The following is a 121,896-nucleotide window of genomic DNA, read 5'->3' as shown; positions in this document are numbered from 1 at the left end:
CACAGACCCATGGATATCAGAATTTAGTAAATGCTGAGTAGAATTTCAAATCAGATGGAACAAATAATGGATCTGGGATATTTGCTTTTCATTTGGGGAAAATATTACATTAGATTTTTATCCAATACTATTTACAAAAACAAATTTCAGATGAACTAAAACCCTAAAGATATAAAATAATTAAAATTTTTACAGCTAAAAAAAATTGACATCATATAGGAAATTTTAAAGTAAAAGAAAAAAAACTAAGACATAAAGGAAAAGACTGACCAAATCAAAACTTTAAAATTCTGTTTGACAAAAGAAAAACAAACAGGGACTTCCCTCCTGGTCCAGTGGTTAAGAATCCACCTGCCAGTGTACGGGACACCGGTTCAATTCCTGGTCCAGGAACTAAGATCCCACATGCCTCAAGACAACTAAACCCCGCTGAGCTCATGAGCTCTAAAGCCCCTGTTTAGCAACCAGAGAAGCCACCACAGAGAGAAGCCCTTGCACCACAACCAGAGAGTAGCAATGAAGACCCAACACAGCCATAAATAATAAAATTATTTTTAAAAAAAACAACAAAATCAAATATTTCCCAGACATCTAACAAAATGCAAACAACAGAAAAACCCTCCTAAGAATCAGTGATAAGAGGACAAAAGCTCAGTGGGGGTGGGAGTGGGAGGGAAGGCATTTCATTTTGTAGAAGAAGTAACAAAACTGGCCATTAAGACATGAAAAGATGCTTGGTCTCAGCAGTAATGCTGAAATTTAATTTTAAGTCTAATGAAACAAAGAAGTATTGTCTTTCACCCATCAGACTGACCAAAATTAAAAGTGTGATGGTATCAATAATTTACAAGGTAACTCAGAAGATGGGCGAATGGATGGGTTCAGCTGTTTTAAAGGGCAACTTGGCAACATCTATTTAAAATGTCAAACATGTGTGCCCTGCAACCTAGAACTTCTATTTCTAGACTTAGTTCCAAGAGACACACTTATCAACTTTCACATGAAGACACAGTCACTGCAACATTTACTGAGTGCCTACTATGTGTTAGTCACTGTGCTAAGTGAAGGGATGTAGTAGTAAAAAGACAGACAAAAATCTCTGTCTTCAGGGAGCTGACATACTAGTGGAGAAGACAGACACTAAACAAGGTAAATAAATAAATAAATAAATACATGATATCTCATAATAGGTGATAAATGCAAAGCTATCTGCTCACCAGGCCCCTAAGGGTTGATGAAAAGAAGAGGAGAAACAGAGGGCTGGACAGAGACAAAGGGAGGACAGGGCCTGCCTAGGCTTTGACTGTTCACTGACTTCCAGGTACATGCAGGGCCATGGACAGGGAAGGTAAATGTGCTTGTTTCATATTAGAAGAGAAGGGGTATCAAAGCTGTGCTGTGTTCAGGGCCTACTAGGCAGAAAGTGCTCAGTGAATGAATGAACCAATGCCAGAAGGCTGGGTGCAAGAACTTTCCAAGTCCTCCCAAATTAACAAGAGGTAAGCCTGGCCCCAGAGAGTCCTTCTGCATCCACTAATATGGTATGACGGGTCTCAAGTTCCCAATATTTATGAATAGGAGACATCAAGGTCTGAAATCACCGAAGTAGAATTTTAGACCTGAAAGAAACACAGATACGTCTGGTTGGCTCGATTTCAGTCATGACTCTTTTGGCCTTATCCATGTAAAAGAGAAATATAAATGGGGTAGTTCAGGGACATTTGGATGAAGACCTGAAGAAGGAGGAGTAAGTTGTGCAGATATCTTAAGGAAGTGTTCTAGGCAGAAGGAACAGCCAGTGCAAAGGCAGGAGCAGGGAGGAATGTTTTAGAAATAGCTAGGAAGTCAGGGTGGTTGGTGGCGAAGGAAATGGCAATCCACTCCAGTATTCTTGCCTGGAGAATTCCATGGACAGAGGAGCCTGGCAGGCTACAGTCCATGGGTCGAAAAGAGTCGGACAGGATTAAGGGACTAACACACACACAGGGTGGCTGGATCAAACAGAAAGGAGGAGAGTTTTAGGAAATGAGGCCAGAGATATTCCCAGGCAGGATGCAGATCAAGTGGGCCTTAGTAAGGAAATTCACTTTTACTCTGAATAAGGTGGGAGTCCTGGGAGGGTTTTGAGTATTGATTTACTCTCTACTTCTAATGGGATAACTCTGGCTGCTATGCTGAAAACAAGGGGATGGGGAACGAGAGTCGAAATAGGGATATCAATTAGTAGGCTGTTGCATTGTAGTTATGAGAAATTGGAAAACCCCTAACTGTCCATTAGTAGGGGGGCTATTTCAGTAAACTGTCTATAGGATGGAACACTAAGCATCAGTTCGAAAAGAGTTCAATAGATCTGGACTGATAGGGAGGTATCTTTGAAGCACATTATTGAGTTAAAACACAAAGTGCTGAACGTGGGTTTGTTTTTTTCATTATGAAACCATTATGGTTTTTTTATCTGGACCTTAAGTATTTTTTTTAATTGAAGTATAATTGATCATTATGTATATTTTTTAATATGCAAAACAGTGCAACACTTTTCCTACAGGTGTGAAGAAGTAATAACAGCTACCGCTTACCTGGCACTTACCAGGCACTCTTTGAAGTACTTTGCACATAACTCATTTCATCCTAACACTAACCCTGTATGTAAGTAATGTTGTATTTCCATTTTATAGATTGAGGAAATTGAGACTCAGAGAATGGGAACTTCAGAGGGAAGGAACTAAACAGGACACATGGATAAAAACAGTAACTGGAGATTTATCTTTAATTTTTTAAAAAGAATATATCCATGTATTATTATTTGTGTGCTTTGAGTTTATTATTTCTTATAATGGAAGAGGAAAGATGTCTTCAAAGGAGACGTGTAGGAAGCCAAGCTCTGTATTTAAAAAGTGAGAAGGAAAGACCCAACTTTTTACTCCTACCTCTTCCAAATCTTCTTCATTCCATGTCTGTCACTCCCTCCACCATCCCAGCCGGTGGTCACCATGCCAGAAATCCGGACCTGCCTTTCAGCTCAGTGGAGACCGCCTGCCTCATGGAGAATAGACAACAGCTGGTCATTGGCTCTAGGTGGCGGCATAACCCTCAGACACCTCTAGGCGAGGGGGCTGTGATCACCCAGTGACTCCCCCTGGAGAAGTTTGCAAGTATGCGCCATTGGTGACAGTCATCAGAAGGATCTGTCTTCTACAGTTCCCATTCAGCCAAACACAGGGAGCGCTGTGGGTGTCCTGGTCTCTTCCTGGCTGATGTGGAATCCATTCTGGAGGAAGAATTACAGACACCTCGTCGTTATTGTTCAGCTGCTAAGTTGTGTCTGACTCTTTTCAACCCCATGGACCGTGGTCCACCAGGCTCCTCTATCCTCCACTATCTCCCGGAGTTTGCTCCAATTCATGTCTATTGAGTCAGCCCATCTTGGGTGGCCCTGCACACCATGGAATATAACTTCGAGTTACAAGGCTGTGATCCATGAAGACACTTTGTGGGTTAGTCACTGACTCTTCGCGATCCCATAGACTGTAGCCCAGCAGGCTCCTCTGTCCATGGAATTTTCCAGTCAAGAATACTGGAGTGGGTAGCCATTCCCTTCTTCAGGGGATCTTTCCTACACAGGGATCGAACCTGGATCTCCCAAGTTGCATGGGGATTTACCATCTGAACCATAAGGGATGACACCTTGGCACACAGCAATTAAATTAGCACACAGTAGGAGAAGGAAATGGCAACCCACTCCAGTATTCTTGCCTGGAGAATCCCAGGGACAGAGGAGCTTGGTGGGCTGCTGTCTACGGGGTTGCACAGAGTCGGACACGACTGAAGCGACTTAGCAGCAGCAGCAGGAATAAGGTAGGTTTTGTGGTGACAAAGTCCCAGAGCCCCTCGTCTCCACGGACAGCCGGCTCTGGGTGGAATTCCGAAGCAGCAGCAACATCCTGGGCAAGGGCTTCTTCGCGGTATATGAAGACCTTCCAAGGAATGTGTTTGGAGGATTACCGTTTCGGAGGGGTATCACGTGGGGCTTACCTTCCAAGCCTTTGAGATCGAAAGGCATGACAGCTGTGCATACGACTACCTGGAAATCCGTGATGGCTTCACGGAAGACAGCGCCCTGATCGGCCACTTCTGTGGCTACGAGAAGCCAGACGATGTGAAGTCCAGCTCCAATAGAATGTGGATGAAGTTCGTGTCCGACGGCTCTATCAATAAAGCTGGCTTTGCAGCCAATTTTTTCAAGGGTAAAAAAAAAAAAAAAAATTAGCACACAGTAATTAAAAGCAACAAACTATAGGAAACAACCAAGCATCCATCAACTGATGAATGAATAAATAAAATGTGGTAAATCCATACAGTGGCATAGTATTCTTTAATAAAAGGAATAAAATACTGATATATACAACAAAATAGATGAACCAGACACATTATACTAAATAAAAGAAGCCAGACTCAAAAGGACAAATACTGTATAATTCCATCCATATGAAATTTCCAGACTAGGCAAATTCAGAGACAGAGGAAAATGAGTGGTGCCTTTGTATTCCTCACTTCCCTTGTGGCTCAGCTGGTAATGAATCTGCCTGTGATGTCGGAGACCTGGGTTCGATCCCTGGGTTGAGAAGATCCCCTGAAGAAGGGAAAGGCTACCCACTCCAGTATTCTGGCCTGGATAGTCCATGAGGTCTCAAAGAGTTGGACAAAACTGAGCGACTTTCACTTTTGTATTCTTCTCGAAGTTGGAAAAGGGAAATCACTTGAAATTCCATCCTGTGCATTTGCAGTGGACCTTGGCCTAGGTCAAGGTACTTTAATATTGGAGACTTTTTCTATTTAAAAAAAAATTTTTAAATTACAAAAATTGTATATGCTTATGCATCTCTTCAGAGAAGGCAATGGCATCCCACTCCAGTACTCTTGCCTGGAAAATCCCATGGATGGAGGAGCCTGGTGGGCTGCAGTCCATGGCGTTGCTAAGAGTCAGACACGACTGAGCGACTTCACTTTTACTTTTCATTTTCACGCATTGGAGGAGGAAATGGCAACCCACTCCAGTGTTCTTGCCTGGAGAATCCCAGGGACAGGGGAGCCTGGTGGGCTGCCGTCTATGGGGTCACACAGAGTGGGACACGACTGAAGCAACTTAGCAGCAGCAGCAGCAGCATGCATCTGTCTCTTGCACTGGCAGGCGGGTTCTTTACCACTAGCGCCACCTGGGAAGCCCATAAACATACTACTATTCGGTTAATTGTCTGCTATAATAAACAACTGGATAGTTTCCATATTTTTGCTATAACAAGTAGTACTGCTAGAAACATCCTTATACCTGCATGTCACATGTGTGTTAAGAGTTATTTTAGAACATATATAAAAAAATAGAATTGCTGGGTCATAGGTTGTGGGCATCTTCAATTCTACTCTGTGACAATAATTTTTTTTCCCAAAGTTATTCTGTATTCTTTTTTTTAGATTACTTTTTTATTTATTTTTGACTGTGCTGGGTCTTTGTTGCTATACAGCCTTTCTCTAGTTGCAGCGAGCAGGGGCTACTCTCTAGTAGAGGTGCATGGGCTTCTCATTGTGGTGGCTTCTCTTGTTGCAGAATACAGGTTCTAGGCGCACTGGCTTCATTAGTTGTGGCACACAGGCATAGCTGCCCCATGGCATGTGGAATCTTCCCAGAGCAGGGATCGAACCGATGTCCCCTGCATTGGCAAGTGGATTCTTTACCACTGGACCACCAGGGAAGTCCCAATTCCATATTCTTGAACCATACTTGATTTTATCCAATTTTCCTTTGCCAAGGTGAGGGAGATGCTGGCAAGCAGGCAGCACCATTCCCTCCAGTTCCTGCACTGGATTGATGGTTTGCTCTCTGAGAGTCGATTGAAAGGAGCTCTAGAAGTCAGTCAAAGGCAAGATATTTACCAAAGGTTAGGACATCATTAAAATAATCTGGAGGGAGGAACCAAGATGGCAGAGTAGAAGGACTTGAGCTCACTGACTGTCATGAAAACTCCAAAAACTAACTGCTGAACAACCATCGACCAAAAAAAGGACAGCTTTTCTCATTTGCCAATCTGATGGAATTTCAGATTTGCCAATCTGATGAATGTGAAATGGAATCTCACTGAGGTTTTCATCTGCATTTTCCCTGATAACTAGCGGGGTTGAGCATCTACCTCAGTCCTCTGTGGTTTATCGGCCACTCGTTTCTGTTCCTCTTTAGCATCTGCACAAGGGCTTTCTCCATTTTTCTTTTGTCTTTATCATATTGACTTCCCAGCCTTTTTTCTTATGCATGGTGTTTAGAGTTGAGATGTCACCAATCTAATTTTGTGTATCTTTATCTTCATTTAACATTATACCATAAGCATCTCATCATCTAAATCTCAGCAAACATGTTTTTATAAACAGTATTTCCTAACGTTACAAAATATAGTCATGTTTAGATAATACAAGAAGCATAAAAAAGAAAATCAAATCATCCATAATTTGACTATGTAGCAATAACCACCTTTTTGCATCCTGGTATAATCTTTTCTACTATATGTTGCATGTAACGTACATTTTTAAATAAATTAATTTTCAGAATAGCTTTGTAACCTTTTTTCAAACTTCTATGGTTTGAATATTTTTCCACATCATTAAGTATGGTGTGAACTTAATCTATTTAAAGCATCACTCTTTTTACTGAACTTCTCAGCTTTTTCAATCCTGTGTTATAAATAACCTTGCATAAACATTTCCGTGGATAAACTTTGGTTGCACTTCATGTTTGTTCTTAAATTCAATTCCAATCAAAAATTATTTTTCAATGATCTTTCCAGTCATTTTTCTTTGACCATGTCATGCAGCATGTGGGCTCTTAGTTCCTTGTTCCCTGACCAAGTGTTGAACCCTCGCCCCCTACCTTGGAAGTGTAGAGTCTTAACTACTGGACCACCAGCGAAGTCCCTCCAGAACCATTTTTAAGGATCTTAATAAATCTTGCAAAGTTCCCTTCCCCAAATGCTCTATCTTCCCCAAATATAAATCTCTTCATGTCCTTTCTGCTCAAAAAGGATGGCTGGCTCCCCCAGTGCCTATTTAGTGTCCAGCACCCTCGGAAACACATTTGCATTGTTTCCTTTGCCACCACTTCCTCTCAGCCATCTTGGTTTATTTCTAAGACACATCTGCACCCTCTTGTTAACACTCCACACCTCTGCTCAGGCAGCGCCTTCCACCTCAAATGCCCCTCAGCTACTCTGCCCTCTGCTGGGCTCCCAAAGCCCATCGTAGACCTTCAGAATAAAAGTTTCCACGTTGAAATGATTGTGACATCACAAGTTTTAATAAAGGAAATGAGATCATGTCCCGTGCCTGTTTAAAACCTTTCCCTGGAACATAATGAAAAGTTCAGAAATTGACACAAATAAACTTGGGAATATAGACAACGGTAATGAGATATTTCAGGTGAGTTGGGAATAGATAATGATACTGGGGTAACTGGGTAGTTATTTGGAAAAAAATTTATGGATTCCTGCCTCACATCTTACACTGAAGGGAATTTATGATGGAACAAAGATTGAAATGTAAAATATGAAACCAAGTAGAAGAAAACAGAGAATTATTTTTATAGTATCAAGCTGGAAAAAGTCTTCATAAGAATGACATAGAACCTGGAAACCGCAAAGGAAAAGACTCATACATTTAATTATACAGAAAGCAAAGTTTTCCCATGATAATAAATACATTGGGAAACTATTGATAACTTATATGTAGGGGAGAAAAAAAGGATAAATATTCTACAAATCAGTGAGAAAAAAGTTCAACAGAAAGACCAACTGAAAAAAAGGGTGAACAAAATGAACAGAACAAAACCTCACCCCCCAAAAAGACTCATATAAATATGAAAAACTGCTCAACTTCACTCTTAATAAAAATAAATGAAAAATAAAAGTGCCTCTCAGTTTCTGCCTATCAGATTGGCGAAGATAAAAAAGTTTGATAACACACTGTGTAGCTCAGGATGTGAGGCAATGATCAGTCTTATCTTTAATGGTGGGGACAAACTGGTGCAGCTGCTGTGTAGAGCATGTTGCCAATATCCATAAATACAAAACAAAAACAAAGTCATACACTCAGCTACCGGCAATTCCACTTCCAGGAATTTACTTAACAGATAAACTCCCACATATGCAAAATAACCAATGAACAAGTTATAGCTTTATTTATAATAAGATAAGACTGGAAACTACCTAATTGTCCCTAAATAGGGGATTGGGCAAGTAAATTACGGCATATCTTTATAAAGTGTTAGTCACTCAGTCGTGTCCGACTCTTCACGACCTCATGCTCACTGTCCATGGACTTCTCCAGGCAAGAATATTGGAGTCGGTAGCCATTCCCTTCCCCAGGGAATCTTCCCTACCCAGCGATCGAACCTGGATCTTCTGCATTGCAGGTGGATTCTTTACCATCTGAGTCACCAGGGAAGCCCATATTTTTATGAAGTTGTGTGTTAATTTAAAAAATTAAGGGAGAGTTATACGGGAAAAGAATCCAAAAAAGAATGGATATATGTATAACTGACTTTTTTTTTGCTGTACATCTGAAATTAACACAACATAGTAAATCAATTAAATATTTTAAAAATAATACAAAAAATCAGGGCAGACTGAAAACATAGAGCTCAGCAAAAAAAAGCAAGATGTAGAAGTGTTTATAGCAAGTTACCAGTTGTGTAAAACATTTTTACATATACTTTTCCTTGTGAATACAGTGACCATCTCTGAAAGACTACAGAAGAAAGGCTTAAGAGTGATGATCTCTGAGACTTGCCTGATGGTCCAGCGGTTGACTCTATGCTCCCATTGCACAGAGCATGGGTTCAACCCCTGGTTGGGGAATTAAGATCCCACATGTCACACAGCAGAAAAAATAATTAATTAATTGTGATGATCTCTGTGAGGGGAACCAGGGATTAGAAAGCAGGAGTGGGAAGAGGACTTTCTATGCTTTTTGGTATCTTTTTAATAGTCTATTTTTAATCAACTAAATTACCACAAAATCAAACTTTTCAATGTTTAGAATGAATTCCAACTCATTCCCACGGTCAACTTCTCAACATCCTCTCACACCGCATTTGCCCTCCCTCAGCCACAGTGCTTCTCCTTCAGTTTCTGGGACATGCCAGAAGCTTCCTGCCTCAGGACGCGTTGTACAAGCCATTTCCTCTGCTAAGGTTGATGTTCTCTACACACTTTCAATAGGTTGGCATATTCTTACACTTCTGGTCTTGGATTCTATGTCATTTCTTCAAAGAGGCCATCTCTGGCACCCTATACAAACAATTTAAAAAACAGTTTAAAAAAATGTCTGTTTCCCTCACTGGGCAGAGAGGGCATCCATTTTAACGGACCACCTATTCCTTCACCCTCTTTATGACAATACCCTGATTTGTTTTCTTCAGAGCCATAGTCACTATTTGAAATCACCTTGTTTTCTGTTATTTACTGTCTCTCTCCATCTCAAGGGTTTTAGTCTCTATGAAAACATGGGTCATGTCTTGTCTTGTTCCTAACTCTATTTTCAGCAACCCAAACAATAAATATTTGCTGAATGTATTTATGCAGCAAAGACTATGGACTTCACAGATAACTCTAAAATCACCACAATAACTCAAGGAGGGAGGCTGGTTTTTACTCTTTTTAGAGTTAAGGGTAACTGATGCGCGCAGCAGTTGAGTAACTTGCCAAATCGGCAAGACTAGAATCCCAAACACTAGGTTCTTAGCCACAAGGCAACTCTTTTTCGATATACAAGCTGATCGGTGGATTAAACTGACCAAAGGAATGAATGGAAATGTGAATGTAAACGATGTTTCCCTTGTGTGTCCGGAATCTTCAGGTCTACCGCCAGGGGGCGCTCTCGCCCAGTTCTTTACGCCAGTCCTCCAGGCGCGCACTCCCTCTGCGTCTCGGGCTCGCGCGCGCTGCCGCGGCACCGGAAGTGACTGAGCTTGCAAGTTCCCCCGGTCTCTTCAGGGAAACTGAGGCCGGCTCGTTCGGAAGATAGAGCGCGAGCCGTCAGCCAGGTAGGCCGGCCCCGGTCCGCGGCGCGGAACTTGGCCGCGAAGAGCTCTCGCGCCCGGAAACGACCTGGCCGATGAAGGGGGTATGTGGCCCCCCACGGCTCCCGGGGCTCGCAGGTGAGAGCGCCGCCTCCCCTGTGCGTGGCAGGCGCTGCGCCCAATGGGAGCCCTCGCCGTTCTGCTTCCGTGCTACCTGAGCTCATTGATTGGCTACGCCGGGGCGGGCCGCCGGGGGCGAGACCCCACCTCCCAGAAAGGTCTAGGGGGCGCCCCTGAGGGAGAGCGGTTGCCTAGCAACGGGGCGGTGGCCAGGCGGGTACCCGGCCTAGCGCGCGGAGGAAGCCGCGAGGCCGCAGCCCACCCACCCCGGCCTCTAGAGAGGTGCAACCCCGGGCCCCTAAGCCCTCCCGGGGGTGCCAAGAAGCCAGCCTGGGCCTGTCCCCAGGAAAACGTAGTCTCAGCTGTGGGGGGTCTCGAGCAGGCCTCGACCCTTGTCTCTGACCGGTGGAGAGGCTCGGCGCCTCACCCTCGCCGGGTCTTTGTGCAGGGCGCCGGCGGCCATTGTGTCCGTGCGGGGAATGGAGGACCCGGCAATCCCCCACTGCCACCGCCACGACCAGGGCCTTTGGGGAATTCAAAGAAAGCCAGCGGCGTTTCTGGGGGGTCTCCTGCTTTCAGCCTCCCAGAAAGGCCCGGGGATGGCCTTTCCAAACTCAGACCGCAGATCCATGGCAGTGTTCCCCTCCCTCTGTTTCTCATCGAAACCTTGAGCCCCATCGAGAAGTCCCTTCAAGGTTTCTTGGGAAGCCTCACCCCGGGCTGATACTGAAATAGAAAAAAAAAAAAAAAAAACAAAAACTAAAGCTCACACCAGCCACCTCCGAGAGAGTTCTCCTAGCTCCCAGTAGGAGGCGGAGAGCCAAGGGGCGTGCAAGAGCGAGGGGGCTGGGCTCCCGGGTGGCAGGAGGCCGCAGCAGCGGCCGCCCTCGATCGGGGCGATGGAGGAGGAAGCAAGCGAGGGGGCCGGTTCTTGAGCTTCGTAATTCCTGTGTCGCCTCCTGAGCTCTCAGTCCGCCGGGTCGCATGATCCCTCCAGCCGGAGCTGCTTTTTTTGCCAGCCGCCGCCGCGAGGCCGGTTGACTTACCGGCATCCCCGCTGCCACCTCCTCTCCCACCTATGATACAAAAGATCTTCCGGGGGCTGCACCTGCCTGCCGTCGCCTGAGACGGATTTGAATGTAGGTGGTGAGGGTTTATGGGGGTGGGGGGCAGACTGCCCATGGGGGTGACTTTTCGAGGAAGACATTTCAGAGAAAAGGGGGTGGCTGGGATAAAAGGGGAGGAAAAAAAGGCCGGTGTGATGATTCAGAGCCCACTGGTGCTTTCAAATTGACTTCATCGAAGTACCTGGGAAGCTAGACCCAAATCTTCATAAGAGCGGCAAAGAACCCAGTTCAAGTACCTGGAGTGGGGAATGGGATATTGTAGGTAAATGGCTTGCATATTCATTTTTCCCCCCTGAAGCTCTTTCTTTCCCTTCAGAACCTTGTCTTGGCTTTGGATCTTCGAAGAGAACCACTAAGCAGAGACCAGACCCAGTGAGTGAGCAGGTGTTTTGGACAATGGACTGGTGGAGCCCATCCTTATTATAAAAATGTCTCAGAGCAACCGGGAGCTGGTGGTTGACTTTCTCTCTTACAAGCTTTCCCAGAAAGGATACAGCTGGAGTCAGTTTAGTGATGTGGAAGAGAACAGAACTGAGGCCCCAGAAGGGACAGAATCAGATATGGAAACCCCCAGTGCCATCAATGGCAACCCATCTTGGCACCTGGCGGATAGCCCTGCGGTGAATGGAGCCACCGGCCACAGCAGAAGCTTGGATGCCCGGGAAGTGATCCCCATGGCAGCGGTGAAGCAAGCCCTGAGGGAGGCAGGCGATGAGTTTGAACTGAGGTACCGACGGGCATTCAGCGACCTGACGTCCCAGCTCCACATTACCCCAGGGACAGCATATCAGAGCTTTGAACAGGTAGTGAATGAACTCTTCCGGGACGGGGTGAACTGGGGTCGCATTGTGGCCTTTTTCTCCTTCGGTGGGGCACTGTGCGTGGAAAGCGTAGACAAGGAGATGCAGGTATTGGTGAGTCGGATCGCAACTTGGATGGCTACTTACCTGAATGACCACCTAGAGCCTTGGATCCAGGAGAACGGCGGCTGGGTAAGAACCACGCTCCTTATGTATTCCTTTTCCTTGGCTTCTGGTCAAATCCCCAACAACCTTTCCCCTGTGTCTGTTGTGCTGGGTGATTATTATTGTTTGTTAAGGAGACATAACTGGCCTCTTTGTATCACAGAGGTTAACTTCTGAAATACAGATGACCTAGTTCTGTGAGGACCAGACATCTTCATTCTGGTCTTCCTCGTGACCCTTCTCTGTCATACTTGTGTTCCAGTTTCTCTGCAGAAGATAACATAGTCTGTGTGTTCATTTGGCCTCAAACCTTTGAGAATGCAAAGGTAACAGGTTACCCCTCACCCTGACATAATGGCTCACAACGTTAGGGGGTGATGAGTGGAATGCCTGGAGAAGATAGTGAATATCAGTGACCCACCAGCCCCTTCAGTCTTACTCCCTTGAGCTGTCAATCCTGTCCTGGGCTTCCCTCCTCCAAATCAGGTTCCCTTTATTTCAGAGTTTGCATGGCCTGGCTTTGCATCCCTCTGGCTTGGATGGCTGAGGATTGTCTGATTTTAGGTTGTAAGCTGTGCCAATGGGCCAGTTGTGTTTGTGCTATGCCCCATATTTATTGGCTGTAAAGTATGTGACTTTTCTGTGTGGTTGGCCAGTTTGCGGAGCGCTTGCTGTCAGCCCAGGGACTTTGCACCTCACTGCCTGGGTTGGTTGGGGAGCTCCAGCTGTTATGCTTGTCACTTTTCTGCCATGGCCCTGGGGCCTCTTCACTGAGCACTGTTTGCTGGCAATGTAAGAACCTGATCTTTGAGGCTCCTTGGGACATTGAGATTCAGTGACAGACTTCAGAAACAAACTGACATGGATGTGAGTCCCAGCCCTGTCACTTAACTAGGTGTGTGACCTTGGACAGGCCAGTTTACCTTGAGCCTCAGGTTCTTCCACTAAAAAAATGTGGCCAACCCTCTTGCCTTGCAGTCCTTGTAAATGTTGGAGCTGATGTGAGCATAGTGACAGGAAGTTTGCTCTAGTAGTTACTGTCAGATCCAGGTACACTTTCTGAACCTGAGTCGTGCCTCAGTCCTTTGCCAGGGAAGAGAATTCCCTTGCCCTGATATCACCAAGTCAGGATGAGCTGGTGTGGAGGGATTCTTTACCTGTGGTCACTGTCAGCAGCTTTTGCTCTCTTGCAGTGAACTCAGTCATATCTCCTCGCTTATCTCCCTGCCTCAGGGAGGTGTAGGGCTTAAGAGAGGTATTCATTCTGTCCTTCAGAAAATTGAGCAGGCTGTGGAAAATAAGTCATCTATTGAAGGAGCTGAGGTGGAAAGGGCCACGCACCATGGACTCAGGAATGTTAAGAATGCAATTATCCAGAGGCTGGGCCTAGGGTGTGGCAGCCACTTCAGTTTACCACTGAGCAAGGGACCTCCAGGTACACCACCCCCTGTCTTATTTCCCATTTCTTTGCAACTTCATCAACTCTTCCCACTGCCAGTTCTTGTAAAGAGCAGAGTAGAGGTCAGATGACCGGGGTGGGGCTGGGAAGGTAAAGGTGGAGGGCTTTCTTTGGCTCAGACTGACCCAACTTGAAAGCCTTTCAGTAAATGAACTCCCTGGGGGAATAAATGATTAAATAGTTCCTGTTGGTTTGTGTGATGACCTCTCTTTTTCCCTCCTGCTTTGATTTTCTTTAGGGGCAAATATTTGTTTAACTTACTACAGGAGGGACAGGATTCCAGCGTTTCTGACACATCCTCTGAGGCCTAAGTAGAGACTTGGGCCATTTGCCCCTCACTGTTATCTCTGGCTGGTGGTCCTAATTCCATGTGGGTTGTGGCCAACTGTTAACAAAAGGCAACATGGGAGAGGTTCCTGGCCTGCCAGCCAGTTGTCTAAGAGGGCCACCTGGACCAGAGAGTTGTTAGTCACCCAGTGTTGCGTGTGGAAAGAGGTCTTTGACACAGCAACACTGGGCAAGATCATTAGATCACCACTGGATTGACATTCCATCTTCTGCTGTCTCTTTGCCCAACAGCATACCATGTGTTACTTCCTCTTGGTGGACAGAGGGGATGTGTGCAGAAGAGCCAGTTATATCAGAACTGTTTCTGGGCACGTGTTCTTCCCGAGGCCAGGAGATAGAGAACACGTGACACTGGGATCCTTTGGGTAGAAGGTGCCCGCCCACTTCCTCTCAGGGACCATTCTGTTTGAGCTGCACACTGGCTGCTGCAGTGGCATCTCATAACCTTCCTGGAGGCTGTGCCTGGGGGATCCATGAATGTAAGAATTACGGACCATTCCACTCGGATATGCTCTAAATTTAGCATCCTGGCAGGAAAGGAAAAGGAAATGTGCTTTTACGGAGTATGTCTTATGCGTGAGGCATTGTATTAGGTCTTCTACTTATGCGGCCAAAATTCACTGAGCATCTTCTGTGAAGCAGGCATGTGCTGGGTATTGGCTCTAAGCCAGATATGGTACTTTATTTCATGGCAATGACATGCTATTTCATATACTCCACACAATAACTTTCTAAGATAGGTAGGTTTAGTCTCAGTTTATATGTGAAGCTGCTGGTAGCTTAAATGACTGGCCCCAAGTATTCCTCAGCCAGTTAAGTGACTGAGTGAGAATTTACCCCAGGTGGGCCTGATTCCAAAGCCTATAATCTCTTCCCCTCCACATCACATTGTCTTAGGAGTAATAATGTGAGCCAGAGACGCTGTTGGGCCAAGCAAAACATGCCTGTGGAGGTGCACTTGAGTCTGTGATGCTGGCCTTGTTCAGGAACTGCAGGAAGAACAGCACCAGTGCTGGCAGTAGCAGGCTGCCAGAGGCATGTATGTAGCTTCTAGATTCTGTCACTGGTAAAACTCAAGTCAGTATCAGGATTTTGCCCAGTGAGAGTGGGCTTCTTGTTAATTTTTTGTTAAAACCTTCTCTGGCTCTCCCGGCAGGTAAGAATTGTGTGCATAAAGGGAGAAGATGGCCTGCTCCAGGTGTGTCTACTTGATTGTGGGGGATGCCCAAGGACTGGCGTTCCTCATCTATACAGCCACACCACTGCCTGCCTAGAGTCCCCTGGCAGGATGCTGAACCTGTTTGTCTCTCTTGTCCATTCATCCCTCCCACTTGTAAAATGAACTAATGATAGCCACCTGCCATTGCTTGACTCTAGTAAATGATGTAGAACAAAGGCTCTCCTGGGCCTTAATTGTATGGTGGAGGCACTTCTTTTAATGAGTGGGCTACCTGCCTCCAAAAACTGAACTTTGCCCCCAGAGTTTCTTGAGACACAAAGCCAGCCCTTGAGATACTCCACCAGAATAGTAGAGACTGAATGTTTCGGGGGCTTTCCAGTGGGAATGTGGACAGTTAGGTGGGAGGACCCAGGTGGGCCAGGCCATTTTGGGATCACTGTCCCTGGGAAACCCCTTAGCTTGATGGAAACACCATTGTTGAACAGTTTTGGAGGGTGAGGGGAAGAAGACATCATTTGGCCTTTCCCCAGGCTGCATGGCTCTGTGGTCTTCTAGTTTCTGTAGGTTTCTTCTTGACTGTTCTGCCTTCACTGGCACTAATGTATGCTTTGCTGAAGCACCTCAGCGACCTTTGCAGATCTCAGCAGCTGTTGGCAATTCTGCGGTTTTCTTGGGGAAACCCCATTAGAAACCCCAAACGTGGAAATTTTTAGTAATCTCATTCAGGTCCCAAAGTGAGGTAGAAGTGTCTCAGGGGCTCCCCGTCAAAACACCCGGTTCTCCTGGAGGTACATTTGAAGTTGCCCTTAAAACTCCATCACCATCACAGGGTTTTCCAGGCTTCCTAGGATTGATTTCCGCAGTAGCCCCACAGAGCCCTTCAGCTTCTGGTAGAAAATCACCCCAGGTTTTTTTCAGGGGCCTTCAATGGAACCTGCAGGGTTTTCTTGGTTTTTGTGTGGGCTACCGGAAGGCGCAGTTATTAGTTGTCCCTTCCCCAGCAGGTATCTGTCCTGAGGCTACAGGCTTGAGCATCCTTCCTGGTTTTTTCTGGTGCCCTCAGCCTTCCATCACAGGGCTTGCTTTCAGTAGCCATGATTTTGTCTGGGTTTACCATGGATAGATTTAGGGGTAATTCCCAGTGAGCTGTTCTTCTACAGAAACATAATCTCCTACTGCCTTAATTAGCAGGGCTCTGTCCCCACCCCCAACCTCCAGCCTGATTCCGTGGAGTCCTCCCCAAGGACTCCCTCTTTTCTTTGAAGGAGGCAGTCTGCTCCTGGATCCGCTTCTCTTCTGTCTCCCTGGCCGACAGTCTGTTCCCAGTTGGCAGATCTGAGTCAGACAGTCCCAGTGGGTTTTTTTGTTTACCCTGGGGACAAGAAGACCCAGGAGACCATGATCACTGGTTTCAAATATCTGCAGGAAGAGGGGCTAAGTTTTTTTTATTGGTATATTACAGGAGAACTTGGATGGGTTAATCACATTGATAGAGTTTAAATTAGTATAAAGACATTTCTAACACTACCATACCTCTATTAGGTTTAGGAGTTTCCTGAGAGTAGAGTTCCACGTCTTGTCAATACTTGTTTAATTGGCATGGAGCAGAGGCCTTAGGCATAGCAGGTATGTAATGAAAGAGAAGCCCACTACATTTCTGCAACAGACACTTATCAAACCAGAATAATAGTAATAGGAATTGCCCTTTATCTAATTATTCATGCATTGATTCAGATAGTATTAATTGAGCTCCTGTTGTGTGTCAGGCTGTCCTAGGCACTCGTGGTACAGCATTAAATAAAATTACGTTTCTATGTCGGGAGCTCATATTCTAATGGGGAGAAACAGACAACATGTAATTGTTATTGTTTAGTCTCTAAGCTGTGTCCAACTCTTTGCGACTCCGTGGACTGTAGCCCTCCAGGCTCCTCTGTCCATGGGATTTCCCAGGCAAGAATACTGGAGTGGGTTGCCATTTCCTTCTCCAGGGTGTCTTCCTAACCCAGGGATCCAACCCAGATCCCCTGCATTGGCAGGCAGATTTTTTACTTCTCAGCCACCTGGGAAGCCGCAGTTATATACATATGTAACATGTATCAGTTGAGACTATGAAGAAAATAAAGTACATTGAGGTGCAAGGCATGCCCAGCAAAGGAGATAAGGCTGCAGTTTTAAAAGAGTGCCTAGGGAAGGCGTCACTGAATTTGAACCAAGACTTGAAGAAGGTAAGTTGGTGGTTGATGTGGGTACCTTTAGAGAGTGTGTTATAAGCAGAGGGAGTGTGCTGGCCAGGCTCAGGGATGAAAGAGAAGGCCAGTGCAGCTGGAGAGGATATAGCAAGAGGGCGAGTGGTCAGAGGTGAGGGGAGAGTGGGTGGAATTGAGGGGGCAGAGTAGCCAGGGCCCAATCTCATAGCGTATTACAGGCCGTGATGAGGGCTCGACTTTGGTTGACTGAGAAGCTAGGAAAAGATAGGAGCAGAGATGAGTTCCACAAGTTCTGAATTCCACAGGGGAGCCCAGCGAAGAGGCTGGCGCAGCAAAGTGAGAAAGAACAGTGGCTTGAATCAGGAGATAGAGGTGGAAATGGTGAAAAGGGTCTAAGGAACAGGACCAGACTCACATGGCGCACTGATGGGTCCGACCACCTTGAAAGCCACATTTTTCAACCACTTAGCTTAGCAATCATAGAATCAGGTTTAAGTATGCTAGATATTCTTTGGAGATAGTCTCTTCAAATATGGTATCCTGAATGGTCCTTCCCTCTAGCACTCTTGCTTCTGAATAATTGCATCGTGTCTGGATTGAGGTCCCAAATCACCTGTGTCTAGCTCTGTGACCTTGGGCAAGCTTCTTGAACTCTCTGAACCTTAGGGCAGGTATTACCTGCTTCACAAAGACCCAGCGAGATCTGCCTGAGATGCATAGAGTCTGGCAGTAGTTGGTATCGTAATTCTGACCATCTTTGCACAGAGCTCATGTCAGAGACCTATTCACAGAATCTACAGTAGCTGTTCTCCCTTGTTTGGACTCCACAGTGACCTTCTGGCACACACTTAGGGCAGGCAGGCAGGCCTGGCAGTGTTCCTGTCCTGCCAGGAGCTCTGTAGTGCTCCTTTGCCATGTTAGTCTAATGCTGGCCTTTTTTAGGATCCCAGTTCTGGTCTCAAATCTGCCTCAGCTCACTGTTCCACCTGGGCCGCATCACTTCTAGGCGCCCCCGTCCAAAAGATGGAGGTTTGAAGTTGAGTCTAGGAATCCCGCTTCTCAGTGGCCCTAGGCCTTGTGGTGGGTTCCACCATTGTGGCATATTTCATGATAGTTACGCTGTAGGATGGCTCTTTCCAGGATCGAACCCATGGCCCCTGCAGTGGAAGCTCAGGGTCCTAACCACTGGACTGCCAGTAATTCCCCCACCTTGCTTTTTTGATGCTTATAACCAACAACCCGGGAGGTGAGCAGAGGGAAATCAGGCTGAGAAAGATGAAGTGACCTGCCCATCAGGAGGAAGATGCAGGGTTTGGGCTTTCAGATCTAGATTTGACCACTTGTGTGCTGCGTGACCTAGGGCAAGTCTTTTACCTTGTAAATGGCTGTAATAATGGTGCCTTGTTCTGAAGAGTCAATGAGTTAATTCCTGTCGTATGGCTCTGCTTAGTGACGGTTAGTATCAGCAGTCACATCCTAGGGTTCCTTCAGTCACATCACCTGGCTTCCCATTTATTACATACTGATTTTTGTAAATAGTATTTTTGCAGAAAGAAACTGCCTTTGGGACCTTCTGCTACATGGTTTCACCCCTGATGAGACTCAGGCCAAGCCAGAGCTTTGAGACTGTCTCTACGCTACAGGACTTTTTGGTCAGACTCCAGAGCTCCCCTCGGAACTAGAGGTTTTTTTCTCCCTCTTCAGGAAATGCCATTGCAGTGACTTCCATGGACTGCTTCCTGTCCCAGCCCTGCAGCCGGATTCTTGCTGGCTTGAGTGTGGAAATTGGAAAGCAATATTCCTAGGCTCTCCCCATGCACAGACTCCTTTTTTGCCCATGTCTCTCCCTTTCCTCTTGTCAGTTAGTTTCTTTGTTCCCTCCCCTTTGACCCTTCACCTGTCTTCTCTCTCCAGCTCATGATCATCCCTTTTGGATTTAGAAAATGCATTTCCACTGAGTTCTGTCACACCTTTCCACCCACCCTACAAGGGAGGTTGTCCAAACTCCTGGATTCTCTCCTGGCTCCACACTAACTAGCAGTTTTAGTCTTGGACTTCCCCTAGAAGGACATGAAACCTGTCACTTGCGGTGCCCTATGTCATCCATTAACCCTCAGGGGTCCCCACCCCACCCCCTGCACAGGCCTGGGACTCCTCAGAGGTTTGGCATGTAGAAATCCTACCTCTTAGAGACGATTGATAGAGGGTCGAGTGGAGCCTGCCACCCCCTCCCCGCGGTCGCCTTTCAGGAGGAAGCTAAAAGATTGAAAACCTTGTTGGACAATCATCTGAGGAATGGGAGCTAGCCTGGGAGGGAATTGGAACGCACTCAACTATGCCTCAGATCCTTTGTTCCGCTCTTGAAAGGGAAACATTCCCCTCCCTCCTCCCTGGCCACACACACGTGCCTTTGTTCCCCCGAGTCAGGCGGGGCCGGGAACACTGTGTCCTTCCAAGGAGCCTGACTGGCCTCCCCAGAGGCTGGCCTCTTGGTCAGCAGGACTGAAGTTTTTGCTCAGGAACCCTCAGCCTCATGTCCTTTCCATAGAAGTCTTTCTGCCAGAGGCTGAGAACTTGCCTACAAACAGCTGCCCAGGGACTTCCCTGGAACTCTTCCACAGGATGCCCGTGTCCCAGGATTATACAGTCCCTCCCTCTTATTCCACTTGGTGATTAATATTATTGTTAATGTTACTATTAATAGCACCTAACATTTATCAAGTGCTTATTGTATGCCAGGCATTGTTCACAATGCTTTACACGTATTAATTTATTCTATTCGTAGACAATATTCTGAAGTTGTTGCTATTATTATCCCTGTTTTTCAAACAAGGCAACTGAGGTACAAAGATGTTAAGCAGCTTATGCGGGCAGCACGGTTAGTAAGTGGCAGAGCCTGTGAGGGTAACTTCCAAGCTCCCCCTTTTAAACACTACACTGCACCCCCTTCCCCGAGTGCGTCTGAATGGTTGTTGGCATTTATCCAGTGCTTACTATGTGGCAGGGCTTTCCCCAGCTTCATTTTTGTGTTACTGTCCAACAACCTCAGCATTACTGGACAATGAGATTTGGGGGGACTCGGCTAGTAAGAAGCAGAGTTAAGATTTGAAACCACGTCTGTCTTACTCCAAGCGTGCGTTCTTTATCTCTGCTGCTGCTGCTGCTAAGTCACTTCAGTCGTGTCCGACTCTGTGTGACCCCATAGACGGAAGCCCACCAGACTCCCCCGTCCCTGGGATTCTCCAGGCAAGAACACTGGAGTGGGTTGCCATTTCCTTCTCCAATGCATGAAAGTGAAAAGTGAAAGTGAAGTCGCTCAGTCGTGTCCGACTCTTCGCGACCCCATGAACTGCAGCCTACCAGGCTCCTCCGCCCGTGGGATTTTCCAGGCAAGAGTACTGGAGTGGGGTGCCATTGCCTTCTCCGGTTCTTTATCTCTAAACCATCTTAAAAACCCTTCAAGGTAGGTGGTGTCATCTTCATGGTAGAGTTGAGAAGACTGAGTCTCAGAGAAAAGCGGCATGCTTGGAGCCTCACAGACTAGTACCAGGACGACCCGGGATTCAGACCTGAGGTGCTTGTCTTCACGACACTGTACTGCCTTAGTGGTCTGTAGCATGATAACTGTTTTTATGTGCATGATAACACTTTTTAATTTACATCTTTATACACATCATTTCATAATGAAGTGAGTGATGTGGGTGTGTTCAGTCCCATTTCAGGGAGGAAACTACGGCAGGGGTCTTATCCCACAGTAAATGGCTTAGAATTCTTTTAACTCACTCTTAGCGATGTTGCTTTTAGAAAGTCTGGATTCATTGCTCAGAGCTGTCCTGAGTTTTGTTTCATTTGTTAAATCAGCAAATACTGGTGCCTGCTTTATTTGTGCTGAGTGCTGGGGATGCTGTGGGTACTGCAGTGAGGGGGCCTGGGTGCCCTTCCTCAATGATCTGTTTCCATGCCCCACACCTTGGGCCATGCTGGTGTTCTTCTGCCATCTGAGTCAGGCTGTGTGCAGCGCCCAGCCATTCCCTCAGCTCCCAGACACACAAGGCAAGGCTCGTTACAGGATGTATTAATCACTTTCTACAAAACCTTAGATAAAACTCTGCACTCAGATTTGAAGCGTAGCTTAATTTCTCACTGGTGATGCTGCTGCACTATGCGAATCAGCTTTCAGCCTCATCCACATGTCTGAGAGAATAGTACCAGCCCCGCAGAGTAAGCAAAGCTCAAATGAGAAAGTGAAACGCAAAAGTGTTCCTTAGTAATAATGACAGAGGCTGTGTGTTGAGTGCTTGCTCTGTGCCAGGTGCTATGTTTATGTCCCTGACATAATCATCCTCTTTGGTCCTCACAACTGCTTTGGCGTGAAGATGGAGAATTCAGAGCTTCAAGAGGCTCTGTAACATGTCCAAAATGACACACCTTGTAAGAGGCAGAGCTGAGTCTTGCACTCAGCTGTATCTGATACCAAAGCCTACCCTCAAACCACAGCGTCATTGTTTCTTTGCAGGCCCAGACTGGCTTATTTCACCCCGAGTACCTGGCACAGGGCCTAGGGTTGGGCACAGGCTCGGCCAGGATTTGCTCAATGAACATGAAGGGTTGTTATTATTAGATGCAGGTTAGGCTACAAACGGAGAAGGCAATGGCAACCCACTCCAGTACTCTTGCCTGGAAAATCCCATGGACGAAGGAGCCTGGTAGGCTGCAGTCCATGGGGTCGCTAGGAGTCAGACACGACTGAGCAGCTTCACTTTCCCTTTTCATTTTCATGCATTGGAGAAGGAAATGGCAACCCACTCCAGTGTTCTTGCCTGGAGAATCCCAGGGACGGGGGAGCCTGGTAGGCTGCCATCTATGGGGTCACACAGAGTCGGACACAACTGAAGCGACTTAGCAACAGGCTACAAAAATGTCTCTGTCCTTAAGGGAGCAAACTCATTTAAAGCAGTAGGAATATACTCACGCCCTTGGAGAACGGCTCCAGGCAAACTGTGCCAAATCTGTAGTGTAGACTGCAGAAATGGAAGAGGACAGACCTGCTGGCCATATTCCACGGGTACCCGGACCTCTGCCAAACCAGCCCACTTCCACCATCAGCTACTCAGTTGGTGCCTCAGCCCAGTGGCCTCCACCCTCAGCCTGCATCATCCTGTGCACCTTCTCCGTCACCAGCTGCACCACCAGCTCAGACCCTCTTCTGTGCCAGTAGTGGAAAGTGTCAGGAAGGAGAAAGTTCACTAGAGGCTTGAATGATAGCTTTCCCAGCAGTAGGGCTTTTGTGCAGTTCACACCAAGTCCTCAGTTTCCTCATCCATAAAATGAAAGGTAGTAGTCATCCCTTCGGAGAAGGCAATGGCATCCCACTCCAGTACTCTTGCCTAGAAAATCCCATGGACGGAGGAGGCTGGTGGGCTGCAGTTCATGGGGTCGCTAAGAGTTGGACACGACTGAGTGAATTCACTTTCACTTTTCACTTTCATGCATTGGAGAAGGAAATGGCAACCCACTCCAGTGTTCTTGCCTGGAGAATCCCAGGGACGGGGGAGCCTGGTGGGCTTCCGTCTGTGGGGTCGCACAGAGTAGGACACAACTGAAGCGATTTAGCAGCAGCAGTCATCCCTTAATGAAGATAGCATTGGTGATCTTTTTTGTTTAGGCTTGTGTGGTTCACTCTTTCCCTAGATCTGATCAGGGCTGTCTTAGCATTTAGGTCTCAACTCAAATATCACCTCTCCAGAGGCCACCTGTGTTTACCTCCTTACTGTCTCTCCTTTTGTAAAACCTAAGCTATCAGAGTGCAGGAGTTTTGTCTCATGTTTCCTTCATCCCCAGCATCTCTCATAATGCTTGGCACAAGGGATCCACTCAGCAAATTCTTACTGAAGGAGTGAGTGACTCTAGCTCACCTAGCACGGTGCCCGAATACAGTATGCTCAGTTAGGCGTCATTACTACCTCCGAGGAAGATGTGGAGGAGCATGAAGGCTTACAGTAGGTGAAAAGAATGTGGCAAGGGCAGCTTTGGTAGGTAAGAGCAGTCCAGACAGAGCTGGAGGCTGACATGCGTAGGAAGCATTTGGGCCACAGTGAGGGGGCAGACCGGCAGAAGAGGGTCTGGTTGTCCTAAAGCCGGTCAGGGAGAAGGGAATGGTGACTGATGGTGGGGGCCTGTGGACAGAGGGACGGGATAGTTGGCAGTAGAGGTGGGCCAGCTGGGGAGAGGCCCAGCACCAGAGTGATGCAGCCAGGTCCCTAGTCATCACTGGAACAGGATCCCTTGGCATCCAGGGCTCAGCAGACAGAGCTGCAGGGAGAGAAAAGGCCAGAGGCACCTGCGACCTGTGGATCAGGTAGGCAGTGCTGGTTGTTATTTTGGGGCTCTGGGCCAGGTGCAGATTCAAAGGCTTGATTGAAGCTTTTTGGCAACTCTGGTCTTAGAAGGGTAAACATCACCTGTCTTCTGCCACCTGTGGCAGCAATGCCAGGAACCCTGGGCAGGCCCAGAGGGGCCCAGCTTTCTTACTGCCCTTGTGGCGTAAGAAATCCCCCCCAGGAGAGGCCACTCCTTCCCTGCCCCATAGCTTCCTTTCCGAAGGGCTCAGGTAGCAATAAGGTACCTCCTGTCCAAGAGGCCCCTGTGGTTCCGGCCCCTGGAAGGCAGGGGTGGGGCATTGGGAGCCGTTGACAGCTGGGCCCAGCTGGGGGGAGGGGTCAGTTTGGGAGCAGGTGCAGATTTCAGGGAGGGCGGGGCCTGAAGGGAAGTAGGGATCTTGGTAGGCTGCAAAATTTCCCTCCCATCCCCCACCTCCCAGTCACAGCTGGCTTCTCCAGGAACCTGATGACCTAGTTACAATGCTTAGAAATTGTTAGCTTAGCTTGCAGTTCAGAGCTGTGCCAGTCTCTCCTCTCTGAGGCTTCTTGGGTCTGAAAGGTACCCCGGCATTTCCCCTGAGGGGTGTCCATGTGCAAGACATGCACCATATCATGTATGCAGACTTCTTGTCCAAGAGAGGAAAGAACCAGTCAGGCCTCTTCCCAGGTGGGCCTCACCCCTCCTCAAGCCAGGGGAAAGACTCCCCTGCCCCTTCCTCCCCACCACCTCTGCTTCTGTCTCTCTCTCAGGGGTTAGTGGGTGGCAAATGAAGGTCACAGACTTCTTCCCTGGAGGTTCAGCAGAGACTCTTGTTGCCCTAGGGATAGCTTGGGCATACCTAACCGTTGCCTCCTTACCTTTCTTCCTCGTGCTGATGTTCAGACCTGATAAAAGAGGGTGAGAAAGAATCTGTTGGGGCTTCTTGAGGCCCCAGCCCTTCTAGAAGCAGCTGCTCTTGGTATTCTTGATGTTTGCCTTTCCAGTGCTTCCCTAGGAGAAATTCTATCCCTGTTAAGAGCCAGATACAACATTTGACAAACCAGTGCTGCATCCTACTTGCTCTATAGTTGGTTGCCCTCGGACAAATTACTTAATCTCTCTCAGCCTTAGTTTTTTCAGCTAAAATAATGTAGTACGTTTCTTGAAAGACTCTTTTGATCATGAAAGTATGTGATAAGATACATGGAGCACTTAGCATGGAGCCTAGCAAGCGTAGTTAACTCAGTATGACAGCTACTATTACAGCTGTTACTAGCAGATTGCCATCACAGGTGATCAAAAAGTTGTGATTACAATTGGAGCTACTCTCCAAGAGCAAACTTTCAGGCTAACAGAGTGTGTAGATACGCTTTGAACCAAGAGCTTGGAGATTTTAAGGTTCCTGAAGCTGGGGACTGCAGCTCCTAACCTTATCCCTCATATTCTCCACAAGGGCCCCTAGTCATGCTGTGTGTGCATTCTGGGGGTTTGGCCAGTGTTGCTGACTGGGCATTTGGTAATGGGGCTTATTTTCTTCGATCTTTGCCAAGTATCTCCAGGAAGGCAGGGATCTCCTCCTCTGCTTTATCTGCTGCTCTGTCCCTAGATCCTGCCACAGAACCTGAAACATAGGAGACAGGCATCTGTTGACTGAGGCAAGACTTAATGAGTTGAATATTTAAAGAGCATAGGAGCATGCCTAGCACACAGTAGGTGCCTGACTTGCGTCTGAATGATTAAACAGTGTTGTGGGGACTCTGGCATTTTCCAGAGTGGCCTCACTCCTTGTTTGCTATGTGGTTGTAAGCCTGTTGCCTCATCTGCTAGAGAAAGATAACAGCCACCCTGCCTCACTCTCATGCTAGCTGAGAGGCCCAAGGAGATGATAGATGAAAAAGCACTTTGAGAACTATAAATGTTTGGTCTTGTTGCTGCTCCTTCCTTGACTGAGGTCAAACCATGACTGTCATTCATTCATTCACTCAACCACCAAGCACTTTTTGGATGGAAGCAATATCCTAGCTCCTTGGCTTATCTAGCTTCATGAATTTGGACAAGTTACTTTACTTCTTTAAGCTTGGACATCTATAAAGTAGAATTAATAATCATTTCACAGGATTGTTGGGAGAAAGATTAAGCCAGGTACTCTGAGCTGATTGAGGTGGAAACCACATCCCATTCACCACCATCAGCTACTGCCAGGCTGAGTGTTTAGTGTCCAAGTTGATGAACATTCCCAGTGATAAACGGTGTATGTAAAGTGCCCTGGCGCAGAGCCTGGTGTGGAGTAAAAGCTCCCCAAATACAGGCTCTTTCCTTTTCCTCTCACTGTGAAGTTTGGTCATCCATTGAGTCAGCCATTGGTTGCCTTCTGCAGTCTAACTACCCAGCAAGGCCAGACCTCTGAGTAATACTCAAATGGGAATGACTACTAACTCCTCACCCCTGGATGTCCTCACCCACCTTGGCCAGACTGCTGAGTGGGAACTCTGACTGGCCAGGATCAGTACTGCTTAAATATAAAACTGGGAGGCACCAGTGGGCCTCACCCCACGCTCACCTCTGATTCAAAACAAGAACAACCACCTCTTGTTCTACCCACTCCCTGTCTGCTACTCAGTGAGAAAAAATTTCCCTTTGCTCACAACACCCACATTCATATGGAACCCTAGGGATTACCATATCAAGGAAGTCCCCAGGGAGTCACTGAGAAATGGCCCTTCGGGGCAGGGTCCCCTGGGACTGAGTCCAGCAGCAGGTGCAGGCAGGAGGCCCCAGGCTGGTGGCTAAGTGATGAAACTGAGACAAGTAGGGCCAGACAAGAAGTCAGCCCAGAGGAAACTGCCTGCCTGTCCATGCAGGTGTCCAGGCACCTGGGAGCAGTTTCTGGGTGTGATTTAGTGGTGGAAGATAGGGTTCCAAATTAGTACCCCAAGCTTCAGTATGGAGAACCCATACAACTCCAGAGCAAAGTCTACACTTGGCCCCCAGGTCAGTGTCCTTTGAGCCCTTCTCAAACCCCTTCAAGGTGAAAGAAGTGCTTCCGCTGGGCATCACAGCACCTCCTGCTGGAAGATCTTCAGGAACGATGGAATGGTAACCAGAGACCTCTGCTATGTTTGGGGCACGGTACTGTGCTGGGGGCTTTTGAAGAGAGAGAGATCATTTCATTATCGGAAGTATGGGCTCTAGAGTGGGACAGAGGCTGAGTTTGAATCTGGCTTCTTCAGATACCAGCTGTTTGATTTTGGACTCATTCTTCTTTCTGAGCCTCAGTTCCCCTGTCTCAACAATGGAGACGATAATACCTGACTTGTAGGGTTTTTGTAGGATGAAATGAGATCATACATGTTGAGCTGGGCACAGATGTTATAGTAATTTTAATAATGAAAAAGTGAAAGTCGCTCAGTAGTGTCTGACTGTCTGCGACCCCGTGGACTGTAGCCCTCCAGGCGCCTCTGGCTATGGAATTCTCTAGGCAAGAATACTGGAGTGAATAGCCATTCCCTTCTCCAGGGGATCTTCCCAACCCAATGATCAAACCCAGGTCTCCTGCATTGCAGGCAGTTTCTTTACCATCTGAGCCACCAGGGAAGCCCAATTTTAATAATAGCTAACATTTACAGAGCACTTATCCTTAAGTGTTTCATATGTATTCATTGAATTCTCAAACAATACCATTGAAGCAGGCATTCTTACTATAATTCTCATTTTACAGAAGAGAAGAGTGAGACATGGGGAAGTTGAGGGGTTTGTAGAAAGAAGCTAGGTTGGTAAGTGGTGATTGGAACTTCCGTCTGGCTCCAGAGCCCAGTGTTTTACTTCTGGATAAAGAGGGCCTCATCAGTGTTGCTGCTGTTACTGTTGTATCCAGCATTGTAGCTGTCTGTGGTTTTTGGTCCATCTGCTGAATTCTGAACTCAGTGAAGGCAAGAAACTCATCTTAATCACCTTGTATCCCCAGAGACCCAACATAGTACTCATAATACTCATTAATATTTGCCTAATGGCTGCGAATATTCTCTTTCATCATTAATCAATCAGTAGCTCTTTATCGACCATTTCCTGTAGGCTAGATTTGAGCTAAATCCTGGGAGGAATGCAAAGTACAATTCTGGCCTCTGTAAACGGAAGATTGGGTGTGGGGGGGTGGAGAGAGCATTCCACAGCACTGTGTCATTGGGCAGAAACTTCCACACAGGAGGCAGAAACAATACAGGTGGCTTGTCGATGCTGTTTTCCAAGCTGGGATTCCCACCCCTCCCGATTGGGCCACTCCCTCCATCTTCGGAACAAGGTGACACATATTCTTTGCTTCTGCCCCAGGGCTGAAACTGCTCCTTCTTTGTTGGGAATCAGGCAACCAATTCAAGGGAGCCTAGAATGACAGGGGAATCAGATATTAGAGCTAAAAGAGTACCTTAAAAAAAGCATTTCTTCCCAAACACTGCAGGCAGAATGGTCTTTTGGAAACCAAATTCAGATCTTGTCACATTCTTGCTTACAACCCTCCACCCACTTGGAATAAAACCCAGAGTCCTTACTGAGGCCTTCCCAAGGCCTGCACGGTCTGATACTGGCTGCCTCTCCATCCTCTGCCACGTCTTTTCCCTCTCTGCACTCCTGGCTTAAGGGCTCCTGCTGTTCCAGGCTTACCTGTCCCTGCTGGAGGGTCTTTGTAGTTGCGAGTGCCTTGCCCTTGGTGTTTGCCTTGCTAGTTCTTTCAGTTGACTCAGCTCACAGGTCACCTCCTCCGAGCGGTTCTCTTTGACCTTTGATCTAAAGTAGCCAAGCTATTGTACTACTTAGTTACTCTCTAGTCTCTTACCTTCTTGTATTTTTATCACAACACCAACCTCTATCTGAAATTTTCTTTTTGTTTACTTGATTTTTTGTCACCCTTCTACTAGACTGTAAGCCCCATGAACACAAGGACTTTAGTTTGGTCATCATTTTATCTCTAGTACCTAGAACTGTTCCTTATAGGTAGTAAGCATTCAGCGAATGATTTTGGAAAAAATGATTGAACAAATGAACAAACCTAAGACATTGTTTTTATTTTACACATGAGAAAACTGAGTCAGCCCAGAGAAAAGAAGCTAGTAAGAATTGTGAGGTTCTTTCAGCTTAACCTTTTGAATGCTCGCTAAGTGCCAAGCACTCTACTTGGTAATTCATGCATTATTTTTGTCATTGATCTGTGTCACAGTGGCGTGTTGGGGATGTTGTTTTTGTGTACCATTGTAGCATTTAAAAGAGAAATGGACCAAGTCATATTTTATTAGAGCCTTACTCTGTTTTACAAAAAGTTGGAAACTTAGTTGGCAACTTAGGAAAATTCATATGATCAAAAGGATAAAATAGTGAGTGGAGTCAAGGGAAAGGAAAGTATGGGTAAGGTAAGGGCCAGGACTAAACTTAGTTCACAGAAGCAGAGACCACTAAGTCCTTGGAACTGAGCAGAGTTTTTCTATTATTCTTTATGATTGGTAAGTAAATTATGCCCAGACTTGTGAAAACGATGGTATATTTTAAAAATCCTGTCATGTGCATGACCTTGGGATCATCCCAGACTCCATGTGATTGTCCGGGGTGTATTGGCTCCTTCAGTCCTGGGCTGAGATGGCATGATGGTCTCTTCCACTTCCTTCACCAGAGGAGCCTGGCCCACTCCCCAAGCCTTGCTGGACCCAGCCAGCTTTGTTTCAGAAAGAGGCTTTTCCCCAGATTTATTAATTGAGATATCACCATTTGAAGAGCCAGTTCTGCCCTTGAAGTACTTCCAGTTGAATTAGAAAAGATGTTATGAACATGACAAAGAGATCTTGAGAAAACCAATAATAAATGCTAAACGCCAACTAAGAGCAATACTTCACAGAAGAGGTGAGTTTTGTGCAGGGACTTACTGCAGAGACAGGGGAAAAGGGGGCTGGTGCTCCACATGACCTCAGTTGTGCAAATTGGGATGGACTCTCAAGGAGGGAGAGACCCATACGGGTGGCAGTCTGTTTTGGAGTATGTCTGGAAGGGTTGCTTATTAGGTAATAAGGACTGAAAGGTCAACTGAAGCCAGACTTGCAGGAGAGTCTGAGGCCCTCCTCAGCAGTCCTGGTATCCCAATATATGAGTTATTGCCAGGTATGGATGCCCATCCTGGCCACCTGTTGGTCCACTCACTGATTCCCAGGTAGCAATGCCAGCATCTGGAATGAGAGCCAGGACCTGACAGCAGAGGAGTAAGTGTGGGGTCCTTGTCAGTTTAGCCCTTGGCCATTGCAGGTGCATTCATTCATTTGTTGATTCAGCAGATCTTTATTGAGCACCAGTACATGCCAGACCTGTGCTAAGGGCCAGGGATGCTGTGATGAATAGGACAGTCAAGGACACTGCTTTCACAGAACTATATTAGCTGGGAAGCCAGCTACCCCAAGAAACAAATAAGATGATTTCAGGTGAAAATGAGACTGAGGAATGCAGTCTCAGGGAATCTAGGGAAGCAACATTAGATGAGGAGGTCAAGAAGGCCTCTCTGAGAAGGTAACTTTTGACCAGAGTGTAGATGAAGGAGAAAGCCAGCCTGAGAAGATCTGAAGCAAAGATGTTTGCAAACAGAAAAGCAAGGCAGGTTAAACTTGGCTCATCCAGGCTTTGGGCCCATGCATATATTTGGCTCTCACACTAGTGGGCCCAGTGTGGGCATTGGTTTCCCTTTGTGGTATTGGTATTTCACTCCGACCCAAAGGGAGTAATGGCGACCACCACTTACTGAGCACCTTTCCCCAATCAGACACTCTTTGTCCATTGTCTCGTTTGTTCTCCTACCCGGCCTGTGTGATGAGTGGGCTGTTAGCCCCTGTTTCTTTTCCATGAGGAAGTTGAGGTTGAGAGAGATGAAGTTCCATGCCCAGGGTCCTGCAGCTTGGACATGGTGGAACCTGGGTTCAGCTCCAGCATGGTCTGGCTCCAAATCCAGACTTCTTTCCAGGGCTCCACCCTCGAATAAGTGAAGCATTGTTAGTTCGGGATATGCAGAAAGCTGCTGAGCAAAAGGAGAGTTAGGGCAGTATCCTGGCATGACGGTCTTGAAGGACACCTACTATCCTGTCATCTGTGAGGACTCTTTTTGCTCAACTGCAGGAGGATGCCTCCAGAGCCTGGGGTTACTGTTGGCCTTTGCCAGAGGCATGTTCGGGCTTAGCCAGCTGAGTAGCCTCCAGTTTCCTGCTTTTACCATCTCAGCTGCTGGTCAGGAGGTTTGGGAAGGTGACATCATCTAGCTGAATCAGCTGCTGCTTCTAGACACATTAAAGGGAACTGAAAGTCATTGCCCCTTCCTTCCCACTCCACAAGTCTCTTCAGAACAAGACTGGGGTACGGACATTCCACCTGTCTGCAGGGTGTTAGCTGAAACAGTGCTCCCCATAAAGAGTTGGAAAGTGCATTTTTCCTGACAAAAGTGTCCTCAAGGCTCCTCAAGCTAAAGGAACTGTGCCATCGAGGTGTAGGATTCATAGGAGGGCCCCTCTCCTCCATCTTCATTTAGCCCTGTGACTTTGACAAGAACTCCTGATACTTCTCCTCTCCTTTGCCCAAGTCCAAGGCTCAGGTCCAGTGCTGTTGGATGGGCAAATAAATGTTATTTGTGGACTTTGACCTTAAGGCATTTAACATCAGGTCAAGGGGACAAAAGACAGCTGATACTTTAGAGCAGAGCATCCACCATACTATGATCTGTTGGGTATCTTCCATTGACCCAGTGACTGAAAAGGAAGAAAATAGAGAAAAAGAAAAATAACAAAAAGATGGCTCAGTGGCAGGTGAGTAGGACAGTAAGCTTACTTGTTCTGTGACTTTTGCCTCTCTCAGCTTCGCTATCTTCATGTGTAAAGTGGAAGCTACCAGGGTGTGTGACTCCTTTGATCATTGGAATATTACATAACACCGGTACAGCGTTCAGCAGTGCATTTAGCGCCCAGTGAATGGTAGCCCTGTAGACGAGTCCTCAAAAGAAGGCCATTGAGCAAGTTTGGGAACTGGGCTTTGGAGTCTGGCTAGGCTATGGATGGATGCTAGCTGAAAGCAGACTGCTGTAAAATCTTGACAGGTGACTTCACCTCTTTGTGCCTTCTTTTTCTTCTCTGTAAAACTTGGGTATTGCTAGAACCTGCTTTACTAGGACTGTTGGGGGGTTAATGAGGTGCTTTATGCATAAGGTAAATTGCCGAGGAAGTCCCCAGTGTGTGCGGTCACTGTTTCTCATTTGGCAGGAGAACTTAGCCTGGTTAAAGGCTGGCAGTGGGAGGTGAGAGGGCAGAGCTATTGCTCATTCCCTCTCCCACCTGGACAGCTCTACAGCCGCCTCCCTGCTTCTGCCCTATGTTTCCCCCACCCCCTCAACCATCTATTATCCAAATAGCAGCCATGATCCTTCTAAAGGAGAGATCAGATCCTGTCATTCTTCAGTTCAGAATCCTCCATTCTGAACTGATGAGTGACTCTTCATTCATGAGAATAAAAACCACCGTGTATATAGTGCAGGGACAGTCCCCTAGACACATTCCTAATCAGAAGTAGCTCTTTTCCAGCTCTGTGTCCTAGGGTGTATGTGCATGTGTGCAGGCACAAGTAGATGACACAGCGGTGATGCTCTGCACCCAGGACATTTCATAAGAGGGAAGGACATTGACCACTACCTCGGGGTACCAAAGGTCATCTTGGCTGAGAAAACCAAGGACACTCAGGCCTTCCTCCCTTCTGAATCTGAGTCATTTCCTGAGAGATGTTGCTCATTCATTCATTTGTTCATTAATAAATATTTTTGAGTGGCTGCCATGTGTTAGGCATAGAGTAATAGGTTGGGCATACGGCATTAAACAAACCGAAGTCCCTGTGTTCACTATATGAGCAAGAGTGGGAGCGTGAGACCAGTGAAAAGCTGGGCAGGTGATGAGGGTGGTTTGTACGAGTGTAGAGATGTGGTCAAAGTGTGAGCTGTGGTCAGTGTGTCAGTATAATTGGAAAGTCAGGTCCACTGGATCTGCTAATGATTGGATAAGGGGTGTGTGAGAGAGAGAAGAGTCTGGGTTTTTGGCCTGAGCAACGGGAAGAAGCTTGCTGCCGTTCATTGAGAAGGCGAAGATGTCATTATGGCCAGTAGTTTCTTGTGAGGGCTGCCTGCGTGCAAGGCCTCATTTGTTTACTATTTGACTTTGGCATATAGTAGGGCCTCAGTAAGAGCTCTGATCATTATTATTGTGGAAGACAGGGAATCCCATGACCAGGCAGGCATCAGCTCCCACCCCACCTCCACCACCCTCTCAAGGAGCCCACCCTCCAAAAGACAGCTCAGACACCATCTGTCCAGCAGAGAAAAGCCACAGGGAGACAGCTTTTTTGGGGGGGGGAGAGGGGGTGGGCATTAGAGAGATGAGCCCGTCCCAAGAAACCTAATCTCATTCTCAGCAGGTGCTAATCCCCACAGCCTCCAGTGATATCTGAACCCAGCCCACCCAGTTCCTTGCCCACCCCCACCCTGAATCCCAGACCCTCGTCCCGTCCTCACCAGCATCTTTCTGAACTGCCACCAGCATACTTTCTTACCAGATGGAGGGGCTCCTAAAGGAGGAGGAGGCTACCGTCCCTCTAACTGGGCCCAGGACAGGTCATCAAGGGCTTCAGGTGCCACCTGTCTGGAGGCAGCCCCCCCCACCACCACCACACACACACAGGTGCCAGTTCCTGGGCGTGGTGCTTGATCCAAGCAGATCTAGGCTGGAGCCAGCTGGAGCCAGGGACTCCCACTGTGCCCCAGCTGCTGCCTGCCCTCCCACTGGCAGGCCAGGAACAGGCTTAACTCTTTGGACACCACACATGTAGCCAGAGTGAATGGTTGCGGTTCTGACTCCAAGTATTGCACTGTTTGGACCTACCATTTTTCTTTTTTAAAATAGAAATTTATCATAAATACAACAGAGAATATCTTATGCCTATGTAAAGTTTCAGTAGGAAAATGATCACCTGTAAACTTGTAACTGAGTTTAAGAAATCAAACTTTTATGAGTACCTCAAAAGCTCCCTCCAGTTACAGCTACACCCTGCCCATTCTCCTGAGATTTGTGTTTACCATTCCCTTGCCTTTTTTTAAAGTTTTAATGTGTATGCTTCTGAATGCTTTTAAATTTCATTTAAATGTCATACTGTGTGTATTCATCTGCAGTTTACTCTTTTCATTCAATATTGTGAGATCTGTCAGTGTTATGTGTATAGCTGTAGTTCATTTATTTTCATGTCCCTTTGTATGATTCTGTCTCAAATTATCCATTCTATTGTCAGTGGTTTTTGGGTTGTTCCCTTGTTTTTGCAATTTCAAACAGTGTGATTTTGAACAACATCTGTGTGTGTCTCCCCCTCACATGCACGTGTTCAAGCATCTCTCTTGGGCAGTGGTTCCTACCCCTTCAGTTCAGTTGAGTTCAGTCGCGGAGATCTAACCAGTCCATTCTAAAGGAGATCAGCCCTGGGTGTTCTTTGGAAGGAATGATGCTAAAGCTGAAACTCCAGTACTTTGGCCCCCTCATGCGAAGAGCTGACTCATTGGAAAAGACTCTGATGCTGGGGGGGGATTGGGGGCAGGAGGAGAAGGGGACGACAGAGGATGAGATGGCTGGATGGCATCACTGACCTGATAGACATGAGTCTGAGTGAACTCCAGAGTTGGTGATGGACAGGGAGGGCTGGTGCGCTGCGATTCATGGGGTCGCAAAGAGTTGGACACGACTGAGCCTTAGCTGCTCATCAGAGTCAACTGGAGGGCTTGTTAAACCACAGATTGCTGAACTCCACCCCTACAGTGTTTGTTTCTGTCTGGACTGGGGGCCTGAGAATTTGCATTTCTAACAAGTTCCCAAGCCATACTGCTGCTGTGGGTCTTGGGACCACACTGGGAAACATTGCTGTGAGGAGTGGAATTGCTTTATGGAAGGTAATGCCCAAATGTTTCCCTATGTGTTTGCAAGAATTTATGCTGCAAGCAGAAGCATATAAGTTTCCATTGCTTTACATCTTAATAATACTTGATACGGTCAGACTTTAAAATTTTTATATAGCTGGTGGGTGTGAGATGGTATCTTGGGGTTTTAATTTGCATTTCTCAGATTACAGGTGGAGTGGAGAATCTTTCCTTACATCTATTGACCTTTCATGTTTCCTCTTTTGTAAAATATCTATACAGTTCTTTGCTCTGTTTTCTGTTGATATGCCTTTTTCTTATGGATTTGTAGGCATTCTCTACATATTCGGAACATTAATCTTTTGTCTGCATGTGTTGTGAATGTAGGCTCTTGGTTTTGCATTTTGCCTTTTCACCTTATATGTGGTATCTTTTAATGACTGAAATTTCTTTTTTTTTTTTTTTTAAGTCTATTGTATTTGTGACAACACTGCTTCTGTTTTGTGTTTTGGGTTGGTTTTTTGGCCCCAAGGCATGTGGGGTCTTAGCTACCTGACCAGGGATCGAACCTGTACCCTCTGGACTGGAAGGTGAAATCTAACCACCATCAGGGAGGCCCCCTAAAATGTCTTAATTTTAGCATAGTTGAATCTCTTCTTCCACGATTTACACATTTTGTGTTATGTTGAAGAAATCCTTCCTTCATCTGTAGTCCTAAAGATAGTTGTATTTTCTCCTTAAAGTTTTAAAGTTTTGCCTTTCACATTTAAGTCTTTAATAGATCTAGAATTGACTTTCATGTCATCTTAGTATTTTTGTTGGTGGAATACCTTTTTTTCAATAAGCTTTAAACATCTATAAATCTGAATTATTTATAACTTGAGTTGTACCTAGAGCTTATTATATACACTGCATTAATATTTCATGTTGAACAAAGATGCCCTCTTTGGGAGTTTTGATCACATTTAAAACCCTTCCATGACTTTTGTTGGATTTCTTCAAATTTTACATATAATAATGGTATTGCAATTATGGAATTTTTTTCCCCTTTTTTAGAAGCACATGTTAAACTATGTCTAGAATTTGCTTCAGAATAATACAGGGGTAAGGGAGAGTAGGTTTTCCAGGTGGCGCTAGTGGTAAAGAACCTACCTATAAACTTCGGAGGCACGGACAGGTTTGATCCCTGAGTTGGGAAAATCCTCTGGAGGAGGGCATGGCAGCCCACTCCAGTATTTCTTGCCTGGAGAATCCCATGGACTGAGGAGCCTGGCGGGCTATAGTCCATAGAGTCACAGAGTTGGGCACAACTGAAACAAATAACTTAGCATGCATGCATGCAAGGGAGAGTGGAAACACATGAAATCAGATTGGTATGAAGCTGGTAATTGTTGAAGCTGAGTGGTGGTGGTTCATTTTATTATTCTGTCTACTTTTGTACACGTTTAGATATTCTCATAATCAAAAGTTAAAAATATCCAAGGACTGTTTTCAGGGTTATTTATGAAGCAAAGCATCTTTTCTTACATTTTATTAGCCATGTATATTTCTTCCAGAGTCAGTTGGGTCTCCATTTACTTTTAGGAGTCCCTGATAGAGTGTTTTTTAGCATGCAGGCAGATTGTTAAGGAAAACAGGAGGAGAAGGAGTGGTTGGCGGCTTAGGGGCAGAAAGGTGGGAGGAGGAGGGGGGTTTTCAGGCCTGCTTGCCAGCCCTTCCCCTAGAGCCTGACTGCCCATGTTCCTCCAGAACTAGGTCCCCGCTTTTTCCTTTTTTCTCCTGAGACTATCAGGGATAATTTTTACTTCAACTAGAACCTTCTTTCCCTGTTATTCTACCTGGACAAACTTAACTTAGAGGATGGAGAAACATCATGGCTCCTGGTCCTTTCCTGGGACCAAAGGGTCAGCGATGGGCGCAGCTCCAGTGTAGCTGGTCATACAGTAGTGGTGCTATTTCGGTGTCACAGGACGCAAATACCAGAATTGTCTTTTTTTCCTGATACTGTGATAACTAGCTGCAGGGTCTGTCTTTGGGCAGTCTCAACTGCTTCTTATGGGAGAATTCATTTCTCTTCTGTCCTCTCTCAACCCACCCTGCCCTTAACTTTTTATTAGTTTTCTTGGAATAGATAATATATTCATGGAGTTCAAATTTTGAAAGGAACAAATGTCTCCTTCCCACTTTTTTCTCTTAGCTACCCAGTTCCCTTCCTGGGAGAGTGGACTCTGTAGACATAAGCAATCACATATATTTCCCCTGATATACAAACAGTTATGTGCTATAAATACTGTTTGGTACCTTGATTTTTTCACTAAACATTATCTCTCAAAGATCATTCCATATCAGTCCATCAAGAACTTTCTCATTCTTAATAGCTGCAGTATATTCCATACACAGTACTGTCCTTTATTGAACCAGTTCCTAGTAGTAGACATTTGGGAGGCAGTTTTTTAGCCCCATTAGGGCTGCTCACTGAGCAGCCCTCTATATTTGTCACTTGGCCCATGTGTGTGACTGCAGGGTGTCTGTGGAGGATTAATCCCTTAAAGTGCAGTTGCAGGGTCAAAGGGTGTGTGCTCTTGTGATTTGATAGACATCACCAACATGGGCCAGTAGCAGCAGTGCCAGCTCACAGGAGCATCTTCCTCCCTGCACCCTCCCACCGGGGCAGTCAGGGCCTGATTCAGCATACTTACTGAGTGCTTTCCCATACCAGGCTCTAGATACAAAGATCACACTTTCGTGTATCAAGTGAAATTGTTACCAAGTGCCAGACCCAGTTAATACAACCAGCCAACAAGGAGCATTTTTAGATGAGAAAGTTAAAGCTCAGGAAGGTTTAACAGTGTACTATGGTCAGTGACCCAAGCTATTAGGTTGGTGCAAATGTAATTGTGGTTTTGGACCATGAATTTTAAATCATTATAACTAGGCTCAAACATGTCCTTATTAGTCAAAATAGGAACCATTACCATCAACACATTTTTGCCAGTGAGAAATAACTTTGTTTATTACTGTAGCATACAAATCCATGCTTTGGAATTGGATGAACTCTTAGAAAGTGTTTTCTGCCTCCTGCTGGTTGCGGAAGCGTTTTCCCTGCAAAAAGTTGTCAAGATGCTTGAAGAAGTGGTAGTCGGTTGGTGAGAGGTCAGGTGATTATGGCAGATGAGGCAAAACGTCAGAGCCCAGTTCGTTCAACCTTGGAAGCACTGGTTGTGCAGCATGTGATTGGGAGTTGTGGAGAAGAATTGGGCTCTTTCTGTTGACCAGTGCTGGCTGCAGTTGCAATTTTTGGTGCATCTCACCGATTTTCTGAGCATACTTCTCAGATGTAATGGTTTCACTGGGATTCAGAAAGCTGTAGTGGATCAGACCGGCAGCAGAGCATCAGTGACCGTGACCTTTTTTGGTGCAAGTTTGGCTTTGGAAAGTGCTTTGAAGCTTTTTCTCAGTCCAGTCACTGAGCAGGTCATTGTCAGTTGTACAAAATCCACTTTTCATCACACACCACAATCTGATTAAGAAATGGTTAATTGTTGTTGTGTAGCATAAGAGAAGACAACACTTAGCTGATGAGGAACCTGCTTATTGAGCTTTTTCACCTTTTCAGTTTGCTTCAAATGTCAAACGACTGTAGAATGGTCAACATTTGAGTTCTTTGGCAACTTCTTATGTGTTATAAGATGATCAGCCTCAGCGATGCTCTCAGTTATCATTGTCAGCTTCCGATGGTTGGCCACTGTGCTCATCGTCAAGGCTCTCATCTCCTTTGCAAAACTTCTTGAACCACTACTGCACTGTGCATTTGTTAGCAGTTTCTGGATCAAATGTGTTGTTGATGTTTCGAGTTGTCTTCACTGCTTTACAGCCCAATTTGAACTCAAATAAGGAAATCGCTCAAATTGGCTTTTTGTCTAATATCATTTCCATAGTCTAAAATAAATATAAAATAAATAGCAAGTGATAAATAAGTCTTTAGTGGTCATGGTGGTGGTTTAGTTGCTAAGTCATGTCCCACTCTTGCAACCTCATGGACTAGCCCACCAGGCTCCTCTGTCCTTGGGATTCTCCAGGCAAGAATACTGGAATGGGTCGCCATATCCTTCTCCAATAAGTCGTTAGCAAAAAAATAAATAAAGATGTATAACATAACCACATTTATTTAGAATGTATTCCACTATTAAAAGGTATATTTCCATAATGCAAAAGCCATAGTTACTTTTGCACCAACCTAATAGTAAGTTGCAGAGCTGGGATTCAAACACAGGTTTAAATTCTCTAACACTTGTGCTCTTAAATAACACCCTGACTGCCCCTCAGGAGGAATAACACATGGTCTCAGAGTCTAATACAGATGAGGAATCAGACTCAGAGTAACTGGCCTGAAGAACACACAGCCAGGAAGCTGTGGCGTCCCCAGGGGGGACTCACATATGTCTGAGCTGAGGTCTCTGGTCTGTTTTGAGCTGAGAGTTCTATAGAGTTTCCAAATCTAATCAGGATTCTGTCGAGAGAATTTTCTCCATCCAGAGCTCCAGTTGCTGTAGAGAGCCGTAAGTCTTATTGGTTCTTGGTGTGCAGTCCCTTGGCTGGCAGAGGGGCCCATTGACATAACCCATCTATGATGAATATGCTAATGAAACATAGTTGCTGACGTTTATTGAGTGCCTGTCATGTGCAGGGTGCTTGAAGGTGCACTGTGTTGTATTTTTAAATTCTCACAGTAATCCTGCTTGGGAAACAAACTGTCCCTGTTGTCCAGATTAGTGAACTGAGAGTAAGACAGGTCAGATGCTGATAAGGATGGAATCCAAATACAATCTAGTAGACTCGGATACCCTCACTCACTCTAGAGTCCGTGGATATCCCTTGGCTCTCTGCCTCTTCCACTTTTCTGTATTGTTTGATGCCCTCTCAGATGGAGAATCTGGCTTCTCCACCCCACAGTGACTGCTTTAGAGGACAGGGTCTCCAGCTTCCCTTTACCTCATACTCCCCACCCCTGTCCCCACCATTCAGGACAGGGTGGCAAAGAGTGGGCTGTGGTGTGATGCCCAAGGATTGGTGAGTGGTCGTTGGCGATGGTCTCCCACTGATGTTGCCTCAGAAAGGACCCTTCTCCCAGTCATATAACAGGTGCTCTTTGCATACCTGTGATGTGCTCACTGCTCCCGTGGGAGAGAAGAGATGTATAAAGTATAGGCGTACCTCTCAACAACTTAGGTCATGAGACTGTAGGCACCTATAAGTAAGGACCCCAAGACTCAGAGTTTAAGTGACCAGCCCAGAGTGCACAGCAAGTTAGTGTCAGATTCAGGACTCTGAGCCCTTCCACAGCCTCTCAGGGAGAGCACTGTGGGCTCTGTGCTGGGTGGCCTGGAGACTCCAGGTGAAGGGAGTCTGGAAGGATGGACAGACACGGCTAAGAAGAGAGAGGCCAGGGTGTTCAGGACAGAAGACTAAAAAGTGGAGCTGTTGCACCCCTAAGATATTACAGCTGTGCTTTCCGCTCTCCTTCATCCTGTGGGGAATCCCAGGCTTGGGTCACAGCGTAATAGCACAGGGTCATTGACTGAATTTTGTCCAGTGCTGCTTTGCATCCATGTATTATCTCACAGGGGCTTTCAGATGGCTCAGCAGTAAAGAATCCACCTGCCAATGCAAGAGATGCAGGTTTGATCCCTGAGCCAGGACAATCCCCAGGAGGAGGATATGGCAACCTACTTCAGTATCCTTGCCTGGAAAATTCCACAGACAGAGGAGCCTGGCGGGCTGTAGTGCAAAGGGTCACAATGAGTCAGACACGACTGAGCAACTGAGCGCACTTGCGTTATCTCACTGAGCCTCTGATTGTGCCAGAAGGTATAGAGGAGGTCTTCCTCTCAACCATGAAGGGAACTGAGGTCTTCTGACTCCAAATCCCAAGTCCTTTCCACTATCCATGCCACCTCCACATTTCTGTAGTTGGAGAACACAAGCTCTGCAATCAGATAGAAGGAGGTTAGAGGGGGGTTCTCACACCCTCCCTCTGTTTTGTCTCTACGGTCTTTTGATTTGCAGGCTGAGGCAATTACAGGTGAAGAACATGCCCTTTAGGAGGCAGGTGTATGCTAAGGGGTCAGTGACATAAGGGAGGCACAGTAACACCGGAGTTCCTCTAGTGCTTTTTTCAACCCACTTTCAAGTCTTTGATTTACATGTGAAAAAAGTGATGTGCCCCCAGAGTTACAGTGACTTGCCCAAGACTACACATTGAGTTAATAAATTGCAACACTGGGTTAGAACTCTGGTCTCTTGTTGCCAAAGAGAGCTTACCTTTTTCTTACACAATGCTGCTCTCCTACCGTAATGGGGGTGGGGTGCAATCCTGCCAGAGGAAGGCCTTGGGGATCGGATCAAAGCACCTTGGAGCTGCAGAGAGAGCCTTAGAGATCCTCTGGTCCCACCTCCACACTTGACAGATGAGAAGAGTGATGCCAGGGTGCTTAACTGACTTGTCCACAGCCAGATAGGTCTCTGCTCTCCACAGAGCAGTAATAAACCCAGCATCCTGACACTGAGGTCCCAGGTTGTTTTCACACTACCTTGCAAAACTGGATTCCAAATTGCCTTTTTTCTATGCAAACCTAAAGCCTCCATCCAAATCCCAACAGTTTACAGTTAAAACAAATGTTTAGTTTGGGCAGTTTTTTCCCAAATAGAATTTCATTCTCATTTTCTCTTTCTCTCTCAATTCTTACTAAGGGTGATATACTAGAAGTGGGGGCAGGGAGAGCTTCAGTAGATGACCTTGGTAGAAAAAAGGTAAAAATTTGATAGATTCTCTTAAAGCTAAGGAGGTCCTCAAAGCCAGGAAATAATTCAGAGGCCAGCCCCTAGCCTGTCCCAGCCAGCTTACCACTTGTCCCACCCCGCTCACAACAGGCCTTCAAAAGGCCCAGCCTTCCCTTGGCAGCTGCATTGGGTGAACACCAACGGAAATCCCTGGTATTTTTCTTTGCATGACCAACCATGGAGATGTAGGTCAGGCGTTGCTGGCCTGGCAGTTATAACAGCTCTCGATCTACCCCCTGCACCTGCAGCCACATGTGCTCAGCCCTGTGGGGATGGGAAAAGAACGTTCCCCTCCAAACAGGGGTCCAATCCTCAAGGGCCCAGGTAGATGGAGCTGGCTAGGACTTAGGAGGGTGCTGGGAGAGACCATCTGGATGTGGGGACTAGGAGGGTGTCCTTGTCTATTTCCCCGCTAATGTCTAATGCCTGCTGTGGTTAGTAGTAGCAGGGTTGGCAGTGCTCTGCTCAGGGCAGCTTGGCATCATCATCGCTGTTGGAGGAGACTGGGAAGGTCTTGTCTTCCCCCTGGGCTCAGTTGGGCCCCTAGGCCTGCACCCGAACCCCCACGCCTGTCTGGTGTTTACGGGATTGAAGCTACCACCCTTTGGGACTTAGCCTGTTTTCCTTTCTGCTCTCAGCTGTCTGGTCTCCATGGACCTTGCCTACAGGTTTATGCATGCCCGTCCCGCACAGTGCAGCCCCACGAGCCTCCTCTAGCTTGGCCTTTGTTCTCTTCAGCAGAGCTGCCAGTTCCGTGCCTGTCCAAGGGGTGAGCTTTCCTGGCCCCTCAGGCTCCATTGGTCCAGTCTAGCTGTGCCCATCCCGAGATTCAGTCTCTTCGCCTGCACTCTGGAGGGCAGGGCTATGGTTCCAAGCCAGGGAAAGGGCACCTGTGTGGCTGTTCTGAACTGGCCTCTAATTGACTGGCTGATTTCTTCCTGAGCTCTCTGCTGGAGACCTCATGTATCTCCTTTATAAAGATGTGGGACCAGGATCGGTACCAATTATCTTCAAGATAACTTACAGATGATATGCAAATAAACATTAAAAATTTTTAATAGTGTTTTTATTTTATGTTGGTTTTCATTTGTGGCAAATGATATTAGTTTTCTGTTTATATCAATAATAATATGTTGCCTTTTCATTCCAGTTTTTCATTTAGCAAATACGTACTGAGTGTCTGCCTATGCCAGCACCGTTCTAACTACAGGGAGATCTGCCTGCATGGAGTTTTTGCATTCAGAAGAGACAGGGAATGGTGGTTGGGATGGAAAGTGGCTAGGTAACACTTGGTATTTGTTTGTTTTAATAAAGAGTGATTGGGAAAGGCTTCTCTGAGAAAGAGCCATGCGAGCAGAGATCTGCGTGACCCGAGGGAGTAAACCATGTGACAGTCTGTGGTAAGAATATTCTAGACGGAGGGAACAGGTGCAGAAGCCCCAAGGTAAGAAGGGTGTGCTTGGCATGTTTGCGGAAGACCAGAGATGAGTGTGGCTAGAACAGAGTGCACAAAGGAAGGTGGTAGAAGACAGAGGTTTGTGTAAGCCGTGGTGAGACACAGTGGCTCTTCCTCTGAGTGAGATGGGAAGGATAGGCAGCGGAGTGTTTTAAGCAGACAGGTTTGGATCCTGCTGCTTTTAGAGGACTCTTTTGCTGGCTCCGGTGTGAAGGACCAGAGAGGGAAGAAACGGAGAAATCAGGAAGGATGTGGTTATAACAACACAGGCAGAAAATGATGTTGGCTCGGACGGTGGGGGTGGTAAGAAATGGTGAAATTCTGGATAAATTTTAAATATATATTCAGAGGAATTTGCTGACAGATCAGAGCTAGAGAGGACTTAAGGATGACTGCAAGGTGTTCCAGGCTTCCATACCTGGACAGATGAAACCACTGTCATTCAGTAAAAAGAGGAAAGATGCAGAAGGAACAAGCTGCTGCTGCTGCTGCTAAGTCACTTCAGTTGTGTCCGACTCTGTGTGACCCCATAGACGGCAGCCCACCAGGCTCCCCCGTCCCTGGGATTCTCCAGGCAAGAACACTGGAGTGGATTGCCATTTCCTCCTCCAGTGCATGAAAGTGAAAAGTGAAAGTGAAGTCGCTCAGTCGTGTCCGACTCTTATCGACCCCATAGACTGCAGCCTACCAGGCTCCTCCGTCCATGGGATTTTCCAGGCAAGAGTACTGGAGTGGGTTGCCATTGCCTTCTCCAAAGAACAAGCTGGGGAGTAGGTTAAGACTTTTCCATACATCTAAGTGTTTAAAAAGTGAGTCAAACTTGTGGACACAGCGGGGGAAGGAGAGGGTGGAACGAATGGAGAGAGCAGCATGGAAACAAATACACTACCATATGTAAATAGATAAGCAGTGGGAATTTGCTGTATGACTCAGGGAGCTCAAACCGGTGCTATGCGACCACTTAAAGGGGCGGGAGGGAGGTTCAAGACGGAGGGGACATGTATAGACCTATGGCCGATTCATGTTGATATATGGCAGAAACCAACACAATATTGTGAAGCAGTTATCTCCATTTAAAAAATTTTTTTAAAGAGTGAACTCTAATGAAAATAAAAATAAGAAGTAAGTCAATTAATTAATAGGAAAATGTTCATAATAATTATGACACATAAATAAAACTCAAACAGTGATGGCTGAAATTGTGTTTAGAGGGGGCCAGACATGTCTCTGCTTTCTTCCAGCCCTGAAATTCTACTTTGGTGATTTCAGGTATCTAAGTCTCCCATTCATGAAGAACGGGAACTTGAGACTCAGCCCATGTAATGGATACAAAAGGAAAGCCGGGAGAGAAATCCCTTGGGCCAGGCTTCTTTTGTTAATTTGGAAGGACCTGGAAGGTTCTTGTACACATCCTGGCCTCCCGGCGTTGCCTCATTCACTCACACTGAGCACTTTCTGCCTAGCAGGCCCTAGATATACATAGCATAGCTCTGATGCCCCTCCCCTCTCCTTATCAAAAAGCTATGCCCACCCCTACCTGGGTCTGGCTACTCCATGATCCTGCATGTGCCTGAAGGTCAGGTGAGCAAATGGCTTTGACAGCAGAAGTGGTTTTATCTCATTTTTCCTCCCACAGGGTTCCCATAGTTATCAAGCTGGGAAAAAAATCCTCAAAGGCCTTTTACCCTGCCTTTTGTAGATGAGAAACAGGGCCAGAGAAGCAAGCAACTCGCGTGGTCCATATCCAATCCCTTAGGAAATCCGTTCAGCTTTACTGTTAAGAAATAAATTCTGAATCTGACTGCTTCTCTCCAGCTTCCCTGGCACCATCCTGATTAAGCCACCCTCATGTTCTTCCCGGATGGCTGCATCAGGTCATCACCAATCCCTTACCCTGCAGATCTCTACCCAGCAACCAGAGGGCCTTTGTTAAAATCAAAATCAGATCATGTCTCTCCCCTGCTCAAAACCCTGCAGTGTTCACGCAGAGGACAGGCTCAAGGCTTTAAATGGCCGTCAAGGCCCTGCACATTCTGACCCTTGGCCACTACCAGACCCCACGCTGTCATTCTCCCCTCATTCACTCAGCTTCAGCCACACTGACGGCTTCCTTGTTCTTGGAGCGCCCCGGGTGTGTTCCTGCCTCGGGGCCTGGCCCTCGCTCTTCCCCTGCCTTTCCTCAGATCCTTGCAGTGCCTGTTTCCTCACTCCATTTAGGACTCTGATCAGATGTCGCCTCGTAAGGAAGCTTTCCCTGACCAGGGTTTTAATTCTGCCCTCTTCAGTGTTTCTTTTTAACCCCTTCTCTCATTTAGTTTTCTTTTCAGCACTAAACCACCATCTGACATTTGTTTATTTCCTGTCTCGTCCCATTAAATTATAAACTTATGTAGGTAGGAATTTTCTTCTAATTTAGTCGCTGTTTTATCTCTAGCATTTAACATGGTGCCTGGCATTTAGTGGGCTCTTAATAGATTTGTGAAACGAATGAGTGTCCAGAGCTAAGCAGTAATCCTCCTACAGCCCCACACGTCAACCCACAAAGGGGTCATGGTCTGTCTTGGACCTCAGCTAACAGCTCCACCAAAGCTACTAGGCATGACTTTTGTTTCCAAGATAATGACCAGATGGAGGGAGGAGGTCTCTTCAAGGACTGGCCTTGCAGGGCCTGGGTTAGGAGACAATAGGGAAGCAGAGCAGCCATCTGCATACTTCTCTTCTTGCCACCAAGAAACCCAGGGGGAGTACCAAGGACATGCCTCTGCCCTGACCTCAGAATGGTCTCTGATCCAAGGCTCAGTATCCTCAGCAAGTAGTGGGCATCGGGTGGGTGAGCGGGGAAGGAAGGAAGAGCTTAGTCACATCCTTCTGCGTCTGTCCTACTGCGCTGGCAGACAACGCGCCCTGGAGTCAGACACCCTCACTGGGTAACAAGATCTCAAAGTTTCCTCACCTCTCTGAGTCTTAGTTTCCTTTTTGGTAAAATGGGGACAACACCTACTTGGAAGATTTTGAGAATTCAAGTAGGGGCTAAGTCAGTATGAGCTGTGGGGGTTTTTTGTTGTTGTTATTTGTTTGTAGCTATAAGTAATGAGACTACAATATGAGAAGCACAAATGGGGCCATTCATTTTTAGCTATAAAAAAACAGCTAACAATTATTGAGCACTTTCCATGGACCTTTTAATCCTTGCCACTAAGGCTGTGATGGCAGTATTCTCACTTTGTAGACAGTACCCTGGGCTTGGAGAGATAAAGGATCTTGCCCCAGGTCCGGCAGTCACAGAGCTGGGGTTAGAACCCACACTGTTGGACTCTGGGAGTCAAGAGGCCTTGCGACGGGGGTGGGGGTCCCTTTGCCTCCTCAGGTCTCATTTTCCCACCTACTTAGAGTAGAGGTTGAACCTGCTGCTGGTGGTGGTCTTCTGCAGTTTGTTGGTGCTGTGGGCATTGACTATGAGCAGGAAACCTCCAGGTGGCCCCTCCCTCAGTATCATGGCTACAGAATCCTCCAGCTTTCCTGACACCCGTCTCAGGCGTCTTGCTATCGTGTGCCTTGAGGGGGCTGGTGGACTGCAATGAAGATGAAGTGGGGAGGCTGCAGCCTGAGGGAACCTTCAACACTGAGGTTTTGGTTACAAGGCTGTACATGAGGGGCTTCCCTGGTGGTTCAGACAGTAAAGAATCTGCCTGCAGTGTGGGAGACCTGGATTTGATCCCTGGCTTGGGAACATCCCCTGGAGAAGGGAATGGCTATCCACTCCAGTATTCTTGCCTGGAGAATCCCATGGGCAGAGGAGTCCACAGGGTCGCAAAGTGTCGGACACAACTGAGCAACTTTCACACGCTGTATGTGAGAGCATTCTTATGTGTTGGGGGGTAGGGAGGGGTTGCAGGGATTTGCTCTCGTCCCCAAATCCTCCAGAGCTGTTGCCTTCTGCTGTGGAATGCCAAACATTTCCGATCAGATAAAGGTGGCTGAAAATACCCGGACTTGTCTGGACTAGTTGGAGGCGGTGCTGGGGTGAGGAGGTTGAGGCCACTGGGGCAGAGCCTGGCAAGGTCTGGCCTTCTGAGGAGCTGGCCCTGGTCATAGATATGCTCAATGCCCTTTGCCCTGGAATCTGCAGGTTGGACGGCAAGGCTCAGCAGGCTTTGAAGTGGAGGCAACAAGTCCTTCTGCTCCAGAACGTTGCCTCACCTTCCACACTAAATGACTGGATCTTTCGAATACCCCTGAGAGAGAACACAGGTAGTCAGTTATTTGCCCATGTGTAAGTTACTTTCATCTTCCTCACTAATGAGAGTCCTTTGAGATGATCGCCTTCACTGTACAGACGAGGAAAGTCCCAGACTTTCCCAGCATCCCAGACAGCGGAATGGACTCACCCCCAAGCAAGCCAGTGACAGCACTGGGACACAAAACCCACACCTGCTGACACTCAGCCCATTGCGCTTCACAGCCTGTAGCATTGATCAGTGTCAGAGTAGGGCAGCCCTGGGCAGAAAGGAGGAGGAAGTGGCAGCTTTGGACCATGGAGTACTTAGAGGCACAGACCCCAGAAGGCAGCAGAGAATTAGGAAGGGGGTTGGCCCCAGAGATCAAACCTCTGTTCCTTATAGATTGCTACCCTAGTCCCTCCTGCCTGTTGTGTCAACACAGTGCAGAAGATGTCTTTTCCAGAACTTTCTCCTGACCTGGGGAGAACTTGGTTTCTGGGGAGCCCCAGGTACCCTGCCCAGTCAGTCACCTGGTATCTTGGGGCCTCCTAGTTTTTGCACACAATGAAGGTGGGGCTTAAGAGAGAGGGAACTGGCCTTCTTTCCTTCCCACCTGTCAGCCTACTTAGCAGCGCCTTCTCCGGGCCCAGCACTGGGCTCTCAGCCTAGGAGACAGAGCTCATGGTCAGAAATGAGCAGCTCAGCAAATGGGTGAGAGAGCCCAAGGAGACTTGGAGCAGGAGAGCAGAAGGCCTCCTTAAGGCCTGCACGTTGAGACCTAAGAGATAAGCAGGAGAGAGCTCAGCATAGGGACCAATGTGAGCAAAGATCCTGAGGCTGAACAGATAATGGTGTGTGAGGAGTAAGCAGCCTGGCCCCAGACAAAGCTGAAGAAACCCTGCAGACCATGGAGAAAGACCTAAGACTCAAGCTGAGCCTTGGTCTAATAATACGAACAGTAACAATTACTTAAATTATTGCAAATCTACTAGGTGTCACATATAGTTCTGAGTCCTTTACATGAATTACTGTTGAATTTTCACAATGTTCTTGTGAAATGAGTACATCTTTAATTCCCATATTATTGATGAGGTCCAAAGCTAAACATCTTAGTCTAATTGCAAGACTTATTGGGTCCCTGCGTGCTCTTTGCTGTAGGAGCCCACCTTGGTGGAGAAAAAGAAGATAACTAGTCACCATCCTTGGCCTCATCTAGATAGCACTGCTATTTTATAAATGAGGAAGCTGATACTCAGAGAGCAGCAGGACCTGGCTCAGGGCCTTAACCTTTTTCTGCTAGCCCGTGTTACCTTCTTGTTTAGCCCTTGGGAGAGTTGGAAGAGAGCAGCAGAGGAGAGAGAACCAGAACTCAGGCCAGCTAGGACAGGCGGTAGAGGGAAAGAGGCAAAAAGTTTTCCATTAGAGCCGATCAAAGGGAAATGTTTTCCAAAAGAGCTGCTCAAAAATGAAACGATCCACACAGGACGAAGGGAGCCCCTTCTCACAAGTGTGTATGTGGTGTTGTTGTTTAGTCACTAAGTCTCATGCGACTCCTGCGACCCCATGGACTGTAGCCCGCAGGCTCAGAGGAGTCCATGGGGTTTCTCAGGCAAGAATGCTGGAGTCGGTTGCCATTCCCTTCTCCAGGGCATCATCCTGACCCAGGGATGGAACCCGCGTCTCCTGCAGTGGCAGGCGGATTCTTTACTGCAAGTGTGTAAGCAGACGATGCCCTGTAGATAACTCCATGGTTCTGGACCATCTGGAGTGAAACAGACCTACTGTGTAATCAGGACGCTCTAGCTTTCCTTTTGTTTGTTTTTTTCCTTTCAGTTTTATTGAAATGTATTTGACATACAGCACTGTAAAAGTTTAAGGTTTATAGCATAAAGATTTGATTTCCATACATCATGAAGTGATGACCACAGTAAGTTTAGGGAGCATCTATCATCTCATAGAGGTACAAAATCAAGTAGAAAAAAATTTTTTTGCTTATGAGAACTCTTAGGATTTATTCTTTTAAAACCTTTTATATATAACATACAGCAGTGTTAATTATACTTATTTTGTACATTACATCCCTAGTATCAATTTATAACTGGAAGTTTCTACCTTTTAGCCACCTTCTTCCTTCCCGCTCCCCCCATCCCCCCAATCCCTGCCTCTGGTAACCACAAATCTGATCTCTTTTTCAAAAAATATTTATTTGGCTGCACTAGGGTACGCAGGATCTTTAGTTGTGGCATGTGGGATCTAATTCCCTGACTAGGGATTGAACCCCAGCCCCACCGTCCTCTACATTAGGAGCATGAAGTCTTGGCCACTGGACCACCAAGGAAGTCCCTGTTTGATTTCTTAAGTATAATTGACCTACAGCATTATGTTAGTTCCTGTTATACAGCATAGTGATTCCATAACTCTATACAATGCAAACTGATCACCACAATACGTGTAGTTAAGGGAAGTCACCATACAAAGATGTTACATAATTATTGACTATATTCCCCACACTGTACATTTCATTCTCATGAAGACTTATATATTTTGCAACTGAAAGTTTATGTCTCTTCATCTCTCTCACCTATTTCTTTTCTGTCCCTACCCATCTCCCTCTGTTAAACACCTGTTTGTTCTCTGTATCTATATTTCTCTGTGTGTTTGTTTGTTTGTTTGTTTGTTTTGGATTAGAGTCCACACATATAAGTGAAACCATACTGTATTTGTCTTTCTCTGTCTGACTTATTTCACTAAGCATAATACTCTCTAGGTCCCTCCTGTTGTCACAAATGGCAAGACTTCATCCTTTTTGAATGGCTAGTATTTGGTGTTGTGTATTTGTATCATATTTTCTTTATCCATTCATCTGTTGATGGGCACTTAGGTTGCTTCCGTATCTTTGCTGTTGCAAATAATGCTTCAGTGAACATAGAGGTGCCTTTATCTTTTCTAATTAGCATGTTTGTTTTCTTCACATAAATATACAGAGAGTGATATTGCTAGATTCTGTGGTGTGTGTGTGCACGTGCACATGCTCAATCATGTCCAACTCTTGTGACCCCATGGAATGTAGCCCACCAGGCTCCTCTGTCCATGGGATTTTACAGGTGGGAATACTGGAGTGGGTTGCCAAGATCCCTTCTCTCGGGAATCTTCCTGACCCAGAGATCGAACTTACATCCCCTGCATTAGCAGGCAGGCTGGATCATATAATAGTTCTATTTTTAATTTTCTAAGGAATCTCCATGCTGTTTCCATAATGGTTGCACCAACTCACATTCCCACCAATAGTACATGAGGATTCCCTTTTTTCCACATCCCCATCAATGATTGTTATTTGTTGTCCTTTTGATAACAGCCATTCTGACAGGTGTGAGATGTTAGCTGATTGTGGTTTTGATTTGTCTTTTCCTAATGGCTCAGATCATGAACTCCTTATTACCAAATTCAGACTTAAATTGAAGAAAGTAGGGAAAACCACTAGACCATTCAGGTATGACCTAAATCAAATCCCTTATGATTATACAGTTGAAGTGAGAAACAGATTTAAGGGCCTAGATCTGATAGATAGAGTGCCTGATGAACTGTGAATGGAGGTTCGTGACATTGTACAGGAGACAGGGATCAAGACCATCCCCATGGAAAAGAAATGCAAAAAAGCAAAATGGCTGTCTGAGGAGGCCTTACAGATAGCTGTGAAAAGAAGAGAAGTGAAAAGCAAAGGAGGAAAGGAAAGATATAAGCATCTGAATGCAGAGTTCCAAAGAATAGCAAGAAGAGATAAGAAGGGCTTCTTCAGCGATCAATGCAAAGAAATAGAGGAAAAGAACAGAATGGGAAAGACTAGAGATCTCTTCAAGAAAATTAGAGATACCAAGGGAACATTTCATGCAAAGATGGGCTCAATAAAGGACAGAAATGGTATGGACCTAACAGAAGCAGAAGATATTAAGAAGAGGTGGCAAGAATACACAGAAGAACTGTACAAAAAAGATCTTCATGACCCGGATAATCACGATGGTGTGATCACTCACCTGGAGCCAGACATCCTGGAATGTGAAGTCAAGTGGGCCTTAGGAAGCATCACTACGAACAAAGCTAGTGGAGGTGATGGAGTCCAGTTGAGCTATTTCAAATCCTGAAAGATGATGCTGTGAAAGTGCTGCACTCAATATGCCAGCACATTTGGAAAACTCAGCAGTGGCCACAGGACTGGAAAAGGTCAGTTTTCATTCCAATCCCAAAGAAAGGCAATGCCAAAGAATGCTCAAACTACCGCACAATTGCACTCATCTCACACGCTAGTAAAGTAATGCTCAAAATTCCCCAAGCCAGGCTTCAGCAATACGTGAACCGTGAACTTCCTGATGTTCAAGCTGGTTTTAGAAAAGGCAGAGGAACCAGAGATCAAATTGCCAATATCCACTGGATCATGGAAAAAGCGAAAGAGTTCTAGAAAAACATCTGTTTCTGCTTTATTGACTATGCCAAAGCCTTTGACTGTGTGGATCACAATAAACTGTGGAAAATTCTGAAAGGGATGGGAATACCAGACCACCTGATCTGCCTCTTGAGAAACCTATATGCAGGTCAGGAAGCAACAGTTAGAACTGGACATGGAACAACTGACTGGTTCCAAATAGGAAAAGGAGTACGTCAAGTCTGTATATTGTCACCCTGTTTATTTAACTTATATGCAGAGTACATCATGAGAAACGCTGGACTGGAAGAAACACAAGCTGGAATCAAGATTGCCGGGAGAAATATCAATAACCTCAGATATGCAGATGACACCATCCTTATGGCAGAAAGTGAAGAGGAACTCAAAAGCCTCTTGATGAAAGTGCAAGAGGAGAGTGAAAAAGTTGGCTTAAAGCTCAACATTCAGAAAACGAAGATCATGGCATCTGGTCCCATCACTTAGTGGGAAATAGATGGGGAAACAGTGGAAACAGTGTCAGACTTTATTTTTTTGGGCTCCAAAATCACTGCAGATGCTGACTGCAGCCATGAAATTAAAAGACGCTTACTCCTTGGAAGGAAAGTTATGCCCAACCTAGATAGCATATTCAAAAGCAGAGATGTTACTTTGCTGACTAAGGTCCGTCTAGTCCAGGCTATGGTTTTTCCTGTGGTCATGTATGGATGTGAGAGTTCGACTGTGAAGAAGGCTGAGTGCGGAAGAATTGATGCTTTTGAAGTGTGGTGTTGGAGAAGACTCTTGAGAGTCCCTTGGATTGCAAGGAGATCCAACCAGTCCATTCTGAAGGAGATCAGCCCTGGGATTTCTTTGGAAGGAATGATGCTAAGGCTGAAACTCCAATACTTTGGCCACCTCATGTGAAGAGTTGACTCATTGGAAAAGACTCTGATGCTGGGAGGGATTGGGGGCAGGAGGAGAAGCGGACGACAGAGGATGAGATGGCTGGATGGCATCACTGACTTGATGGACATGAATCTGAGTGAACTCTGGGAGTTGGTGCTGGACAGGGAGGCCTGGCATGCTGCAATTCATGGGGTCGCAAAGAGTCGGACACGACTGAGTGACTGAACTGAACTGAATTGAATGTTTCTTGATGTTGAGCATCTTTTCATGTACCTGTTGGCTCTCCGTATGTTTTCTTTGGAAAAATGTCTGTTCAGATCCTCTGCCCACTTTGTAATCTGGTTATTTGTTTTTTTGATGTTGCATTGTATGAATTCTTTGTATATGTTGGATATTAACCCATTATCGGCTATATCATTTGCAGATATCTTCTGCCTTTTAGCTTCTAAAAGGCACCTTCTGCCTTTTAGTAGGTCGCCTTTTAGCTTTGTTGATAGTTTCCTTCTCCATGCAAAAGCTTTTTAGTCTAATGTGGTCCCATTTGTTTATTTTTGCTTTTGTTTCTTTTGCCTCTGGAGATGTATCCAAAAAAATATCGTATTACAAATCAAAGAACATACTGCCTGGGTTTTCTTCTAGGAATTTTATGGGTTTGGGTATTACATTTAAGCCCTTAATTCATTTAAAATTTATCTTTGTGCATGGTGTGAGAGAATCATCCAGTTTGATTCTTTTGCATGTAGTTGTCCGTGTAAGTGTGGGTTCATTTCTGGTCTCTCTGTTCCATTGATCTCTGTGTCTGTTTTTTCTGCTGGTACCAAACTATTTTGATTACTGTAGCTTTGTAGTATAGTTTCAAATCAGAGAGCATGATACTTCCAGCTTTCGTTTTTTCTCAAGATTATTTTGGCTATTGGAGGTCTTTTGTATTTCCATACAAGTTTCACAATTATTTATTCTAATTCTGTGGAAAATGCCATTAATATTTTGATAGGGATTGTACTGTATCTATAGATTTGTACTCCATCTTTCTGAACCTCAACTGGGAAGTGAGGATGTTAGGGGTGAGCTTGAGCATCACATGGAAGGTTGGATGGGCATCTTTTAAGGTCACTCTTGAGTCTCTGATTCTGTTTCAAGGCTGAGCCTTGGTCCTTCTCACCCTGGACACTGGGAGAAGAATGAAAGGCTGTGGCCATCTACTCATGAAAGATACGGCATTCATACTGAAGCCTGCATCCCTGGAGCCCATGAGCCACAACTACTGAGCTTGTGTGCTACACAACCTGGAGCCTGTGCTTTGCAGCAAGAGAAGCCACTGCAGTAAGCCCTGTGCACCGCAGCTAGAGAAAGCCTGCACGCAGCAGTGAAGACCCGGAGCAACCAGAAATAAAATGACTAAGTAATAAATAAAAATACCTAGAAAAGAGTGGATAGGGAGTTAGTTACCAAGGATGAGATAAGGTTGAGATGAGGGGAGTTTTCAGATTTCCAGGGAATGAATGCATATGAGCAGGTAGCATCTGCCCAGGAGCCATTAAGCCTTTGGGCTCTGGAGCCAGACTGCCTGGATTCAGATCCCTGCTCTGTCATTTATGAACTGGATGGCCTTGGGAGGTCACTTGACCTCTCCGTGCCTGTTTCCTCATCTGTAACATGGTGAGTAATGATAGCACTTACTTCATGGGATTCTTATGAGGATTCAGTGAATTTACATACACAACAAAGCTCTTGGCACCACGCCTGGTGCTTGGTAAGTGCTCAGTAAATCTCAGCCATCACTCCCTGGGAAGGAGATCGAGAGCCCCTAAATGAGCGTCTGTGCCCCCGGTAAAGACTTTTCTGAATTACCTTTATCTGCCTCCAAGACTGGTACCCGGCTTCTGAGCTGAGGCGGTGGAGAGCTTGCGCTGCACTGCTGGGCCTGATAGCTTTCTCAATTCCCTAACGGAGGTGTTATCTCCTCCCGGCACAACCACTTCCTTTTCTGAGAAATGAGCACATCTGTCAGGCTTAGCTTCTTAGAACTAATGGAGGGGGGCAGGCGGGGGAGGAGAGGCTGGCAGCTGACAAGGGCAGACTTAAAGAAAGATTACCAAGAAGTTTGCTGTAAGGATGCCTCCAAATAGCCCCGACAGCCCAAATGGCTTGGGCTCCCCATTCCACCCTCTTCTACCATAACACCAAGGTCGCTTTGCTTTACCAAGTGCTTTCATCCCCTTTTCTCACCATCCTGCCTGTGAGGTCAAAGCAGGAGAAACTGAGGTTCAGAAGTAGAGAGGCCTGCTGTGCCACCCACCAACTGGGCTGACTCAGCTGAGGTGTCAGCCCAGCTCTCTAGCCACCCATCTCTTAGTCCCTGCCCCATGGAGCCACCTCTCTGAGTTGCCTACGTCCAGGCCTGTGGTCCCCAGGGTGGAGGAGAGAGGCTGTGTTCCTCTCATTTTGCTGAAGCCCACACACAACCCACCCCCCTGCCTCCCACCCCCTGGGAAACCCAAGGGAAGTGGATTCCAACCACAAACCTCACTTCTGCCGAGTCTCCGCCTGCAGCTCCCTGCTGAGAGAGTGATAAGGCCTCCTCCTTTGCCCCACTGCCCACTTACCTGCCATCTCTGTGAGATCTCCTAGCAAAGCCTCATTTGTCTATTCAGTTGGCATTTGTCAGCCTCTCCCTCAGGGAAACTGAGTCCAAGAGCAGAAAGTGACTCATGGCCTGCCTGTGCAGGGCTTTGATGAGGCCGGGTAAGGTACATTCTTGATGTTCTGGCACTTTCCCTGGGCCGCTAGGAGCCCCTTCCTCTTCTCCACCTACCTCTTTCCAGAAATAACCAAGCAGGAAGGAAGCAGTGGGCCTGGGCCCTCCAGAGTCACACTAGAGGAAGGAAGGGCCCGTCTGGCAGCGGTGCTTGTTCTCCGCTAAAGCCAGGACGGAAGGGTTTCACTTTCTCTCCTGGCCTTCGTCACATCCTTTTCCTGTGGCACCCAGTTCCCCTCAGCTGGCTTGGGGCCAGAACTCATTCATTCAGCTGGTGCTTCAGGCCACCTTCCTCCTCCTAGAGCGACCCAGGGCTATAGGCCTTGCCCCAGAATATGAACTGGTTCTTCAGTTACCCACTTGAGACAGGTCTCTCAGTATCTCTGAGCCTCGGCCTACCTGAGCTTAAGAGTGAGTACCTCCTTCAGCAATAGTCCATGCACCTGGCCTATGACGGGACCTTGAGAACAGTTGTCCTTTCGTAAGTGAGGAGAGCACTGGGTAGAGGCTAGGAGCAAAGGTACTGGAGCCAGATTTTGGTGCAGGCAACCCAGTCATGTCACCAGACCATTGTGTGACCTTGGGCAAGTCACACATTATCTGTGGGCCTCGGGTCTATCAGCTGTTTGGTGGGTTAACAGTAGAACCTACTGGCCCACAGAGCGTAGAGACGGTTTAATGAACCAATCCACAGAAAGGACCAAGGAGAGGGTCTTGCAAGATAAGTGCTCTGGAAATGTCAGCTGCTGCTGCCACCACTGAGGAGCCTAGTTCTCTGTGGGTGGAGACAGCAGGGACCCACGATGGCAAGATTGGACCTCAGAATGAGTAAGAGGCCAGAACTCAGACAAATCCCAGTCCTGCCACTTGCTGGACAGAGATTATGGAAGCCACCATCTTGACATCTGTAGAATGAGGCTCCAATAAAAATTTTCTGAGGGCTGACTGAACGGAGTCATTCATTTGTGCATTTGTTCATCTCAAATGGATTCATTTAGAATGGCACCTGCTGTGTTCTAGGTGCAGCACCAGCTTCTTCAGGTACAAGTGACAAAAACCACACACAGTCTAGTTGGGGAGACAGGACCAGAAACACTCAGGCGAACGTGACTGTGCATGCGCCAGGGAATACGGCCTCCTCGGAGTGAAGTGCTTCAGTTCAGTGCCTGGAGCAGGCAAAACATTCACGTGTGTGGTATAAAGGTCAGCTGCCATCATAGCAGAGTGTGTGTGTGTGTGTGTGTGTGTGTCGCGAGCTTCAGTGGTTGCGGCTCCCAGGCTCTAGAGCACAAGCTCAGTAGTTGCGGCACACGGGCTTAGTTGCTCCGCGCCATGTGGGATCTTCCCAGACCAGAGAGCGAACCCATATCCCCTGCACCACCAGGGATGTCCCAGATATTATACTGTTACTTAAAAAGTGAGGACACTATGGGCTCAAGAGGCAAAGTAACCTGCTCAAAGCCACGCCACTCGGGAGAAGCGTGGAGATGTGGGAGGTGAGAGGGAAGGGTGAGTAGTGGAGAACTGACTGGGTTCAAGCAGGAAGTGTGTTCTAGCCCCTGGCAGGGCAGGTGGTCCACTGGCACTTGGACTGCTGCTCAAGGACAATGCTGTGCCAGCCTTTCTCCCGACTCCTGCAGGATTGCAGGTGGCTGCAAGGTAACCTTCATCGTGCAGTTGACTTTGTCTGGGCAGAGATCTAGCTGAAGCCAGTCTGTGCCTGTCTGGATGAGCCCCTGGCTTCAGACATGTCAGTCTTGATCCCTGCCTATACCGAGTCCCCGGACTGACAGGCAAGACCACCATACAGAGGGCCTCAACCTGAAGATGCTGCTGCCTCTCCTTCTCACCTCAGGGTCTTGGCACTTGGTACTTCTGCTGGAACATGCTCTTTTTCACCCAAGAGTTTTTTTTTTTTTCTTTTCATTTGGCTTCACTGGGTCTTAGTTGTGGCACGTGGGATCTAGTTCCCCAAACAGGGATCAAACCTGGGCCCCCTGTGTCGGGACTGCAGACTTAGCCACTGGCCCACCGGGGAAGTCTCATCACCCAAGATTTTTGATCCTCCCTTGGCCACTGCCACCTAGTCATTCAGGACTCAGTTTAGACTCCCCACCCTCCCCCAGAGAGACCTCCTCTGACCATTCCACCTGCATCAGTCCACTGGTATTCTTCACCACCTTCCTAGGACTTACTCTCTTCAAAACCCCATCATATCTGAAATTGTCTTGCTTCTTATTCTCTTTGCTTCTCCCTAGGACTGTGTTTCTCAACCTTACTTTCTCCTCACCACTCCCTGCTAAGGAGTCTTTTTAGTTTTTAGACATGTTTATCTTAATTGCCCTGGCATAAGTTTGAATAACACAGCTGTGCTGTGTATCTCTTTCTGTACTATGTCCTCACCCCACCCCCATGGAGAATGCATGGACTAGAACATAAGCTCTGTGAGAGGAGGGACCTTATTTGTCCTGTTCAGTGCTGGGCCCAAGGCACGGTAGACAGCGAGTAGTTACAGTATGAACGAAGGTCCACAATCTCTGGGAGTACAAAGAAGATGTTCCTGCTGGAGTTGAAGGAAGGATAAGTAGGGAAGTCTTGGAAGACAGGACTCCAAAGTGGTCACATAAGCTGGGTAGGGTTGGCTGACTAAGGTGGAGGTGGGGAGGGTTACCAGTTAGAGGGCTCAGAGCTGGCCAAGGCTCAGGGGCCTGAAGCACTCTGGGCTGTGGGGCTGTGGCCATCCCACGCAGGTGGCCGGGACTGTTGGAGGCAGGACCTTGAAAGTGGTCCCAGCCTTACTTGTCCTGGGAACCCTGATTCTTGTCTAACCACTCTGAAGGGCCCCAGTGCTAGATGGTAGAGGCCGAGCTCTCCCACAAACTGGCTCTTTGAAACTGTAGAGTGGGTGAGTAGGTGGGCCTTGTTGACTGCGAGTCTCTAGCCTAGGAATCCATGGTTCTCCACCTGTCCCCAGTGGTCCTGAAAACCCCTACATGGATCCCATGGTAGCGCTCACAGCTACAAAGAGAAGCTTACCCCATTTTGCCCTGCCCCACACTGAGAATGCACATAGTCCCTTAGGCTGGGTCTCCTGAAAGCCTGTGGGACCTCCCTGCCGCCCACCTTACATCTGACCCCCTGTCTACCACGGCAGCTCTGGCTCAAACCAGTGGGAGCCACTGAGCAGCAGTGGGGGCTTATCTGCTTTTCCAGACCAGGGCAGCTCTGCAATCCTGTTTGTTTATCCAGAGCAGCCGCCTGCTGAGAAAATGGCTGTGTTTGTTTCCAAGTGTGTCGTGTGAACCATGGGCTAAATATACCCACGCCACTGCCTCCCCGGCACCCGCCCTGGAACAGCACGCCCCGCTTTGCTCCTGCTCTCTGTGAAAGCAATCCCCAGGATCCTCTCCCCCTCCCTAGGAGGAGCTTCTGAAATGGAGATGAAGATTGTCCAAGCGCGGGAATGCACGGGTGGGGGCTGGGCTGATCAGAGACTTGTCTCCGTGGCACCGACAGGAGAATGTTCCCTCCACCCTGGAATGACTGTTCCTGGACAGTGAGTGCTTTGTGCCCTTGCAGGGACGGGGCCTGTTTATTCCAGCTCAGCCCAGAGCCGAAAATTTCCTGTGGCTGCCAGCCCTCTACTTGAGGAAAGTTCCCATCGAGGGAGCCAGGCCTCTCCCACTTTGGCTGCAGCCCAGTGTCCCTGGTTTCTTGTGGGACATTTGGCCCCTTGGGATAATTTCTGGCCATGGCTCCCTCTCCCATGCTCCTCACAGCCCAGGACTCCCTCATCACAGATCAGTCTTTTTCATGACTGCACCTGGGGACTCCTTCACTTAGGACCAGAAAAATTTCAATTCCTGTAAGAATTTTCTGGTCCAACAAGAAACCTAGGAAGGCTAAGCAGGATGAAGGCCAAAGTGTAAGGACTCTGGCTGCTGCCACTGCCCTTCTCTTCCCAGGCCCAAGGCCCTCTCCACCCCAGCCCCCACATAGGGAATATTCCTGCTGTAGCAGCACCCCTTGTGGCTCAGCTGGTAAAGAATTCCCCTGCAATGCGGGAGACCTGGGTTGGGCAGATCCCCTGGAGAAGGGAAAGGCTACCCACTCCAGTATTCTGGCCTGCACAGTTCATGGGGTTGCAGAGAGCGACTTTCACATTCACAGCAGCACCCAGGTTGGGACCAGGCAGTCCTGGGCTTTGATCCTGGCTCTGCCCCCTGTTAACTGAGTGACCCCAGGCAAGGTCTTTCCGACTCTGTACCTCAGTTGTTTCATCTGTGATACGGGGCTCAGATCGCTACATCTGAGGATTCTGATGAAGGTGATGGGGATGACAGTATCTGGAACTTAGGAGGCATGTAAAACCTTTGTTCTCCTCATGTATTTAGTGATCACTGACTCTGTGCCAGACTCTGTTTTGGGTTCTGGGTATATAGAAACAGGACAGCCTCTATGCCTCATCAGGACATGACTACTGCAGGAGATCAGTCAAAACAAAGACCCAAAAGGGCAGGCTCTGCTTCCAGAAAGTGCTAAGAAGAAAAATAGACCAAGGTGAGGGAATAGGTAGCGAGAGATCAGGGTAGGGGGTACTATATTAGACAAGGTGGCCAGGGAAGGCATCCCTGAGGAGATCGCATTTGAACAGAGTTAGGAGTGAAATGAGGGAGCCTGGGGTCGAGTGCCCCAAGCCACAAGGGCAGCAGGTCCTGAGCCCAGCAGATGTTGCAGCAACAGCCCAGGCAATTAGAGTAGAATGTGCAGTGCGGAGGGGCTGGGGCCTACTGGACCTCATTGGCCTTGGTGAAGACTCGATTCCGTCTGTGATGGGGAGCCTTGGAGAGCTTGAGAGCATGGAGTGACGGCCTCAGTGGTGGGGTTTTCCCCACCTGCCTGCCTTCCCTTCCCAATGCCTTTTCCCCTTTCTAGAAGGACTCTGCTCTGGCTCACACATCACTGCTGCCTCCCTAATGGCTTAGTAAATATAGAGGATTCTTTGAGTCAAGTTGTCAGTTCAATGTGTATGACCCTCTGCTAGGTACCAGGGACATGAATGGACATGACCCTCATTCTAAGTGCAAGGAAAAGCTGTTGGTGTGCCACACCCTGACCTATGTTTTAAAAAATCTTGGCATGGAGTGAGGGGGTGTCGTCAAGACTACAAGTAGGGCCCAGCAGATATCATAGTGAGCAAACTGTCCAGGTGGGACGTGGAAGCCAACCAGAAATGGCAGGCATGGTCTGAGGGGGCCACCCCATGGCTCAGCCACTCTGGCCCAGGTAGAGCGTGGGCCCACAGTGTGAGTTCATGGTGGAGAAGCAAGACCACAGTCTCTGGAACCAGCCAGTGCTCTGTTCCCTCCCTGGGCAGTCGAAGCACACTGATCCTAGATGTCAGATGTTTAGATTCCGGTTCCTCCACAAAGCTGGGTGACCTGATCAAGTTCCTCTGCACTCAGAGGCCGGGCTTCCTGGTCTGCCAGTGGGGAGAGACAGCCCGCACTGCAGCATTGTTGAGAGGATTAAAGGACAAACGGGGTGCAAGGTGCCCTCATTAAAGGGTGCTCCAAGCTCCCCTCCGCCTCCCCCACAGATTGGTTCTGCCCTAGGCTGGGTCATTCAGCCCGCAGCCCCTCCTTTGTGGTATCATGTGCTTCCCTCCTGACTAGCTTCAGGGCAGAGGACTGTTGCTCACCTCCCCCTGGGCCCCGGGTCCTGCCCCCCTGGGGTGGGGGACAGGGCCTCATGGACCCCGTCCCAGTCCTGCACTGCTGTTGCCCTCTCTATTCCGCCCTGCTCTGCCCACCCATCAGCCTGCCCTGGTCAGAGGCTTCCTCCAGACCTGCCCTGCCCCAGAATCACTCTGAGAGTTTCCCGTCTCTTTTCACCCCCTTCCTCCCTTTCTCCCTCCTTTAGAGCAGTGGAAAGGCTGAGGCCTGGTAGTTCTGCACTGCCCTCAGGCTCAACTCCCGCTTCCTCCAGGCTTCCAGACCACAGGTGTTCCAGCTCTCACTCACCCCTTCAGGCTCATCTCCTCTCCTCTCCTCTCCTGCTCCAGCCCCTTGGCCTCCCTCAGTTCCCTGCCCATCTCTTTCCCGTCTCAGGTTCTGAGGGATCACTTCCTAGCTGGCTGACTTTGGACAGAACTCTTCTCCCACTTTGCACCTGTTTTCTCAGCAGTAAAATGGGTTGGTTATCCCCAGCTGAGGGTCAGGAGGAAGAGCCGCCCTTAACCCTTTATCTGGCCCAAAGCGGGCATGGACAGCAGCAGTTTTTCGGCTCAGCAAGGTCATCACACGCCAACCGCCCGCTTTGTCCCATCCAGATTCCTGTTTGAGAACTAACACAGTTCCCTTCTCTTCTGTCCCCCGGCAGGACACGTTTGTGGAACTCTATGGGAACAACGCAGCAGCCGAGAGCCGGAAGGGCCAGGAGCGCTTCAACCGCTGGTTCCTGACGGGCATGACTGTGGCTGGTGTGGTTCTGCTGGGCTCGCTCTTCAGTCGGAAATGACCAGACACTGACCACCAACTCACCGACACACCCCCGTCCTGCCCCTACCACATCTCTCCGTCCAGCCACCATTGCCACCAGGAGAACCACTCCATGGAGCCCACAGCCACCCACACATCACAGGGTTGGGCCTAGACCTGGTCCCCCGCAATTAGTTTTCTAGAATTCACATGCTTCTGTGAGAGCTGCCTTCCTCAATTCTCGTGGCATCAAAACCCACAAAATTCCCTAGAACCTGCCCCGGTGGAAGCTAACAGGTGTTGGGGGTTGTGACTGGGGGCTGGAGTGCCCCACCCGATTGGTGGGTCCCCTTCCGCATTTAGGGTCCCTGAGCATGCTTTCTTGCCAGGGAGCTGGAAAGTTTTCTGACCCTTTTCCCCAGAAAGAAAGACAATAGATTGCCTTCATTTTGATGTCTGTGGCCTCAGAATTGATCATTTCCTGTCTCCCCCCTCCTCCCGGCCCTGGGCGCGCCCCCCTCCCCTCCCCCCCCCCCCCCCCCCGGCGTCCATTCATCCCCACCCTCCAAGAGCCACTTAGGCCCACTTCTGACTAATTAGGGATTCAGGATGCTTGGGATAAAGAAATAAGGACCAGGACCCCCTCCCCCCGTCTGACCCAGCCAAAGTCCCTCCCCCCAGTCCCAGTGTCCTCTGGAGGTCTCTGGCTGGAGGCCGGCCTCACCCGAGATGGAGGGACTATAGCTGTAGGAAGCACCCCATGCCAGCGCTGGGGTGGCCTTGCAGTTTGGCACCACCCCAGTTCTTCCCCTTCCCTGGCTCCATGACCATGACTGAGGGACCAACTGGGCCTGAGATAGGTGCCGCAGAGCTGTTTATGGCCTCAGCTGCCTCACTTCCTGCAAGAAGATAAGCCTGTGGTGTCTTTGCCTTGGGCTGCTGCCCGTGGGTTTCAGGGGCCATGGTCCAGAGGTGAGGGGGAGCTACAGGGAGCAGCTGTGGGAGCCCTAGGGTCTTCCTACCTCAGGCAGGAAGGGCAGGAAGGAGAGCCTTGTGCGTGGGGTGGAGCTGGGACTGGCCAGAGGGGCCAGCCCTGCCTGGCCTGAACAATTTGTATCCCACCCCCATTCAGCCTGAGCAGCCAGCCGGGCTGCCAAGGTCAGGATGGCCTGGCCAGGAGCTCTTCTGACCTCCCTCTCTCCTCTGCTCCACACATGGCCTGTCTCATCCCTGGGGGTCCAGGCCTAGCCCCGGCCACCCCGGGCTCTCTGCTGTACATATTTGAAACTAGTTTTTATTCCTTGTGAAGATGATATACTATTTTTGTTAAGCGTGTCTGTATTTATGTGTGAGGAGGTGCTGGCTTGCAGTGCGTGTGCACGTGGAGAGCTGGTGCCCGGAGATCGAACAGCCTGGTGCTCCCTGCACCCCCATCCCACCCTACCCCACCCCCCGCCCTGGTCTGGGGAAGCCAGCCGGGGGTCCTGGCTCCTGAGAGGCACCTGTCCCTCCCCCAACCCCCACCCCACACTTTTTCCAGCTCTTTGAAATAGTCTGTGTGAAAGTGAAGGTGCAGTTCAGTAATAAAATGTGTTCTTCGTGAGCAAAGGACCTGGGCTCCTGTGTACTCCGGGAGGGGACGCTGGGCTGGCAGAAGAGGCGCAGGAGAGTCGGGTACCTGTGCTGACTCTGCTGCCCTAACCTTGGACAAGTCCCTTCTTCCTCACTCTGGTCCTAAATTTCTCCACCTGACCCTGGGTCTGCTTTGAGCCTCTGCTATGTGCTGGGCACTGACTGTGTGTGAACATGACAGACAGTCCCTGCCCTCAGAAGTTGGTATTCTAGGGGGAGGCACAGTCAAGTGCCCACTTGGCTCTGTGTAGGCACAGTCCTGAACGAAAGTGAAAGTGTTACTCAAACTTCATGGACTGTAACCCGCCAGGCTCCTTGTCCATGGAATTCTCCAGGCAAGAATACTAGAGTGGGTTGCCATTCTCTTCTCCAGAGGATCTTCCTGACCCAGGGATTGAACCTAGGTCTCCTGCATTGTAGGCAGATTCTCTACTGTCTCAGGCACCAGGCAATCCCAGCCCTAGGCACTGGGAATTCTGCAGAGAAGCCCTTTCCTTTATGGAGCTTCCATTCTGGTCAGGGAGACAGGGAGATGAATATAAGGACAGCTCTGTTGCAGGGCAAAGGTGGAAACAGAATGACTCTGAGGAAGCATGGCAAGACATGAAAGCCCTAGTGGAGAAGGAGATAAGGAGTCAGATAACATTTTAAAGATAATCCCACAAGATCAGCTGACGGATTGGAGAGAGCTCTAGAGAGAAAGAGGAACCATGGGTGATTCAAGGTTTTGAAATAATGATACCATTATAATCCCAAAGTGAAGCACCCATCTGAGGCCAAGAAGTTCATAGTGAGTGCTCTAACAGCATTTAATATGGAACCTTAGCTTGTCTGGGAGTCAGGGAGGGCTCCCTGGAGGAAATGATATCAGAACTAGAGCCTGAAGAGTCTGTAAGAGTTCTCCAAAAGAAGTGGCGAGGCAGGAAGAGTGGTCCTGCTGAAGAAGCAAATGCAAAGATGAGCAAGAATTTTCTTCAGGCTGAAGGAAAGTTGGCGTGTCTGGGGTCTCCTGGGTCAGTATGATGTTGGAGAGGTGAAATGGGGGTACTGGATTTGATCCTGAGGGCAGTGAGAGCCAGAGGAAGGTTGTTAGGGAGTGATATACCACTTAGACCCCAAAGCGCCCTCTGGCTGCTATGTGAAGAAGGCTCTGGAGGGAGAGCAGAGTGGAGAAGCCATGGCTCGGTTAATGCTCCAGTTTTGAGGGTGGTCAGCCAGGTGTGTATCCTGGGTCGCCATTCCTGGTCTTTGCTCAAGTAACCTAGCCTATGTCCTAGCTTTTCCATCTGTGAAATGGGTAGGATTGCAGTACCCATCTCAAATGATAGTGGTCAAAAGTGAATGAGAGAACCCAACAAAGCTTGGGTGAACTGGAAGTTGGGGGGAGGGGGGGCAGCGATGACCCTGCCATCAAGAAGACCCTCAAAAAGAAGAAAGAGGTGCTCCTCAGGGAGTTCAACTGGCTGTGGCCGGAGATCCGGGAAGGGTCTGGGAAAAGGAGCACGACTCCAGGGCCAGGCCCTCCAGCTAGGGAGGCGGGCGCTCCAGCTGGGGCCTGGGGGGGTGCTCCTCCCCATGTGCTTTCAAGAGCGAGCTTGACTGCCCCCTGGTGGCCAGGGGTTTCCACCTGAAAGCCACTCCCACCCCAGATGCCTGCTCCCAGTGCTTCAGAGGACCTGTCGTCTCCTGACTGGCCAGCTTTCCCCTGTGTCCCCATCTTCTGCCCTGTTCACAGAAGGACGTCTACACCTCCAACCTTTAGGTGCCGAGTTCATAGCTTTTCACGGCTCCTGGCTCAGGGTCACCATTCTCCAAAGCCTCCAGGCTTCTATATCTTTAGGCCCAGGATATACCCGTGGCCGGTAACCTAACCACTCAAGTCCCCTCTCCAGATTCTTGAGATTCTTCCAGAAACGCCTTTTTACATAGCTTTGTTGTTGTTGTTGTAAAGTTGCTAAGTCGTGTTCAACTCTTTGCAACTCCATAAACTGTAGCATGCCAGGGTCCTCTGTCCTCCACTATCTCCCAGAGTTTGCTCAAATTCATGTCCCTTGAGTCAGTGATGCTATCTAACCATCTCATCCTCTGCCACCCTCTTCTCGTTTTGCCATCAATCTTTCCCAGCATCTTTCCCAGTGAGTCACCTCTTCACATCAGGTGGCCAAAATATTGGAGCTTCAGCTTCAGCAACAATCCTTCCAATGAATATTCAGGGTTGATATCCTTTAGGACTGACTGATCTCCTTGCAGTCCTAGGGACTCTCAAAAGAGCCTTCTCCAGCACCACAATTTGAAAGCATCAATTCTTTCACATAATATGTAACTATATTCTGATCCATTATTTTACACAAAGAGTAACAGACACACTGTGCCTGTTTTTTTTTCTGCCTAGTTTATCTTATAAAAGTTTCCATGTTTATACATGAATCCTTGATTGTTATACAGCTTCAGCAATTAACTCATGGCAGATTAATTCTTTTTTCTAGCTGTATAATATTCCACAAATGTTTTAACCAGACCCTGAACTCAGTCATTCCAACCTTAAACATGGTGTGAAAAGTGAAAGTGAAGTCACTCAGTCCTATCTGACTCTTTGCGACCCTATGGACTGTAGCCCACCAGGCTCCTTGGTTCATGGAATTTTCCAGGCAAGAATACTGGAGTGGGTTGCCATTTTCTTCTCCAGGGGGTCTTCCTGACCCAGGGATCGAACAGGTCTCCTGCATTGCAGGCAGACTCTTTACCCTCTGAGCCACCAGGGAATCCCAAACATGGCATGGCACACACATAAAATATTGGAATTGCACACTGAGGAAAAGCTGGAAGGGATTTTGGACATCTATGTGGGTCCTGGGGAAAAGTTAATTTCCATATATTTTTATGATGAGAAAAATATAGCAGTATAACATGTCCTAGGATATGAAGAATTAATTTTGACTACTAATCTAAATATATTATTTAAAATATATTCCTTAAAAAACTTGATCTTATTCCTGTGAATGCAACTTTTTTTGGTCTAATTCATTTTTTTAATTTTTTTGCAACTTTTACATATAAGAGATTTTATGATCAAAATGGTTTACACAATTCCTGATCAAGATTAATGATGATCTCTTCAAATTCTTGGTAGTCAGCACTATAAGACTTTGTCACCTCAGGTAAGTGAGGAAAGAAAATGTTAAACTATTCCAGAGCAATTGAAATTATATTTTAAATGTTCTTATTGTTCTTCCCTTTTTAAAATTGACAAATACAATGTTGTAATCAAGTTAATTTCAAATCCAAATGAACTTTTTCATTCTGGGTATTTAAGAAAATAACTGAGTTCTAGAACATAGGAAATGACCTAAAGCTTTCAAAGTCTTTTTTTTTTTAATTATATAGCTTATTAAAACTGAGCAAGGCTGTACAGCACAAAGGAAGAGAAGGAAGAAAGGGAAAGAAGAAAAGGAAAGCAAATTCTAAACCATTCACTTGAGAACATGCAAGCCAAAGGTCTAAGTATAATATTAACAAATGGAATCCAACAAAATATAAAGAGAATACCTCATGACCTAGTAGGGCTTATTCCAGGTAAATAAGATTGCCTCAGTATAAGAAATCTTTCAGTGTAATTGTACTGAAGCATTAATAAAGAAAATCCTTATGATAGTTCAGTTCAGTTCAGTTCAGTTCAGTTCAGTTCAGTCGCTCAGTCATGTCCGACTCCCTGCGACCCCATGAATCGCAGCACGCCAGGCCTCCCTGTTCATCACCATCCCCCAGAGTTCACTCAGACTCACGTCCATCAAGTCCGTGATGCCATCCAGCCGTCTCATCCTTGGTCGTCCCCTTCTCCTCCTGCCCCATTTCAGTAGATATCAAAATAATATTTTGTAAAATTCAACACCTATTTATTACTTTAAAAAATCTTTTATCAAGCTAAGAATTGAAAGTTAGCTTCCACTTTTTTATACCCGTCTGAATTTCTTAGAGTTTAAGATAATGATTGTGTGCTTTGCTTGTGCAATTTTTTAAAGTTAACAAATCTTAGAAAAATCATCAACTTATGATCAAATTCATTGCATAATATCCAGCTCTCCATTTTTCTGTCTCCACCATCACAGCCTTTGTCATGAATCAGGGGGAACAAAAAACAAGGATTTTTTTCTTAATCTATAATAAATAATAGAAATGAACATATATGATCCCTACTAATTTCTCTTCTTTGATTTTTTAATAGATATCCATGCACTAATGTTAGAATTCAGAACATATAGAGTATTAATTTCTTCCTAAATTATTTAAACCATCCCATTTCAGTAGGTTCACATGTGAATAATTAACTTGAATAATTTCATGATAAAGTCTTGTGAATTCTTATCAACTTAAATGGTCTTATCACAGAGTTTTTAACAACTCCATCTTGAAGTTGGAGGGAGTCAGTCTTAAAACACTAAGTTACCGAGAATATGGACATAAGGAAACAGTCTTGTAAGAGTATAATTTTAAAGTATATAACAGTGTAGTGGCCTCGTCCACTACATCTGTCTTACATGTTTTTCATGGTTTGTAAATTTGCTGCCGAGTGGAAAATATCCAGTGCCCATATCCGCTTGGCTTAAATTGTGCTGGTGTGAAAATGCTGCCCTCAAACCTCAACCCCCTGCACTCGCCCAAGGGAAAGAAAACAGCTGTGCCCCCATCCAGTTGCACTGTAAAAATAATAATAAACAACAACAATAATAAGGCCCTTATCTGCAAACCATTGATACAGTGGAACATCCCCCAGCAGCTACCTGGCCATCACTTTTATAAACAACAATCTCGCCCAGGCTTCATGCCAAGCTCCCTGCGCACCTGGAAAGCAAACTCCTCCGTGCCTCCATGGCCTTTGTGAAGGGTCCTTGTGGAGGTTAGGCGGTCCTCCCAGATGGGTGGTCATGTGCTGTGCAGGTGACCACTGCAGTTAGATCTCCAAGAAGGAAGAGCCCACCCTTGGCCAGGCTCATCTCATTCTGGTGGAGCAGCAGGGGCCGGAGGAGAGACCAGCTATATAGCAGTGAGCAGCAAGACTATAGGAGAAGGCAGTGGCACCCCACTCGAGTACTCTTGCCTGGAAAATCCCATGGATGGAGGAGCCTGGTAGGCTGCAGTCCATGGGGTTGCTAAGTTGGACACGACTGAGTGACTTCACTTTCACTTTTCACTTTCATGCATTGGAGAAGGAAATGGCAACCCACTCCAGTGTTCTTGACTGGAGAATCCCAGGGACAGGGGAGCCTGGTGGGCTGCTGTCTCTGGGGTCACACAGAGTCGGACACAACCAAAGCGACTTAGCAACAGCAGTAGCAAGACTATAAAACCAGACTGCCAGGGCTAGCTTGGGAGCCCTGGGACAAGTGACTTAACCTCTCTGTGCCTGAGTTTCCTCATCTGTAAAATGATAATTATACCTATCTGATGGGTAGTTATGCAGATTTTGTGCAAATTTTTATGCTTGTAAAGTGCTTAAGAAGGGTTTCTGGCACCATAAATATTATATAAACTTTATCCGGCTATGTTGTCAGACCTCCCACCCCTTACCACTAGTGCTCTAGGGACTGGTGAGAGGACTAGTCTTGGGGCTAAGCTCTAACCTTATCATGGATACCTCCCAAAGGCAAATCCTATCTGAAATAAGGATTCAGATAGGCTCGGTGGTAAAGGCTCCACCTGCCAATGCAAGAGCCAAAAGAGGCATGGGTTCGATTCCTGGGTCAGGAAGATCCCCTGAAGTAGAAAATGGCAACCCACTCCAATATTCTTGCCGAGATAATCCCTTGGACTTATAGTCCATGGGATTGCAAAAAGTCAGACATGACTGAGCATGCACACTAAGTTAAGTCTAAGTATTTTAAATGGTGATCCCTGGGCAGTGGGGACAGTGAATCGGGGTGATCAGGGAGGGACTTTGGAAATCAACAGAAGATGCAATGATGAGTAACCTGCCACTTCAGGCAATGGGGCTCCTTCTCAGAGGATCCACTGATAGACCCATGGAGCATTCTAGAGGCAAGAACACAAGGTATTTATACACTAACTCCCATCCCTCATCTGCCTAGGGCAGCTCCTAGGTTGGCACTTTCTACCTGCCAAGCATACACCTATGATCAAGAAGACCCAGGCACCTGTTTCTTGAATGAAAACTGTCCACCAAAGCTGCACATGACCTTTCAGGGTGGTCTGAAGGCACATGGTGGGGCACCATCACATCTACCACAACTTATGAAAAACTTGGTAGCACGTCAGTTGAAAAATTCTGCTTGAGGGAGGCACCACTGGTGGTTCTCCACTTGTGCTAATCCAAACTGTACTACAGTGAACAACCTCACAGATCCATCATTTTGTACATGCACGTGCGTAGTAGTAGTGTTAGTCGCTCCGTTGTGTCTGACTCTTTGCAACCCCATGGACTGTAGCCCCCCAGGCTCCTCTGTCCATGCGATTCTCCAGGCAAGAATACTGGAGTGGGTTGCCATGCACTCCTCCAGGGAATCTTCCTGACCCAGGGATCAAATTCAGGTCCCCTGCATTGCAGGCAGATTCTTTACCATCTGAGCTACCTCATGGATCCATCATTTTGCACACGTGCGTGTGTATCCACAGGCTATTTATAGAAGTAGTTTTACCAAGCCTTTTGTCATTTTGATGGAGACACTCAAAACTGGCATCCTGTGAAACTGCCTGTCTTCTGAACCTTTGCCAATATCCTTAACACTCCTTGATCTTTGTCAGTCTGTCCGAAGGAAAAATAGTATCCCATACTTTAAAATTTCATTTTCAAGCCTCTAATTGAGGTTGACATCTTTTGATAATGTGGAAGCCATCTGTACCCCTAATGAGTTAATGAATCTACACAATGATCAATGAAGGCTGTAAATGGCACACAAAGACGACGAGGCATCATGTGTGCCTCCTGGCAAAAGAACATTCACGAAATACTCTTGCCAAAAAGTTAATTCTGAATCTGACCAAAGCCTCTAAATGTGACCACCCCTGAATGGAAGATACAGGGGACACAGGAACACAGTGAGTGATACATGGGAGGGCAATCAGTAAAATGCAACCTGGAGGACACTCCTCAGGACAGATGACGCCTCTTCTATACTTCCACTTCCGGGAAGATGGAGAGGATGCGCTTTCCTCTATTTCTCCTGCTAAGTGAAACTAAGATCCCTGGAAGTTGTATATGCAACAAGCATAAGAAAACCCTTAAAAGTAAAAAGAAGGAAGGCTGGATGGGGACCTGAGAACCTAAGGAACAACACAGTGGTGAGTTCTCTGGGTTTTCTGTTTCAGAGATCCCAGACTTGGGGTTGAAGAAGTTGTAGCAGGCTACTCAAAAAAGCCAGTGGGCACAGAAAGAAAAAACAGCCCCAGCTGAAGCCAGCTCTGTCTATTCAAAGGATTAGGAGAGAAACATCCTAGCAAGATAGAAGTTTGAGACGATTGGAGCTCTACTCCAGCCAAATACCACTGGGAAAAGAAAAAAACGCTGAAAATTATGGCCAACAACATCAACAAGGGGTGAGTGGGGACCCTAGGCTTCCTCCCTGATTCAAGGTGCCCCAACTACCCACTATCAATGTGGGGTGTTGTGAGATAAGGCCAAGGGAGCAGGACTTTTCATCTCTGCTGGCTAGTTAATGAGCCCTCTCCTACCACCCCTTCTCCCCGCAGTGTCAGTGGAGACCACATTGGGAGCCTGGGATTCCACACCTCCCTGGCAATAATGAAAGTTTTGCAACCCCATGGACTGTAGCCTGCCAGTCTCCTCTGTTCATGGGATTCTCCAAGCAAGTATACTGGAGTGGGTTGCCATGCCCTCCTCCAAGGGATCTTCCCAACCCAGGGATCCATCCGTGTCTCCTGTATTGCAGGAGGATTCTTTACCCAGTGAACCACCCGGGAGGCCCAGTTCCCAGTATGCCCTGCCTAAACTCCTGACCTACAGAATTGGTGAGCCTAAGGAAATGGTTGTTTCATGCTTTTAAGTTTTAAGAGGGGTTGGAATGTAGCAGTTGTAACAGACGCACCACAGGACTCGCTTTAGCCACTGGAATGTGGTGCTGGCTCTTTGTGTATGGTTCTGAGCCTGGGCTTTCAGAGTACCGTGGGTCCCCACTGTCTCTTTGCCCCCTCAGGAGTCTCTGAGTTCTGTCATGAGAACACACACTGTGCCTGCTGGTGTCAGAACAATAAGACATATAAATAACCCTAAACCCAAGTGTTATGGGCTGGCTTGTGTTTCCTGCAAATTCATATGTCAAAGCTCTAACTCCCAATACATCCAATGTAGCAGTATTTGGAGATGAAAGTGAAAGTCGCTCAGTCATGTCCGACTCTTTGCGATCCCACGAACTGTACAGTCCATGGAATTCTCCAGGCCAGAATACTGGAGTGGGTAGCCTTTCCCTTCTCCAAGGGATCTTCCCAACCCAGGGAGTGAACCCAGGTCCCCTGTATTGCAGGCAGATTCTTTACCAGCTGAGCCACAAAAGAAGCTGTATTTGGAGACAGGGCCTTTAAAAAGGTGATAAACTTAAATGACATCATTGGGGAAGGCCCTCACTGATCTGCCTGGTGTCCTTATAAGAAGAGGAAATCTGGGGACTTCCCTAATGGTCCACTGGCTCAGGCTCTGCAATCCCAATGCAGGAGGCTCAGGTTCGATCTGTGGTCAGGAAACTAGATCCCACATGCCTCAGACAAGAGTTTGCATGCTACAACTAAAAGGTCCCACATGCAACAGAAAGAAAGTAAAGTTGCTCAGTCGTGTCCAACTCTTTGCGACCCCATGGACTGTAGCCTACCAGGCTCCTCTGTCCATGGGGTTTTCCAGGCAATAGTCCTGGAGTGGATTGCCATTTCCTTCTCCAGGGGATCTTCCCACCCCAGGGATCGAACCCAGGTCTCCCGCATTGTAGACAGACGCTTTACTGTGTGAGCCACCAGGGAAGTCCAATAATGAAGATCAAAGATCCTACATGCTGCAACTAACACCTGGTGCAGCCAAATAAGTAAATAAATAGTTTCAAAAGAAGGAGAGGAAATCTGGACACACATGGAGACACCATGAATATGCACACAGAGGAATGACCACGTGAGGACATAGTGAGAAGGAACCCATCTGCAAGCCAAGGAGTCAGTTCAGCTCAGTCGTGTCTGATTCTTTGCGACCCCATGAACCGCAGCACGCCAGGCCTCCCTGTCCACCACCAACTCCTGGAGTTCACCCAAACGTATGTCCATCGAGTCAGTGATGCCATCCAACCATCTCATCCTCTGTCGTCCCCTTCCCCTCCTGCCCTCAATCTTTCCCAGCATCAGGGTCTTTTCAAATGAGTCAACTCTTCGCATCAGGTGGCCAAAGTATTGGAGTTTCAGCTTCAACATCAGTCCTTCCAATGAACACCCAGGACTGATCTCCTTTAGTATGGACTGCTTGGATCTCCTTGCAGTCCAAGGGACTCTCAAGAGTCTTCTCCAACACCACAGTTCAAAACCATCAATTCTTCGGCACTCAGGTTCCTTCACAGTCCAACTCTCACATCCATACATGACCACTGGAAAAACCATAGCCTTGACTAGACGGACCTTTGTTGGCAAAGTAATGTCTCTGCTTTTGAATATGCTATCTCGGTTGGTCATAACTTTCCTTTCAAGGAGTAAGTGTCTTTTAATTTCATGGCTGCAATCACCATCTGCAGTGATTTTGGAGCCAAAAAAAAAAAAGTCTGACACTGCTTCCACTGTTTCCCCATCTATTTCCCATGAAGTGATGGGACCAGATGCTATGATCTTCGTTTTCTGAATGTTGAGCTTTAAGCCAACTTTTTCGCTCTCCTCTTTCAGTTTCATCAAGAGGCTTTTTACTTCCTCTTTACTCCTCTTCACTTTCTGCCATAAGGGTGGTGTCATCTGCATAGCAATTTATTAATCTAAGCAAAGTTTACCACCTGCGTAGTTCAATATCTTTAGTTATGTCCAAACCACTCCTGCTGCTAGCAAAAGGACAAAACAATGGATTCAAAACATTCCATCAGAAATTTCTATAGCTCTTATTCCCTTAGTCTCTGATTGGCCATGTTTATGCCAGTCCTGCCCACAGGCCAGGGCTCCTGTCTGCTCCATGTCTGTATCCCCAGCATCTTTCATGATAAGTGACTAAAAGATGAATCCCTCATGCCAGACAGAAACTGGTGCGAAGGCAGCTGCCTTTCTCAGATAAAAACTAAATGGATGAGGACTTCCCTGGTGGTTCCCTAGTCCACTGAGGCTAGGACTTTTGTGCTCCCAATGTAGGGGGTGGGGGGCTGGGGAGAGCATTCAATCCCTGGTCAGGATCTAGATCCCACATGCTGCAGCTGAAGATCCCGCATGTTGCAGCAAAGACCGGGCACAGTCAATTAGAATAAATAAATAAAAATAAATATTTAAAAAAATCATATGGTACTTCCCTGGTGGTTCAGTGGCAAAGAATCTGCCTGCCAATGCAGGAGAGACGGGATCGAGCCCTGATCAGAAAGATCCCACATGCCGAGGAGCAACTAAGCCTGTGCACGACAACTCCTGTGCCTCGGGAGCCGAAACTACTGAGCCCACACAGCCTAGAGTCTGTGCTCTGCAACAAGAGAGGCCACCAACACTGAGAAACCCACTCACTGCAAGTAGAGAGTAGCCCCCGCTTGCCGCAAGTAGAGAAAAGCTCCCGTAGCAACTAAGACCCAACACAGTCCAAAATAAATAAATAAATAAGATTATTTTAAAATGTAGATGTTCAAGGCTCCCCATACTCTGCCCCCTACATATTCCTTCAGCTCCATCCCTTCCTGCATTCCCCCAGATTTGTCTCTTCAGAAGAGGAAGCAGAGACTCCAGGGCTCCAGGTGAGTCTTCTCCTTCCCTGTCTCCCCTTGTCCATTTCTTCCTTCTCCTCCAACTGGCTTCTTTTATTCCTTCTTCCAAGCCATGGTGCTCAGTAGCACAGGGCATTTGCCCGTGCTTTTCTCTGCCTAAAATGCTGATCCACCACCACTTCCACCTAGTTTATACCTAGTCATCTTTCATATTGTAACCAAACAGGATCCCATGAAGCCTTCCCAGAACAGACGCCTGCCTGTGTCCTCCACCTGCCTTTTTTCTGTGGAACGACTTTAGTCAAAGAGTAAATTTAATCAGAAAAGTGAGAAAATGCAGAAAGAAAAGTCAAGCAAGACAAAATAATAATACTTTATCCATTCAACAAAGTCAAGGACTCCAGATAATATTCTGATCCATGTCCTTCGAGCTGTTTTGCGGATACTGAAACACCCATCAAGTGGAAGAAGTTAACTCTGTGCTACCCATAAGCATGTAGACCCCAGACGGGCTGGCATTGGAAGGTTGATGATGCTTCCTCCCAATTACCTCACCACCAACCAATCAGAACAATGTCCACGAGCACTCCTCACTGTCCCCTTCAGGGCCGGTCAGTCTTGAGAGCAAAAAAAATTTGCTCTCTCTCACTGTGGCCCCCCTTTGCCTAGAAAAGCAATAAAACTATTTCTTCCTAATTCTCCCAAAATTTTGTCTCTGAGGTTTAATCCGGCACCAGTGTACAGGGGCTGAATTTTGGCAACAATATCTCAACATGAAGACATTTCTTCAGGGAAGCCCACCCTGACTTCTGTAGATTAGGCCAGTCCAAGTATCAGTACCACCTACCTCCCCTTCTTAGCACTCATTTGTTCTGTAATTGATTAGGGTGACAATTACAGACTTTCAGATTCTTGAGGACTGGACCTCATAACCCTGGAATGAGGTCTCATTCACTCTGCCCCCGAGCCTGCATGTAATGGACGCACGCACGGTAAGTCTTTGCTGATTGAATGAATATTGTCCCAGCTGCCCTGCTGAGTCCCTCCGTCTGCATCCGGGGTGTCCGCGGAGGTGTGCTGCTCAGATGGCTCTCAAGAGAACCTGCTATGAGGAGGGTAGGTGTATCATCTCTGGCTGCCGCACTTTCAGAGCTCCTGAGTGTTCCTGCCACGGCCAGAGTCCCCCGGGCTGCTCCTAGCCAAGGACTGAGCACAGGGGGGCTCTAGGGATGGGTCCATTTTTCCCAATACAAGACTCCTCCTTTTTGGCTCTAAAACTCCCTATTGGCCTGGTCAAGACTTTCTCAAAGATGCTGTGCCAGTTATCAATGTATTGTCTCTCCACCTCAAACTCACCCCTCAGTGCCTGCTCTACGACAATGAGCACTGTCCCCTGTACAGTGAGATGCTGGACTTTGCCAGCAAAGGGTGCTGAAGGGGACAAACCAAGAAGAAAGGAGGCTTCCCGTCTTGGTTCTGGAGTGTGTGTGTGTGTGTGTGTGTGTGTCTGTGTGTGTGTGTGTGTGTGTTCCTATATAATCTGCTTTGTGCCCCAAGACCAAGCCTCTCCCTCAGCACACACCTTCTTACAATATTCCAGGTCATTCTGCTCCAGTCACTGTGGCCCCCTTGATGTTCCACAGACAAACTAAAATCCTGTCTCAAGATCTTTTCACCTGCTGTTTTGTTTTCTCATTTGCCACCTCGTCTAAGAAGCTCCACCTACCACCCTCCAAAGCCCTTTTAGCTCTGCCCCTTTATCCTGCTCTGTTTTATTCCCTCATAGCACTGACTACAGCGTAACATGCTGTGTACTGTACTGACTTATTCCCTTTTCTGTCTCCCCCACCACGTGCACACACGCGCGCGCGCACGCGCACACACACACACACACACACACACACACAAGAAACGCCTCCTTCAGGAGGCCAGAGACTGTGTGTGGTTCACTGTTGCATCCCCAGGGCCTGCATTAGTACCTGGCACACAGCAGATACCCAGTAAGTATTTGCTAATTGACAGAGCAAAGGAGTGTCTTTACCTCTGCTCAAGCCATTCCCTCCACCTGGAATGCCTTCCCTCTCCCTCCTGCCATTCCGAATCCCACCTATCATGAAAGGCTCAACCCCAACCCCTTCTCCTCCGGGAAGCCCTCCCTGATAAGTGAGGTCCTGGCAAGTGGCTTATTGCCCCTCACTTACTGTCCTGCCTAATCTTAGGTATAATGTAGGCTTTATGGCAGGTAGAGGCTGTGGTGGAGACTAAAGGCAGATGAGAGCCACCAGCTTTATTGGGGTTAAAGGAGGGGAGGGGCCTCCATAGGCTCTGGACGAGGGTGGAGCTGCAGGGGGAGCCACCGGGATTCCATGTCACTTCTTCCACTCCTTCCTCTCATAGTCCCACCGGGAGGCCAGGCCTTGCACGGGGTTGCCCTTCATGTCCAGGGTGCGCTGGAGCTGCTGGGCCTTCCACTCATCCGTCAGGGTGATGGGTTTCTTAGGGAACACTGCAGGGAAGGAAACAGGTAGGAACGGGGGCATATGGGACCCTGCCAAGCCCACCCCCTCCCCATGAGTCAGGGTGTCCAGGCATGGGGTGGAGATGCCCTGCCCTGGGGACCCCTCTCCACTCTCTCCATTTCCTACTAGACTCCCCACTCAAGCGGCACTCCAGGTTCTGTCCCCAGCTTGTCTTGGACTCACTGGGGGAACTGGGCGAGGTCCTTCCCCTTTCTCAGGCTCAGTTTCCTCATCTACTCTGGGACCTAAGGATAGGAGGAACACTGGCTTGAAGTCTTTTTGGTTCCAAATCTCAGTTCCACCATTCCCTCACTGTGTTACCCTGAACAAGTCACTTCATCTCTGAGCCCGTTTCCTAACCTCTCGAAAACAGATCCCGTCCACTAGGCTTGTGAGACTGAATTTGTTAGTATTTATACTGCAATTAGCAGAATGCAGGACAGATATTAAGCTCCTAATATATGATAGCTACCATAGCTTCCCTGGTAGCTCAGTTGGTAAAGAATCTGCCTGTAGTGCAGGAGACCTAGATTCTATCCCTGGATCAGGAAGATCCCCTGGAGAAGGAAATGGCAACCCACTCCAGTATTCTTGCCTGGAGAATCCCACAGACAGAGGAACCTGGCAGGCCACAGTCCATGGGGTTGCAAGAATCTGACACAACATAGCAACTAAACCACCACCACCATAGTTATAATTACTGAGTTTGTTCCAACTTAATGGGAAGCTTCCAGGATGAGATAGTTTCTTTTGCTTTCTCTCAGGAAGAAGAAGATGAGAGCAGCTAGTTTTATTGGAGTTAAGTAAGGGGGAAGCATAAGAAACCATCTTCTATATTGTTTAAGCTCTTGAATATTGGAGACTCTTTGTTACAGCAGCTGAAGCAATATGTTGAAAAGTTCATGGCCAATAACAGCAATCAGTAACAACACCATTCATAACTGTGTGCCTGGCACTAGCCTACAGCTCTCTCATTAAATCTTCACAAGAACCCTGAGATGTAGGCACTATTATTCCCATTTTACAGATGAGGGAGTTAAGACCCAGAGAGGTAGAGTCTCTACATTCCAACCCAGGCAGCCATGCTCCGCCCTTCACCCTACATCAGTCTGGAGGACTTTTCAAAAACTCTTCAGATGAGTACTAGCTTAGTTCACTTATCAAAACTTGGCTGATGGTTGTGACCACAAAGGCATGGCTGAGGACACTGGCTGGGTGAGGCACTGCCACTCACCATAGACCCGCTGCCACCAAATCAGCAGACCTGTGAATCCACAGAAGAAAAAGACACAGCCCATCACTGTCTTCCACTCGTTGGAACGACGGTTCATCTCTGCGAAGGTCTCATGGAACTGGAGCCGGTACACTGGAGGCAGGTGGGCGGGGGGCAGGCGGGAGGCTTCAGATACATCCAATTCTTGGGGCAACTCTTGGCCTCGGGGACCTCCAGCCACCCCCTCCCTGCAGCAGAAGCTGTCCATTCAGCAAATTCCTACTGAGCATCTACTGTGTGCAAAGCACAGCTGATGATGAGGCTCAAGGCTCCTGGGGGCACTGTTGGTAGGCAGCACTTGGTGTCACACATCCTGCTTCCCAGTGCCAGACCCCTGCTCTCCCATCCAACTCACCTGCCTCTTTCTGCTCCATCCCCCCAACACCGCTCAGTGAAGCCCAGGACTCTCCATGCTCTCCAGCTCCTGTATCCTTCCCCATGCTGTTCCCACTGCCTGGCAGCCCCTGCCCCTCACCGTCCAAGGCCAGCTGAAACAACTCTTCTTGGGAAAGCCTACCAGGATTGCATCTCACTCTCTCCTTTGGGTTCTCACAGCCCCATGAACACACCTCACCCAGCAGCATATCCTCTATTACAGTTTTCTGGGTTTGCATTGGTTCCCCCACTGGACTGGGAGCACCCTAAGGGCAGGAACCCGCCCCATGATTCACTTCTGTGTCCCCAGCATCACCTAGCATCAGGCTGTGCTCAAACAGTTGTGTGAATTAAAAACTGAATGAACAAAGGAATGAATTTCACCACTCAGGTATGCGTTTGAGTATTTGGGTGAGTGGGTTCTTGCTGTCTTGGCCAGGGTTTCTCCCTACGGCTGATCCCTAACAGGCCAGGCCCTTCTTTGCAATATCACCCCCATCCCCACCCTGAGACCTACGGGCCACCTTCTCGGCGTGGCTCAGCTGGGTCCAGCTGCCCTTCTCCTTCTCCTTGAGGGCCCGCTGCTCCGCGTTGAGTTCCATGCAGAAGGGCTCGTCGGGCATGGGGTAGGAGCGCTGGGCATGGTAGTTAGTGTAGGGGGGCATCTTCTCCTTGCCGTGGGCTGTGGGCACAGGGAGGAGCTGAGATGAAGCTGCCCCTGAGACATCCCAGCACCAACCAAAAGATTAATAAAGAGGGTAGCACTTATTGCCAGAGAAGGCAATGGCAACCCACTCCAGTACTCTTGCCTGGAAAATCCATGGGCTGAGGAGCCTGGTAGGCTGCAGTCCATGGGGTCGCTAAGAGTCGGACAGGACTGAGCGACTTCACTTTCACTTTTCACTTTCATGCATTGGAGAAGGAAATGGCAACCACTTCAGTGTTCTTGCCTGGAGAGTCCCAGGGATGGCGGAACCTGATGGGCTGCTGTCTATGGGGTTGCACAGAGTCGGACACGACTGAAGCGACTTAGCAGCAGCACTTATTGAGCACTTAAACTGTGTGCCAGGAACCATGCTAAGGCCTTTGGGGGAGTTGATTCATTGGCTTGGCATGGCTCTGAGACAGTGATATTATTCTCCTCTTAGAGGAAGACTGAGTGACTTCCCTTCCCCTTTTCACTTTCATGCACTGGAGAAGGAAATGGCAACTCACTCCAGTGTTCTTGCCTGGAGAATCCCAGGGACGGGGGAGCCTGGGGGGCTGTGGTCTATGGGATCGCACAGAGTCGGACATGACTGAAGCGACTTAGCAGCAGCAGCAGCAGCAGAGGAAGAAACTGAGTAGCTAAGGGACTTACTGAAGTTCACAGAGCAAGAGGGAGCTGGGCCAGGGCAGCAGTTCAGCCCCTCTGGCTCCAGCCCTGTGTCCTCTGGGAAGATCTGCAGTGGGGATGGCACATCAGGCCAGGCAGCGGGCGGGGGAAGACTCAGAGCAAGGAACCTGGGATGGCAGTTGGGAAACTGCTCCGCAAACTGGAAAGCACTAGGCCTGTGCCCGAAATGAGTGGTCACCGGCATGGCTTTGGAGTCCTGAGACCCCAGGTCCACCCCGCCTCAGCTCCGACAAGCCCTCTTTACCTCACTGTGTTCCACGTCTACACCTGGAAAGTGGGGATAGTAAGCGATCCTATCTCACACTGTTGTGGAAGCTTCAAGATAATGCCCGGGGCCTGACACACATAAATTACACTGATAGAGGTTCGTTTCACGTCTCATTTCCATGCCTGGAAGCTCTCCCTGATCGCCTAGCCCTCAAGGGCTCCGTGTGAGTGTCCGAACAAGGCTAGGCCCTAGAAGAGTCTCAGTAAAGCTTCTTCTGTTTACTGTCACCTGGGATGCCCTCCAGGAGGGCATTGGTACCACCTTGCCCGGAGAGCGTGGGAACTGCTTTGGGAAAAAGAGTCCTGGCTCTGGGACCATTTGTTCATCTGAGAAAGGGAGATAATGCACAGTGTCCACTTCACGTGGCTGCTATGAAATCCGAATGTGTTAATCTGTGCAAAACATTGATCCCAGCTCAGGGCACACAGTAAGGGCTCAATAAATGTTATCTGTTATCATTCTCCAGAGGATCAAGAAGACCCGTCTATCTGGCTCAAGTCTCCCCTTATTTAGGCCTCTTTCTTCCAACTGGCTTGGACACAAAGGTCTGGAAGGTTCTGTCAGCACCCTCTGCCTCCAGACACAAAGGCCTTAGGAACCTGAGGTACAGGCATCAGGCCCTGAGAACACTTCGAGGGAAGGGGCTGCTGTCTATTTCCTGGATGAACACGGCCCCCCACCAAGGACCAGGATTATGGGAAATGGTTCAGGACAGGCCCAGAGCAGCATGGAAAGGACCGGGAGCAGCCTGCAGACAGGACCCCTGCCCCAAGCCTCGGAGCTAGGCAAGGGAGGGCATGTCCACGTCTTACCGGTACTTCCTGGGGTGTGGATCCCTCGAATTCCAAGGCCCCCTTTCCTCAGGGTCAAGCTCCAGGCAGCTCTGAAGGACATCTAGGGTGTGGTTTGGGGTGAGTCCTGCCCTCACATTGCCCTCTGCCCTTCCCCTCAGGACCCAGACAAGAGGCACAGGGTTTACACAGGTGTGGTGACTGGGAAGGGCATGGTCTCCAGGATATCAAGGTCATCTCCAGCCCCTGCCCCCTTCTAAGTTTGTATGATGGGTAGATGGGGCTTCTAGACATTTGGAGCCCCCTCCTGGGGCCTCAGTTTGCCATCTGAGAAGTGGGACAAAGCCTAACTCTTGAGTCAGGGCCTGAACAGTTTGGCTTTGGGAGCCTCAATTCTAGTCCCAGCCTCAGCTCACAGTGGGTGGCTAGCTTAGACAAGCTCTCTCAGCTGTTTGCCCCCCAGAGGAAACAGGGTGGGAGTCCAGGTCAGGAGGGAGCAGTTCCTGGGATAACTGTCTTGCTTACAGGGCCATCTGCCAAAGTCTCCTGCAGATGGTTTGCCCTCCCCCTCTCCCCTCCCGCCGTAATTGGTTGCCTACGTGCCTGGAAAGCCTGCTCTGCTGGACCTGGTGGGAGACAGGGACAGGCGAGCCCAACCCCCCCATCCCCAGGGAAAATCAGGATTTGGCAACCTGGGGCGGCGGGGGGCAGGGGGCAAGGAGGCTGTGAGGAGGAGATTCAGAGGGGGATAAAGACCAAACTGGGTCAGAGGTAGGAAGAGGGGGCACACATCTGGGGAGCAGAAGAGAGTATCCCACTTCTGGAAACTGAAAGGACCCCTACATCTAGAGAGAGAAGGGCACCCAATAATTAGATAGAGGGTAGGGTGTACCATATGTGGAAAGTGGACAGACACCCCACATCTGGAAAGGAAAGGGTCCCCATCAGTGAAAAGTGGGTGACAGAGCCCCACCTGTGGGGAGAAAGAAGGAGTAATCTACCTTTGAGGAAAGAGGCAGTGTCCCATATGTGGACAGAGGAAAATTCCCCTCACCCTTGAGCTGCCAGTAGCCCCCAGCCCCCAGATCCTCCTCCAGAGCAGTGGCCCCACAGGTCCTGACGGGGTTTTGAAAGCCAGAGTCCCAGCCGCATCCCCCACTGGCCCGTGTCTGGGCAGCTGGGCTCCCCCCAGCCACTCACTCACCTTGAGGCTTGGAGGGAGCCAGAACACGACCCAGGTCTGCAGAGCAAGTAACAGAGAACAGGCTGCAGAGGGACTGGACGGCTGGCGCCTGCCTGGGGCCCGCCCCGCAGCCTTCCCCAGGGCCGCCCCTGCGTGGGAACGTCCTGCCTGTGAGCGCCCAGCCCGCGTCCCTGGGGGCTCCCACCCACAGCCTGGGGAGAGGGATTGCACAGTGACACTGACACCATGCATCAATTTCCCTGCCCATCGGGGTCTGGCCTCTGGAGACCACCAGCTGATAGAGCCCTGGGTCCAGGCAGCTGTGTGTCCTGGACTGGCCCAGCCCTCTGAGCCTGGTTGTCCCAGGAGCTGGATCTTCCTGCCTTCGCCCTTCTGCTCACCGCTGTTTCTTCTACCTGGAATACTCTCGGAGGGCTTTTGAGGACCCAAGTCTTGCCAGCTTTCCAGGGAGACCCAATGCTTCCTGCTGCAGGAAGCTACAAGCATTTAGAATTTGGGGATGGCCTGTGGTATACCACCTGGCACTCATGCCCCCAATCACAATGATAGGTAAAAACGCCTCCCTCTGGGGTTCAGCTCTTAGCTGTGTGACCTTTAACAAATGGCTAAACCTCCCTGAGTCTCTTTGTATAAAGATTAAATACATCAATAGAAAAGCATCAGGCACATTTATTCCAGGACTGTTTATTAAGACCTGTTAGAGCTGGCATTATTGTCTATTGTTTAAAAGCGTGAGGATTTAGAGATAAACAAAACTGAACACAGTCCTTGCCATTATAGGGCTTACGATCTAGTTCCAAGAAGAGAGAGGCCTGGGCAAAGACCCAAAGGCAGAAAAACACAGATGTGTTCATAGAATAGAGAGAGATCATCTTGGTCAGATTGTAATGGGCAAAGGAGAAAGTTGGAGAGAGACTGGAACACCAAGCAGGGCTTTGGAAGTCATGGTGTGGATCTCAAATTTTATTTTAAAGACAGGAGGCCAACAAAGATAAAAAGGGGAGGGAGTGATGTGGTTATTGGAGCAGAAAATGAGTTCAGTAAATGTGGCTTGGGATTGTTAGAATACTGATGCTGGACTGATGGGTGAAGGCTGTGAGTCCCTTCTGTGGCCTGGGACCAGAGCTTTCTAGGTGTCCAAGCTCTGGTCCAGTGAGGTGTGCAGAGGACCCACCCATCCATCAGGGTTCCTGTAGCCAAGTGAAACCACAGAGACCCACTCTATCCACTGCCTGGAAGAAGGGGCTTACTGCTCCAGAGGCAGATGAGCCTTGAAGAGAGAGACCCTACAGTGGGCAGGGTGCAGGCCCCCTCCATTCTGGGAGGTGAGCAGGCAGTGTGGGAGTCTCCCAGATGTCTAAGAGCCCCCAGCGCCCAGGATTGGCCCTGCTTACTCCTGGACACTGCTGCTCCCCCTTCCCCATGATCAAGGGGATTCCAGAGTTGAGAGAACCCCAAGAGGACCACCTCACCTCTTGGATGCTGTCCAGGATGTCCTGAAGAGTAAGCCTAAGGACAGAAGAAGAGGGAAGACCTACCTTCAGGCAGCCTGGGGAGGATACAGTTGGAGTCTCATCAGAACTTTCCAGGCTGGTTGCACTGGAGTGAGTGGCTGCTGTGTGAGTGGCAGCTCTATTGCTGCCTCAATGGCGACCGAGCAGCGCCATTTCTGAGCCTCAGTTTCCCCAGAGCTCACAAGCCTCCCAAGCAAGTCATCTGGAGAACGTGACCCTCCGTTCTCCTCTACCATCTCCCACTCCTGCCTCTGTGGGAACTCCAGCCTCCAGATGTGGGGTGATGTTGTGACAAAGAACATCTGTTTGGGAAGCTGGCCCCAGGGCTGAGGGTGATGGGGTGATGGCAGGCTCCAGGCAGCTCAAGGTTGACTTAGGGCAGCAGGACCGTCTTGGCGGTGATGCCCAGCAGTGTCTCAAGGCCTGGAACCTGGGAATAGTCAGACTCTTCCATAAAACAGATCTCTCAGAGGTGTCAGGGCCAGGGAGTAGGAGTCTTCCCTGGGAACCTTGGTAGGCACAAGGCGGGCTCCAGGTAGAGTATTACAACCCACTCAAGGCAAGGGGTCCTCTATGTAAATACAGGCTGAGATTTCAGAAACAGCTGGAATGGGAGGTGAGAGGCCCTGCGACTCCAACCCTCCCTGGGGGAGCCCATATTACAGAAAGGAACAGCTGTCACTCACTTGATCAGGTTCAGGGAGCCCCTGAGATTCTGCCCAGACACAAAGACCTGAGCCACGATCTCAGCATTCCCCTCGCCCAATTCAGACTTCATGCAGGACCACCTTCATTCTCCCAGCCCGGAGGAGATACCGAGAAAGCACCCGAAGGTGAAAATAAGAAGAGCTGTTGTGTTTGACAAAGCGTCGCGGACTCGTATTCCCAGCCCCATAGGAGCTCCTGGAGCCGTTTGAACATAGGGAGCCTGAGACGGGAAAGGGCGTGGGACGAGGCCAAGGACTGGGCGGGAGATGGCGGGTAGCCGGAGCCTGAGAGTAGGAGTGGACGGGGTTTATCCTTAGGGGCGGGGACTGCGAAGGGGGCCACGGTGGGGCTGGGGAAGAGCAGGGGCGGAGGCACTAGGTGGGTGGGGCCAGCTGGGTGGAGGGAGGGGCCAGCGAACAGAGAGGCGTGGTCACGACAAAGAGCCTATCCCTAGCCTTCTCTCCAGCTGGACTGCCTGCTAACGCGCCAACTCCCAGCAGACACTGTAATTCAGGAACACTGAGGCCTTCAGGGCCCCGGGCGGCTCCAGGCAGCAGCTCAGGCCCGGAGATCGTCGATCGAAGACCTGGAGATACACCAGGAAGCAGTTCAGACAGCGCTTCTGCAACTGTGGACAGACGGACCGGGTCAGAACCAACGCTGAACCAGGGCTACCACGGGGACAATCGCTAGTGGCGGGTTTCCTGGCCCTAGGAACGCCCTAGGCTGGATTTCATTGGGACCCGTGGCCTGGAAGATGGAAACCTCCTTCCGGCAGGTCTGATGTCTCTGCACCACACCTGGGGCATGAAATGCACGAAGCCCTATATGTTCAGCCGGAAGAGCAATTCCTCTCAGAGTTGCAGGGAAGATGTTTGAGGCAGACCCCAAGGGACCGTGAGGTTGTCACTCATGGCCCCTTGGCCCCACCCACAAGCGGCCTTTATACCAGGTCCCGCCACCTGTCTTGTCACTCACACTACTCACCTACGCCCGTCGTCTCCTCCCTCATTCCCCGTCCTGGAGCTGCCAGTCATCCTTCCCTGGTCCCTCGGGAAGTCTTCGTGCCCGCTCTTCTGCACTCTACCTCGTAGGCTAGCATTCCACCATCTTCAGCCCTGTCCCAGCCGCGTCATTTATCCCTGGCGGTGCCCGGCTCGCCTAGCTTAGCCCGCCCGCCGACCCCGCCCCTACCCTGAGGCTCGTCCTCAGTCGCTCAGCCCGGGCCAGCCCCTTGCCCAGTCCGTCATTCTGGCACTGCCTTCCCAAGGCTCGATAAACCCTCGCCCTGGCTCCTGCCTTGTTCTTTCGGTCATTTGTGGCACCGCCCCCTCCCTAGCCCTGCCCTCACTGCAGTCTCCGCAGCACGCGCCAGTCACGCCCCCACCCTGTCAGTCACTGAAACCCCGCCCCTCAATGCCCCGCCTCCTTCCCCTAGATCCGCCCCCGAGGCCCTGCCTGCTCTGCCACTCCCCTCCGGTGCGCGCCCGCTCCCACCTCGCGCTGACTGTCCCACAGGCCCGCTCCGTTGATCCCCGGGGCCCCGCCCCCTCCAGCCTGCTCAGGTCCTTCCCCCAACCATGTGGTCCTTGAGGTGCAAGCTGGAGACCCCACGTTGCAGGCGATCGCAGAAGCAGAGTAGGCGAAGGCGTTCCCCTATCCGGGCACCAAGGCCCTCACACTCTGACCGCAGGAAGGGCACCCGAACTCACCTTGGGCCAGGAGATGGGGCGCGGGGGTGGGGTTTGGTCAGAACTTGCTGCATTGGAATCCTGGGGCCTAGGGTCCTGAGTCCTCATCACCACCACCTGTGAGCTGGGCAGGTGTATACAAACGACATGCAAAGGGCCCCGTGGTTAATATTAGGGGCAGTGAAACTGAGTGCTTGGGAGGCCCACTTCTGGGCTTCTAGTCCCAGATCCATCCTCTGCTGGTTTCAGCCCCTCTTCTTGACTGTCTCATGGCCTTGGTTTCCACATTTCTGTAACGCCAATCACACCCAAGCTCTGCTTGGGGACCAGGCGGGTAAATGCGATGGTTTAAGTGCGAGCTTCTCTGAGAGGCACCCATGGCAGTGACAAATGTAAACAGCATGCTAAAAAGCAGACATTATTTTGCCAACAAAGGTCTGTCTAGTCAAAGCTATGGTTTTTCCAGTGGTCGTGTATGGATGTGAGACTTGGACTGTGAAGAAAGCTGAGAGCCGAAGAATTGATGCTTTTGAACTGTGGTGTTGGAGAAGACTCTTGAGGGTCCCTTGGACTGCAAGGAGATCAAACTAGTCAATCCTAAAGGAAACCAGTCCTGAATATTCTTTGAAAGGACTGATGCTGAAGCTGAAATGCCAATAACTTAGGCCACTTGATGTGAAGAACTGACTCACTGGAAAAGATCATGATGAAAGGATTGAAGGCAGGAAAGATTGAAGGCAGGAAGAGAAAGGGACGACAGAGGACGAGATGGTTGGATGGCGTCACCGACTCGATGGACATGATGAGTTTAAGCAAGCTCTGGGAGTTGGTGATAGACAGGGAAGCCTGGCAAGCTGCAGTCCATGGGGTCACAAAGAGTCAGACATGACTGAGTGACCGAACTGAACTGAAAGCGAGGCTTCTCTGAGAGGCACCATGGCTGTGACATATAAGCCAAGCTCTGGATGGAGCTATGGGCAGTGTGGACATTGCCTTGAGGTCCAGCCCAGTGCTCTGCTCTGACCACCAGAGAACAGTCCAACTTGGCAAAGGGCTGCAGCAGTGGGATCCTGGTGGTGCAGGGCATCAAATCAACTCCAGGGTAGGCATTGGTCCCTTCAGATCCCAGTGGATATGGGATCCACACTAACGTGGGCTCCACACTAACATGGAATGGTCTTCAGCTTCTGTTCCTGATCTTCCAGGGCCAAACGGAGGGTGCACAGGGCAGGGCATAAGGGCCCCTGGCCATGTCCTGAACTCAAACTCACCAGTCTCATGGTCATGGGAATAGGCCCCCTCACGTGGCCTGGCCTTTGTGGGGACAGCCTCTTGGCATCCTTTAGCCTCCATTACCACCCACTGGCCTTCCAGTAATCTCCTTAACCTGATATGTAAGGTTCCCTCTGCCAAACTCCACAAATGGAGCCTCCTCACCAACTTCTCTTCCTCTCCCTTCACACTCCGGGCAGGCTGGCCTTCAGTTCTTGGAACGCACTCCACTCTGGCCCACGGCAGGGCTTTTGTAACTGCACCTCCCTCTGCCGAAATGCTCCTCTCAAGAACAAGACTCATTTATTCCCACTTGCATATTTCCACACGAGAAGGCCTTACTGGAGCAATACATCCCACTTCTCACCTGCAGACTTAGACTATGGTCTACAAACAAGCGTCTCGATTATTGTGGCTTTAACAGTATCGCCAATACCATATGCTCTCTTTACAGTGTGACCTGGACCCTCTTGTCATCAAATGGTGGCATCTGTGTCCCCATTCCCTGAAGCTGAATGCACCTTTTTGACAGCCTTAAACATAAGACATGGTAAAAGTGATGCTGTGTGACTTCCAAAGCTGGACCATAAGATGTCATGGACTCTCTCAGGATACTCTGTCTTAAAACCTAGCCACCATGCCACGAGGAAGCCAAATTAACCCATGTGGAGAGAACACATGGAGAAGTCATATGTCGGTGGTCTGACTGCAGCCCAGCTGAGGTGCCAGCCTACAGCCTTCTAGCTATGTACATCTTCAGACAATCCCAGTCCCCAGCCACCGAAGTCCCCTTCAGCCATTGCGTCTTCCCAGCTAAGGTCCCAGACATTATGGGACACCTCTGCTGTGACCTTTCTGAATTCCTGACCCACAGAATCCATTAACATCAGACAGCTGTTTTACACACTGTTTTCAGGTGGCTTGTCATGCAACAGTAGTAACTGGAACCGTAACCAGATGTTATTTGGAATCAATATTTGCTGTTCAGTCACTAAGCTGTGTCTGACTCTTTGGGACCCCATGGACTGTAGCGCACCAGGCTCCTCTGTCCATGAGATTTCCCAGGCAAGAATACTGGAGTAGATTGCCATTCCCTTCTCCAGGGGATCTCCCAGACCCAGGGATCGAACCCAGGTCTGCTGCATTGCAGGCAGATTCTTTAACTGTGTGAGCGACCACGGTTTCTTGAATCTGTAAATTTAAGTTTTTCACCAAATTTGAGAAATTTTAAGGCATCTTTAAAAATTTTTTTGCATCTTTAAGGGTACAGAAATGACATGCATATTAAATCTTTTGATATTTCCCCACATGTCCGTAAGTCTGTTCAGTTTTTAAAATATTCTCTCCTCTTTAGATTGGACCACTTCTGTTGATCTAGCTTCAGGTTTACTGAGTCTTTCCTTTGTCACTTCCCTTTACTATTGAGACTCTCTTGTGCATTTTTAAGATCTGAGATATTGTATTTCTTACGTTCTAAAATTGTCATTTGGTCATTTGACCCTTTGGGGTTTTTTTTAGTATAATTCAATGACTCATTTGAAAATCATTTTGTTAGAGTATAATTGACATACAGAAAGTTACAGATATTTAATGTACACGATTTGATGAGTTTGAGTCAGGGAGATCCCCTGGAGAAGGAAATGGCAACCCACTCCATTACTCTTGCCTGGAGAATCCCATGGAGGGAGGAGCCTGGTAAGCTACAGTCCATGGGGTTACAAAGAGTCGGACACGACTGAGCGACTTCACTTTTCACTTTTATGTACCCTTGAAACCTTCACCACAGTATTCAAGGCCATAAATTGATCCATCACCTCCAAAAGTTTCCTCCTGCCCTCCCCGCCCCAAAATATTGATTTCCTCATTGTGGTAAGAGCGATTAACGTAAGATCTACCCTTTCAGCAAGTTTTTAAGTATACAAAACAATACTAACTACAGGTCCTGGGCTGCACAGCTCTCCAGAACTTGCTGGTCTTGTATTGTGGAGGCTTTGTACCTTTTGACCAACACTGTCTGTTTTGCAGTCTTTTTAAATGTTTTTTATTTCTCTGCTGAGACGGTCTGTCTTCCCATTCATTCTAAAGTATCCATTTTCCCCTCACAGTGTACTCTTATAATAGCTGTTTTGAAGTCTCTGTCTGACAATCCCAACATCTGGGTCTTTTCATGGTTGGAATCTACTGATTGTCTTTTGCTTTGAGAATTGGTTGGATGTGCCTTACTTTGTATCGTACCCTGGACATTTTCAGTATTATCTTATGAGACTCTGGATACTGGTAAAAGCCTCTGGAATTTTTTTTTTTTTTAGTAGTATGCAAAATTGGATCGGTTCAGGCTGCATGTTCTTTGTCACCTTCTACTGGCAGTGATTCTAATATCAGTTTTACTTTCAAAGATTGCCTATGTGGTTTGGCTCTGCCTGATGTTAAGGTTAGTCTGGGACTTGGGCAGTGGTTTACACGGTGTCAATACTCAAAAGGTTTTCTCACTCTTCTTCGGGTGTTTTCCACATAGGCTCAGCTTGGGGTTGAGCCCGGGACTTGTGCTGGTTCAACATAGAACTGGAGGATTTCCTTTATCCATTCTCTCGTCACCAGGATTATATGTACATTCTCTGGCTCCACAGGCCTGTTTTTCTGGTCCTCTGGTCAGAAATAGGAAGTTCTCTCAGAACTCTAACCACCAGCACTGTCATACAATTCCTCGCCACTGGGCTTACCCTTGGAGCAAAGCATCAAAACACCAAAAGACAAAAAAAAAAAAAAAAAGATTTGCCCCACACTAGTTACACCCAGGGGTTCTTTTCCAAGTTCTTTTCTCCCGAGGGTGGGTTTTCTCAGACTTTTCTCTCAAAGGCATTGGAACTGTAAGCAGACTGGGGCTGCCCTGCAGCAGGGCTAGTTGAGAGCAATGATTAAACAAAAATAATAACAAGCAGTTTCATTACACCCTCCAGCTTCTGGAGGTCCATTTTTCCTCTTCTCTGTGGGAGCGTGTGCTGCCTGTATCAGATGTGCGGTTTCCTGATTTAAAGTATCCTGGGTCTAAGCAAGAAGATACAGGAAGAAAGTTCACCAGGAAGGTTATTCTTTGGATTGTGACTTTTCACTCCAGTCTGCTCTCTTTTATTTACTTTACCATGTTCTCCTAAAAAATTTGTCCAGAGTTTTTAGTTGTAACCAGTGGGAGAGATGGGCTGTAGGAGGCTTATTTTAGCTTAGCCTTCATTCTCCTGCTTTATTTTAAGGTGTTTTTTCCCCTTCCTTTTGAGGTAACTTTAGACTTAGAGAAGTTGCAAAAATAGTACAGAGTTCCCTTATGTCCTTCTCCCAGCTTTCCCTTTTGTCATCGTCTTACATAATGACAGAACCTTATCAGAACTAAGAAACTAACCTCGGTTCATTACTATTAACTAAAGTTATAACAACAGAAGTCATTTAAGTTTCATCCGTTTGGCTCTTAATACCCTTTTCCTGTCCTGGAGTTCAGTGCAGGAAGGCTCCCATTCAGTTGTCATGTCTCCTTAGTCCCCTCCATGATCTGTGACAGTTCCTTCTTCCTTCCATCTCTTCTCTGGTCTTAACACATCTGAAGAGTACTAGCCGGCTCTTTTATAGAATGTCCATCAGTGTGGGCTTGTCTGAGGTTTCCTCATGATCATATTGAGGTTATGCATTTTGAGGGGGAAACACCAGAGAACTGATGTATGCTTTCCTCTGTGCCCTGCCCTCCCCCAGGACTTCGTGAGGTTGATATGTTTAACTGATAATGTTACCTTGATCACCTGTCTAGGGTAGTATCTGTTGGATTGATACTAAAATTCATATTTTACTCTTTGTAATGGTTAAATACATTAAGAGAGATACTCTGAAACTGAAAATATCCCGTTTCTGCTTAAAGTTTGACCCATTAAATTTGGTCTCCTTCAGTGGATCATTAAGGCTCCCTGGCGGCTCAGATGGTAAAGAATCTGCTTACCTTTACAGTCAGTACTTTAAGAAATTATAGTCATGGGACTTCCCTGATGGTACAGTGGTTTAAAATCTGCCTTGTAATGCAGGAGACATAGGTTTGATCCCTGGTCGGGGAACTAAGATCCCACATGTTGTGGGGCAACTAAGCCCGTACGCCATCACAACTACTAAGCCGGTATGTCACAACTAAGACCTGACTCAGCTAAACAAATAAATATTTAAAACAAAAAAAGAAATTATAGTCATGATGATGACGGTGATGAATTGGATCCCAGAAGAGTACTTGCCAGTCATGTACCTAGAACCCGTTTTTCCTCTTGGAATCTCAGCTTTCTTCTTCATAAAGTGAGATGATTATGAATCTGACCTCACTGGATTGTGGAGGCGTTGAAATGAGATCCTGCCAGCAAAATACCCAGCTGAGGTATCTTGGGATGGGGCTGACATCAGAGGACTGAACTGTGGGAGAGAGGGCTGTGAGTGCTCCTTGGGAGACAACAATATGGAGCAAGGAGGTGCTCTGCAGGCACAGGGTGGGAATGATCCTAAGAGAAATTCCTGGAATTGTCTGTGATCAATAAGCAGTTGAGGGTACTTGTTTCTGGAGGTCAGGTAGACAGCCTGAGGAGAGTTCCCAAACTGGACCAATTTCGGGAGGAGGTGACTTCAGATGAAGGAGGCTTGGAAGATATTTTGGAAGGAACTTATGCAAAGTCCAGAGGCTGGACCAGAGAAGAGAGGTCAAGGTGGGTGAGCACTTAATGGAGAGGCCCTGATGCCCTAGTGGGCTTTGGTGACCAAAGCAACTCTCAGTACCCGCTTCCAGAGCTAGGAAGTGGGCTGCCAGGGGATGGCAGGAGGTTGGGTACCCTCTTCCCAATGCCAAGATATCCGTAGGATTGTCCTCAAAACCCCAGCCGGCAGGGTGAATGGAGCTCGAGCTGAGTGTACTGTGCGTACATCTATTCGTCCCTGCTGTCATTTATTCAACAAGTATTTACTGAGCACCACTGTTCGCCAGGCTTTGTGCTGGACGATGGTTACACAGCAGAGAACAAAGCAGCCCTTGGAACACCCATCTTAGAGAAAGGAGACACAGTAAGCAGGGAAACAAGCACACAAGATCGCTTTGGTTTTATATTGTTTGGTAACAAAAACTCCAAAACTTAGTGACTTAAAAACAATAGCCATTTGCTTACCTCTCACAGATTCTGTGGATCAGGAATTAAGCCAGGACTTGGCTGGGCAACTGGGCAATTCCTCTGCTCCCTATCAGTAGTCACTCAGTGGGACTCAGCTGACCGACAGATTAGGCCAGAGGGTCCAAGACAGCTTCACACAGACCTGAAAGACTGGACGGCTGAGCTCAGCCAGAGGTGTCTTCAGGAGTACCTGTGCACGGCCTTGCCAGCTGGACAGTCTCACGACAGGCTTACCTGGCGGCTGCTCCCTCCAGAGTGAGCACTCCAGGAGAACCAAACAGAATCTGGCCTTTCGTGATACAGCCGCTGAAGTCATGTAGCATGACTTCCTATAAAATGTTGGTCGAAACAGCCACAGAATCCCATCTGGAGTCACAGGGAGGGAACAGAGACCCACCTTTCGATGGAAGGAATAACAGTGACCATTAAAAAAAAAAATATGCCACAAGGATAAGTTGTTCTCAGTGCAACGAGTCCAGAGAAGTTCAGCAACTTTCCCCAAGGACAGTTACGGATATGAACGGTGCTAAGAAGGAAACAAAAAACACGGTGAAAGGCAGAGAATGAAAGGAGACGGTGGGAAACCAGGACCTACTGTATATCAGAGAAGACTATATTCAATATCCTGTGATAAACCATAATGGAAAAGAATATTTTAAAATGAATGTATATATGTGTGTGACTCAGCCACTTTGCTGTACAACTGATATTGGCACAACTTTGTAAATCGACTATACTTCAATTAAAAAAAAGGAGATGGTGGAAATTCCCTGGCAGTCCGATGATTAGGATGCTGTACTTTCACTGCCAAGGGCCCGGCGGGTTCAATCTCTGGTCAGGGAACAAAGATCCTGTAAGTGCAGGGGCCAAAAAACAGAAAGAAAGGAAGGAGGTGGTATGGTCAGGGAAGAAACGTCCTCTGAGGGGACGTTGGGCTGAGACCTGAGTAACAAGAAGGCTTACTTCCGGGGCACAGAATTGCAGGCAGCAGGCACAGCGCATGCAAAGGCCTCCTAGATGGGGAAGATAACTGGAAGCTTACCAAGGTGACAGGAGGACCGTGAGGCGAGTGCAGGTGAGTAGCAGGGTGGACGCAGACAGGAGCCAGGCCTCACTGTGCCTTACGAGCCGTGGTACAGGGTTAGGATCTTATTTCAAGAGCAACTGGAAGGCTCAGGAGACTTTAAAGCAGGGAAGTAATGTGTTCTGCCTGCATTTTAGAATGGCGTCTCTGGCTGCCAAGTGGAGAATGGGACTGGAGTCCGGGGGACAATGCTAGAAACAGGGAAACCAATGAAGAGGTTACTGCAATGTCCAGGTGAGAGAGGATGGAAACCAGCGGGGTGGGCGGAAATGCAGGGACTGGGGATACATTCAGGGGTTAGAATTGGCAGTGCTTGGACACGGAGTAAATGCGTATGTGTGTGTGTGTGTCTGTGGAACAGTTTTCAAGGAGTATCCTTGTTTCTACTTTGTCCAGAATTCTAAAACCAGGCCAGAGGACAATTTTAAAGACAAACAAGTTTTGCTAATCCTCAAAATGGGAAGGAAATATGTTCTCCTCGCCCACGCCCCAAATTACTTCCTAAGCTGTGATCTTAGCCTGAGAGACCAAGGTTGGGGACTCTGGGCAAGTCACTTAAGGTCTCTGGGCTTTCCTTTTCTTATCTCTTACAGTAAGTGTGCTGGGTTAAGGGATAAGTAAGGGACCTCCAGGTTTGGATTCCTCTATTTAATCAGAATAGACTCCAGTCCAACCTAGTAGCATTTAAACTACATGCCCTGTGATGCAGCCATCTCACTGCTTCACACACAGCTTCTCTGGGAGACGTGCACAAGGGCACTCGGAACAGTCCTGCTGATAACAGCAAAAACCATGAAACAACCCAAGGTCCCTCAGTAGGGGACTGGGTACATAAATCACATTACAGAATACTATATGCGGTGAGGAATGAGTGACCTAAGACCACACGTCAGTATGGACGGCTCTAATGAAATTTAGGTTACATGTGAAAAGCAAGTGTAGAAAACTACACCTAGTATGATTCCGTGTATTTATTTTTTAGTATGATTCTATTTATATAAAATGCAAATGATTAAATAACACAAAGTTCTGAATAGTGATGACATCTTGCAAGGAGAGTGGGGATTCTACTCAGAAGGGCACGGAAAGATTTAACATTCTATTTCTTAAGCAGGGTGGCTGGTACCTAAGTGTTTACTGTTGTCTTTAAACTGTATGCATTCGTGATATGTACCCTTTTGTGTGTAAAATGCATTTTACAAATTTTTTAAAGGACAAGAATTTGCCTAAAATCTCCTCCTCTTGTGGATGAGGTCATGAGGCTTGGAGGGGGCTGTCATACAGCAAACGAAGATGAGAGAATAGGGGAAAGAGTAGCTAAGGCCCCTATCAGAGCAAGAGCTAAGGGTGGTGACTTTTTTGATTCGTCGCCCGCTGTATACACATATACAGACATACAGTCACATACCAGATACAGAAATAACTCTTCCAAGACACTCAGGGTCTTCCCTGGTGGCTCAGAAAGTAAAGAATCTGCCTGTGATACAGGAGAACCACATTGGATCCCTGGGTCGGGAAGATTCCCTGAAGAAGGAAATGGCAACCCACTCCAGTATTCTTGCCTGGAGAATCCTATGGACAGAGGAGCCCGGTGGGCTACAGCCCATGGGGTCTCAAAGAGTCGGACACAGCTGAGAGACTTTTAAGACACTCACAGCCCTGGGTGCAGTTCCCAGACAATCCACTAGAGGTCGCAAAGGCACCAGCCTTCGCCGCCCTCAGGAATAAGGCCTGATTTCTCACGGGCGCTAGCGTAGTTCCAAATCTCCCGGAAGGGAGCGCCAGTGGTCCGAGGAAGGCTGGAGATCGGCAGGGCGCCCAGGTTTGCTGTGCACAGAGTGAACTCAGCTGCAGTGGAGCGCACTGATCCACAAAGCTCTTCCCTGCCGCTCAGAGCTGGGGGGGGTCTCATGTTGAAAAAAACGAACAGCTGAGTAGATATGATTCTGCACCCCTTCCAGCAGCCCTACCTTCAAGCCTGAATCCTATACAGGGGAGACTAAGTGTCACGGGGTCTAGATTTTTGCAATCTAGGCACATCTTGCACATTTTACAAAAATAGTGGCTCAGACTGTAAAGAGTCTACCAGCTATGCAAGAGACCTGGGTTCAATCCCTGGGTCAGGAAGATCCCTGGAGAAGGGAGAATGGCTACCCACTCCAGTATTCTCACCTGGAAAACTCCATGAACAGAGAAGCCTGGACAGAGAAGTCCATAGGGTGTCAAGAGTCTGAAACAACTGAGCAACTAATACTTAAACTTTTTCACACACACACACACACACACACACACACACACACACACACACACACCACCTCATTGCTAGAGCTCTTTGATTTGAAGTTTAAACTTCAATTTTTTCAGGGTAAATCCACCTCTGATTATGCTTATGCATATTTATTTACTGTCTGTCTTCTTCTACTAGGAATGTATGTTTCAAGAGGGCACGGATTTTTATTTAAATTCTTAGCTTATGCAACCTGCTCGTAGCATATGTAGAAATTTTGTAACTACAGTTGACCCTTTGAACAATGCATAGGTTAGGGACACCGACCCTACGTAGTGAAAACTTGCATAAAATTTATAGTCAGGCCATCTTAGCCTGGGTTCTGTATCCATGCTTCTGCATAAGTAGTTTCAGCCAACCCCACATCCGTGTGGTCCTATGTGTGTGTGTGTGTCTGTGCTCAGTTGGGTCTGACTCTTCACCACCCCATGTACTTTAGCCCACCAGGCTCCTCTGTCCATAGGATTTCTCAGGCAAGAATGCTGGAGTGGGTTGCCATGCTCTCGTCCAGGGGATCTTCCCGACCCAGGGATCAAACCTTCCTTTCCTGCACTGGCAGGCATGATTCTTTACCATTAGCGCCACCTGGGAAACCCAGTCCTATAGTATTTACTATTGAAAAACATCCGCTTATAAGTGAACCCCAGTGCAGTTCAAACCCATGTTGTTCAAGAGCCAACTGTGTTTGCTGAAAGAACTAGTTAGGGCTGGTACAGTTTTCCAGGTAGGGATGACTGAGGCCTGGCCTGGGTGGGGCTTGAGGAGCAGATGGGCCAAGGATGATGTCACTGAAACCTCAGAACAGTGGCTGTGATGACCCATTTTAAAACTAAGGATGCTGAGGTCCAGGGAGGTGGCAAGTGTCCGTGAGAGGTGGCACTGGGCCTAGAATCTGAGTCTGCCTTCCCTTGCCTGCTCTTGGCCTGCAGCCACCACCCTCCCCATCAGCTAGTCCTTGCACAAGGCTCTGATGCAACTCTGTAAGGCCCATGGTGCCTCTCTTGGGGGCATCACTGGGAAACCGATTTTGCAAGAGTTGGGTCAGGAAGCACCAGTCAGGGTGGGTCCCGGGGAGATAAGAACGGACCACCCCCTTGTGTGCCTCCAGGCCTTTTGATTTCCTCTCTTCCCTTCCCTTCCCTTTCCCGGAAAGCAGAGCCCGGACCCTGGCCGGGCCATGACTCACCTCCTTTCCCTCTGGCAGCCAGGCTGGGCTCCCAGGCCTGCCTGTCATTGGAAAGCCTTGCAGCCTGTGACCTGGACAGTGGGGAGCCCTCCCTGGGTGCAGTCCCTGGGCCTCAGTAAGAGTAGCTGGTATGAAGAAAGGTTTCACCCTTGAGTCTTAGTCTCAGGAGAGAATGGGGTGGGGGAAAGGGGCTCCAGGAGCACTCTGAGGTCTGGGTGACTCAGATTGGCAGGTGTAAGGTTGGTGTTTGCCCATGAAGTCCCCTTGCCCCTTGTGGAGAGGGGCTTGTGCACCCAGGGGTCAGAGCCTAGTGATCCCTCAGCCACAAGGCGTCCCTCAAGCAGATGTATCCACAGTTCAGTTGGTCTCTACCTGCTTCAAGACCCGCTGTGCCACCTGACCTCTCAGGGCCAGGTCACATGGGACCTGGCCTAGGACCTCTTAGAGGACAATAGAGCCTGGGTGGGTTCTATCTTTCTAGGCTCTTGTTAAGATTTTTTTAAATTAAGAAAAACGTAAGTTACAAAAATTGGGATATACATCATGCCTTGCATTTTTCCAGTTTACGCATTTAAAACAAGCATACATAATGACCTGGTGTGATTTAAATTGGAAATAAGACGGAAAAGTTAGATTGGACCTCTTGTGGGAAAGTGCAGCCCCTCATAAGGTTAGTTTCCAGAAAGTTTAAGTCAGAGTTCCCACGTGGCCTTGTGTGGGTTACTTCACCTCTCCAAGGTCTCCCTTTTCTTATCTGAAAAGTAGGACTACCAGTGGGTTTGCACACCTAACGGGCTCATGAGCCAATCCCCTTGGTGAGGGCAAACCCTTTACACCAGCACATAACCTAGAGTCTACATGGAGCCAGTCCTGGTGCCAAGCTTCCCACTTGCAGCCCTTCAATGGATCCCTGAGGCTGAGGTTCTGGAGCCCATTTCCCAGATGAGAAAGTGGAGGCTAAGACAGGCAAAGCCTCCAGGGAAGGGCCTCCCTTCCCAGCCTGGGAAGCCTCCAGGCTGCTTCAGAGGCTGTGTTCTACCAGCCTACCTACTAAAACGTTTACCTTCCCATTATTGTGCTGCTGTCGTTGCTGTTATTAAAATGAGCATATGATAGCACTGCCCCCATACAGCTGTGAGTAGGATTAACCAAATTAATTTTAAGAGTTTAGTATAGTACCCGGCACATAATAAGCGTTCTAGAAGTGTCTGTTAAAGAAAAAAAAAATCCTTTAGGTCTTGGGGCCCACAGCCTTGGAGAGACAAGGTCCAGCGTGCAAGGAACTTTGTCCCGGTTTTTCTCTGCGGCTTTCCCCCCACCCAGCTCCTGCCGCGCCCGGTCCAACACAGTTAAGGAGTTAATGATTTCCCAAGCGGCGGCCCAAAAGGAGCAGGGTCTTGTGTGCAGCACACACGCACGCACACACGTGCACACACACCCTCTAGCTCTCACAACCCCCCACCCCGCGGCGGCCGCGTTCCCCCCTCGCCCCCTCCCCGCGCGGGGCCCGAGCCTCTTATGCAAGCCGCCGGCGCCCGCCCGTTCCCAGGCCCGGCTGCAGCTGCGGGCGGAGGGGCAGGGCGGGGGCGGCGCGCTGTTTGTCTAGCGCGGCCGTGCCAAAGGCGGCGGGCCCCAGACAGCCAGGCGCCTCCGTACACCTGGGGATGCTCAGGTTAAATAGCTCCGCATTCCTCGGGCCCAGCTGATGGAAACGCTCCCAGGCCGCCGCCGAGCCGGCCTCCAGATGGGCTGGGCCTGGGCCAAAGGGGAAAAGAGGGAAACGTGGAAGCCAGAGTGTGCCTGCACGGGGGAGGAGGTGGCCCGCCTACCCCCGGCTCGGCACAGCCCCTTCCTCCCCTGGAAAAGGGCCCTGCCGTGAGGGGCTACTCGCGGGGACACGCCCACGGCCCAGTGGGTGGGCGGCTGGGAGGGGGGCACGAGGGAGGGAGTGCACACGTGTGACTCTGAGGACACTCCAAGGACGTACAGGCGACAATTAATAATGATAATTTATAGCTATCAAACACTGTGTGCTAAATGCTCTATTTCATTTATTCTCTACAGCAGTTCTGTGAAGTTGATGCTGTCAAACAGCAGCCCGTGGTGAGCTGGGTGGGCAGTAGCAAAGCAAACGATTTACCTCCAAATACTGTTCCCTTTGATAAAGTCTAGAATGCGCTCGGGGAGGAGGTGGTACCTGGCTTAGTGTTAGTGCTCAATAGGCAGTCTTCATTGTTACTGTTATTCGCAATCCTGCTGTTAACTCCACAAGGATCCACAAAATCCTTTCTGTAAACGGCTGAGCGTACAGTCAAGCTCATGGTGCTAGGTGCTATTTATTTTATTGGCAAAATATATTAACAGTCCTTGCCCTCTCTGGGACAGGTTCTTTGCCCTTTCTGGGGCTCAGTTTCTCCGTGTAATACCTGGCAGCTGCCTGGTAGGGGTACTGACTGTTGGTGTTCCCACGAGTCTAACAATTACCCTGAAAATTGGTGCTTAAACTTCTGAGGAAGCGTTTGCCTATGAAAAGCTACCCCTCAACGCTATCCCCAGATCAGCAGAGACCCAGGAATGCCAGCCAATCTACAGAACACATTTAGACACCCAGTGCGGTTCTCAGTCCCCAGACACTCACACCCAAGCCGGATCCAGGCAGAGGTGCCACCATGCATTTCAGCAGAGCCCACAAGCCCAAACAGCTGAAGTTGGCTCACTTATCTGCAGAACACATGCGCTCACATTTGCCCTTCTGCACACATCCCCACGTGTATCTTCATCCACACCCCCAGGTCTGCACACCAACAGATGACCCAGCCCCACAGGGTAACTACCAGTTCAATCATGTCACACAGGCCCAGACACTCGTGCACTCCCCCATGAGTACAAACCCACACACATGTCCAGGCAGATAGGTCCTTGCCAACGACACCATTTTCCGGCTCAGGAGCTGTGAACTTACTCGCCCACTCCTCCTCATAGCCCACACAGGAGCCCTGGGCTGCTGGCACAGCCTGGCCAGGGTGAGGGGGCAGAGTCCAGACCCAAGAGCAGGTGGCCCAGCAGCTGTGACTGGTCTGGTCCTGCCAACTTGCTCACCCACTTGGACAAAGCTGAAGCCCTGGGGCAGCCTGCTGGGATCCAGGGTTTGGTGGCCCAGAGGGGAGGCGTCTCCTTCTGGGGAATGGGGCAAGTTGGAAGTCTTATCCCCGACAAGCTGAGGTTCTCACTATCCCCATTTAAGCCAACGTGCAGGTCCAGTGACCTGGTTCTCCCAAGTAACCGACTTGTTGATACTCTTCAACCCAAGAGGGGGCCTTGGCAGATTGATCTGCATTTGACAACCTCCCCAGGTGACCCAGATGGCCCCAGGACCACTTTGAGAAACCTTAAAAGTCTGAAGGATTTAATTTTATGACACTGGGGAGCCGGGAAATGGCCAGGGATGGGGCGGGGTGGGGGGGAAGAATAGATTTTAAAGACACCGGAAACACTCATTTCAGGTCGGTAAAAGCGACCGTCCAGATGTGGCCTTCCCGTCCCCTCCCCCATCAGCAGCTGTGAAAAGGGTCAGGGGTCACCGCCAGCCCAGGTCCCTCCCATCAATCCAAGAAGTCACTGCAGCTTTATCACCATCTAAAGTATTTGTTTAATAACAACAACCAAAAGAAAACAACACCCCACAGAACTATTGTAAAACAATATTCTCAGTCGGTGATCATTGTAATATACAATACAAAGCAATTAATTTCCTCAGAAATCTGAGAAGCACCAAACGTGACCATTTTTTAAATGTCCGCTTTTCAAAAAATAGAAACACACGAGGGGGGACTCCCCCAAGTCTCTGGTGGCTGGTGGGTGAGAGTCAGCCTGCCCTGTCAGTCCCCCAGACCCGGGCTGGCTCCTGCAAGCGCCCCGGTGGCCGCCGATCGGTCTTGTTCCTCCCCAGCTCCGGCGAGGCGCCTGGAAGGACCGGAGAGCACTTATTCCTCTCGCCCCCTGGAGGGCTGGGGTCTGCCGGCTCCCAAGGGCGACGCTTCAGCGACACAAGATACGATCGTCCGCTGGAACACACGCCGCCTGTGAAAAGATAAGAGTTGTTTTTTTTAACGATCGCATCCTTGAGCACCTAGGTGCCCGAAAGGACGGGGCGAATATAGGGTCAAGCACTCCCTCCCGCTCTGAGCCTCAAGTGTCCCCTTCCGTAGAAGAAAAGTGATCTCCTACTCCAACTCGGACCTCACCTCTGCTGCCAGGGCGCCGATTTCGCCATTGAGAGTGCTGAGCGGAGCCCGGGCGGGGAGCCCCCGGCCCCCGGGGGTCCCGACGCGGGATTCCGAGTTGAGCTCCAACTCCAGATCCCAGATGTAGTCGATGACGTGCTGGAGGATCTCCACCCTGCTCACCTTGCGGTTCTGGGGCAGGGTGGGCACCAGCTCCTTGAGGCGCGAGTAGCAGCCGTTCATGTCGTAGAGTAGCACGTTCACCGGCTGCTCCTCCAGCAGGGCCGGCAGGCGCGCCCCGGGGCCGCCCGCGCAGCGCGAGATGGCCACGCTCTGCTCGGACAGGCAGCGCACCACCTCGCCCGCGCCGCCCGCCGTCTTGCCGGCCTTCAGCGCGCAGCTGGGGCCCGCGGCGGCCGCGGTGCTGCCACTGGCGACCTTCATGATGCCGGCTTCGGGAGAAAACGAAGCGGACGGAGGAGGAAGAGGACGCCGGTAGTGGGGAAAAAGTCGCGGACGCAAAAAAGACTGCAGTGCAAAAGCGCAACTCAAGTACCCCAACCCGCCTTTTATATAGATGCCGCGCGCCTCCCCGCCCCTTCCTTGGGGGGCGGGCTCAGATGTTCAAAAACAGCCAATGGAAGGCTTAAAGGCGTGGCCTGGAGGGCTTCTGGGTCCTGCCTCCTGCTCCCCTAGAGAGAGCACCCTCACCCGCGTGGAAAAGCAACTTGAGTCGCAGGAACAGAGAGAGTGGGAGGCGGGGGAATAAGATGGCTAGTGGAGGCGAGGGCTGCCCAGAAGGCGAAACCGGTTATTACTGATCACGAAAAGATTCCAAGAATCAGTTTTTTCAGGGATATGCTCTCATTTCTCCAGCCCCATTTTACAGATGAGGGAAACTGAGGTCCCGATGGAGAAGCAGCCTGGGCTTCTGGACCCTATTGGAAGATTACCTTTGAGACTCTGATCTTCCCAATATTTGAGCTGATATTTAAACTGGCTCTCTACACTCTGTCCACCCCCGGGAGGCGGGGGGCGTTCTCCTTTCCCAATTCCCAGAGAACGCTGCTGGTGACTATTCCTGGGACCGGGCAGGCTTATCCAGGCACCTCAGGATGGGAGCAATTAATTCTGGAAAATCTTCCTTCACTACTGGAGGCTTGGGCCCCTGGGACCTGAGCAAGAAAAAGGCACCCAGAGTGGGCTGTCTTCCCTGATTTCTCCCCTGAATTTGCAGCCCCAAATCTGCATCATTAAGTAATTAAATTTTTTTTCTCCCTTTTTGGCTTTTTTCCCCCAAAGACCGCTGGGATCAGGGTCTCCCTCCCACGGCGCGGCAGCTGCGGAGCTCTCGTCGTCCCCCCTCCCACCCTCCCCCAACCCCCCACTCCCGGGGCTGCTCTGTGTCAGCGTCTGAACAAGCTGCTCAGACCGTTAGACGCCAGGCCCGTGACGTCACCCATTCATAAAACCCGGACGGGCTGTCAGGCTGGCGCCGTGAGGGCGGTCGCCATGGAGACGGCAAACCGGGCCTCAGCGCTCCCTAGCTACCCCCAGCCCGGCCAGTCACCTGCAGACCTCGAGTGGGAAATCTGGGAATACGCTCCTCGCGGGCGCGGTCGCTGAGCAAGGGTCACCTTACCTCCTGGCCCCACACGTGGGAATCTCTCCACCAGGCCCACAGCTCGGGCTGCTTGAGAGGTTTCTTCACCGCCCCGCTCCCCAACTCTCTAGTTCCCGGCTCCCGCCTGGGGAAAGACTTAGGATTCCAACTTTGCTGCTGGGTGAATTTAGCTGAGTAACCCTCTCGGCCTTCTCTGAGCCCTAATGTCTGCCTGGTATTTCGGTAATGATAAAGGTGATGAATTATTCCGTTCGTAAGTATAATATTCCCTTCCAGCCAGGCACTGTGTGAAGTGTTTGCTTTATCAAACTTACCCGATCCCGGCATCTTTATGTTGTTGTTGCTAAGTCGTGTCGGACTCTCTGTGACCCGACTCTCTGTCGGACTCTCTCATGAGAGCTAGGCTCCTCTGCCCATGGGGTTTCTCAGGCAAGAATACTGGAGTTGATTGCCATTTCCTTCTCCAGGGGATCTTCCCCATCCAGGGATGGAACTGGGGTCTCCTGCCATAGCAGGCAGATTCTTTATGGCTGAGCTACCAGAGACAACTTTGGTTTCTATATACAAAGAAGGAAACTGAGGCTCAAAAAGCTTCCCAGGAGCCTGAGCTGTTGTAATGGCTGCATTTTGATAACAAGAGCACTTGATTGCCATGCAGTGCCTTCCTGCCAGGGTAGGCAGTTGGCCTCAAGAGCCCTGAGTAGGCTAGATGAGGGGAAACTGAGGCTTAGAATAGGCCCCCTAAGTCACACAGCGTTAGCCGGGCTAAAATTCTGTGCTCACAAAGTAGAGGATGATGTTATGGCCCCTTCTCCCCCTGCAATTAGTTCACTAAGTATCAGCAAGTTTCCTCTTTCCACTGTTTCGGGGGGAGGGGCCGATAAACCGGCCCCCTGCCTCCACATCTGGAAACCGGGAAAACTGATCGCAGAGACCAGCTTCAAAGGAGAGAGATCACTAATTAATTAACTGGACTCCTTCATCCATCCCCTTAACACCCGACCACCACCACCACCACCAAACTCTCCCAACTCCCTAGGTCTTGTTTGTGTGTGTGTGCTCAGTGATTCAGTCCTATCCGACTGTTAGTGACCCCATGGACTGTAGCCCTCTGTCCATGGGGTTTTCCGGGCAAGAATACTGGACCTGGTTGCCATTCCTATTCCAGGGCATCTTCCTGACCCAGGGATCAAACTGTGTCTCCTGCATTGGTAGGCAGATTCTTTATCACTGTGCCACCTGGAACCCCCTCTAATGATTGGAGAGAACATTTTGCTGTGCAAAAGAATTGCTAAAGAATTGGAAGGACCAACCAGAGGAAATTAAAATATTTATTCATTCAGTTCAATTCAGTTCAGGTCAGTCCGCTCAGTCGTGTCTGACTCTTTGCGACCCTATGAATCGCAGCATACCAGACCTCCCCGTCCACCACCAAGTCCAGGAGTTTACCCAAACTCGTGTGCATCGAGTCAGTGATGCCATCCAGCCATCTCATCCTCTATCATCTCCTTCTCCTCCGGCCCCCATCCCTCCCAGCATCAGAGTGTTTCCCAATGAGTCAACTCTTCTAATGAGGTGGCCAAGGTATTGGAGTTTCAGCTTCAGCATTAGTCCTTCCAATGAACACCCAGGACTGATCTCCTTTAGGATGGACTGGTTGGATCTCCTTGCAGTCCAAGGGACTCTCAAGAGTCTTCTCCAACACCACAGTTCAAAACCATCAATTCTTCGGCGCTCAGCTTTCTTCACAGTCCAACTCTCACATCCATACCTGACCACTGGAAAAACCATAGCCTTGACTAGACAGACATTTGTTGGCAAGGTAATGTTTCTGCTTTTTAATATGCTGCCTAGGTTGGTCACTCCTTTCCTTTCAAGGAGTAAGTGTCTTTTAATTTCATGGCTGCAGTCACCATCTGCATTGATTTTGGAGCCCCCAGAAATAAAGTCTGACACTGTTTCCACTATTTCCCCATCTATTTCCAATGAAGTGATGGGACCGGATGCCATGATCTTCGTTTTCTGAATGTTGAGCTTTAAGCCAACTTTTTCACTCTCCTCTTGCACTTTCATCAAGAGGCTTTTTAGTTCCTCTTCACTTTCTGCCATAAGAGTGGTGTCATCTGCATATCTGAGGTTATCCAGCTTGTGCTTCTTCCACCCCAGCATTTCTCATGATGTACTCTGTATATAAGTTAAATAAGCAGGGTGACAGTATACAGACTTGACGTACTCCTTTTCCTATTTGGAACCAGTCTGTTGTTCCATGTCCAGTTCTAACTGTTGCTTCCTGACCTGCATATAGGTTTCTCAAGAGGCAGGTCAGGTGGTCTGGTATTCCCATCCCTTTCAGAATTTTCCACAGTTTATTGTGATCCACACAGTCAAAGGCTTTGGCATAGTCAATAAAGCAGAAATAGATGTTTTTCTAGAACTCTTTTGCTTTTTCCATGATCCAGCGGATGTTGGCAATTTGATCTCTGGTTCCTCTGCCTTTTCTAAAACCAGCTTGAACATCAGGAAGTTCACGGTTCACGTATTGCTGAAGCCTGGCTTGGAGAATTTTGAGCATTACTTTACTAGCGTGTGAGATGAGTGCAATTGTGCAGTGGTTTGAGCATTCTTTGGCATTGTCTTTCTTTGGGATTGGAATGAAAACTGACCTTTTCCAGTCCTGTGGCCACTGCTGAGTTTTCCAAATTTGCTTGCATATTGAGCACAGCACTTTCACAGCATCATCTTTCAGGATTTGAAATAGCTCCACTAGAATTCCGTCACCTCCACTAGCTTTGTTCTTAGTGATGCTTTCTAAGGCCCACTTGACTTCACATTCCAAGATGTATGGCTCTATGTGAGTGATCACACCATCGTGATTATCTGGGTCATGAGGATGTTTTTTGTACAGCTCTTCTGTGTATTCTTGCCACCTCTTCTTAATATCTTCTGCTTCTGTTAGGTCCATACCATTTCTGTCCTTTATCTAGCCTGTCTTTGCATGAAATGTTCCCTTGTTATCTCTAATTTTCTTGAAGAGGTCTCTAGTCTTTCCCATTCTGTTGTTTTCCTCTATTTCTTTGCATTGATTGCTGAAGAAGGCTTTCTTATCTCTCCTTGCTATTCTTTGGAACTCTGCATTCAGATGCTTATATCTTTCCTTTTCTCCTTTGCTTTTTGCTTCCCTTCTTTTCACAGCTATTTGTAAGGCCTCCCCAGACAGCCATTTTGCTTTATTTGCATTTCTTTTCCATGTCGGACTCTTGTGACCTCATGGACTGTAACTCACCAGGCTCCTCAGTCCATGGAATTTTCCAGGCAAGAAAACTGGAGTGGGTTGCCATTTCCTTCTCCAGGAAATCTTCCTGACCCAGGGATTGAACCCAGGTCTCCTGCGTTGCAAGCAGATGCTTTACCATCTGAGCCACAGGGTATGGTCTTGATCCCTGTCTCCTGTACAATGTCACGAACCTCTGTCCATAGTTCATCTGGCACTCTGTCTATCAGATCTAGTCCCTTAAATCTATTTCTCACTTCCACTGTATAATCATAAGGGATTTGATTTAAGTCATACCTGAATGGTCTAGTGGTTTTCCCTGCTTTCTTCAATTTAAGTCTGAATTTGGCAATAAGGTGTTCATGATCTGAGCCACAGTCAGCTCCCGGTCTTGTTTTTGCTGACTGTGTAGAGCTTCTCCATCTTTGGCTGCAAAGAATTTATTCATCATCATCTGCTGCTGCTGCTGCTGCTAAGTCAGTTCAGTCGTGTCTGACTCCGTGCGACCCCATAGACGGCAGCCCACCAGGCTCCTCTGTCCCTGGGATTCTCCAGGCAAGAACATTGGAGTGGGTTGCCATTTCCTTCTCCAATGCATGAAAGTGAAAATTGAAGGTGAAGTTGCTCAGCCGTGTCAGACTAGTAGTGACCCCATGGACTGCAGCCTACCAGGCTCCTCTGTCCATGGGATTTTTCCAGGCAAGAGTACTAGTGTTTATTAATTGATCCAGCAATCCCACTTGCTGGAATCAATTCCAGAGAAACCTACACACAGGGGCACAAAGGATATCTGTTCAACATGTTTCACTGAGGTGCTACTTGCGAGGGGGGAAGTTGAAACAATGTAAATGTCCATCAACATGATATAAATTATGAATGAGACATCAACGCAGTGACCTGGCTGTGCAGCAGGTGGGAAGCATGGCTCTGAGCCATTTCTGGATCCTACTGTTGTTGGAAAAAGCAAGTTTTAGACCAGGGGTCAAGGCAGGACCTGTTACTGGTCTCAAGTGCATGTGGATTTGGAAATGAATTTAAAACAAGAGAGAAAATTATGCTATAGAAAAAAGAATTCAAACACAACATTGTGTGATTTCTTTTACATGAAGAATAGAATAGAATAGGCACAGTTAATCTAGAGGAAAGAAATCAGAATGATGTTTGCCTCTGGGAGTGGAAAGTGAGAGTTGCCAGGAATTTAGGGAATCTTTCTAGAGGAATGGAATTGGTCCATGTCATGTAGGTTACAGGTGTAGGTTACACAGTGTATGAGTTAGTCAAAATACTTTAAATTATATACTTTTGTGCATTTCATTGTATTTAAACTCCACCTCAATAAAAAAAATTTAAGAAAGTTAAAAAAAATACTAAGGTAGACACTAAAATTATTAAGATTACCTGAGAAGGGATGACCAACCTATATAGCATATTGAAAAGCAGAGACATTACTTTGCCAACTAAGGTCCATCTAGTCAAGGCTATGGTTTTTCCAGTGGTCATGTATAGAGGTGAGAGTTGGACTGTGAAGAAAGTTGAGCGCCGAAGAATTGATGGTTTTGAACTGTGGTGCTGGAGAAGACTGTGGTGTTGAAAGTCCCTTGGACTGCAAGGAGATCCAACCAGTCCATTCTGAAGGAGATCAGGCCTGGGATTTCTTTAGAAGGAATGATGCTAAAGCTGAAATTCCAGTATTTTTGCCACCTCATGAGAAGAGTTGACTCATTGGAAAAGACTCTGATGCTGGGAGGGATTGAGGGTAGGAGGAAAAGGGGACGACAGAGGATGAGATGGCTGGATGGCATCACTGACTCGATGGACGTGAGTCTGAGTGAACTCCGGGAGTTGGTGATGGACAGGGAGGTCTGGCGTGCGGCGATTCATGGGATCACAAAGAGTCGGAGACGACTGAGCGACTGAACTGAGCTGAGCTGAGAAGGGAAGGGAAGCAATATGAAATCAAAATTTCACTGTAATCTTCACAGAGATATTTCATCCTTTTTTGATTAAAAAACAACAACAATGTTTTTTGCTTGTTGTTTGTTTGTGGTGTAGCACTCGGTTCGTGGGATCTTAGTTCCCCAACCAGGGCTTGATCCTGCGCCCTTGGCAGTAAAAGTGCAAGTCTTGACCACTGGACCTTCAAGGAATTCCCTAAAACAGTGTTGTTGAAGTATAACTGACATACCCAAACTGCAAATATTTAAAGTGTCCAATCTGATAAGGTCTGACATACACATAAACCCATGCATCATCACCACGTTTAGGAAAATTATATGCTTCATCACCCCTAAAAGTTTTAATCTGCTGCTTGAAATCCCTCCCTCCTGCCTCTTCCACCCAGTGCCCAAGCACTCTATAGATCAGTTTGCATTTTCTAGAATTTATATACCCAAGGACAGTATATAATGTACACAGTATATACTCTAATTTATTAAAGCGTTTTCAGCCTAGTTTTTTTAACTTGGCATAATTATTTTGAGGATGTTTATTACTTCTTATTGCCGAGTAGTGAGTAGGCTGTGGCTATACCAACTGCTCCCCTGTTGATGAGCATTTGAGTTGTTTACAGGTTTTCGGGTTTGGCTGCTTCTAGTCTTAGTTGTGGCAGACGGGAATCTTCGATGGGTTTTTGTTGTATCAATGCGGTTGTGGACTCTCTAGCTGTGCGAGGGTTCTTGTGGCGAGCTGCTGGCCTAGTTGCTCTGAGGCATGTAGGATCTTAGTTCCCTAACCAGGGATCCAACCTGTGTCCCCTGCATTGCAAGGCGGATTCTTAACCACTGGACCATCAGGGAAGTCCCTGTTTACAGTTTTTGGTTAGTACAAATCAAGTGGCCATGAACTCTTGTATACATGTATTTCTATGAATCTATGCTTTCATTTCTTCTAGGTAGACACTTGGTAGTGGAATGACTGGGTTACATAGTAGATATTTATTTAACTTCATAAGAAACTGCTGGGAATTCCTTGGCACTCCAGTGATTAGGACTCTGCAATTTTACTGCTGAGGGCATGAGTTCAGTCCCTGGTCCCAGAACTAAGACCCCGCAAGCCTTGCAGCCAAAAAAAGAAAAGAAGACACTGCTAAACTCTTTTCCACAGTGGCTGCATCATTTTACATTCCCATCAGTATCCCATTCCATCCATTTTCCTCCACATCTTCTTTAACAGTTGTATGCTTGTCCATGAGAATGGCTAATAAAAGCTAAAAGCCATTCCAAAAAATGAGTTGTGGTGTCTCACTGTGGTATTAATTTGTATTTTCCTAATGATTAAAGATATTGAGCATCTTTTCATGTGCCTATATGCTATCCATATATCTCCTTTGATGAAGATATTCATTTATTTTGCTCATATAAATTATTTTTAGGTAATTGTAGATTTACATGCAGTTGTGAGAAATAACAGAGACACCTTATATCCTTTACCCAGCTTCCCCAATGGGACACTTGCCTACCTACAGTATAATATCACAACAAGATTTTACCTGATTTCTGGTGAGATTCAGATTTTAACTGATTTACATGCACTGGCAGCCATGAAATTAAAAGATGCTTGCTCCTTGGAAGAAACACTATGACCAACCTAGATAGCATATTAAAAGCAGAGATATTACTTTGCCAACAAAAGTCCATCTAGTCAAAGCTATGGTTTTTCCAGTAGTCATGTATGGATGTGAGAGGTGGACCATAAAGAAAGCCTAGCACTGAAGAATGGATGCTTTTGAACTGTGGTGCTAGAGAAGACTCTTGAGAGTCCCTTAGACTGCAAGGAGATCCAACCAGTCAGTCCTGAATATTCATTGGAAAGACTGATGCTGAAGCTGAAACTCCAATACTTTGGCCACCTGATGCGAGGAGCTGACTCATTGGAAAAGACCCTGATGCTGGGAAAGATTGAGGGAAGGAGGAGAAGGAGATGACAGAGGATGAGACTGTTGGATGACATCACCAACTCAATGGACATGAGTTTGAGTAAGCTCTGGGAGTTGCTGATGGACAGGGAAGCCTGGAGTACTGCAGTCCATGGGGTCGCAAAGAGTCGAACACAATGGAGCAACTGGACTGAACATGCACTAATGTGTGTGTATTTAGTTCTGTGCATTTTTATCACATGTGTAGACTTGTGTGACCATCACCAGAGTGAATACACAGAGCAGTTCCATCATAAGGCTCCCTCACGCCACCCTTTCATCTTTGGTCCATTTCTTTTCATTTGGTTGTTTGTTTTCATATTGTAGACTTTTGAGACTTCTTCATAAGTTTTGAACACAGATCGTTTGTCAGATAAATGATTTATGAACGTTTTCTCCAGTGTGTGTCTAGGTTTTTTATCCTCTTAATAATGTTTTTGGAACAGCAGAAGTTTTAAATTTGATGTTCAATTTATCAATTTTTAGTTTTATGAGTCATGCATTTTTGTCACATTTTTAAAAAATCTCTGCCTAACCCAAGATCACAAAGCCTTTCTCTTCTGTTTTCCCAGAAGTTTTATTGCTTTAGGTCTATGTATCCATTACACTAGGCATTTCTTATATATGGTTTCCCTGGTGGCACAGATGGTAAAGAAACTGCCTGCAGTGTGAGAGGCCTGGGTTGGATCCCTGGGTCGGGAAGATCCCCTGGAGAAGGAAATGTCAACCCACTTCAGTATTCTTGCCTGGAGAATTCCATGGACAGAGGAGCCTGTCAGCCTACAATCCATAGGGTCGCAAAAGAGTTGGCCAAGGCAATGGTATCCCACTCCAGTACTCTTGCCTGGAAAATCCCATGGATGGAGGGGCCTGGTAGGCTGTAGTCCATGGGGTCGCTAAGAGTCGGCCTCGACTGAGCGACTTCACTTTCACTTTTCACTTTCATGCATTGGAGAAGGAAATGGCAACCCACTCCAGTGTTCTTGCCTGGAGAATCCCAGGGACGGCGGAGCCTGATGGGTTGCCATCTATGGGGTCACACAGAGTCAGACACGACTGAAGCAACTTAGCAGCAGCAGCAAGTGATTATCACTTTCGCATAAATGATTTTTTTTTGGCTGGGGTGGGTCTTCCTTGTGGCATGTGGGCTTAGTTGCCTTATGGCATATAGGACCTTAGTTCCTTGACCAGGGATTGAACCCACATCCCCTGCATTGGAAGGTGGATTCTAAACCACTGGACCACTGGGGAAGTCCCCTTGAATATATTTTTAAACAGAAGTGTATTCATGTGCTACTTTATGTAAGAAAAAAAGCCAACTCCAAATGTTTAGTATATCTCCCTCTGACCTGACTGCTGATTAGGACGAGGTAGAATCTCAAAGATCCTTTGCAGACAAATAGAGGGGAGAGAGAAAGTCAAGAGACCGTTATGACTCCCAATAGTTAAGTGTACCTCACATTCACGAGCGTCCACCTCCTGCCAGGTCCTGTGTTAGCTGTATGGAGACTATATTATGCAAATTGCCTGCTGTGTGCATTAGCCACTCAAAGAAGGGATGAGTCCTATTTTGGAGGAAATCAGGGAGGCTTCCTAAAGGAGGTGACTTATCCTCTAGACACTTTATGAGGGAAAAGCACAAGGAGATAAGGCCTGAATGAAGACGTGTAAGGGGCCTATAGAGGTCTGATCATTTGAGAAGAGACAGTTGGCTACAGAATAGTGTAAAGGGCCAGGGCTTGGGGTCCAACAGTTCAAGATTTAAATCCTTGTTATACTGTGTGACCCGGACCAAGACATTTCACCTCTCTGAGCCTTTGCTTCCTCATTGGCAAAATGATAGAAGTTCCTAACTCCTTAGGCTATTTCTAGGAGTCACTGAGATTAAGCTTTGCAAAGCTCCTACTGTGGTCTTGGCACAGAGCAGATGCTCGCTATACAGTAGACAGTAATAGCATCTTTTCAAGTCTAGGCCTGGCCCTCGGAACCGTTTGGCTGCAATTATGCTCCCAATTGTTTTATTTTAATTTTTTAATGTTTTGGTCATGCTAAAGGGCATGTAGGATCTTAGTTCCCTGACCAGGGATTGAACCCATGCCTCCTGCATTAGAAGTGTGGAATCTTAACTGCTGGACCAGCAGGGAAGTCCTAGCTCCCAGCGGTTTTTAGTGAACTCTGGAAGGTGGGCTTTCAGATCCCATGAAATGTTCCCTTCACTGTGCTGCCTTCAAAACTTGCCAATTGAAATAATGACACTCCCCTATACACACACCTAAGCCTGTGGGGGCAAGAAAATCTGGCTTCATTTCACTCCAGAAAATTTTCAGTACTTCCAGACTTTGGGTTTTTTTTTTTTTTTTTCAGACTTTGGTTTTTATCTCCAGCATTTTTAAGGTCTGACAAGGAGTTGGAATAAAGACTGCTTGTTTATATTTTTGCCAAATGGGCATTTTTTTTTTTCTTCTCCTTGGTAGTGTGAATTAAGGGAGTATTTGCCTCCTAACCCCACTACCAAGCCAGCTCAGGAAAACAGACCCAGACTACTCTTTTGGCCAGAAAGTTTGGAGGACTCATTAAATGACCCCCCAACAGTCCCACCCCAGGGTTCCACTACTAGTCTTTCAGTTCATTTCAGTTGCTCCCAATGTCTGACTCTTTGAGACTCCATGGACTGCAGCATGCCAGGCTTTCCTGTCCATCACCAATTCCTGAAGCTTGCTCAAACTCATGTCCATCAAGTCGGTGATGCCATCCAACCATCTCATCCTCTATTGTCCCCTTCTCCTCCTGACTTCAATCTTTCCCAGAACTGGGGTCTTTTCAAATAAGTCAGTTCTTAGCATCAAGTGGCCAAAGTATTGGAGGTTCAGCTTCAACAACAGTCCTTCCAATGAATATTTAGGACTGATTTCCTTTAAGATTGACTGGTTGGATCTCCTTGCAGTCCAAGAGACTCTCAAGAGTCTTCTCCAGCACCACAGTTCAAAAGCATCAATTCTTCAGTGCCCAGGGATGGTGGGCTGCCATCTGTGGGGTTGCACAGAGTCGGACACGACTGAAGCGGTTATGGCCCAACTCTCACTTCCATACATGACTACTGGAAAAAACCATAGATTAGACTAGATGGACTTTTGTTGGCAAAGTAATGTCTCTGCTTTTTAATATGCTGTCTAGGTTGGTCATGGCTTTTCTTCCAAAGAGCAAGTGTCTTTTAATTTCATGGCTGCAGTCACGATCTGCAGTGCTTTTGGAGCTCCCCAAATAAGGTCTGTCACTAGTCCTTCAGAAATCCTTTACACATACCTCTGAGTTTCACAGCTGCTCTCTGGGACTGGCAGCAGCTGTGTGGATATAGTACTCCATTTCACAGATGGGAATACTGGAGCCCAGAGAGGAGAAGGGCCCAGCCCTTCACACCTTCAAATCTTGGCTCTTCCATTGATAAACTGTGCCTCCAGTTTCCTCAAGTGTAAACTGGACCTAACCCTTATTTGTCTCTGGAGCGATTATGAGAATGAAACAAGCTAGTCCAGGAAGTGATGAATGGCGAGGTCTTTCATTATTGTCTCTGTCACCACGGCTCCTTTTGTGCCTTTACTATCCTTCCTCTGGCTTCCGGGGCTCAAGGCAACGGCTCCCATTTCTTAAGTGCTCACTCTGGGTCAGGCCTGGTTCCAAGTTTAACTTAAGATAGGGAGCTCAGGAGTGCAGGGACCACAGCTGTCAACATCACTGCTGTAACCCAAAGCAGAGCGCAGTGCCTGGCACACAGGAGGCACCCAATGAGTATTTGTTGACGAGAGAAAAACAACTCATGATTGGGGTGGTAATACTATGTCCCCTTTACAGCTGAGGTCACTGGGGCCCAGAGAAGTTGAGTGCTTTGGATCACACAGCTGGGATGTGGCATTGAAACTAAGTGGTCTGGTTCCTAAAAGAGTGGCTGTGAGGGACTGAGGGGCTTGTGTGCGTGTGTGTCTACACTGCATGCATGTCTACACTGCAGGGTAACTCCTTACGGATTTGTGTACATGTCCGGCACATTCCCCACTGCCCCTCCCAGGAGTCTTGGCCTTGTAGGCTCCGGGGCGGGCCTGCCTGGGCCACGTGACCCACTCTGGCCCTGGCCCGGCAGCTGTTCCCCAGATGTGCCCGCAGCGCAGTCTTCCAGCCGCCAGGCCGGCGCCTCTGGGCTGGGGCTGCCGGAGCTGCGGGGGAGAGACCTTTGGCTCTGGTTGTCCCTGCACCACCCCCCCCCGCCACCGCCCCCGTAATGGGAGACTGCAAGCGTCCCCTGCACACTCTACCCCCAGAACTGTGTGCTCAGCCAACACTCCTCTCTGCCCATCATGCTGAGAAGAGAATCCAAGCTCCTCCCGGCCTGCAGCCCCTGACAGCACCACCAGCCGCACCAACCGCATCTCTTGCCCTTCCCTTTGTCTCATCAGCCCCAGGGCCTCCTTTACTACCTAGTGTGGTCCTGCCTCAGGGCCTTTGCCTTTGCTCTTCCCTCTCACTTGAAGGCCCATCTAGATCTTTGTAAGACTGCTCATTTGTCAAGTCTCAGGTCAGAAGTCTCGTCTTGAGAGACCTTAAAACCTTCCTGGGCTATTCACTTTCTTTCCTGTTCTGATCTTCATCATTCATAGAACTTAGTACCATCTGAAATGATCATTGTTTTCTTGGTAATTGTCCATCTTCTCCACACCCTTTCCAGGCTGTGAGCTCCTTCAGTCACTGCTGTGTCCCTAGAGCTGCACAGGGCCTGACCCAGAGAGGGCAAGCGACTTGCTCAAGGTCACACAGCATAGTGCTTAGAATAGAGTAATATTTAGAGTAATATCTGTCAAATGAATGTGGTCCTCAGTTACCATGTGTGCAAAATGGAGACAAAAGTTGAACTTAGTCCACAAGGTTATGACATGTCAGTTGGAAAGCATTCAGAAATGGGAGCCAGAACAGTTTTGTGTCTTTCCAGGGTCCTCAAGTTTTCAACCCTGCAAACCAGCAGAAGGCTGTGGATGGGTGCATGAGGGTGTGGGGACTTCCAGCTATCTGTCCTTAATAGCTGCGGAAACCTCTGCCAGGTCCCTCTCCCATTCTGGACCTCAGTTTCCACATCTATAAAATGAGGCCTGTTGCCACTCATCCATCCTAGAGGTTTTGTGCTGGACTCCTGGGTCATGTTGGAGAGTACAGGGGTCCAGACTTGAGTCCACCTTTTGCTTTTCATCCTGTTTTCCAAAGAAGCCCCAGAACAATGAACAGGCAGCTGGAGCCTTCCAGTCTGGGCACCTCCCTGGGTCCCCTGCAGTTGAGGAGTGAGGTGGGGCCTTCCTGTGGCCTGACAAAGGATCACTGCTGCTCTGGAGTCTTAGGACCAAAGGGAGGGGCCGAGTCAAGTCCCAGAGACCTCCCATGTTAGGTCACTTAGCACAGGCCAAACCTGCAGAGCTGCACAAGTACAGTGCTCCACACACACTGAAGGACATACTTATATGACAAACACAGCACATGTGTGCAAACTGACACCATGACTGACACATTGACTGACAGCAACACCTCAACACACAACCAACAGAGCAACCTGCCAAATGCACAACACAGTACCACAGGATAAGAACAACCAGCACGCTGGCCTCAGAGCACACAACCAAAACCCAAATCTGTACAACCAACACAGCAGTAAGCACACAGAGACCAAGGAGGCAACACACTGAAACACCCAGTTGTCACACCTAACAGAACCACATCAAAGCAACATACTACAACAGCACCCTCAACAGCACAACCCAGACATACACCCTACACTGCAACACACATTCACCAAGCACAACAGACGCTTACACCCAGATCAGTATTGCTCCCATCAAGATGCTGACACACAGCTCCCACAGTGCCCACATCTTATGAAAACAATCAAGTGCAAATCCGCAAGCCGGCTTCCCCAGGCACTGATTCCCCGCAGGGTACGTGCCCAAGCAGCACCACCTTCACCAGTTCGAAGACCCCATACTGCCTCCCACCACTCCCAAAGTCTTCTTTTTTATTTGGCTGCACCAGGTCTCAGTTGAGGCACGTGCGATCTTTAGCTGCAGCACGCAGGATCTTTTTAGTTGCGGCATGTGAACTCTCAGTTGTGGCGGCTCGTGGGACCTAGTTCCCTGATCGAAACTGGGCCCCCTGCCTTGGGAGCATGGAGTCTTAAACGCTGGACCACCAGGGAAGTCCCCCAAAGCCTTTTAAATTGTATTTATTTATTTATTTGGCTGCACCGGTTGGCTTGAGGGATCTTAATTCCCCAAACAGGGGTTGAACCTGCGTCCTTGGCAGTGAAAGCGTGGAGTCCTAAACACTGGAAAGAAGGTGTTAATCGCTCAGTCGTGTCCAACTCTTTGCAACCCCATGGACTGTAGTCTGCCAGGCTGCTCTGTTCATGGACTTCTCCAGGCAAGAATACTGGAGTGGGTTGCCTTCCCTTCTCCAGAGGATCTTTCTGACCCAGGGATCGAACCCAGGTCTCCTGCATTGCAGGCAGATACTTTACCATCTGAGCCACCAAGAAGTGAAGTGGACTGCCAGGGGAATTCCCCCATAGTCTTTTTAGATGTAGATACCTCCCCCAACAGGACTTGCCAGGTAGCTCAGTGGGTAAAGAATCTGCCTGCAATGCAGATTCAATCTCTGGGTTGGGAAGATCCCTTGGAGCAAAGCATGGCAACCCACTCCAGTATTCTTGCCTGGAGAATCCCATCGACAGAGGAGCCTGAGGGGTTACAGTCCATTGGGTTGCAAAAAGTCAGACATGACTGAAGCCACTGAGCATGCAGGCATCTCCTGCAACACACGCACATACGCACAGACATTTCAGTATTGTGCATAAGCCCTGAGGACACACAAGCACTCAACCATGCCCACCCAGTGCCCAGGAATTCATGCCTCAGAATGTAGAACTGGGCTCTGCCAAGGGCAGATGCATGAGAGCTGGTCTGATCCTGTCAGCCATAGAAGCTGATGCCACCAGCCAGGGATGCCCCAAGTCAGGGGCAGAACTTGCAGATACCACCACTCCTGCTATAAGGCCCAGGCCCATGGAGGTGGAAGGAGGGAGACTGGGCAAGGGCCTTCTGGTGCCAGGCTTTATAAGTTCCCCCTGTGCTCACTGGGGCTGCACTGGTGGCCCCAGAGCTCCCCTTCCCGGAAGCAGAAATCCCCACTCCTGCCTGATGCCTAGCAGAGGGCCTTCCCTTGACTCACCTTCCCGGTACATCTGGTGCCCCCTCCTACCCTGGGGCCCGGAACCCGGAACCCGGAAACGGCTGAGGGTGTGTCTCTCAGGGCCTGCCCAGGTGCCTCCCCACCCCAAAAGCCTGAAGCAGTTCCACCCTCTCCACTCACCCCAACCCTAAGTACCCTCCAACTGCACCCTTGCCTCAGGTCATGGGTGGGGCTATACACCTCAAATACTGTGACTCAGGTCAATCTCTCAGGTCTTTTAAAAAGTCTCATTAGCAAAAGCAGAACTGTTCTGGTTAAAAAGAAGTTGACATCTCAGAAACACTTAAGGGTGAAAGGGGCCCTTTTCCTAGGTGAAAAGAGGTCTGGATTCATATCTTTGTCTACTTCTTATAAGCTATGAGTCTGTACGTCACTTCATTTTTTTCTGTGTCTCAGTTTCCCCATCTGTGAAACTGGGGAAGGAGGAGTTCCCCTCTCTTGAGGATTCAGTGAGTTAAGTCACATAAAGAGCTTAAAACAGTGCCTAGCAAAGTTGGCATTCAGTAGACACTAGTTATCATTATTCTCACCGACTCAATGGACATGAATTTGAGCAAACTCCAGGAGATAGTGGAGGGCAGAGGAGCTTGGTGTGCTGCAGTCCATGGGGTCGCATGAAATGCCAACCATTCATTCTGTAATTGGCACACACCAACTCTAGGCACAGCATTGAAAGAACAAGGTGCAAGTTGATGCCATCAGGGAGCTAGGTGATTGGTTCCTGGCTCCTGTGTCCACATGCTGGGGACCCAGATGCCACCAATAAGTTAACTACTGCCCTTTCAAAGGGGGCACTTTGGAGAGGAATGAACCTTCCAGGAGTGCTCTCGGTAGCACTTGCAGGGTTCTTGCAGCCTGCTCAATGGCCCTGCAAACCTGATCCCTGCCTGGGATCAGGCAGACACCCCCCAGTTCCCAGGGCTGTGAAGGGAAAGCACAAAGTGCTGTAGAAGGCGTGGCCTGGGAGATACCCCAGTCACCTAAGGGAGATCAGGGAGGACTTCTTGTAGGAAGAGGTAATATGCCAGCTGAGATGGAAAAAAGTGAGGAAGAGTGAGGCAGAAGCTCCTGAGCCTGAACATCTGTACATCTGGGATGTACACAGGAGACAACTGCCACATCAAATTGCAAAAACTTCAAAGTCTGATAATGTAAATTGGTGAGGGTGTGGGAAAACAAAAATCCTCAACCGCTGCTGGTATGTAAACTGGTACGATCACTTGAGAGCTCAGTTTGGCAATACTGAGTAAAAGTGAACATGGGAACTCCCTATGACCCAGCAGTTCACTCCCACGGACATACCCTGAAAATCCTGCCCTCGAGATGCCAAAGGCATGGGGCAGGAACACAGCAGCTAAGCCGACAACAGAGCAGATTGAAAACTACCCACCCGCTCAACAGGAGAACAGGGAAATGAAATAATGGTGGCATGGTGGTTGTTGTTCAATTGCTAAGTCGTGTCACACTGTTTGCAACCCTATGGACTGCAGCACACCAGGCTCCTCTGTCCTCCGCTATCTCCTGGAGTTTCCTCGAATTCATTCCCATTGAGTGCAGTGGTAGACATTCGTAAATAGGATTGAGCTAGACCTGTATGTATTCTGCTGGATACCTGCAAAAATATGATGCTGCTTAGGGGGAAATGCAGAAGGATTTGTTTTTTAAGTGTAAATTTTAAAAGCCACAAACAACATTAATAGATTTCTGTGTATCAAAAGTATAAGAGGGCTCCCCTGGTGGTCCAGTGGTTAAGAATCCACCTGCCAGTGCAGGGGACCCGGATTTGATCCCTGGTTCAGGAAGATCCCACAGGCCTTGGAGTAACTAAACTCTGCACTGCAACTACCGAAGCCTCCACGTCTAAAGCCTGTGCTCCACGGCAAGAGAAGCCATTGTAATGGGAAGCCCAGCAGGGCAAGGAAAGAGTAGCCCCCGCTTGTGGCAACCAGAGAAAGCCCAGTTACAGGACAGCCAGAAGACCCAGAGCAGCCAAAAATAATAAATCTTTAAAAAATCTACATGGCCTGGAAGAAACACGGCCACTTTGTGATGTTACCTGGGAAGTGGAGAGGGTGGCAAGTAGTCTCGGAGAAAAGGGCAGACGCACTGACTACAGGGGAAAGCTAGCAGCACCTGTAAAGTTTTATTCTTTAAAGAATATGGGAGGGGGAATTCCCTGGCGTCCAGTGGTTAGGACTCCAGGTTTTCACTGGAGGGGCCGCGGGTTGCATCCCAGGTCAGATCTTGCAAGCCGCGGAATGGAGGAGGGAAAAAACCCCCAGCAAACTGCGGGGTTGTTAGCTCCGGGTGGTGGGAATAAGGTACTGGGAACACAAATCGCGGTATTTATCCGTCATTTCTACACCGCACTAAGTAAAACGTTAGGCAAGCAAGAAGGCAGAAAGGCATTTCCAGGCGGAAGGAACAGTCCAGTCAAAGGTTGGGGGCTGGACGTGAAGAGTTGCGCGGGGGACCCCGGGCGTCCAGGGTTGGCGGCAGGTCAGCAAGGGAACGCTTTGCAAAGAGGCAGAGCGCCGGAGCGCCCTTCATCTCCGCAGCCCCGGCAGTGACTTCGGGGTGAGCGGGAGGGGAGAGGCGCCGCACCCCAGCTTTTGTTGGGGCGCGCACCTGCCTGAAAGAGGGCGACCCGCCCCTCGGGGCCGCCTGAAGGCAGGACCCGCCGCGCCGGGCAGATGGGCCGCCCGCTTCCTGCGCTTGCCCCGTGGGAACCGACCCGGCGGGCGGGGGCGGGGGCGCCGGGAGCAGCGCACAGATGGGCGGGGGCCGCGGGGCGGCGGCAGATGGGTGCGAGGCCGGCCTGGGCCCGGAGACAAAGGCTAAGGGCAGATGTTCGCGGCCAGATGTTCGCAGGAGAGGGGGGCTACTCTGGGAAAAACCGACTTGCCTTTCCGCCGCCCTCCCCCCAAGGTGGCTCCAGGCGGGCGGTGGGCGAAGTGAAGCTGGTGTAGCCACCGGCAAGGGCAGCTGGGAAGCGGGGAGCCCACGACAGGGTCTAAGGGGCTCTCTGGTGGAAGCATTTTACCCCTAGCTTCCCCCTACCCCCACCCCTAAAGTTCCATCTTCTTTCTGCAAAGTACCGGTAAGACAGCTCAGGAATCTGGGCTGAACTTCTCTCCCCTATGTGACCTCCTTCCCCAGGCCTCCGGTATTAGGGGGCGAGGTGTCAGCACATACCCCTGTCTGCATCACCACACCTCCACCGTCATCATCATGAAGAAGGGAAGTGAAAGTCGCCCAGTCGCAGACGGATTCTTGACGAACTGAGCTATCAGGGAAGCTATCAGGCCTAATGAAAATACCCCATGGACTGACTATACAGTCCATGGAATTCTCCAGGCCAGAATACTGGAGTGGGTAGTGGTTCCCTTCTTCAGGGGATCTTCCCAACCCAGGGATCGAACTCATATCTCCCGCATTGCAGGTGGATTCTTTCCCAGCTGAGCCACAAGGGAAGCCCAAGGATACTGGAGTGGGTAGCCTATCCCTTCTCCAGGGGATCTTCCCGACCCATGGATCCAACAGGGTCTCCTGCATTGCAGGCAGATTCGTTACCAACTGAGCTATCAGGGAAGCCTCGTCATCCTAGCGGCAGCAATGCTGGCTGACATTTATTAAACACATCATTCAGTTCAGTTCAGTTCAGTTGCTCAGTTATGTCCGACTCTTTGTGACCCCATGGACTGCAGCATGCCAGGCTTCTCTGTCCATCACCAACTCCTGGAGCTTGTTCAAACTCATGTCAATCGAGTAGGTGATGCCATCTAACCATCTCATCCTCTGTCGCCCCCTTCTCCTCCTGCCTTCAATCTTTCCCAGCATCAAGGCCTTTCCAAATGAGTCAGTTCTCATCACGTGGCCAAAGTATTGAAATTTCAGCTTCAGCATCAGTCCTTCCAATGAATATTCAGGACTGATTTCATTTAGGATTGACTGGTTGGATCTCCTTGCAGTCCAAGGGACTCTCAAGAGTCTTCTCCAACACCACAGTTCAAAAGCATCAATTCTTCGGTGCTCAGCTTTCTTATAGTCCAACTCTCACATCCATACATGACCACTGGAAAAACCATAGCCTTGACTAGATGGACCTTTGTTGGCAGAGTAATGTCTCTGCTTTTTAATATGCTGTCTAGGTTAGTCATAGCTTTTCTTCCAAGGAGCAGGCATCTTTTAATTTCATAGCGTCAGTCACCATCTTCAGTGATTTTGGAACCCCCCAAAATAAAGTCTCTCACTGTTGTCATTGTTTCCCCATCTATTTGCCCTGAAGTGATGGGACTGGATGCCATGATCTTAGTTTTCTGAATGTTGAGTTTTAAGCCAACTTTTTCACTCTCCTCTTTCATTTTCATCAAGAGAGTCTTTAGTTCTTCGCTTTCTGCCATAACGGTGGTGTCGTCTGTGTATTTAAGGTTGTTGATATTTGTCCCAGCAATCTTGATTCCAGCTTGTGCTTCATCCAGCC

At 48.4% G+C, this 121,896-nt stretch overlaps 3 protein-coding genes across 11 annotated transcripts; 1 reads left to right on the top strand and 2 right to left on the bottom strand.

Moving 5' to 3' along the window:
- On the top strand, nucleotides 9,977-63,455 carry BCL2L1 (BCL2 like 1). Of its 3 annotated transcripts, none has more exons than XM_018057683.1 (3): nucleotides 9,977-10,081; nucleotides 11,621-12,296; nucleotides 61,750-63,455. In XM_018057683.1, exons 2-3 carry the CDS (start codon nucleotides 11,733-11,735, stop codon nucleotides 61,885-61,887), a joined length of 702 nt encoding a protein of 233 aa, XP_017913172.1. In that variant the 5' UTR covers nucleotides 9,977-10,081; nucleotides 11,621-11,732; the 3' UTR covers nucleotides 61,888-63,455. The 3 variants fall into 3 exon arrangements, with proteins under 3 accessions (XP_017913172.1, XP_017913171.1, XP_017913170.1); XM_018057682.1 differs by having other exon boundaries at nucleotides 9,994-10,195; XM_018057681.1 differs by lacking the exon at nucleotides 9,977-10,081 and adding an exon at nucleotides 10,394-11,316.
- LOC102179296 lies at nucleotides 76,627-85,712 on the bottom strand. Of its 7 annotated transcripts, XM_018057680.1 has the most exons (8): nucleotides 85,395-85,712; nucleotides 84,386-85,035; nucleotides 83,658-83,694; nucleotides 82,186-82,221; nucleotides 81,003-81,084; nucleotides 79,044-79,208; nucleotides 78,113-78,244; nucleotides 76,627-76,865 (listed from the first exon to the last, which is right to left on the bottom strand). In XM_018057680.1, the coding sequence occupies exons 2-8, from the start codon at nucleotides 84,475-84,477 to the stop codon at nucleotides 76,729-76,731; spliced, it is 681 nt and encodes a 226-aa protein (XP_017913169.1). In that variant the 5' UTR covers nucleotides 84,478-85,035; nucleotides 85,395-85,712; the 3' UTR covers nucleotides 76,627-76,728. The 7 variants fall into 7 exon arrangements, with proteins under 7 accessions (XP_017913169.1, XP_017913165.1, XP_017913163.1 ...); XM_018057676.1 differs by having other exon boundaries at nucleotides 82,186-83,375; nucleotides 83,658-85,035; XM_018057674.1 differs by having other exon boundaries at nucleotides 82,186-85,035.
- Nucleotides 100,730-101,881, bottom strand: ID1 (inhibitor of DNA binding 1, HLH protein). The gene is made up of 2 exons (XM_005688450.3): nucleotides 101,349-101,881; nucleotides 100,730-101,184 (listed from the first exon to the last, which is right to left on the bottom strand). Exons 1-2 carry the CDS (start codon nucleotides 101,769-101,771, stop codon nucleotides 101,143-101,145), a joined length of 465 nt encoding a protein of 154 aa, XP_005688507.3. The 5' UTR covers nucleotides 101,772-101,881; the 3' UTR covers nucleotides 100,730-101,142.

This window comes from Capra hircus, chromosome 13 (genome assembly GCF_001704415.2).
Source record: "Capra hircus breed San Clemente chromosome 13, ASM170441v1, whole genome shotgun sequence".
Classification (NCBI taxonomy): Eukaryota; Metazoa; Chordata; class Mammalia; order Artiodactyla; family Bovidae; genus Capra; species Capra hircus.
The sequence above is the reverse complement of the archived record's forward strand: the minus strand, read 5'-3'. Positions and strand labels throughout refer to the sequence as shown.

Excerpts from the sequence above, each read along its gene's own strand:
- ID1 (XM_005688450.3), bottom strand. The coding sequence starts at position 101,771 with ATGAAGGTCGCCAGTGGCAGCACCGCGGCCGCCGCGGGCCCCAGCTGC. Across the intron at positions 101,185-101,348 it reads TCGGCGCCCTGGCAGCAGAG|GCGGCGTGTGTTCCAGCGGA; the intron begins GTGAGGTCCGAG and ends ATCTTTTCACAG.
- LOC102179296 (XM_018057674.1), bottom strand. The coding sequence starts at position 82,671 with ATGCTTGTAGCTTCCTGCAGCAGGAAGCATTGGGTCTCCCTGGAAAGC. Across the intron at positions 81,085-82,185 it reads GGCTCCCTCCAAGCCTCAAG|ATGTCCTTCAGAGCTGCCTG; the intron begins GTGAGTGAGTGG and ends ACCACACCCTAG. Across the intron at positions 79,209-81,002 it reads CCACACCCCAGGAAGTACCG|CCCACGGCAAGGAGAAGATG; the intron begins GTAAGACGTGGA and ends CTGTGCCCACAG.
- BCL2L1 (XM_018057683.1), top strand. The coding sequence starts at position 11,733 with ATGTCTCAGAGCAACCGGGAGCTGGTGGTTGACTTTCTCTCTTACAAG. Across the intron at positions 12,297-61,749 it reads TCCAGGAGAACGGCGGCTGG|GACACGTTTGTGGAACTCTA; the intron begins GTAAGAACCACG and ends GTCCCCCGGCAG.